This window comes from Siniperca chuatsi, linkage group LG18 (genome assembly GCF_020085105.1).
Source record: "Siniperca chuatsi isolate FFG_IHB_CAS linkage group LG18, ASM2008510v1, whole genome shotgun sequence".
Lineage (NCBI taxonomy): Eukaryota > Metazoa > Chordata > Actinopteri > Centrarchiformes > Sinipercidae > Siniperca > Siniperca chuatsi.
Window position 1 is genome coordinate 1,223,345 of NC_058059.1, and position 144,179 is coordinate 1,367,523.

At 41.9% G+C, this 144,179-nt stretch overlaps 1 protein-coding gene across 1 annotated transcript; it reads left to right on the top strand.

Annotated features, from left to right (window-relative positions):
- The first annotated feature begins 8,503 nt into the window (after nucleotides 1-8,503).
- Nucleotides 8,504-112,689, top strand: gfra2b (GDNF family receptor alpha 2b). The gene is made up of 10 exons (XM_044174405.1): nucleotides 8,504-9,263; nucleotides 15,713-16,012; nucleotides 48,710-48,787; nucleotides 72,816-73,015; nucleotides 74,927-75,114; nucleotides 92,939-93,048; nucleotides 94,918-95,058; nucleotides 99,755-99,939; nucleotides 103,978-104,025; nucleotides 107,741-112,689. The coding sequence occupies exons 1-10, from the start codon at nucleotides 9,194-9,196 to the stop codon at nucleotides 107,882-107,884; spliced, it is 1,464 nt and encodes a 487-aa protein (XP_044030340.1). The 5' UTR covers nucleotides 8,504-9,193; the 3' UTR covers nucleotides 107,885-112,689.
- Nucleotides 112,690-144,179: the final 31,490 nt, after the last annotated feature.

The following is a 144,179-nucleotide window of genomic DNA, read 5'->3' on the forward strand; positions in this document are numbered from 1 at the left end:
GCTGACATCACATCTGATGAGCTGTTACAGGGTCTCGCTCTCCTGATGACTGATGACTCTCCTTTGACTTCCTCCATTTCCACACAAAAGTTAAATTTCACACTGAGCTGATAAAAAATTAAAAAAAGTAGAAGGACAAGCAGCTCTTCCAAGTAAATACAAGCACATTGCTCCAGACGGGATTAAAATCACTGATCAGCGCAAGGAACATTAAAATCACCGCATTTCCCCAAGAGACAGAAATCCAGTCTGAATGTAACGTTTGTCTACGTCGCTGAACTTCCTGACGTTCAACTGTTCCCACCAAGTTTTCTCATCTCAGAACAGCAGATAACCACGAGCACGGGCTGGGTCAGGGTCAGGGTCAGGATCAGGGTCAGGGTCAGGGTCAGGGTCAGGGTCAGGGTCAGTCCAGCTGTGAGCGTGTTCACATGAACGAGGGTTCATAATGACTATTCAATCAACAACATCCGCAGATCAACGGCAGCATATTTAACCTGAGAGGAAAGATGAACGTGTGGTGAGATGAGGTCACTGGAGAGTCTGAAAGTAATATTCAGCAATAAAAAGTCTAGAAACACGAAGAGATAGCGATAGTAAATGATAATGCATTGATCAAACAAAAGTAAATAAGAGTGGGAGTCACATATCGTATGTATTATTGACATTTGTGTTAAGATGAATAAACTAATGACTAAATAAAAGTGATACACAACATTAAATCAGATAACTCTTGCTAAATAATTTCTATCTGACTGAAAAGCTGTCCAGGGAATATTCTTATTATTTATAATTCTCACATCTGAGTATCTGAGCTGAGCTTTACTAAGTGGTATTACGAGACAGGACGGCTAGCTGGTTAGCATGCTAACTTCTCTCTGGAACACAATACATAGATGTCTTTGACATAACGTCAAAACTGTTATTTCTTCACAATCTGTTGATCATTTTAGGTTTTTTTTATGTTTTCAACTCTTAAATCTCTTAAATTCTTAGTGTCTGTAGCTTGGAACAAGAAATAAGCAGTTACTTTACTCAACTACTGTATTTTAGTACAATTTTGAGGTACTTGTACTTTACTTGAGAATTTCCTTCTTCTGCTACTTTCTACTTCTTTTTTCTACTTCTACTTGATGAACACATGAATGCATCAATAATTATAATCCAATAATATAATACATATTCTGTACTTTAAGTATATTTTGCTGATGATACTTTTGCACCTTTACTGAAGTCAAATTTTGAATGCAGGACTTTAACTTGTACCAGAGTATTTCTTCACTGTGGTGTTAGTAAGAGCACTCAACAATAAGGATTGCCCGGTTGCCCGGGGCAAGTAAAATGCCACGCCAGGCAAGTGCATCTAGCAACTCACTCGTCCGATCGGGCAGTGGGAATAAACACATCGTTTTTTCCAGAGCTGATGATGGAAGTAGCCGTCTCGCGTCCTTCTCCTCTCTGTGGAGAGTTGCACATGCACAGGACCGATCGGGCACCAGTGAGGAAAGGTGATGTGTCACGTTCCACATCATAAACTTCGACAAGTTAGTAAACAGTAGAAAGCAGCATGGAGGCTGTCAGTGACAACGTTTCCAGACGAGGGTCTTGTTTCTATCAGTGTTGCCAACTCTTTTCCAATGAAAGCAGCTAGCACTAGCTCCAAACGTCGCTGAAAGATGACATAAAGCCTAGTGCGGCGAGTGAGGGATCACCTGAGCTGAAGCCATGCAGACGGCAGACAGAGAAATGTTTGGCCAAATTATCCCAAACTCACTACAGGGACGAAAAAGTAAAAAAAAATAAAAAGACATAAAAAATCTACAAAGGGAGAAGATCAAACGAACGCTTTAATTATTTACTTGTTCTGATTCATTTACTTCATTAAAGATTAAACATGACAGTTAACTTCAGTCTTTGTTGTTGTTTGATAACCGCTAATAATAACCGCTATATATATATATATATATATATATATATATATATATATATATATATATATATATATATATATATATATATATATATATATATATATATATATACGCCTGTTCGTTCTGATAAAGAGGAGAAGAGTGCCGTTTAGCCGAACGTTAACCTCTGGCTTAACTTTCCTCACAACGAGCTCTGATTCCTCCTCTAACAACTGCGGGTGTAATTCAGTTCATTCTACAGCAGCGTAATTGTCCCTTCCTAATGTTGTCCAATCACTCTATCGCTGATGTATCCTCTGACTTCTCCTCATTAATCAGTGTTAATTATAATTGCCTTTTCTAGTGGTGGCTGTAATTGAATTAGTGCCAAGAGACCAAGGTAAAAGAGGTCAGTGTTGCAGGAAGTTCAGGTTTGTGCTGCTGTGAAAGAGAAAAAGAGGAGTGGAGAGAGAGAGCAGCAATCAGAGAGAGAGACGAAGTTTAAACGGGAAATGGTAATGAAAAGTGAACGTGTGGAGAGCGTGTAACAGGGAGGATGACGAGGAGGAAAATCATGACAGACTAATCCTGGAGCTGTCTGAGAGTTTGCTGTTCATTGTGTTGTAAAAGTGATTTCCCAGCAGACTGCATCTGGTTTGGGTTTTCTCTCCACTTCATTTTCACACTCAGGAACATTTTATTTTTAGCAGCCAAGATGTCCGCCTCTTTGTGAATTTCAGTCACAGATCAGTTTCTATTCAGAAATTTTAAAAAGTGTTTTTTTTTTTAGTCTCTCTCATTTACAAATGCACAAATAAGACTCAAAGCAGGTGCTGAGAGAACGTCAGTCTACATAACGATGTGGTTTTCGCATTAATTTGAAAGGTCAGGGTCATTTACATCTAAGAGTTATTAGCAACAGTTTACACCTGAGCTCTGAAAGTAAAAGTGAGCGATGATTTGATTGGTCGCCCCGCAGCTACGTATTCATAATGTGTGATGTAATATGTGTTCGGTCGAATGTTTTGTTTGTGTGTGAGAAACTGCGTACGTCTTCGGACGCGAGACAAATTTCACACAATAAAGTGAAACCAAATCAAAACTACAACAGACCGCGAACGTGAACGCCAGCGCGCTGTCCGTCAGAGCGGCCGCAGCGTCGACGCAGTCCAGAAGACTGAAGACCAGAAGACTGAAGTCCAGAAGACTGAAGTCCAGAAGACTGAAGTCCAGCCCGAGACCCGCAGAGCGACGAAGAGCAGCTCATCGTCCAGCAGCTCACAAAGATGCAGACGTTTCACACAGGAGACCGGCGCACGACGCGGACACCGACGTGCATTTAACCGCCGCTGGACCCGTCCACATGAGACAGCCGTCCCTCGGTTTGTGGCCCCCCCAACTTAGGGGGGAATAGATCATCAACAGCTTAAGTTAACAAGGATAAGCTCGGATAAGTTCACACACAGTCTGGCTACGTTGTTAAAGCTTTGAACGTCATCTTTGTTTGAACAAAATTACGTACAAGGCATCTGTCACAGGACTAGCCTATGGTCCAGGTCCCAGCAGTCACCAGTCTTTAGACTCGCTCACTGAAGACAGAGACGCTACATAGAGGCAATCTGGGAAATGTAGTCCAATAGCAAGCAAAGGTATCAGGATGAAGTAAACCTTTAACTTTATTTCCCAAATTCCCACTTAGCTGAGTACACGCGACGGTTCAGACCGAGTGTTGTTTATGTGTGAAGTATTTCACACGTATTTTTATTTATTTTATTTTATTTAGTTTTATGAGAACGGGTTGAGCCCACGGTTTTGCTGTGTGCTACTTAGGTTCCCACAACCACTTATTGTATGAGTATAAATCCACCGTAACACTTCACAACCGTGTTGCTTACCTCTCTGTGATTCCACTTTAAAAGCCTCCACCAGGTCCAGGTCCCCCTCCTGTCCCGCAGGGCCACCCCCGGGGCTAATCACTCACTTCTTCCCTTTACATAAGAACTGTCTCACTTTCAGCAAAGTCTGCTGGAGTTTATGTGGTTGTGTGACAAATCACTTTCCCATGATGAGATTCATATTTTGTGACAAGAAGGAAATGTTTGTTACAGGAAGTCAGTTAATTGCTATAATCCTCCCTCCAGGCTAAAGAGTGTCATTATAAATGCAGACTCTTCATGGTTAGATACGCGTCACCTGAGCTTCATTAAAACCAGGACAGCAGTTTCTAAAATCTGCTCTAATACATCTGACTAATATGTAAATAGACAGATAGACTGACAGGCGGACGGACGGACAAATAGACGAATACATGGACACAGACAGACGGACAGACAGACGGACAGGTAGTTGCTATGGACAGGTTTCTCTGGAGGACTGTGAGAAAGTGTTTTTGGTCTTCTTCCACGTAAATGAGTTTTATTTTTACCGCGGCTGACGCACAGCTCTGTGAGGGCCCGCTTCAACTCCTTTGATCTTTGTTGGCAAATTTGACATAATGAGGGGGCTGCGCGGTGCCCTTTGTTGCAATCTGGTGGCTGGATGAGAACATCTCAAACTGAACGTATCATGCAGTTTATTAGAAGGAGGAAGGACCCGCCGGGTCATGAGCTCATGCTTCATACTGCTAAATGCGTCCACATTTACATGCAGCGGATACTGAAGTGCGTCCAACCTTCCAGCCTGAAGCTTTACTCTGTAATACACGTGTTTTCTTTTACCTGATTGCCTGATCAGGGTTTCGCGAACCCTACGACTTCAGGAAACCCCAGTAGTTTATTCAGGTTTGGTCATGTGCCCAGTCAAAAACAACCACAGAAACTGTACCTTCTGGTTCTGTTGCGCCCACAGAAACAAGTGAAATATTCTGACTGAAATCAAAGTTACGTCTCAAACTGAATGTTCACATTTGCTCACAGTAGGAGGTTCAGAGTCTTAAGAAGCTCCTGAACCTGCAGGAAGAACCAAAAACTGTTTGTTCATTTTGAAGTCTGTACTTTCAACATGGACACTGATGTTCTCTGTGAAGTGACGTTTGGTGTAAAATGAGTGACAGTGTTTAAATTAGAAACTAACATATTGTTTAACGTCTCCTCTCGCTGTCACTTTCCTTTTTATTTATGGTGCGTGTGACATTATTATACAGCAGGTCTAATGCAGAAATTAAGTACTTCCATTTATTAGAATTGCTAGGATCATTTTTATTTTTCTTCCCCCCCAAATGAATCGCAGTTTTGAGGGGCTAAAGGTGCTCGAAAACTCACAAAACTTTGCACGCTTGTCAGAAGTAGCGAAACTTTCCGTACCGTATGGGTCTTGGGCCTGGGTGGGGCAAAATGGCTCCATAGCGCACCCTACAACGTTGAAAACAAGCAGCCTGCGGCCTGCGTTTCACCTACATGTACGAAATGGGGGGTACATGTAGGACCCAAAGACATACAAAAAAGCCTCTTGGAGTAACACCCGAAACCCAACAGGAAGTCAGCCATTTTGAATAGAATGTGCACTTTTAGGCCATTTTTCGCAATTTACCGGCTCTGTACTTTAACGAGCTCCTCCTAGAGAATTCATCGGATCGACTCCAAATTTTCGCAGTGTAATCTAAAGACGTTCGCCACTAAAAGTTGTGCTACGTGTGAGTTTTCGTTGAAGGGTGTGTCTGTGGCGTGGCGTCGAACTTTGATGTCCGCCATGAAACAGGAAGTTGCTGTAACTTGTACGTGTACGTGGTCAAATCTGCCCAAACTACCCCTGGAGACACCTACATGCCCATATTCAGTCACAGTCATAGCGCCACCTACTGGCAGCAGGAAGTTAGTCCTTATAGTCGTAACTACTCCTAGCAGATTAACCAGATCCACCTCAAATTTGTTAAGCAAAGTCTTAAGCCCTTGATGATGCTTCCATCAAACGTTGTTACCGTGGCGACGGATTATTCGCCATGAAAGAGGAAGTTGTTGTAACTTGAGTGTACAATGTCCAATCTGCCCGAAATTTCCTACCTTTGATAAGAGTCCCGACCTGAGGACATCTACATGCCAATTAGGAGTTGTAGTCATTGCGCCACCTACTGGTAACAGGAAGTAAGCCTTACGTGACAATCATCATTTGAGTTAGATGAAAATTTCGGGGTGTGGTGCACGCTCGATATGCTGGAACATGATGTATAATTAGTGGGAGTTCTCTAGCACCACAGAGCGGACACAGGAAGTGACATTTTACTCCTTCGTGCAGCGTCCAAAACACGTGCAAATTCAGAACTGCGTCGCGCAAACCCCCGGCAGCGACGCCGAGGCTGCGTCGCACCGCGACGCGGTCGACGTCAGGTGCGAGGGCCTGTTCGTCGCTGCTTGCAGCTTTAATTTTACTTTATACTTCTACTCCAATACATTTCAGAGGGAAGCATTGTACTTTTTACTCCCCTGCATGTGTCTGAAAGCTGGCGTTACTTGGCAGATTCAAACATATGATCATTTTATAAAATATAATTTATTCTAATACATTGTTGTTTAACAGTAACTTTACCTCCTAATGCTGCTTACACACTAAGAACAAAAGAAATAACAATCCAATATTGTATTATATAAAAATATAAAGCTAAGAGGATCCATTCTCCTGCACAATGACTTTGAATGCAGGATTTGAGTATTTGTACATTGCAGTATTGCTACTACAAAAATGCACTCAGGTGTTATTGAACCATATTAGGAAAGACTGACAGATAATTTACATAAAGACATTTATTTCTACGAACCCTGTGGGGAACTGCTCCAGATTTGATGGGCAAGCACTCTTTTTTTTAAACAGTGAATTAGTGTTATGATGTGAGAATATGTACATGCAGTAAATGCTTTGCCAGTGGAAGACAGATTCAGCCGCTGGCAGCATATTGCATTAGCTGAATGGGCAGCTTGTGTTCAGGTTCACCTGCTGACATGTCACCGGGGATTCAATAGCTAAATTAGCAATAATTTAAAAGCTAAAGATATGAATAGAGAATCAGCAGGACTGACTCTCCATTGACTCAGATTTGGTCTCGTTTTCAGTGTATAAGTTTGATGTGTGTGCTTATACATGAATCAGAGCCATGACTGAATAGTAAACGATCAATATTCATTTTAAAGATGAGGTTATTGACTACTCTTGCAGTGATAGAGAAGAGGTTGTCCTCATACTGAAATCTGCTTCCAGTTTCCAAATTTATTGATGCAACAATTAATTGTTTAAGTCGTTTTTTTAAACAAAAGTCTCATTTTAGCTTGTCTAATGTGAGCACTTGCTGCTTTTCTCTGTTTCATATGACAGGAAACTGAATATCTTTTGGTTTTTAACTGTTGGTCGGACATTGAAGACATCAGAAGACGTCACCTCGGGTGTGAGGAAATTGTGGTGGGAATTTTTCACCATTTTCTGATAATTATAGACGAAACGATTAAGCAAATAACTGAGAAAATAATCAGCAGAGTTATCGACCGTGAAAATAACTGCAAATTGCAGCTCTAGAGTAATCATTTGCTCTATAAAATGTCAGAAAATAGTGAAACATGATGACGTCTTTATGGAGCTGTGTGGAGTCTGCTAAATGTCCTCAAGTGATGTCACTCGAGTCGGCGTCGGGCGGGGCTGCAGACTGCAGGTTTGAAACTGTGGAGTCAGAAAGACGTGAGCTCAGCAGACCTCTGCAGCCCGCTGCTCGCCTCTGCTGCAGGCTGCATTAGCCGCTGCTAGCATAACGCACCACAACCTCACACCCAACTGTCAGAGGAAGAGTTGCACTGTGGGTAATGTAGGCGCCAGGTTTTTAGAACGTGTGGAATTTAAAAAAACGACATCTCTGGTTCTGCTGCATCGATTTAGATCCTTTTAAGAACCTGTCCATGCTGAGTCTGACAGAGTTACAGTGATCAGGAGCTGAAGGTGCAACAGGTGCTGTGCAGCATGTTGTGAGTGACCTGGGTTTCGCCTCTCAGGTTACATAAAGGCTGACCTACCTGTATGCAGCCTGAAAGGAATAGCCTACCTGCAGACATTACTCAGGACTGAAAAGAGTCACATTGCCAACTGCCTTCAGGGTGAAAACATTTTTTAATCTATATTTTCATTTACAGTTAATGTCCTGAAGAGATGCTAAGTGAACATCAGTCAAAAATAAATTACAACAGGAAACACAAGTGGTTTTAAGTGTTACAATGCACGCGTGTGTTCCTATCATTACAGAAAGCACAATAACAAATGTTATCATTTGTTATTTGCTAGATTTTTTTAAACTTCATTATGAAACCAAACCTGCGCCCGCAGCCGCACTGTAGCTCACAGCGTGGGAGCGCGCGCGCATTTAAGTGTGTTTGGGGTTGCTCGCTTTGATGCCGCCGCGCGCTGCATCACCCCGGGTCACTGCGGAGTCAGTGCACGCGCGTGGTGCTTGTTAGACACCCGGTGAGAGGAAGGTAACGGAGAGAGAGGGTTTCGGTTATAACTGTGCCTCCTACCGGACTGACACGCGCCTTGAGTGTGTATCTAACTGTGTGCGCGTGTGTTTGTGTTAGGGGAAGGAGGGAGTGAGGAGGAGGGGGCGGTTTCTAGGTTTTCCTTAGTGGTCGCACGCGCTAGGTTGGCTTAAGGAGACACGAGCGGACGCATATTACAGGAAGACGCGCGTGCCATTACGCATCAGGCTGCTCCGGTGTGGAGGACATCGATTTAACGAGCCCACACAGGCATATTGTTATTATTATTATTATTATTATTATTATTATTATTATTATTAATGTGAGCGGACAGAACCGGAGAAGGGGAGAGCGGAAGCGGCGGTGTGACGTCCTCCGTTTCTGAGTCCAAACTACGGGCACCGTCACACACCCACCACCGGGGAAAGTTGGAGTAACGCGGGCGGACGGTGAGAGCGGGAGCAGCTGGATGATTAACGCGCAGCAACCAGCAAAACAACAGCAAGGAAAAGTGTTTCTTTCGCCGTTCGTGGACCGACTTCTCCGGATAAACCGTGGATACTCCGACACGCGCTGCTTCACCGGAATATGCGGGGCTTAACGGACTGTGGGAACACTTCTCCCTCTGTGCTGGTCTGAGTCCACCGAGGGGGTCCAGGCTCCCCGTTAAGACGGTCCCCAGGGGTATTTGCTCGCTCCACCATGTCGGCGGCAGTTTTACGGGTTTCCAGCATAGAAAGAGAGAGAGCGCGTGAGTGAGAGACACCGGGAGAGAGGGAGACAGAGACGGGGGTGAACCGGACCGGACAGCGCGGGAGACCGAGCCTGTATTCCGTCTTCATGACTTGTGGGATTACTCCTGGACGCGACATGTTCCTGATTAATGTCATCACTTTGGTGTTTGTGTTGGGTGAGTAAACACCGACGTGCGCGCGCGCACACACACTGCATACACAGGTGAGGGCAAAGGGTCTGCAGCAGGTCCACGCGGGATCTCTAGCTTTCTCATTCAACCCTTCCGGTCCTCCGGGGATCACTGAGAGAGATGCCCCCCCTTCTCCTTGAACCCCCGCGTGCCCCCCTTTCTGTCATTCCGGTAAAGGTGCACGAATCAGATTGAAACCACATTCAGATGCTGGCGTGTGTCTATATATATATATATCATATATATATATATATATATATATATATATATATATATATATATATATACATACATACATATATATATATATATATATATATATATATATATATATATATATACATATATATATATATATACATATATATATACATATACATATATATATATATATATATATATATATATATATATATATATATAGGCTGTGTATACACTGTGTATGTATATTGTAATATTGGTTGTACTCTCAGTGCTGGAACAAGTACTCAGATCATTTAACTACTTAAGTAAAAGCAGCAACACCACAATGTAAAAATACTCCATTACAAGTAAAATCACAGAATAGTTACCAGTTAAATGCACTTTTAAAAGTACTCATTATGCAGAAAAAATGGCTCCTGACAGGTATTACTATCTACGTGTTCTATTATATTATTAAATTATTATTAGTGATTCATCAGTGTGTAATATAGCCCGACTGATACAGGACTGTCGAGGCCGATACAATAAATACATTTTTTTGATAAAGTTCTTTTTTTTTTAACAGCTGCGACCAAGAAATGTGCTGATCAGGACATTTACCAGTTGAAAAATAAACTCGTCACTGCTCTCTGGTGGACAAACTATAGAATGGAGACAGTGTTTCAAAGCACATGTCAGATATCTGGCATTTCTTCAGTTTCTTGTCATTTACTGGCTGACACCGATACCTCAGCAAGGAGCCAATATCGGCCCGTTTATCGGCCTGACTGATACATCAGTCGGGCTGCAGCGTTTCTATGTTGCAGCCGGTTGAGGTGGAGCTAGCTGTAATCTGTATACTGTTGGGTGGATTGATCTGTAACAAATGCATTGTGTTTTGTAAACTCATCAAGTTTTATATATAATAACTTCTACAAAGTAACCACAATAAATCTAAAGGAGGAAAATGGCCTCTGAGATGTAGTGGGGTAAAAGGACAAAGAAGAAATGGAAATACTAAGTACAAGTACCTCTAAAGGGTACTTAAGTACCTGAGTAAATGTACTTAGTTACATTCTACCAGTGTGTGTCTGTCAGTAAGCTGCTGTGGGTGCACTCAGGCCTCAGTACTGGTCTCCACAGGGAGCGCCTGATTTGTTCCTCAGGCCGTCCAGAGGGCTGTTTCAGAAAGGCTGGCTCGGAGAAGCAGCTCTTATTGTGAAAAGCCTGTCTTGGATGAGCCCAACAAAGTGAACCGGGATCAGTCTGTTTCATAAAGCTGGTTCGGGGCTGAGGAGAGCAGTCCGACTCACGCCTGGTTTATTTCGTGACTTTGAAACACAGACCCGAGACATCGAGCACTGATCACATCGACTCACAGAGAACAAACCGGACATGTAAAAGGAAAAACTGAGATGTCTGCAGCCGCAGAGAAACGCACATTAAACCCAGATCAGCTGACCTCTGTTAGCTCAGGCAGCTCCGCTAGTAATTATCACAGTATGGGCTGAAATCCTGCACGAGTGACGCGAACTTTCTGTGTGTAATATGTTCCGAAAGCTAACGTATAGATGTAGATAAAGAAGATGCAACATGCTATTGAACGACTCTGAAGTATCACACACGACCCCAGACGGCTCATTTATTTAACTGCAAGACAATAAGATCATTTTTTAGAAACTACAAGTTATCTATCAGTTGGCTTAGGTTACTTGGTTTGTACAAGTGACAGAGCAGCCTCCATTCGGTGGACATATTGTTTAAATACCTTCAGATTCGCTGTCTGCCACTTTCTGCATACTGATGATGATTACTGTGGTGTCTGCATTTTTAACAAATTGATTTCTGGCACTTCACTAATTTGATTTTGTGACATTTAAAGAGAGAAGAAATGGAGAAGATGTTTCTTACAGCCACGAGTCAGAGTTGATCATTAGCTGTATTTTAATATTTTAACTGCAGTGCGTTAATAAGCACATGTTCTGACTGGAACACTGTGCAGATGTTTCTGAATGGAAACGATATGAGCTCAGATTTTAACTACATGTAAATACGTTCACAGTGAAGAGGAACCTTCAGGGGGGAACCTTTGGGAGAACGCTGTGTTTCAGTCTGGCAGACTGACTGCAACACTGGTTCAGCCGGAGGTGAATCCAGCCTGAAAACTAACCTGACCAGGATCAGGTTGGTCTGGAGGGACCAGTTTCCATGGTAACTGAGGTCTTATGTAAACCCCTGACTTACTGACTTAAGCCTGGTTTAACCGGTCACCAGTCTTAGTGAAACACCCCTCTGGTTTCCCGTTAAATACACTGTAAAAACAAAGCCCGCTTGTCGTGTGGAGGGTGTCCAGTACATGTTTGTCGGGGTTTGCTCCTGATTAGGTCACGGTGGCGAAAGCGTGACTGGATCTGAGTTTTGGTGACCAAACGCTGTGCCGTGGATTTATTACTGGATGGATTTATTTCATAAGGAGTCAGAGTTTGTTCTGACGGTATAATTGCGTTTGTTTCCGCAAACAGAAGCCTTAAAGGGGAACTCCTGTGATTGTCCCACATCAGTGTGTGTTTCAGGTGTTGGCGAGTACTACTGCATATGTGTCGTCAGTGATGTCATTGTGATGTCACTCGAGTCAGCGTCGGGCGGGGCTGCAGACTGCAGGTTTGAAACTGTGGAGTTAGAAAGAAGTGAGCTCAGCAGACCTCTGCTGCAGGCTGCAGGCTACATTAGCTGCTGCTAGCATAACACACCCCAATCTCTGACTGAACCGTTGCATTGTGGGTAATGTAGGCGGCAGGTTTTTAGAATGTGTGGAATAAAAAAGACGATATCTCCGTTTCTGCTGCATCGATTTAGGTCCTTTTTTTAAAATTGTCCATCGTGAGTCTGATAATGTTACAGAAGTGTAATGATAAATCAGTGGAGGACTCTTTTAACAAGATATACATTAAAGTAAACATACCTTGAAACTAATAATTAGCCTACATACCAATCTTTATTTTTTTTTGGCCACTTGGGGGCAGCAGAAACAAGCTGTAACGCCACATCTGACATATTGTCACCTGATAAAGTTGGTAAATAAATAAAAATGTGGGTTTGTTTTTTCAACCCATAAAGGGACTTAATCCTTACATTTATCTGCAACTAATGATTAATGTCATTATCGAGTAATCTGATTATTTTCTCGGTTTGGTCTGTACAAGTTAGCAAAGTGTGAAAAGTTATTCGATTAGTCACTCAAGCTAAAATGTCAACCGTTCTCTCAGCGTCTCAGATGTGAGGATCTGCTGCTTTTCTTTGTCTTCTGTGACAATAAATAGAACGCCTTTGAGTTTTTTTGGACAAAACAGGCAAGGCAAGCTTATGTATATAGCACATTTCAGCAATAAGGCGATTCAAAGTGCTTCACACAAAACATCAAAAGCATTGCGACAAAGTGCAAAAGAAGCACACCACAAAAGGACATTAGGTACAATTAAAGACAGTCTCTTCCAAGGAAAGTGATGGACATCTTTCACTATTTCCTGACATTTTAGACCAAAGTATTCAATATATTATGAAATAATCGCCCCAGCTGCCTCTCACCTCGTCACAGAGCTGTCAGCACTCAGCTGTAGGTAAACATTCACGTCAGACCCGGCAAAGTGTCCTTATCTTGTCCCTGTGACGCTCAGTTAATTGGACTCCACCTGCATGCTATTGTCACTACAGTACTGGGAGCCGTTGAACCGGCTGCCAAAGGCCACCCTCGCACACAGAGGCTGCAGCTGATTCAGGGCCGTCTGAGATGACATTTGTTTTTGTTGGTCATCAGTTTTCAGCCACTGTGCGTAATATATTACTCGTCATAGTAACGGAAGAAGAGCAGCGAACGATTCACTGCTGTATCTATAACCTTCCACCAGGGGAAACCGCCCGAATGGTACAAAAAGTAGACACCCCCCAATACTTGGTTTAACCCGTGACATCATCGATGATGCAGGTACCAAGCGTTTGGTCGCCGCCCCCTTTAGCTCCTGGAAAGCATGGAGAGCAAAGAAACCAAAAACCCCTGACCTGAAACAGAACTTCTGTGTTTTCATTTAAGTAGAAAATATTGATGCGACAAAAATAATGCCAAACACAGACAAACCCAGGACCGGCAGTGTTTGCAGTGCTACAGAATAAAGATGGAGCCTTGGCCAAACAAATAAGACCCGTGCTTATACATTTGAGAGGTGTAAATGTACTGCGAGGGAAGGTCCACTTAAGCCTCCCTGGGACTGTGTTTGTGACTGTGCCAGGTGTGGGGATGTTAGCACTACTGCCACAGTCCTGTCATTTAAAGCCCGTCCTTGTCTTTTAAAGTGGATCTCTGAGTTTCGTCCGTGGGAAGAGCTGCTTGTTCTGATTTATTTTTATCAGCTCGGTGTGAAATGTGTCCTGCAGGAGACCCGCTGTTCTGCATGAGTCCTCGTTTCCCCGAGTCACCACAGCGGAGGTGGCGAGTGCAGAGTTATTAATGGCAAATATACCAGGTTGAAGTAAACCAGAAGTATCCTTTAAAGTTTGGGTGATAAAGGATTGATTGCTTTGCACATGGTAACATTGTCTTCAGATGTGTGGTGTGATAACAGTTTGTATATTGTGTGCTCAGAGCGACTGAGAATAAGCTTCTGACACCATATTTCTTCTTATGATTGTGGAGTGGCGGAGTGTGTTGGTGCAGCCTCATTATTCCTTCTTTAAGGAGAGCTCCGATACGTGACCATTAAATTGGTTCGGGCTGCGAGCTTTAAGCAGCGTGGCAGTGATGGCTTCTCTTGTGGAGAAAGACACTGAGAGTTTCTAGAAGCCAAATGAAAGAAGGAGCTGCTGACAGGGAAGTCCCACGGTTCAGTGTGAAGGAGCTCCACATAAACCGCAATTACAGCACTTTATGATGGATTTGGTGCAATTTTTTTTTACAACAGTTTAAATCTGCAAAGTGCCAAACTGACGTGCTGTATTTTTAAACGCTCTCCTACAGAGTCCAGGGCTCGAATTCACAAAGGATCTGATCACATCACTAGCGGTCCTGCTAAAGTGTGCTAAGAGTTTCCAAAAGAGTTTCCTCTTACGAGCTTTTCACAAAGCTGCTCGGACGCTTGACTAAAGAACTGCGAGAAGAGGGCTGGCCCTGTTACTGTGGGTGACATCACGTGTCATGAATGAACGCACTCACTACGTCTACAGCGATTGGTTGACACGTGACCAGTCTGATTTTGTGAATGATAAATGTAATATTCATCAATACACAGGAGCACGAGGAACAAATTAAATTAGACTTCATAAACTATTTGAGATATTTTATAAAATGCATCACAGCACTCGTCAACTATATTGTATCTGGAATCAAATACCATCAGTGTGATATTTTTTCCAGCTGACAAAACAAATCATCAGACTTTGATGTGATAATTTGACATAAAGCAGCAATTTGACTGGTTAATCCAGCGATGGAAATGTTTTTATTGCAGCTGATTATTTAATGTGCACTTGATGGTCTGAAGAGAATTTCTGGTTTGATGAATAATTCTGTCAGACAGCTGCGGCTGAGATCATCAGCTTAGAGTTACAAACTGTCATCTCAGGTGGTGTTTCCACTTGTTGGTGAGCCGACTGAATCCCTATTAAATGGCTGCCATCAAAATCTGGATTTAAAAGTTCTGATTGTATTTACGCTGACGCGATGAGACTCATGACCTGCAGCAGCTGACTGACTGACTGCGACTCCGGACTCCTCTGGACTCCTCTGGACCTCCAGGTCCTCTCAGACTGACCAGATACTTTTACAGCTGAAATGCTTTGTGAATCACTCTCAGATCTGAGGAGTCTTAAAGAGGACCTCCAGCTCCTTTTTGTGAGTACGGCCCCGGGACACTCCTCAGAATATAAACGCCTCTTATCAGTTTGAATGTTTATTACTGAACATACAGATCACTGAAGGTTTTCGAGCTGTAAGACGCCTGAAAGGAAGACCTGCAGACACTATAAAGGGCTGCAAAAGGTTCTCCAAACATTTAATATACTGGATGTTTCCAGGGTTACATAGCATTTTTTTAAACACCACAATAACCAGTTTTTAAGCTAATTATATATAAATATGATAATATTATAGTTACTATAGTAAAATCCTGTGAAACCTCTCACACATGAACTTGGCCACGAACACATATCGAAACTTGTTAGAGGTATAATCTCTCATTCCTATTTGTCTTTCCCCCCTCCAGATGTGTGTGTGTGTGATTCAGAGCTGGGCCCCCCCGGGTGGAGGGAACCTCTGGACTGCGTCCGAGCCTCTGAGCTGTGCAACCAGAACGGCCAGTGCAGCTCACGTTACCGGATCATGCGTCAGTGCCTCTCTGGCGGGGACAAGGAGCGCAGCGCCATGCTGGCCTCCAAGGAGTGCCAGGGGGCGCTGGAGGTGCTGCAGGACTCGCCGCTGTACGACTGCCGCTGCAAGAGAGGCATGAAGAAGGAGCTGCAGTGTCTGCAGAACTACTGGAGCATCCACATGGGTCTGACTGAGGGTAAGCCGCCAACACAGAGCCGTGCCGAGAGTTAATTAAGCCTCCTGCTGCCTGTTGATTTCTCCTAGTGTTTTGAGCTGTGAGCTGGCAGATGAAACAGAGCAACTTCTTGGAGTTTTTGTGAGAACTTCACATATAGAGATCGAAGCGGGCTCTGCATCGATTGTTGGGTGGGGTTCATGTTTGAACTTTTCCCGAAGTGCCAAGAGGAACAAAGAAGTGGAGAAAAGAAGGAATATGTTGCTGTTGTTTTTACTCTAATTTAAAGTTGAACTCCAGCCATTTTCCACCTCAGCGTGTGTTTCCGGGTGCTGGGGAGTTCTACTGCACATGTGATAAAGTAGCATAAAGCCTTTAGCGTGAAGTCTGCTAAATGTCCTCAAGTGATGTCACTCGAGTCGGCGTCGGGCGGGGCTGCAGACTGCAGGTTTGAAACTGTGGAGTTAGAAAGAGGTGAGCTCAGCAGACCTCTGCAGCCCGCTGCTCGCCTCTGCTGCAGGCTGCATTAGCCGCTGCTAGCATAACACACCACAATCTCCCACCCAACTGTCAGAGGAAGAGTTGCATTGTGGGTAATGTAGGCGCCTCTCTGGTTCTGCTGCATCGATTTAGATCCTTATTTATTTTTTTATTTAAAAGCTGAGTTCGACAATGTTACAGGAGTGAAACAACAACCTGTGTTGTTGTTGTGGTTGTAGTGTGCTGTGGGAATTTTAATAGAACAAACAAGCAAAATCACATGAAACATTCTCTCACTGCAGAGCTGCTGTGCTTTGAGTCACCCCAGACACCTGGTTAACGTCTTTGGTTGGTACAGGTCCCAGTGCTGGTCCTGCACTGTGTTCTGTGTGAGTCAGCACACACACACACACACACACACACACACACACACACACACACACACACACACACACGGTCTGTTGGCTGGCCTAGTTTGGGTCTCAGCAGTGGCAGAGCTCATTAAGAGCCTCTCTCTTTGTTCTCCATTCCACTAAGGATGTTTCCGTAGTGCCAGAAATGCTCGCAAAGCCTTGCATCACACACACACTTGGCGGCCACACACAGGACATACATTTAAGCCAGACAAAGTTGCGATGTACAGATGTACAGAAACACAAAACGCATTGACTCAGACATTTGTAACACTCAAGGACATGCAGCGTGGTGTGTTTGTGGTGCGTTTGAGTGTTGGAGTTGTTAGTACAGAGAATCACAGCGATTAGACAGAAGCTGATTTGTTGTGTGGAAAGTGTTTAGAGGAGAGAAGAACGACATGTTAAAAGTATAAATGTCTTGGCTCATTAACTCTGTACACAACAGGACGCTGTGTGAAGACCTCCTCGTGTGAGCTCACTTTATTATGAGTTTTGTTTTTTTTTACTGTATCAATTATTGGAGAAGGCCTGCAGGTTGCAGACATTGATTATCAACTTACCACAGGACAATACTACTAAGATTGTCATTATAAACACAGAATGCTTTATGTTGTATATTTCTCAGACGCACGTGAAGGAACCGTAAAGTGTTCAATGACTCAGTCTCATATCTGCAGCAACAAACAGTCCTGCATTGTTGTTTATTGTTGTATCGGTTGTAGAGCTGAAGTGATTAGTTGATTAATCGATAAGTGGATCTGCCGAATATTAATCAGCAACTATTTTCATAATCGAATCAATCATTTAAGTCATTTCTTAAACAAAAACACCAAACATTGTCTTGTTCCAGCTTCTAAAATGTGAATATTTGCTGGTTTTCTCAGTATTCCCTGATATCAAACTAAATATTTTTTGGTTTTGTTGGTCGGACAAAACAAGACATTTCAAGACGTCAGTTTGCGTTTTGCTCAATGCTTCGGCCTGTTCTGAATCTGTTTTTGTCTTCCTGCTTATAGACGTATTTGGGTGATGCCTTCACAAATGTGTTAGCATGTTAAATGTAGCTATTCTAGAGACATGTTACCTGATTTGGGTTGAACAATGTCGATCACACGTTATGTCTGATCTATACTGTTTGTCTGGTGTTGCTGTAGCTTCCAAGGAAAAAGCTCTAAATGATCTTGTGGGCCACCTGCTGCCCCCATGTTCCTGCTCGACAACTGCTACTACAGTTGTTGTTATTGGCTCTGTTACTGATGCTGACATTATTCTTCCTATAGCTGTCATTCCTATTATTACTAATTTATTAATATTAACACTACAATTACTATTCTACTATATTAAAAAAAAAATTCTACGTGGTATTTGCATTGTACCTCCCTAACCCTATCCCCCCCCTCAAAACCTAACACGGTAGCGGCGGATGGCCGCCCACCATTGAGTCTGTCCAAGGTTTCTGCCTGTTAAAAGGAAGTTTTTCCTTGCCACTGTCGCCAAATGCTTGCTCATGGTGGGATTTGTTGGGTCTCTGTAATTAATATTATAAAGAGTTCGCTCTAGACCTGCTCTATAGGAAAAGCGCAATGAGATAACTTCTGTTATGAATTGGCGCAATATAAATAAAATTGAATTGAATCTGGGAGTTAACCTGACTAAAATCTAAAATACCTAACTGTAATTTGTCTGACCATTATTGTGATTTAAATCTATAAATCAAACTGCAAGCAATTGTGGTCTACATAGTATTAAACCAGATATGTTTTTACCAAGCATTAACACAAACATATCTTGATTCTACATGAAAAGAATCAGCATCAAGGTTGTAATCAACTTCTACATAAACTTGTTTTCTGTAGAAAAAGCCACAGGCTTTATGTTGTAGCAGTGGCACCAAGACATTACTTGACCTGTGCCTGTAGGTTTTCTGAGCCGATGATTAGAACCTCTGTTTGTTTGTTTTTAATTTAATTGAAGAAAATATGCGGACCAATCTTTCACATCTGATGACATTTAACCAGACAGGCTATGGGGCTTCATGGGGAGATATATCTGGGTATCATCTGTATAACAATGAAATGCAACACCATGTCTTCATATAATGTGACAGAGGGTAAACTATATAAAGAAAATAAGACTGGTCCTAGAATTGAACCCTGGGGAACTCCACATGTTGTTGTTACAATACAAGCGTTTTGGGGTTTGGAATTTATGTTGTGCACATGCAGAGACATACAATATAATAAAGGTTTTTTACTAAACAGTTGCACCCTATTGGAAGAACGCTGTTTATCCCTCCAGTGCACTGAAGCTGTTCTGGAGGCTCGTGGTGGAACAACACCTCACTAACACTGCATGTTGGCTTTACTTTCATTTGTCACCTATCTGTATATCTATATCCATATATTATGGCAGGCTGTTCGTGAAATAATTCCTGAGAATATATGGTGGAAACCTGAGAAAATAGAATGAAACCATCAGACACTAAAAGCAAACCTCCACTGACACAACGGTCAGTGGTATTAAGAGAAGAGACGATCACTGCTCATACAGATTTCTAATTGGAGGGCTGCATTTTGCTCCAAACCCTTGAACAGAATGATAATTTGGAGATCAGTCAAATCTGAAATGTTTCTGATGGATGGCAGTGGGCAATACCAGCAGAAAGCTGAATAAATTAACCCTAAGAAAAAATAGTTAGTGTTTTAAGTGTTTCTGAGCACTTTAGTGGGCAGAATTTCAAGGGCACAGGTAAATGGGTTCATGTTGGATACAGCCTTGAGTCATGAGTCTTAACACATCAAACAAATAATTCAAACACTGCATCAATCTGTGTGCAGATATGTGCTCTCAGCAGCAGTTTGATTACAAAGAAGCTTAAAAAATCTCAGAGGAAGGTTGATCTGCTGCATAGTTAATTACATTAGATGGTTTCATATAAGTCTGATAGAAATTGTGCTCTTGTGATTTCCAGCTATATTTTTTCTTTCATGTGACAATGAACAAAAGAGTTTTTCCTGCACTGCTTTTCTGCTGTCTCTCATTCATGCATGAATATTTAACAAGGCAGAAGAGGATTTGTTGGCTTTTCAGCTTAAAACTTATAATAGAATCCAGAGAGGAAGAACAGGTGAGAATTTCTCTACGTCCAAGGTTAGGGATCTGTTCGAGCGGAGGAGGCGAAACAGCACAGTTTGGATTTAGAAGAAGGATTAAAAATTCAAGAAGGACAAAGTTATGGTCAGTATTAGAAAGCATATCAACTATAAGTAGACTTAAATGTTAGCACTTTTACCCAGTAATAATATTAGTTTATTTAAGTAGCACTTGTTACAACCAGCACCTTACAAAAGGGCTTTACATAAAACAAACAATAAAAACAAAGATAAAAGCAGGAAGTCAACAGATCAGAAACCAGTGAATCAGACATTCATAAAAATGTAAAATGTGTTAAGCATACAAGACAGAAACAAATTGTGACTTAAAAGAAGCAAATTTTTTGTTGAGCTCCTCAGGGAGGTCGATCCAGACCCGGGGAGCAAAGTAGGGTCCCCTCTAGTCTTAAATCTAGACACGGGAGCAGCTAGTAGGTTCTTGTCTGTGGATCTCAGGTTAAACACAGGTTGGTGAGGGCAGAGCAAGTCTGAAATATAATCTGGAGCCTTAAAAGTAATCAATAAAGTCCTAAAACAACTTGTTGAAAGTCTAGCAGCTGCATTTTGTCCTAGTTGGAGCCTGTTGAGTGATTTCTGGTTTAGAGCTGTTGAAAGACCTCTGCAGTCGTCCAGTCTGGAGGTAAAAAAGGCATCTCTAACAACTTCCGTATCTTTGAAACTTAAATCTGGTCGAATCTTTGAGATATTTTTTAAGATGATTAAAAAAGGATTGTACGAACTGGTTGATATGATTATCTTTACAGTTCCAGACGCTGTAATGAAACTGACATTTCTCAGATTTTGACAATAAATGTCAGTTTGGAAACCAGTCTATAGTTATTTTGGACGGAAGGCTTGCGGACAGGGTTTTTGAGAAGAAGCTGGACACAGACCTTTTCTTGCACATATAAACCTCGAGACCACTAAGACAAAGTTATGAAATACCTAAAAACTCTGTGCTGAAGAAGGAAAGTGTACCAATTAGTGGTTCATTATGTCTCATTAGCCTGAAACGTGTCTTCAAATTAAAATGTCACAGAAATAGAGTGCAATAAAGACAATAAACAGTAACTATTAATTAAGCTATTATATATTATAATAACTATTACCATATTCATTATTCTTAAGTAGTTAACTAAGATGACATTAAGAGTTGTGAGACAATATAACACTCAAACTATAAAATTGAGACAAAAAAGACTAATCCTGATGTACAGTATGTGTGGTTCTCTGCTGTGATGCCACGACTGCAACAGATTTACACTGACAGCGAAAGCAGAAACGCTCGGGGGAATCACAGTCAATGAAGTCTGTGTGGATCTGGAAGTTATTCAGTCCAAAAAAAATCTAGTGTAAAACTGGTTCTGATACAGGCGTTTGGGATTATCGTAGGCATACCGCTTCTGTCCAGCCTCCACAGTCTGGATGTGAAAGTGCTGCGTGACCCTGGTTGGCATTAAGTCGGAGTCGTGCTCCTCCGGGTGGCACTCAGAACAAACGTACAGAGGTGTCATTCGGACACGTGGTGTGTACCTTTTATACTTCTACAGATTGGTGGTATAACGTACGTGTCCACTAGGAATCAGTGCCACATTTAGCCAGCGGTGGAAGAATGACTTAGATCCTCTTACTTCAGTAAGAAATAACAATCAACTAACAATTAACAATGAAATAAAGTAGATACTAGAGTACAGTTATCTAACCCAGTTATCTCAACACATGCCAACCGCTACATGTTACTTCATGTGCTCTTCTCTGACAACAACCTTAGTGGTATTGCGGGATGATGGCCCAGTATTATTATTATTATTATTATTATTCCACAACTGAGGCCAAATAGATCATTGAAGAGATGAAGTTCACCTGAGATGAGGACAGTTTGTTGTAAAAGGAGTTCACGCGTCGAGACTTTAAACAGAAGCAGACTGACCTCGGTTGGTTGTAGTCACATGTTGTATGATGTCACGTCTCACCTCAGAGAATCGGCAGGTTAATTAAGGGAGCCGTGATTGACGGCAGCATCCAGGTTTCACACAGTGGAGTTTCCATCTGTGATTGCCTAGCAGATCCTCAGAGAGCAGTTTAGAAGGTGTTGAAGGGGAGGGTGGAGGTGACGAACGAGCTGAGGGACAGGAAGTTGGTTGTGGGTGGAGAGAGCCGAGTGGAGATGGAGAACTGGAGTCGTTCGTGCAAACCTTTCTTTCTTTCTTTCTTTCTTTTTATTATTCTTTCTTTGAGGGCCGCCGCTCCCAGCCTGAGACACAGGAGTGGGAATACTCCAGCCGAAACAGAGTGAAACTCATTAAGTTTCCATCCACCTGTTTTTATGCGCTCCCTGTAATTGTGATCGGCACAACGGGCTGTGGTGGAAAAGTTGGCGGACTTTGAGGGCAGAGAGGCAGAGCTATTTATTGATACAGTTTCATATTAGAATATTTAAAGTTGTTTATTTGGAGTTCGTGTATTTCACTGAATAAACCATGTCACTATTAATAATGTACAGTTTATTATTGCCAAGAACCAGACTGAAGATGTTCAGCCATTGTTGTTGCGTCCAGCTTTCGACTGTCAGGAGAGCTTCCTCATCGCTGTTCAAGAGACAGCTTTTCATTCTGCTCCTAATTCTGGATTCATCACCTCCTGTGTGCCAAAAAGATTTTCCACCCTTCTGCAGTACATCCTCAGCAGCAGACTTTCATTTAGGTAAACAGGGGGAATCAATGACATCTCAATTAGGAGGCGTGAGACGAACGGCTCTCCTCTCTGCTGCCCTAGTTTATACTTCAGCCTGATAAAATGGCTCTTTTTAAATATAAATCTCGTCTTATCCAGCTGTATGTCCCGATGCCTGAAAGCTCACCATCCATCCTAATTTCTGCTGTGCTTGGATCATCTCAATATTTTCAAACATTATTCAGCAGCCTGCAGGTGACCGTAAGACCACAGAGAGGCCACCGAGAACAGAAAAGCAATATTCTACAGAACTCATCGATGGTGTGTTATTCATCATTTCGTACCACCTGCAATGCAGATCGCCCAAAGTTGCGAGCCAAGTCTCAGGAGCAACACCTAAACAGCCCGGGAACCAGCAGATAAACAGTACAAGGTGAACCTGAGAGGAATAAACCTCACACCAGTGCAAACAAACTACGACAGAAACTATAAAAATCTTTTATCTGAACTACCCTATTTAGCATTTATAAGCAGATTATAAACAGTTAACAAATGTTTATGACACACTATAACTGTTGTAAGCATTTAGAAGGACATCTGAAGTGCTTAATAACGGATTTGTCAACAAACTATAACCCCATAACTGAGTAGTTAACGTTACTGAACGCTTGAGAACACGGCATTACATTGTTATATTATATTATATGAAATCACGTCTTCAGTGCGTTTTAAACCTGCCTCTAAATGACTTCTACACAAACACTGGTTTGAATGCTTATAACAAACTGCAAGACTGTAATTGTAACATACCCTAATAATTGGTTGTTAATGAATTTATGATGAATCATTAACCTTATGCTTTTATTAATTATGTATGTGTTCGCACCAAAGCCCTTCGGTCGATGCTGTTTTTTAAATGTGCTCTGTGAATAAACAGATTTAACAGGTAAGGCAGATGAGTTATCGTCACGAGGTGCTTCCGTGTCACTGGCAGCTGCAGGATGTGTAGTGTTGAACCCCAACAAGAAAGGTTTTTTTGTCAAGAGCTACCCGTGTGTTGTGCTGGCGGGCTGCGGTGCCATATTCTGTCTGCAAACTGCTAATATATATTTCTGCTGCTGGCCAGAGGAGGTATTTTTTTAAATTTGTTGGCCAGTGTTGGTGTCAGCCCAGGCTATGTAAGCACATCACTTAGTGTTGAGGAATAACATAAATATGGCCTCCAGTCGGGTCCTAAAGGTCTCCGTTTTAATTTGTAACGTGTGTAATAAAGCAGTAAATGCTTTACACTATGCTGTGTAGTGCTATATGCTATAAAATTGCTGTATGCATTTATAATAGGTTTTATTTAGATTTATTCATATTTAGAAACAATTCAAACCCTAACGACTAACTCATGAATCCTCTGTGCTTTAGAGCTGACTCTGCCTGTGCATTTATTACACTAGCACGTGCACTAATTACGTGCTAAGATAACTGTTATACAGAATCAAGTAGGTTTTCACATTAATTACTATGTTTATACTTTTATCAATTGTTTATTAACTGTTTATACACAGTTACAAATACATTAATAACCACTTTAAAATGGCCTCATACCTGCTTCCAACTACATTATAAACTATTCGTTAATTGCTAATATACTGCTGATAAATGCTAAATGGGTGGCTGGTTAAAATAACGTGTTGCGAGTGTTTCTGACGACAGAGTAATCACCTCAGTTATCTGCAGCCATTCGCTTTGAAAGAGTCTGCAGGCTGTTTGAAAGAAACAAGACGCTGATTAAACAACGGTGTTTGTCAGAGGGACGGAGGAGCCGAGGGGAACACGGGAGGATCAGTGCAGATAAAAGAGGCACATCCAGGGAATTAGATGAAAGTATGATGGCGGCAGATGACGAAGAAGCCATTTGAGGACGAGGAACGGGAAAAGGAGGAAATGGAGTACAGCAGGGAGAGATCAGACAGATGAGATTAGATGGATGAGAGGCCACTGAGAGGGGACGCGGGATCAAACCTCCATTTATCTGTTTTCTGATACACTTCCTACGTATTAAAGGACGGAGGAGAGTGTCTCGGACGGAGGTTAAACCAGTGTCTTTCTGTTTAAATAGCCCATTATTTGTTGTCGTGTTGGAGGTTTAAACTCACGTCTGGAAAACTTTCGACTTTCGATTGTAAAGTTTTACGGTCTGTTTGGTGGCAGAAACAGTGAAACGGTCAATGAATCACTGTCTGACTCTTTCATTACGGCCCATTGACGTGCTGCTGAACACATCTGAGGAGATGTATGGAGATTTTATTTTTGATTGCCCCACAGTGATCCATCACGCTGCCACTGATGTGTGCTGTTTGCCTGGTGTACGGTGTGATGTTTGTTGTTTGCCGGTCCATTAAACCACGCTTGAGAATGGCGATCATTACCCTATTAAGTGTTAGACTGTGTGTGTGTGTGTGTTTGTGCCTCAAGCATTAACAGAGAGGCAGGCGGGGACAATAGTAATAGAGACTAGTTATTTCTCAAAGGAGAAGAAAACTATTTTAAGCAAAGACAGATACAGTATAGAACACGCTTTAGAAATGATTCATATTTAATGCAAATATTTATATTTATGTCAATATTCTGCAGGTATGCTAGCAGCAAAGTCACGCTGCTCACTCACACAGATCAGTCAGTGGTTGAACTGATCAGGGATCAGATTGTATTTGATTCCTTGCTGCTTTAATGAGAACAAACGGCTCACATCGGGCATTTCGGTGAAACTTTAGCTGCTGTCGTCGCGAGGACAGAGGAGATCGACTGTGGCTGTATTAAGAACATCAGGCAGTGAGTGGAGGTTTCCACACACTGCTTACTGACGTAGTTACACTGTGGGAGGAGCAAAGATGCTCCACATTTACACCTTTTCAACATCTGGCTGGAATGAGTCTCAGGCCTCCTCCAGCGGCGGTTTGAACAGATTTACACGTTGCTTTTTATAGATCAGATATCTGATCTGCCCAAGACGCATGAAGTGACTCTGTGCGACGCACTCTGCCCTCGACTCGTGCAGCATATTCATCAAACGGGCACACCACGGTCCCTTGTAACCTGCTTATTGGCTCAGTCAATGTCTTTGCTCAAGTTCAACTTTGGTGAACTTTGACCTGCCAGTTCACTCCGTCCTGACAGTGCTGACGTTTGAGATGATGGAGAGCTGGACAGTCCAAAGTGGAGGAGGAAGATATTGAAGCTATTGAAGCTTATTAGCTGTGTGTCAACATTCATTTTCCTTGAACCAGGATAAACAGTTGGACAACAGAGACGTGGTTCACACACAGTTAGAGACAGGAGTCGATGGTAGAAATACATCTTTTGAATAAACTGAACTTTTTGTCCTGTTATTTTCAATAAAGGCGTGTAATAGTGAACAAGATGCCAGGGGGGAGGAAACAGAACAGTAGAGAGAAAATAGAGAGAATCTCTAGGAGATATAGTGACTGACTAGCGCTAGCCCAGCTGGCTAGCATGTTAGCGGTTAAGACGCGTGGACTGATGGCTGTGGGACGTTCGGGTGTGACCGGGCCTTCAAACTTTGTCTTTAGACTAAATTAGAAAATGTCATCAGTGTGTATTTCAGCAATAAATACATTTTAATTGGCTATGGGTGTCATTTCCATTCTGTAACAGTGAAGCTTCAAATCAGTCATTGTCTCTTGGCGGCGAACTGGTTTGGTATCCTGGCTGTTTTTGCTCAGTTACGTGGGAGGAAAAGAGGAAAGTGAGAGAAATGAGGAGACATTTAAGGCAAATGGCTTCTTTCCTGAGTCGCTATTCTTCAGAGATGTTCAGGGCAAAAACATTTCTCTGCATGAATAGTTTCTTTTATAGAAAATATATGTAGCAAATGACAGCAATAGAAGCAGACAAGGCAGATTAAGAGAAGTGGGGACAGTAAAAAAAAAAAAAAGTAGATTACCGACTTTATCACAAAATAAATGCACTCAAGACAGACTGATGACATGAAACTATGTAAAAGTACCAACAAGAAACCTCTAGGAAAACATCCTCACATATAACTTTTGAACAAATAGCTTTTTAAAGTGTGAATCAGCAGTTCTCTCCACTGCTGCCTGCCTTATCGAGACGCAGCAGATCAGACAGCAGATCGGGGTGAAGGCTGTTTCAGCGTGTCGCCTGGCCTTTCGCCTAACTCTTGGAGAGCAGAGAGATACAGGTGAAAGATGGCTAAAAGAAGGGTGAGGAGAAGATAATTCATCTCCTCTTAAATCGATTTGATACCCTCATGAAAAGCTTTGATAAATAACAGTTTTCATTGATTTTTAATCCCTTTTGAGATACTGAATTTTGGGACAAAAGCAGTCAAATTGAAACGGTTTGCCACATCAAAGCACGACAGATGATCAGACTGCACACGTTTGTTCTCAGAAAAATAAACCCTTTGTGAGGCTATAAGGCAACACAAACTGTATAATTATTGGTTTATCTGAAGGAGAAGTCTGGCTGTGACTTGAGGGAGGATGGAGTGCGAAGGCTTTGGAGTAATCTGCACAGGGATTGGTCTAAGCTGTCCCTGGAGGGAGTCACATACAAGAGGGCAGGCTGCAGGCAGCAGCATTAGTCATGGGTAGCTCTCTGCATGGCTAGCTGATTTCTTCACCTCTGCTCTGAGCTCCTGGTGGGACCAAAGCACACGAACGCCCCGGCCAGTGAAATGGCTCTATCGCCTGCTGTTACTGCTGCCGCCGTGGATACTAAAAAGTGCAACGCTCGCCACACAGAGAGAGCAGAGGGCTGTCAGGTGACTCGGCCTCTGGGGGCCACAGCGGAGAGTCAGAGGAAGCAGCAGAGGAAGAACTGAGCGCTTCTCTAAACATGAAAGTTCACATCAGGAATGTGTTTTTTTGCTATTTAATTTGTTCATTTATGTGCTGCTTTTGACTGGGAACAGATTTTATTAGCCACAGTAGCAGCGGAGGGCGGGCAGCAGCTCCTGATTGGTTAGAATTGTAATATTGATGAGCTCGTGCAGCAGTTGGTGCTGCTGTCGGTATTTTAATGTCATTCATTCAACATCCGGCACTTTCAGCTTGCCTACTGTTAAAACTTTTTTCCCTACATGTAGCCCTCTATAATAATGATAATAATAATAATAATATTATTCGCTTGGTGGTGCGGCTGTTACTCTTATACTTGTATGTTGGACATTTCTGCCTCCCAACAGCAGTTTAATCAAGCACTCAGCTTTCTTGGGCAGGGCCGCACAACGTGGTCTGGGAGGTGTACGTGCTTCTGCAGCCTACGATTACTCACAACACCTTTCTTACAGAGACATTTATGTGTATCTGAACAGAGGCATAATTCCAGCTGAACACCGGCAAACTAATTATTATTATTATTATTATTATTATACATATATGATATACACATGAGCTTCTGTCTGGGGAAGGCTGTTAGTTCTTCCTGTAGGTCAAACATGTAAAAGCTTTACAGCTGGTCACCGGACGGGCATATTGGTGCCTCTACTACTAAAATTAAGGAGGAGTATTGCTAAGAGCACTGCTAAGGAATGATAGCATTAGGAGTACTGGTAGCAGCGTGGCTGTAGGGTTTTCAGTATCGGTCGAACATTCATGTTCCCCTGATGATGAATCCCAATGACTCTGAGGATCCTCTGACTTCTCCTCCAGCAGTGAGGAGGCCATTTTTGGTTTTGAGTGAAATATCTCAGCAGCTGTTGGATGGATTGTCATGAAATGTGGTTCAGACATTCAGAATTGTGATAACTTTGTGATGATTTCAAAGTGGACCATTCTGACTCGAGGAAATATAATCCTCAAACAATTTATGATTACAAATGTGACATCTACACAACTTCTTCAGACATCACTGGTTTTCTGCCCTGCTTGTTATGTATTTAGGCACACAGACAGTCGTCTAATGGACCTCAACTGCTAAATGTGTCCTCTGGGAAACCTCTGCCTCGTCTGCAACGACTCCGAAAATGTTGTTTTACCGTCACGTCGCTCATTTCTCTTCGTCATGTTGAGAGTTTGGACCTTACAACTACGATCATCCAAGTTTACATCGAAATGCAATTATACAGTCATGAAGACGGTAATGTGGGGAAGTCAGAGCTCAAGTAAACAACTTACTCCAATTATGTTAATGTGATCGACTTCTCATCAGAGTAAACAAACACTGTATCGTATGTGGAGTTTAATGATCATAGTTTCACCAACAGACCCCAGTTGAAATAATTGGACGTCCTTATGTTCAGAACTGTTTCTTTCAACTGGTAGCTGTTAAAAATGTATTGTTTCAGGTTGATTTTCTCTTTGAACATTAATCGATGATCAAATTGATACATTTTCTGTAGATCAACTAATCGACAAATCGCTTCAGTTCAACTGCAGATACATTCCTTAAAACGTTTCCTTAATATGTTGATAGAAAACACATAATCTGGGCGGCACAGTGTTTCTCCTAAAACTATTTAATTTTGCATACTAGTTATATTCAAATGTATTTTGAGGAGACAGAGTTTAAATAATCAGGCCATGTGGGGATTAACAAAAAAGGACACAATCCAGAGACCGATGAATGCATGGTGAGAGTTATGTGTTGAAACACTGGCACAGTGTTGAATAAAACATAAGTGACACACAGTTTTAAATCATCATTTTAGATAAAGGGTTGCAGTTTTTTTTTAGATTTTCTGAATTTCATTCCATGCAGACTATAAGAATAAACTGTATTCATGTACCTCTGCCTCCAGAAGACAATGATATTCAGAATTACAATGCTGTTCTGTGTTGGAATAGATTTAAATGTGACCATCAGGGATTGCTGGAGGTCCAGAGCAGTGATTTCCAACCAGGAGTACTTTTACCCCAGGGGGCTCTGCTATAGTTTCCAGGGGGTTTTGGAGTAGCTCAGCCAATTTGAAAAAATAGAAATTTTGATTTTATTAGGAAAAATCAATCACATATTTGTGTTTAGAAGGACAATAACCATTCAAATAAGCCTTAAAGCCATGTGCTGCCGTTGAAAGTGCATGAAAACTAGTTATCAAGCTAGCAGAGAAGTCGAAATAGTTCAAAGTAATAGATAAATGATTTAAATGGTTAGCTAGGAGATTAGGGAAACATGTTAGCCCAGGTGGTAGTAGTAGGAATGCAGACTTGACCTGAAATTGTAACAATATCCACTTTTTGTAGCGTTACTTAACATTGACTTTAAAATCAGTTGCAATGAACAGAACTGGAACATAACAGGTGGAGTCGAAGTCGGGGAACATTAGACAAAAAAGGGAACCACTGCTCTGAAGTTTCACGTTTAGCACCACACCTGCGGCTGCCCGCGGTTCCTCACAGGTGAAGGTAATTCAAGGTGCTCTTTCCTAGCTTTTCTACGAGCTCACCCACTCCATGTCCACCTCTGCAGACACCTGCTGTCTGATTGCTTCCAGCTGCTGTTTGTTAACAGACACATGTGGCGTGCCAACAAACACGAGCGTATGGAGGAAGAATCGGACAGCATGACCAACATGCTATCAGACAGAGAATTATCTGAGGCTTTCTGTGCTGAGGAGGCAGCTTCGACTCAGGTCTGTAATGTGCTGTGCCTGTTATCAACTCTGGAGCCACAAAGTCGACATAAAAACGTGCACACAAGCGCAGGCTCTGCCATACTTGGAACATGTTTTCAGCATGGCGTACGGCGCTCTCGACACTCGCTAGAAAACGCGAAACAAAACACAAGTATACAATATAACAAGGGCTCACAGCTGTACATATCAAGACAACATACAACACCGTGAATCACATTTTAACAGCACCATATGACGTGTCAGCCAAGGAAGGGTACTTTAATAACCAGGATTAAGGTTGAATACCATGAATTGAGATTCCCCCCGAATCTGGTCCCATTTCTCAGGACAGGTTCCTGCGGGATCCTGGGGTTTTAGTGTGTGCTTGTGTGTCTATGTGTCTGAAGAATATCATATGTGCTGACACAGTGATGCCTCCTCCAAACCTCATACATGCTACCACACAACTGTCGTAGATCTATATAGCCCAAACCTTGAATTAGTGATATAGCAGCGATATATTAGTGACACAACTGGATCTACTGTTCAGCTGTAAACAGCAGTTTACAGTTCTTCTGTGTGGTTAAATATTTTTTAGATGAAGAGAACAAAGAGAGCAAATCTGTAAATGTAAACGGTTCAACAAGTGGCTTCATCAGACCCGCAGACCTCCATCCTGAATCAGAGCAGTAGGGCTGATTGCAGAGCAGCATTCAGCAGGTGGAACACCGAGGATTGCCCGAACTCTGCGATGTCTAAGAAAAATTCTCCTTCTACCAAAAAAAATTATACCACATAATCAAATCTGGTAATCAGAAACTGTATTTTATCAGCGGCAGTTCTGTGTTTATAATCACATTTCATTTATTGTGAGAAATCACAGGAATCCTGGAAAAAGAGTATTTTGTTCATGCTGGAGAGGCTGACTGGATCTGCTCCACAGCAGATCAACACAGACACAATGCTGAAGGACACGTTACAAAAAGCATCAGGAAGGCTCACATAGTAATAAAAACAGATCGGGGACCAGAGGAGGTGAGGTGTAATCAGTGTTTGAATTACCATGTGGGAAGGGGTGGGGGGGTGTGACCTACTCAGGACTGGAGAATTTGTTAAATTTGCTACTTGCATAAGGGAAAGAAACAGGACAAAAGGGAAACAGAACCAAGAAGGAACGGTGTCTCCATCCCTTATGTACCTGGACTGTCTGAAAAACTAGAAAGGATCTTTAGACAGCACGATGTTCCTGTTTCCTTTAAACCAGGCAACACTTTAAGACAGAAACTCGTTCACCCTAAGGACAAGATGCCCACACAAAAACAGAGCAATGTAGTTTACTCCATTCAGTGCAGTGAGGAAAACTGCAAAGAACGGTACACAGGTGAGACCAAACAGCCACTTCACAAAAGACTTCATCAGCACAGACGACACGCTGACTCGGGATCGCAGAGTGCCGTGCGTTTGCATCTAAAAGCTACAAACCACACATTTGAAGACAGCGAGGTGAAGATTCTTAGTAGAGAGAAGAGTTGGTTTGAAAGAGGAGTCAAGGAAGCCATTTTTGTGAAAAAAGAAAACCCCTCTTTGAACAGAAATGGTGGTCTGAGATTCAATCTGCCCAAAGTCTACCACAGTGTATTAACACCGTGGTCAAGCCAATCATATGCTAATCAGGTACTTAACAGTGATGAGGGAGGTGCAGCCAGAAAACAACAGGCCTGATTACTGATTACTGGGCCATCATGGAAACTATTAGGTCAGTTTCAGGTGAAACTAGCTATTAACAGATACTCAGGTAGACTCCTCCCTGAGGGCGGGGCTTATGTAACGCAGAGTAGCTTAAATTTCTGAGTTCTCAGACCATTTTCACAATTGAGATTGACTTCTGGATGGGAGCCGAAACGTCTTGATTCTGAAAACAGCGTCCAGATGACTACGACTGAAACCTTTTCTACGATGGAGCACTGCTGGACGAATGAGGGACTACACCGTCTTACTTGCATAAGATAAATATATAGCAAATGCAACAACAACAAAGGTAATATATAGTATTTGATTCAAGTTTAAAAGTAAAGTTTGGTGTTCAGCTGTGAACTAACCGCAGACGCTCGACTGTCCCGCTGTCCTCACAGACACGTGAACTAACCGCAGACGCTCGACTGTCCCGCTGTCATCGCAGACACGTGAACTAACCGCAGACGCTCTCCCTCATGGAGTCGCCTCTTCTGTGACGTTTAACCCATGACGGTCTGTGTGCTTATGGGAAATGGTGTTCGTTAAAAACAGAAACATTAAATAAACCACAAGATAAGAATGTCTTTTAAAAACGATTATCCTTTTCTAAACATGTAGAGTTAACCACACAACATACTGTTGAGATAAGCCTTGATATTTAGTTATTGGCAAATGTCAATGGACCTGGAAGTTCTGGTTTCACTTCGGCTCTCTATAGGCGTCCAAACAAATCAACATGAAAGGTCACATTTGCAATACATAAAAACACCCTGCACATGTCCAGATCGACCATGTTACTGACAGAAGACGAAGTCAGCAGCACTGACGCATTTAAAACTACCGAACTGATGGGACAGGCAGGTTCATTTGATGTTTGATTTTTTATAAAATACAAGAACTTGTTGTTTTCAGGGGAACTCAAGTTTCTATGAGGGGAGCTAAGTAATTCAGACATTGGGTGTAATGTGACAGAAAGAACCTTGCAACAATAGAAACATAGCGTACCTCAGCTACCTGGGACTGGTGCTGCAGGACCCCCACCCCCTCTACCTCCCACAGCTTTAGGCGGAGCTGCTGAGAGTGCAGAATGTATAAACTGTGGTTCAGGCACACAGTGACCAGTCAGTGTTTTAAGTAATTGCTTGGACTAGATTTCCAAATCCTTTAGCTAATAGATCAGGGCACTTAGTATTGACCGGAGCTATTTAGCATGCATGCTAATATTTCAGGCTTTAAGCATTCTGTCCAGGAACTGGCCCGTGCAAGCACCTAATCACAGAGGTGCTTAGAGTTCAGCCTGCTAAATTACACATTTAACACTGACATTGGTATTTAGCATGCAGTCAAATAAATGGCTAATTTACGAGCCTGACTAATGACTGATGTGTTTAGCATGCAGGCTAATGAGCGGGGTATTTAGCATGCAGGCTAATGAGTGAGCTGGAGGCTGATTAGTATTGCTCCACAGAGAGACCACTGTTCGCTGTTTACTCATCTCATTCTCAGCTGCCTGACAGATGCACACACAGAAACAGTCACTGGGAGTCTGGCGAGTGTCAGCAGAGCATGCATAGAAACGTGGACAGCATGTGGTTTTTTTGGGGGTTTTTTTATGTGAGAGTGTGAATAAGAGCGTTTGTAGAAGACAGTTCCAGAAAAACTAAATTCAGAATCAGATGTCGTACTGTCACGGCCCATTTATTTCTCTCAAATTGGAAGTTTTTGACGCTAGAAAGACTTTCCCTTCTCCAACCCCTCTGTGGATAAATGGCTGTCTAGAATTACATGTGGAAAGGATTTTTTATTTCTTATTTATTCTCTCTCATGAGTTCACTGTAGAGCAGAGTTTTCCCCTCTCCCCATTTTTAAATAGTTTAGCTTTTGTCTGTGTGTCCATAGGTTTTCATCACACAGTGTATAAGGACCATGTTAATCTGACATTTTGAGCTGCATCAAAAAAATAATGAAAAAAGTTCATAATAATTTTTCTTTGTCTTACTTCTGTTTGGAGGATAATCACGCTGTCATTTGGAACTACACTTCCCATAATTTTGGGGGCTTTAGGGGATGTAAACAGGAAGTACTATTTATATTATTACATTGTATTATTATACCGTACATACTTATCATCAACCGGTAAATCCACTTTGTACTTTACACTTATTTTAATTTTATACTTATATCCACTTGGTACCTAATTTATCTGACCTGTGTTATAGTGTGTTATATTTGATTTGCTCAGTACTTCTATCCCTGTTGTGCACTGACGTAAAGGCGAGCTGCTGTAACGAAAGAGTTTGTTACAGATCAATAAAGTATTTCTGATTCTGATTTAATGTTGCCATGGAGTCAGTGAGTTAGCTAGCTGTTAGCAACAGCTTAAACCCCTTTTTTAAAGCCTGTATTAGTTTCCATTCAGTCAAACTGTCCCATCAGAGCAGCCGAACCAGCAGTCAGCAGCTCCTGTCTGCAGTGGACCCGTGGACGGACAGACAGCTGTCTCTGGATCACTGCGAGACTGAAGGAAACTTAGAAACAGGAGGTTTCTCTTTTCTTCTCTGGTGTCTAATAGGATTTATGCATGTTTATTCACAATGGACATTAGAGCTCATGATGTGTAAGTCACACTGAATCTAAAGATATGTGTTTGATGCCTGTGTGTTCAGGTCTGGAGGCGGCCATGCTGTGTGTGAATCTGCCAAAACAAGGAACCAATAAGCTTTCAGCCGAAACAAGTTGCACAGTCGGGTGTTGTGCAGTAACAGTTACTCTTTCACATACAGGAAGTCATTCAGAGATCTATCCAAAGTATTGCTTAGTGGACCTTTAAATGTAACCGGCAGAGTTGTTTAAAAGCTAACTCCTAGTGAGACTAATGCTAATACTGCTCTGTACTTTACTCATTATGTCTAAATGCCCAGTGTCTAATACTACACACACGCATGCACACGCATGCACGCACATGCAAAAAGCCTTATCGTTAAGCCCTCTGGGCCACAGTAGTGATATTGATTATGTGGAAGCAGACAAACTTAAACACAGGAATTTGGCCACTTATCGGCTAATTTTGGATACTGCTGACTGCACAGCTCTCAGGATATACAAATTGTGTGTGTGCGAGTTTCAAACCGCTCCACCTAGTTTAGAAGATGGTCAGATGTGCTACACGCAGGTTTGTGTGTTGGTGCGTGATGATGGTTGGGTCTGAGACGCATATCACATCGCAACATCGATAATTGTGAAATTTTAAAGGTGCCGAGTGGCGTTTACTTTCAGTGTTTGCTTCACTAAAACACATGAGGTCTAACCAACGTGTTGCATGAATGTTCTTCCTCATAAAACAAAGCAGATTGTTAATGTGTTTTGAATCCTGCATTGTTTTCGTCCATGTTTGCTGGCTTGCAGTCTTCTTCTTTGCCTTTGCTGGCTTCTTTTGTGTGTTATCGCCACCTACTGTTGATCAGCGGAGTAGCGTAAAACTACAAACAAAATGAGGAATCAGAAATGCTTTATTGATCCCCGAGGGGAAACTCTTTGTCACAGCTGCTCACTGTCACGTCACACAGGAGAAGAAGTACTAATAGAATAGAAATAGACATAATAATAAAGTCGTAGTCGTCTGGACGCTGTTTTCAGAATCAAGACGTTTCGGCTCCCATCCGGAAGTCATTCTCAATTGTGAAAATGGTCTGAGAACTCAGAAATTTAAGCTACTCTGTGTTGCTTAAGCCCCGCCCTCAGGGAGGAGTCTACCTGAGTATCTGTTAATAGCTAGTTTCACCTGAAACTGACCTAATAGTTTCCATTGGAAACTATTGAAAAAATTTGGAAACTATTAGGTCACGTACGTCACAACAGGCGCTCCATATAAACGTTTTGTGCTCTATCGGTCTGAAACAACAACGCCGAGCTCTGCTGCCTCCACCTCCTCAGTCTCCTCAGTCTCCCCAGCCTCCTCCACCTCCTCAGCCTCCTCCACCTCCTGCTGTATTAGCATTTAGCTGTACGTGATTTTTGAATCTTTCGAACATGTGTTCATTAAACGTTGTGCATCTCAGGCTCTGCCGGGGGTTTGTGAGCTCAGGGACAGCCCCCCAATCTAAATGCATTTTATTGCATATATAAATATTTAAAACCGTGACATGAGAGTCCTAAACGAACTGAATATTTTAATGTTGAAATTTAAATGACAATAAAAGGTATGGCATCGAGATATTTTAATTTGAAAACCGTAATCTGTCTGACTTTTTGTGATCAATTTTCATCTTTGCAACTTCAAACCTTATTTTTTTCTGGTTCACAAATTAAAATGGTAAATTCCAGGTTTCAGGTCGCTAATCTGAACTCCTCTCTGTTGGGTCATGTGACTGACAGAGCGTAACCTGATTGGACAGAAGTCTGAGTGATTCCAATCAGGCACGATTATCTTCGGTAGCACAGGCGTTCAGAATTTCACCAATTCCAGTTTAGTAACTTGATTGTTTGACTTGAACATTTTGATTTTGAAATGACCAACTGGAGCAAATTAAAGGTACCGAATGCTGTAATTAACTGTCAGGCTGAACTTGAGTATAATATTTTTTAAATATTGAACACAGAATTTGTGATGCTTAAAATAAACTTTTTGAAAAGTGCAAGCGTGTTCAAACTACAAAGTCAGAAAGCATTTCCATTCCAACATTAAGTATGATTCAACTTCCCAGTTAGGTATTCAGTTTCAATTCCTTTACGGACTTTATTTATATATTTCCCGTCTGTCTCGGCTGCAAACTGTCAAAAAAAGACGAAATGCTAAAAAATAAGAAAAGCAGAGGACGATGGTTTGTGAACATCATGAGATTTATGCAGATGAGAAGCGCCTTTATGTAATGAGCTCTCTTGGTTCATATGGCATGTATTTTATGTAAAGTAAGGCTACTTCTCTCACACACACACACACACACACACACGCTAATTACAGTGATCAGGGATAAAATTATTCTCAGTTTCTTCTTTGGCGATGCTCAGCTGAGTATGTGTGTACTCATTAAGGATAAAGAAAACAAATCTGTTTTCCCGTCTCTCTCTCAGCCCCGCATTACTCACACACACACACACACACACACACACACACACACACACACACACACACACACCAGGAATAATGACGGTTTAGCCTCTGTGGCTTCACGAGAGTCAGATACGTTGCCCTCATGAAACTTTTCATCCTGAAAAGCAGCACAGGCGTAACTTCCATGGGGTCATCGTTGATGTTAACTGAGACGAAGAACGGAGGAATAAACTGAAAGCAGTGGAGAGAATAAAAGAAGAGAAAAAGACAGGAGAGACGCTAGAATCAAATCAGGATTTGTTTTAGTTTTTTTTGGGGACCAGTATTGTGATTTAAATGGCAAACTTTCTAAAGTTAGTGGTGGATTAATCTGTTAGGGGCCCCGGGGCAAGAATTTGCTGTTGGGCCCCTACCTACCCCTCAACTACCCCCTGTGTGTCTGTATGTACCCTGTAACTCCAAGTTTCCATTTAGTGCTAGCCCTGCTGCTGGAATAGTAATTATTTGTCCTATTTCGCTGTAATTTGATAACTTTATTAGAACACGCGTCTTGTGAACACTGTCTCAAAATCAAGTGTTAAGAGCTTCATGATTTTAAATGACACTCTGTGAGCCAGAGTAGTAGATATTATATTTCAGTGGAGCAAATTCCCTAACAAATTTTGAAATAATCAAATTTACAAAAAATAATTAACACGGTACACCTGGGGCTTTGGGGGCCCCTTGGAGTCCAGCCTCTGGTGATCTACATGGTATCAAACTGTTTACAGAGCATAATCATAAACTTATTGTTTCAGAAAAATGTCAAATTGCAAGTAAACTTGGATTTAGCTCACATTTAGTGATAAGATATTATATTAGTTGCTGATGTCAGAACACAATCTAGGCAGGAATTCCTTCAAAACGTCTGGCAAAACAAATCAGAAATATATAAATGTAGATTCAGGGAGACAGAGTTGTAACAGGAGAAAGTTAGTTAAACCTGCAGTCCACTGGTTTTCAGCAGAAACAGAAGATGGTGATATGTCATGTTGTGTTCACTATGTTGAACTTGTTAGCAAACAGTTGCTTATCACATCCAGCAGCTACAGAGCAACATGATCATCATCATCATCTTCATCAGGAGGCGTGTCTGTGTCTCCTGATGGACGTCAGTCCAGTCTTCTCTCTGTCAGCTCTGTGTTTGGTCTCCAGCAGCTGCTGAGGGAAACTTCTGGCTCTTTAGCTGCTAGATGCTCCGCTATGTTCAGCAGCTGCTGAGATCTGCTCTTTAGCTGCGAGATGCTCCAGCAGCAGCAGCTGCTGAGGGAAACTTCTGGCTCTTTAGCTGCTAGATGCTCCGCTATGTCCAGCAGCTGCTGAGGGAAACATCTGGCTCTTTAGCTGCTAGATGCTCCGCTATGTCCAGCAGCTGCTGAGGGAAACATCTGGCTCTTTAGCTGCTAGATGCTCCGCTATGTTCAGCAGCTGCTGTCTGACTGCGTCTGGCTGCCGTCTGCTGCCGAGCAGCTCGAGTTCAGAGAGTTTTTACAGCTTCTTCTTCTCTGGAGGCGACGCTCTGAGAGCTGAGAGCGAACCAGGACAGCAGCAGACAAACAACAAGCTGAAAGTAAAGCCGAGCTGCAGGTTCAACGGATACGAGCGAACCCTTTCGCTTTGTCTCATTGTTTTAACATTGTTATATGATGTATTGTTATTATAAAGCTATCGATTATAGCTGCTTTAAGGACAAAAGATGAAGCAAGAGAGTAGAAAAGACGAGAGAAAAAGTGCGAGGAGAAGTCTGCAGTTGCAGAGCGTTTCGGAGGGTGGACGCACTCTCCTCTGCCAGTAATAATTAAAAGGGAGTGAAAGCTGAGAGGAGCACCAGGGAGGAGTGCAACTAAGCACTTTGTGATTTCTCAAATTCAGCTTATTACACACACCTTGACACAAATACACACACTTTCTACATGCAAGCAGGCAAAATGCATGTATGCAGATTTGAGTGGTGGAGAAGACGCAGTGCAGCACAGCTTCCTCTCACCAGCTGCTTCATCGTGCCACCGGCTCATCCTTTCATCAGTCTGTAACGTCACAGAGTAGGTGTTAGGTGCTGTAATGGCCTCGCAGTTCAATGGGTGTGTATCTCAAAGCAGCTGTAGTCCTGATTTCTTTTAACAAATATCTTTGGGATGTGTTTGCTGCCTAGATGTTAACTTGCAATGTTTTTCCAGTCCAGGAAGTTTAACAGGCGTAAAGTAGGAGGTCAGGATGGACAGTTTAAATCTCAGGACTTTGTCTCAGAGACTTGTGTCTGCATCCTGCAGCACACCTGTTGGTAGGTTTGGGAAACTAAAACACTTAAGATTAGGGAGAGATTGTGGTTTTGGTTAAATATTCAAAATGTCCCGCCTCGAGGTTCAAGTCGGCGTTGACTTTTTTGTTGACGAAAGGTAGATTAGTTATATATGAACATCATTTTTAGGAAACAGCACAGCATACCTCTATATCTTAATACTTTTATTCATGTCCACAAACCAGAAGACCTCTTTCTGAGTATTTTATGATGGTTTGAGCACAACAAGTCTGCGTACCTACAGTATGCCTGCTCCTACGGGTAAAGTCTGGTTGTTATTTCAGGTCATGTTTTGCCTTTATTAGAGATTAAACAGCAGACAGATGACAGGAAATGATGGAAGAGAGAGATGGGGAATAGCGTGCAAGACAGGTCCTCAGTCGGACTCGAACAAGGGATATTATGGTTCATGGTCAGCCCCTTAAACCCAGGGCACCCTGGACAGGTCTGGTTAAGTTAACAAGAACTAACTACCTACTCGGTTAAGGTTTGGGAAAGATTATGGTTATGGAAGTTTAAAAGATGTTACAAGTAAAGTACTGTTGTTAGGAGACAGGACCCAAACCCAGAGTTTATTTAGCAAAACACATTTTCTCCATAGACGATGTTGGACGTCTCACAGTTCTCAAAGGTGCATGATAATAACAATAATAATAAAGCATATTTTTTACAATGCTTTTACTTGTAACAGAGTATTGCCACTTTTACTGAAGTCTTCCACCACCAGGCTAACCATTGTGACAGGGATTCAGCTTCAGGTTCGTGTGTGATGCAAACACTGAGGAGTAAACTGTGTCAGGAAACATAACGTTAACGTGGAGGGACTTCTAGACGTGTTGATGAGCTGAAGGATGAAGAGTTTCCTTCATGTGCTGAGGAAACTCTCCTCCTCCTGAAGCTGAATAAACCCTTTAACCCCCCCTCGGATCAGCTGGGAAACGCATCGTCACAAAGACTTTTTAGAGATACGTGGTTCTCACAGGACATCGACGCTGCAAACATATGATGCTCTTATAGACCATGATGCATTGCTGCAGATGAAACTCAGCAACAGTATATAAAGCAGTTAAAATGAGCTCAACCTGAAACATCTGCAGCAGTAAAATGCAACACGCACATGAATGCAGCAGGAATATGAATCCAGAAACATCAGATATAATAAAACACTGACAGGAAGCGTTTTACTGCACAGGGACGACTCTCACTGTCACACTTTAAGTACATTTAGCTGATAATACTCGCATACTTTTACTGCAGTAAGGTTTTGAATGCAGGACTTTTACTTGTAGTGTTTTCAGTGTGGTGTTAGTACTAGTAGTAAAGGATCTGAATACTTCTTCCACCGCTGAGTGTATCACAGCTTTATCAGCCACACTGATTTAGTTGTGAAGATCTGAGCGGTGTAGTGTGTTCATTCTTCACACTTACTGGCTCCATCTGGGGCCGATATAACACAGGCTGAAACATTGTGTAAATACTTAGAGGAGTCAATAACTGCAATAAGAAATGCCCCCAGCAGAAATTATACAAGAGTAATTCATGACATTCTGCACATTTGCATTCGACCTGCGCAGTGTGTTGCCAGGTGTGTGTAGAGCCTCAGTAAGCAGAGCAGAGTGTGTGTCCATGCCTGCAGGTAAAATCACTGTAACAGCTTCATACATAAACATCTGCACTGTTTATCAGAACTACTGCCTCACCTCCACCCCTCACTCCACCTTCAGGCTGGATTACCAGTCTAACACAGCATCTCTCTCAACTGCCTTATTATTTAAACACACACACACACACACACACACGTAGATACACACTCTCCTCTCCGGCAGCCACGCTCTCTGGTTTCAAGGTGGCTCATAATTCAAGAACATGTCTCTGATAATTAACCTTCAGGTGAAACAGTGAGCGTCTTATCATTAAACGTATGACTGAGCAGAAAATTTAAATGAGTACATACTCCAGAATGAGTCACATTTGTCTCGTGTGCAGAAACTCAAAGTCAGTTTAATCTTATTGCACCTATTTGTTTTTCCCTCTAAGGTCATTGCATTTATGTATGGATTTTTATTTATGCTCTCTTGCATCCCTCTTTACGGGGTCGGTTCACCCAAATGACCCGCTGTCTCTACCCCAGAAACAATGGAGGTGAATGGAATTTTGTTCTGTTAAAAAACAGCGACGTCTCTTTCCAGGAACCGTTTTCCTGTTTCTGAGGATCGTTGGTTCCCGGCCCCCACGCCACAGAGCATGTGCTGCTGGGTCACAAGGAAACAAAGCAGAGTGATTATTATAGAACCATATCAACATCAATTGATCGTATATCAATATCAGTCTGCATGGTGCGCTACTGACTGGACAACGCCATCCTGTATAGAATACAGGTGTTTGCTTTCCCTTGTGTGTACTGCAGCTATCAACCAGTAGTGGTTTACTCTGTCACGCTGAACGTTAAGGAGGACACATCATGCTGTTAAGTTTGTATTCCGCTTGGAAAGTGGAAGCTAGCAAGCTACGCCCACGTTAGCACTATTTCCCACTTGACGTTACTTTGTTTATGTCAGCGCCGCGCCGTCGTCAGCGCTGTGATCATCCTGCTTTATAGAAGCGCCTTTCTGTCACGGGCCAGATGTGGTGACGGCAGACTGTCCCGATTGTCCTGAAACCTCAGCACTCTGCACGTCACAGTGTTATCTAAGAGCAGCATGGAGTAATGTAACATATGGAGTCACTGCCATACGGAGTAATGTACAGAATAACGTACGCAGGCGTGTATTTAGTCGTGGGGTAACGTATGGAGTCACGGAGTACAAAGTAACGTACGGGTTCCTGGAGCAACGGAGCGATGTAGGGAGGAAAGGCTGGAGCGTGCTTCTCTGGGCTGTACGTTGGCAAATGTACGCAGTATTTTGCCAATATGTTTGTGTCTTTTATTTTCCCTTTCAAACCGGCAGGGTTTGTTGAGATTTGGGAGGTGTCTCTGCAACACCTTTTGTCTACATGAGCTCACAGAGAGGTGAATCTTTGCCGAAGCATAATTCACGGTAACAGAGGGAGTGCTCTAATCACAGATGGGACTCAGCAACAGATAATATCAATCCCCAGCTGGTTAACTGCCTGTGTGTCAACTTGGAACTGAAGTGATGTCCCGCCTTCACAAGTATTGGACCAATCAAATTACAGTATCATCATTGTCAGTCTGAATTTAAAACTTGCCACCCACTGGAGAACATGAGTCTAGGGGGCGCTGTCCCTGCAGAATAATATAAAAAATTAAAACGTCTTCTTTTTGGGAATTGTAATTTTGACCAAATAAGCACACAAGTTAATAAAAGACATTATTTGCAGGTCTGTGACGGGGACGTAAACTCTGGTCTCCTGCATGAAAGTCAAACCTGTCTAGAACGGGGGTGTCCTCACACCTCTGAATTGCTGCTCACATCTCAGATTTGTTCACGGCTGTTTTCTCTGTTTGGGGAAACAAACCTGCATGACAGTCAGACTTGCTACACGTCCATCCACCACCCCGACCTCCACACCTTTCCCTTCCACATCTCTACGTAAAGGTCACACCACTTCCTGCATCGGCACTGAAATGCAGAATCATCCAATATGGCCGTAATTCTCGGGATGCTGGGCTGTGTCTGCCAGTAATTGCAGACACAGAGCAGCACTTTTGCCAATACCTCCGCCTTTTTTTTTTTTGTAGCATTCCTTTCATCTAGCCTCAGCACCAATCTGTGGACATTACTCCGACTGCCAAACTACACACAAGCAGTCTGCACTCATGTCCAGCATTTATTTAGAGAGGTTGCTATTTTGAAACCTTGATAAGAAGTCCTTCCTCTAGAGAAGTCTTTTTCTTTTGTTTCCCAATAAACACAATCAATATCTGGTGTCTTCGCTGCAACACATGAGGAGATAATGAACATGGCAGGTGTAACGCAGGAGTGCAGTAAATTGTCTATAGTCGATCTATTTATTTGTTGCTCCACTTGTCTGCAGCAGCCTCGTTTGTCTCTCATGAAGTATTATTTCACTCTTACGGAGTAAATTAGCTGAAGCTCCCCGGGATATGATGATCTCAAGTCTGTAACTATAGGCAGGAGCCGTGCCAGTCGAGCAGCGGGGGGGGCGCATCCCTGCTCAATGCCAGACAAATGCTCACGGGTGGCAAATGATTGCAGAGAAATTTAGGGCAGTGTTGAAACAGCACTGTAGTAAATCAGCAGCTGAGTTCGCTGGCATGATAATGTGTGGCGCAAAGATTAAAGACAAAACACCAAGTGAACAGAAGTCGTTAGTTTGGAGATCCTGGCACAGCACACAGTGTTCCCGGAGATGCCAGGGAAAATGTCCCGCCGCCTCTGAATGCAGTGTGAATAAGCTACTCTCTGCTGAGTGTTCACCTGAAGGATAAACGGAAATGGTGGCTGTTGGGAGCAATCTACCGTAATCCTCGGTCCATTTCCTGTTAAAGGTAAAAAGAAAACAAGCTCTTTGATCAGCTGCTGTTGAGGCGACGCTAAGCTCATGAGTCAAGGCCACATTTAGTCTGGAGTTACTTTCCAGAGGCAGACTTTTGTTAGAATAAACGTCAACTTTAACTCCCCCTGTTTAGCATTTAGGGGCCGTACATAAACATGACAAACTGTGACTCCTCCATAAACAGATAACACACGACGATATAGAAACACAGCTGTAATAATATAAAATGTGTCTTCATAGGAGAAGTTATACTTTTTTGACAAATACTGTACATTAATAAACACTTATTATAAACACATCTGCTTACACACATCAGTGTGCTATAAACCATTTATCATCACTTATAAACACTAAATGGGCGGACTCAAAGCAAAGCGTTGTACACAGTTAGCAAAATCATGAAATACAATCATTAGAATGGGAAACAATATAAATGTTTATGTAACAAAATCATCGAAGCTAAAGAGCTTTCAACCACATCTTACTGTCTTCACTAAGCAAACCAAAGACCGTGAGATGTGGCTGAAAGCTCTGAAAGCTAGTAAGTGGACCTTTGAGCTTAGATTATTGTACAGGTATAATTCATTTCATGAAAATTCCCCTGTGGAGCTTTTGACCACAAGTAGCTGTGATACAAACACAGCACGCTGAAATGATACGTGTTCAGCATCACAGCTGATAGTGTAAATGAAAAGGCAACATCAGTGTGAAAACATACAGTTTAAGTCCTTTCTGAGGCTTTTTCCTTAGTTTTAAATGATCAGCCTGACATCTGCACCGAGATATCAGACACATCTGAGGAGTTTAAAATAACATTCATGTTAGAGACAGCTGCTCCTGTGGAGAAGATGTCTGACGGAGCGACACGTTATTTCTTAGCAGTCAGTTTTTAGATGAATTAGTCTCGAAACAAACTGAATTTGGGACTGACTGAGCCCGTTCCCCCGTAGGACCGTCAGATATGGCACAAATCCATCCACCAAATTTAAATAACTTTTAAAAAATCGAGGTAATCTGGGGCCCCTGCACACGTGGGGCCCCTCCTGCACGCGCAGTACACTTTCCTGCCGCCAGCGGTGTGCTTTTCCGCTGATGGACAGTCGGTAACAAAGATATAACAACGTGCCAACAAAAGGCAGGAAAGAGCGAGTGTTAATGTAGGTTAACGCTGAGCGGCCTCACACAATGACTTCTCTCAAGTTACAAGTTGTTAGTTTATTATAAACTCCACAACATCATCACGTAATGTGTCAGAGGCAACAGACTGTTGTGGCTATCCTCACACACACACACACACACACACACACACACACACACACACAGCCGTGTTTCCATTACTTCAGAGGACATTACATTGACTCTCATTGATTTCCTGGAGACTCACCCTAAACATAAATATAGAAATACTGCTAACGCGTGCAGTACGTGACCGTAAGATGTGACACCTTCAGTCCCACTGAGTGTAACTTTACTGGTCCCATTTTATAGTCTTCATTCCAACAGAAGTTATTTTCCTTCTTTTCCAGAGAAAATCCAGTAATTCTGTCCTCTCGACCCCAAAAGCTTCAGATGCACTTCTTTTGTCATGAATTTGTGAAGGGGGGGCGTGTTCAAGCTGTTAAACTGATCTGTTCATCTGTACATTCAACATTATTTGCTTTCTTATCACGAGTCAGACATTCAGGTTGATACCGCTGTCACGTCTGTACGGTAAATATGCAGCTACAGCCAGCAGCTGGTTAGCTTAGCTTAGCATAAAGACTGGAAACTGGGGGAAACAGCTAGCCTGGCTCTGTCCAAAGGAAACACAATCCACCTGCCTTCCACGTTATGTCTTATTTGTTTAATCTGTATAAAAACCAAAGGCTACTTCTACCACTGCTGCCGGACAGAGCCAGGCCTTTAATGCAACGTTACAACCCTCCAGAAGTCTGTGCGGAGTTCATTTTGATTTCCTGGGTGGAGGGAGATTAAAGGAGCCTCTGGATGACTCTGTGCTTGTTTATTGTTAATGTCGCTGCAGTAGAAACAGAGTGAAGTTGATGATAAGCTCCCTGCCGTCTCCTTCTGGTGCAGTATTGTCCTGAAGTGACATTCAGCCATTTCTGCTTGCTGTTTGTCTTCTCGCTGCAACAGGACTCCGGCCTGTGCAGTGACACAGTACTGGCAAAGCAGAAGACAGCGTTTAATGTGCAGAGGTTATACATATTAGAGCAGAGACAGTATTTGTTCAGTGTGGGGTCTTTATGTGTCGTTGCATGTGTTGTTGTGGAGGTCTTCTTCAACTTTCAGTTCCTTTTTTTAAATCGAGGCTGAAAACAGTTTCTGTTTGCCACAGCCTTTTACATTTTGGACTATTTATTCATTTATCTCTCACTACACTGTCATGTTTATTGTCCTGTCTAATCTGTTTCGTTCAGTTGAATATTATTTTAACTTCCTAATTTATTTTCTTTTTTAAGAAAATAAAGTTTATACGTGTCTTTTATATTCCCTTGTGTTTCTTCTACATCTTGTCTGAATATCTTTTTATGTCTTGTGTGAAGCACTTTGAATTGCCTTGTTGTTGAAAGGTGCTAATTAACCTGCCTTGCCTCTGAAATATCAGTCTAATTCTGACTGCAGCTCACGTTCACAGGAACTCGTATCTCACTAATGCGAGTTATAATCGTCTGATAGCAACATGATATTCACGAAAGACCAATAGAGAACTGTTTCTTTTTTTATTTTACAGAAAAACATGATTTGAAGAAAGGCACAGCTCAGACAGAAACATAATGCAAATCACATCAAGTGACGTGTGATGTCTGCAGAATCAGTCAAATTGAGCTCATTTAATTCTTGCGACTGTTTCACTCAGTGCTCTTAGTTCTGTTTCTCTCAGTGATTTACAGTCGCAGCACTCTGCGGCTTTTGTTTGTTGTCCTTGATGCATTACAGAAGAGAGTACACGATGTTTTCTGGCAGCCAAACAGAAACTTCTAGTGGGTGAAGCTTTGAAAACATGAGAAATGGCGAAGGCCGGGTCTCACGCAGGCCTTGGCTCAGTGTGGATGATGGTTAAAAGACAAATTACTTTCTGAATGATCGCACTGGGACTCTTTTGAGATCACAGTGTCGACATGATCAAAACTGTCAGATGGTGACACCTTTTTTATTTTTTTATTTTTATTTTTTACAACAAGCTACAGCTGTCACAACACATTGTCACATCAAATGACGTTTCTGGTCCCCTAATGGCACAAAACGGGTATGAAAAGAGAAATCTGATGTTAGTGAATTTTGTGTTGGTAAAACAATAAAATCCAAAATGTAGTGTAATAGATGTATAAAGTAGCATACAATGAAAATACTCAAGTAAAGTACCAGTAAATGTACATTGGCTGGTACACTGGTTATTAGTGAATGACTCAAACCTTCAGTACAGTAAAGTTCGCTGTGTTATAAACAGTTGGCCTGTAATATAATGTAAGTTCAGCATCACACGCTGCCACGTTTTGTCCTCTGAACATAATTTTTTACTATGAACGCTCAGAATATGTATACACATGACACTCAACTGTCTTGAACTGTTAACAACAAACCTGCTTTTGTTTCTGGTGTTTGAAGTGTATTTGACGTCAGCTCTCCGGCCCGATAAAGCTGCAGTGTGTGACTCACATGGTGTCAGGTCATTTTACTATATATTTCTTAGCACTAATAGTAGTATTTCTGAAAGGTTCGATGAATATCGTGATCACACTGTTCATCGTGATGTTTTTTACCGCAATAATTGCGGTGTGAAAGTTTGATATGGGCACATCCCTAGTGGTGATATCTGTTCATGTCACCACAGAGAGAGAGGCGTGCTGCTGTTGTATTTAATGGCCCTGCGACCGATCTCATACGTATCAGGCTGTAACGGGGTTTCTAAGTTGTAGCTCCCTTCACGCCACACACGCAGAACATATATACAAATATTTAAAATTAGAACAGAGTAAAAATAAGAACAATATATACAATTACTTTCTACACGTATGCTATACAAAAGGTGGTGGTATGGTAATGTGCAAAAGCAGCATAACAGAAAGTTCCTTGTCATTGTTGATGGTGGAGTGCGGAGGATGAGGTGGAGGAGAGGGGTCTCTCGGCCTGAGGGAAGAAGCTGCTCTGTAGTCTGGTGGTGCGGCGGCGGCAGGCGGCAGCAGGGTGAGCAGGCTGTGGCTGGGTGGCTCACCTCACCCAGATCACTGATGCTCGCTAGGTGGGTACCAGTGATCTTCTGAGCGGTTTTAATCACCCGCTGCAGAGAGCTCCGGTCCTGGGCCGATCCAGCAGTAGGTTGTTCTCTGCGCACCATCGTTGATTTCCTCCTGATATGACGTCTCATCGTTGTTTGTAATGGTGTCGTCTGCAAACTTCACAACAGAGTTGTCTCCATGTCGGGGGCTGCAGTCGTGGGTGTACAGCGTGAACAGGAGGGGGCAGAGCACACAGCCCTGGGGGGCTCCAGTGTTGAAAGTAGCGTGGAGGAGGTGTGACCGCCAATCCTGACTGTCTGGGGTCTGTTTGTGATGAAGTCCAATATCCTAGTTGCAGTGTGTGGTACTCAAGCCCAGAGTTTTCCAGTCAGTCAGTTTCATGGGGGAGACTGTGTTGAATGCTGAGCTGAAATCAACAAACAGCATCTTGATGTAGGTGCTGTTGCTCTCGAGGTGTGTGAAGGCTGAGTGGCGGGCAGTGGAGATGGCGTCCTCTGTGGATCTGTCGGTTCTGAACGCAAACACGAGATGAACGCTTTTCTGTTTTCTGTTGTTTTTCAGGAGAAGAGTTTTACGAGACGTCTCCCTATGAGCCGATCCATTTCTCAGAGGAATTTCGACATGCCTCTATCATCTCAGGTAAGGCTAGTGTGTGTGTGTGTGTGTGTGTGTGTGTGTTTGAGCAGATTGAACAGACTGACACACACTTATCAAGGTTGCAGCAGCAGTGAGTGATAGTCTCTGGGATGTGTTGGGGGGATTACCAAGAAGAATACAAATCTGTGCGGCTCCCCCGCTGATTAAGATGAAGTGAGCAGCTCTCCCCAGCGCTCGCTCCATCTGTGAATGTGTGAATGAATGCATGTCTTTGTAATTACAACCGTGTGTGTGTGTGTGTGTGTGTGTGTGTGTGTGTGTGAGAGAGAGACTCACACTGAAGCGGCCCTTTCAGGAAAACCTATTTTCCTTCCAAAATTCTTATGTGCCACAACACATTTCTCATTATTTAAAGGGCAGAGAGATAACCTTTGTTTATTTTTCATTATATATTTATATCCAGGTCCATATTATCGACTGATTTTAGCTTGTCACATATCGGTCTCAGACTATGAACTCCACCAATTTTACACATAAAGGTCAGTTTACCAGTCGTGGTTAGTCCTACTCAGTCTGTGAAAACAGTTCAATAATGTCTTTTGTGGCTCTGGAGGTGAAAATAACCCAGATGATGTCATCGGGGTTATCTTGGCTGGGGCTCGAGGCTTGACATTTTTAAACATGTGGCATTTAGGAGGCGTGGAGGTTCTACTGAAGTGACCCTGTACAGTAGAGTTGCATTGTGGGAAATGGGACTAAAACTCTTCCTATATTTTTTTCACAAGTTTAAAATGTTTTCTGTTAGTTGAGCTGTAAACGTGAGACTCGGACTTGAGTCAAACTTAAGTCACATGAATGAGGACTTGAGACTTGTATTTGCTCCAACAGAGGTTAAAAAACAACAGCAGCTCTGGCTCTTAGTATTATGCTTTTGAAATGTTTATTTTTCCACTGTGAAATGTGAAATTAAGGGATTCTTAATTCTTAAAAAACATAATCAACAAATCCCGGATTATTTATCGTTATCAGATCTCAAATTACGATAATGGCAAGGGTGTCCTTTCAAATGGGAGTGGGAGGACATGTCTCCTTCACTTTTCAAGATCCTATTTTCACTGGTTTGGTGTCCTTAACAGTTCTTCTGACTGTCCAGCTGCCAAAATCCACATTTTATTCATATATTTGATTTTACAGTTAATATTCTCCTAAAAAAGATGTTAGATTTGAATATCAACCAAAGATAAAGCACTATTGGACGTCAGTGCCGTCCATATAAACACAGGACGGCATTTTAACTCATTCAGCAGGACACAGACTAAAGAGACTAAAGCCTCCTCGGGGGGGGGCGCCGCAGAGCTGAAGGAGAGGCAACGACACTGCAGGAGGTGGATTTGAGTCAAACGGCGCTCTCCTTCTCAGAGTCCTAACTCAGTCGAACACAAATACCTGAAACTCACATCGAATCGTTCGGTGCGACTCACACTTCCAGAGGAGATCATCGTCTCTGACGTCCGTCCAGAATAAACCTCCAGAAACCAGCTGAGACCCCAGAGAAGAAACCTGCAGAACCTGCCTGAGAATCCTGCTGTTTCTAAGTTTCCTTCAGTCTCACAGTGATCCAGAGACAGCTGTCTGTCCGTCCACGGGTCCACTGCAGACAGGAGCTGCTGACTGCTGGTTCGGCTGCTCTAATGAGACAGTTTGACTACATGAAACAAATATAGTTACAAATATACGTAACTGTATTATAGGCTCAAAAGAGAATACCAGCACCTACCTGAAGCTGATATTACGACAGACCATTTGTTAAGCTCTTACTGTCCTGATGCCTTTTTCTGTTGTCATATTTGTTCCCAAATAGGCCTCTATGCTGGCGTTACTTATCAGATTAGCAAAAATATTTTCCATTTTAACACAAAAGTCAAATTTCATACTGAATTGATAAAAAATAAAGTAGGAGGACAAGCAGCTCAGACATCCACTTTAAAACACAAGGACGCCGCTCTGGACAGGATTAAAAGCACTGACCAGTTAAAAAATGTCACCTCCCCTCGAGACTTAATCCAGTCTGAATGGAGCTTTAGTCTATTAATAACACAGCCATTCACACAGCATTTCTTTTTTTTTGACAACCATTAATTTGGACAGTGCAATAACCAATTTCCTAATAATGTATTACTTGCTACATTGATATACATGTAGACCGTGCAGGATGAAACCAAAGCTACACCCTCTGATAACGGCACGGTATTAAACATGCACATATAACACGCGGACAGACATATTCCTTTTGATACAAGATAAAGAAGAAACAAACAAAAACATGGAAATACTTAAGTGATGTATTTTTTAAAACCTGAACTTGTTTCCCTTTCACTCGTTCACCCATCTTGTCGTCACCTTCCATCACTCTATCAGCACTCCAGTGATTGGTCATACTGCATTAGACCTGCTGCACAACACACTCTCTTTCTGCGACCGTGTGTCCGCTTCACACACGTTTCTGAGGAGTGTTTAAATGTCAGAAGCCCCGAGCAATACATCGTCATTTACACTTTCTCTGGGTGTGTGTGTGTGTGTGGTCAAACAGCTGTGAAATAGACTCGCAGCTCTTTAAATTGGGTTCTGCTCTCTCAGATTAACACAACACAAGTACAAACATGGTCAAAGCAGGAGAGCTGCAACCAATGCAACTTCAAAAGCACTTTCTTTCTCACACACACACACACACAAGCAGAAAGTGCAGCAGTGCAGGGGGGAGTGTAACATTTCAGTTATTTCCAGTGTCCGATCTATAACACGGCTGGAAAACATGACATCAGACCACACGTATGCTCAAACATGTGCAGGAGCGGGTGGATGTGCGTGGTGGTGTCCAGCAGGCGGTGGGGCTCTGCAGGGCCGTTTGTTAAAGCCGTTTGCAAATCACCTGTCTACTGGAATCTGAAAGCATGATGTGAAGATCCACAGTCAGAGAGCCGAGGAATGCTCAAAGCAGATAAAGAGGAAACAAGGAGGAGGGAGGGAGAGATAAGAGGATAATACACAAGTGTGTTAAATAGCAGTGGCAGAAGAAAGAGCGCTGGAACATTAAAGTATGTTTCAGACAAGAGTGGCACAAATTGATTGGAGGGAAAGGCTAGGCGTGACAGAGTGTTTGTGAATATGGAGCTGGATGTGTGTGTGTGTTTGTGAGTGTGTTTTTATGACAAAGGGAGTTCCAGAAGTAGTGAACTTGTTTGCACACTTGAAAGGAACAGCAGTGAGAATATTTAACTTATCAGTGAGTGCAAATAAGAGCCGTAGTAATTAGAATCCTATAACCAGCTGAATACCTACTTGTGACTTTTAACCAGCAGTGAATACGTAAGGCAGCTATGATCGATATTTATATACTAACAATGTGACACTTTGAGTTATCAGCTGAACCTGCAGCTCCTCTCGGCTTTACGGAGCTTTAAAGTGAGTTTCAGCTCGTGGTTTATCTGTCCGGCCGCTCCTTTCCTGTTTTGGTTCACTGTATTTTATTCCTTCACGTCACGGGCAGTATGTGATCTGCTTAATCCGGTGGTTCTCAAACTGCGGGGCGGACGAAGCTGAACGATCATGATTTATGTAGGGAAATAAAAAAACAAGCGTTTGCTGATGCCGTCAAGCTGACCCGAATCATTAGTTTTATTTTCAGTTCAGTAATCAGCTGGGCTCCGTTTGTATTTGTTGCTCCCCAAATATTGTTAATGATCTATAAGACTTAAATCCGCTAACGTGTGATGGGGGGGGGGGGCCATGAACTTTTTTCGGCTTCTGAAGGGGGGCGTGACAGAAACAGTTTGAGAACCACTGTCTTAATCAGGTCAGTATTGGCCCAAATACCAATCTGTATCGCAGCGGTGCACCCCCACCTGCAAAAAGACTGCAGCGGTCAAATCTGTGCAGATAAACTGAGGTGAAAATGTTCAGTGAGAACACACCGCAAGCTAAAATCATTAGCGTGATGTTTGTGTCCTCCAGCACTTCTGTATTGCATGGTTCTTAATCAGACACAGTCACTTTACAGTTAATGACCGGGCTCATCTCCTCCCCGCTCTGAAGAAATGTCTCTTCTCAGTCTTCATCTTTTTAAAGCTCGATCAAATCTGCATCCGTCAGATACCTCGGTGTGTTTTCAGCCTTCTGCAGAGACGATGTCTCTCTGACTATCTCGTTTCATTCAGTTGTCCATCCAACACTGGGAGCCTGTCTACAGATGGCTTTTACCATCCTCTCTTAAATTTCTGCTCCGACATGATCAAATGAGTGTCTGTCTGTAAGATGAGGAGAGGAAACAAGGAGAGGAGAGGACACAAGGAGAGGAGAGGAAACAAGGAGAGGAGAGGAAACAAGGAGAGGAGAGGACACAAGGAGAGGAGAGGAAACAAGGAGAGGAGAGGACACAAGGAGAGGAGAGGAAACAAGGAGAGGAGAGGAAGCAAGGAGAGGAGAGGACACGAGATGAGGAGAGGAAACAAGGAGAGGAGAGGACACAAGATGAGGAGAGGAAACAAGGAGAGGAGAGGACACAAGATGAGGAGAGGAAACAAGGAGAGGAGAGGACACGAGATGAGGAGAGGAAGCAAGGAGAGGGAGAGAGGACAGAGGAGAGGAAACAAGGAGAGGAGGAAAGGAAGCAAGGAGAGGAGGAGAGGAGAGGACACGAGGTGAGGAGAGGAAACAAGGAGAGGGAGAGAGGAGAGGAAGGAAGGAGAGGAAAAAGGAGAGGAGGAGAGAGGAGAGGACACGAGATGAGGAGAGGAAACAAGGAGAGGGAGAGAGGAGAGGAAGCAAGGAGAGGAGAGGAAGCAAGGAGAGGAGAGGACACGAGATGAGGAGAGGAAACAAGGAGAGGAGAGGACACAAGATGAGGAGAGGAAACAAGGAGAGGAGAGGACACGAGATGAGGAGAGGAAGCAAGGAGAGGGAGAGAGGACAGAGGAGAGGAAACAAGGAGAGGAGGAAAGGAAGCAAGGAGAGGAGGAGAGGAGAGGACACGAGGTGAGGAGAGGAAACAAGGAGAGGGAGAGAGGAGAGGAAGGAAGGAGAGGAAAAAGGAGAGGAGGAGAGAGGAGAGGACACGAGATGAGGAGAGGAAACAAGGAGAGGGAGAGAGGAGAGGAAGCAAGGAGAGGAGAGGAAGCAAGGAGAGGAGAGGACACGAGATGAGGAGAGGAAACAAGGAGAGGAGAGGACACAAGATGAGGAGAGGAAACAAGGAGAGGAGAGGACACAAGATGAGGAGAGGAAGCGAGGAGAGGAGAGGACACGAGATGAGGAGAGGAAACAAGGAGAGGAGGAGGAGAGGGGAGAGGAAACAAGGAGAGGAGAGGACACAAGATGAGGAGAGGAAACAAGGAGAGGGAGAGAGGAGAGGAAGCAAGGAGAGGAGGAGAGGAGAGGACAAGAGATGAGGAGAGGAAACAAGGAGAGGAGAGGACACAAGGAGAGGAGAGGACACAAGATGAGGAGAGGAAGCAAGGAGAGGAGAGGACACGAGATGAGGAGAGGAAGCAAGGAGAGGAGAGGACACAAGATGAGGAGAGGAAACAAGGAGAGGAGAGGACACAAGATGAGGAGAGGAAGCGAGGAGAGGAGAGGACACGAGATGAGGAAAGGAAACAAGGAGAGGAGAGGACACAAGATGAGGAGAGGAAACAAGGAGAGGAGAGGACACAAGATGAGGAGAGGAAACAAGGAGAGGAGGAGGACAAGGAGAGGAGAGGACACAAGATGAGGAGAGGAAACAAGGAGGAGAGGAGAGGACACGAGATGAGGAGAGGAAACAAGGAGAGGAGAGGACACGAGATGAGGAGAGGAAACAAGGAGAGGAGAGGACACGAGATGAGGAGAGGAAACAAGGAGAGGAGGAGAGAGGAGAGGAAACAAGATAGGCAATGAAGAGAGAAGAGGGGGGGAGGAGACGAGAAGAAGAGGAAAACAGAAAGATGAAGAGACAAGGACAGAAGAAGAGTGGAGGAGGAGTTGAGAGGCGACAACATAGAACAGGGGAGGAGACAAGGAGAGAAGAGGAGAAGAAAGAAGAGGAGACAAGGAAAGGACACAAGAGGGAAGGACACAAGAGGAGATGAGGAGACAAAACAAGAAAAGAGAAGAAAGGGGAAGAGGAAATGTGAGATGAAAGCTTGTAAAAGCAGAGTAGATGAATCTATCCACAGTAAGACGTTTCCTACTGACACAGCTTCACCTGTGTGTGTGTGTGTGTGTGTCGTACTGTAGATTCTGAGAAAACCCCATTAAGATTTATTTGTGTTAACATCACAGAAGCTGCAATTTTTTGATAAAGGTAAAATGTCTAAAAAAAACCCCCAGCTTTCTAACGAAGTGCTGCAGAGACGCCCGGACTGCACATCTGGTTCTCCAGATGGAAGAAAACATGTTTGTTTGTTTGGTGCCGACCCCAACAAATGTCACATCATCGTGATTTTAATAGTTTTTCCAGTGAAAATGAAAATTGTGATGCAAAAATGATCATTCGCGAATCACATCGCCGTCGTAATATCTGTCAAAATAATTGCAATATGATTTATTTATTTTTTTTACCATATCGTGCAGCCCTACTCGGGGTCGCAGAGAGACTTCTTTGCTGCTGCTTTTTCAAAGTCATAATGAAATGAAACATTACTTTCAACTGTGCCAGTATTGTGTACACTTTAGTTTACATCGCTAAATAAAACATTTTAAATAACTGACATCTTAACAGTGCTTACATACCAAAGGACACTTCAACTGCTTACATTGTATTCACCTGAACTGTCTTCAGCACAAATTTCGTCTAATTCCACCACTTACTCTTCAGCTAACATTTCAACTGTTTTCAGCGCTTACACTTCTTACATCTGTTACTCTTCAAATGACACTGCGACTGCTTTCATGTCGTGCTGTTCAACCGGGGGTCACCTGACCTGAACTGCTTCCCTCGTCTGTTCCTCTCCTCCCGCCTGAGCACCACGATGCCACACAAACAGGTGGGAGGTTCATTCAGATGAGGCAAAGCGAGTTGTTGGTATTGTGGTGGAAATTAGGCGTTCTCTAGACTTTTTTTAGTCTCTTTATCTTTTATCAATAAGAGCAAACTAAATAGAATAGAAAATACTTTTTGTCTACCTTTTTTACGTGCAAAAGGTTGAAATTTGTCTTTGCTTGTATGTGCAGAAATCTGCTTTTAAAAGGGTACATTAAAACACAACATATCACATCCGGACGGGACACATTAAAACACATTTACATAAAAACACAAGAGAAGCTCCATTTATGGAGCACCAAGTACTCGATGGTGAGGACTGAATCAGGGTAAAGAAAGAAAAGAAAAGAGGTAGCAGGCTGGCTTCAAAAAGTGGCTGTTCCTACTGATTAAGATATTTTATGGCAACGGGGACGAATGATTTTCTCCAGATGTTGTTCGTTGCACAGGGAACTCTGTACCTTTGGCCTGAGGGCAGTAGCTGAAAGTGGTGATTGAAGTGAAGTCTGTGGCCGTCTTAGATTTTGGCACTTAAGCGTTGGACTGCTTTGCCATGGTGACAGGACAGTTGGGTTTGTTTGCAGCCTGTAATTGTACTTCCCAGTTTAAATACTTGGAGCAAATGTGCAGAAATACCGCAATAATACTTAAAATGTAAATGTAATGATAAAATGAAACACTCCTCAACTGGTAGATGTGTTTTAAAGAGCATTAAAAGAAGTAGTATCTGTTGTCCACAGCTGCTTTTATACTGCATGAAAAGCTTCTCCTTCACTTCATTAAATCCCTGCAGCCATCTGAAGGCAGCAGCACACAAACCACCTCTGACTGGAGAAGTGCCGTGTCAGCGTGCAGTGTCATTACGCATGGCCGCCCACTGTTTACCTTCGTTAAATCAACTGCAAATGACACCAGGCGGCTACAGAATAGCCACACACACCTCTACACACATCAGACCGGTCCGTCATGACTCGTAAACTGCCTGTTTATGCGGGAGACACCAGACTGATCCTATGCATCACAGCGTCCTTTCCAACTTTTTAAAAAATCGTTCAGCGATTCGCGTTTTATTCCTTAAATGCATTACGAAGCAAGCACTGCTGTATCACATTTTAAGATATGGTGTAACTATTTACAAGGTGAAATACAGTAGAATTATGACTCATAGCATTGGACTGATGCAATCACATAAACAGCTCCACCAAACACATTTTTAATTATTGGTCATCATCATTGTACTCCGCACCATCTGCCTCTGGCCGCAGATTTGTGGAGCTGTGTGTTGACATCGTGCCACTCGGCAAAATCCAGACAACGACACGAGTCCCTGGAGAAGCAGATTCTTCATTCATGTCACTTGTCACTGTGATTGGCTCAGCTGTTTCAGGGCGATGCGACCAGTGATGTGATTGGCTGAAATGTATTAACCACCACACCCTCTGATCTATATTCAGCCAGCAGTTTGCTCTGCTGCACTGTCTGTGATTAAAATATGGCCCTTCAACTGAGAGTCAGATTGATTTCACCACTTAGATGTCTACTGACATTTCACCTGCTTTCATCTCTTACTCGCACGACAGTCCCACAGCTTTAATCTTTCACTTCGACTGACATTTCACCTGCTTTCATCTCTTATTCTTCAACTGACAAGTGATTTTGCTTTCAGTGCCCACACATCAACTGACAGTTCCACTGCTTTCATCTGGGCTCAGACTCAAAATGACACTTCAGCTTCGTTCAGTGCTTAGACAAACTGCTGTTTCAGCTTCTTTGAGTAATTGTATTTCGACTAACACCTCTTTCAACTGCTTTCATTTCTTACAGTGATTACGTTTCAACTGACACCTCAACTCCTCCATTTTAACTGACACTTCAAAACCTTTCAGGTCTTCAACTTTGAACAAAAAAAAGACAAGACAAAAGTTTGAGTTTCTTTAACTGCCAGCACTTTCTTTTTAACTGCCATTTCAACTTCTTTCAGTAATAGTATTTTGACTGCCACTTCAATTTCTGTCAGCATTTCAACTATTTCAAATATTTCGACTGCTAATTCTCAGCAGTGAGCACATGCACATTTACTCCATAAATTTTTAGCTTTTTCTAGCTTTATATATTTCTTTAACTTGAGGGTTTGTCAGAATGAAATGAAAACATTACTTTTAATTTAGCTAATTTTGTGTGAGAATACACTTTAGGCTCTTTGGGGATTAACAGTGAGTTAAAAACTTAAATCAATCCTAAATTTTCCTGGCAGCCATTGAAGACAGGCTAAAATGAGAGTAATGAGTTGTCCTCTGTAAAGAGTTTAGCTGCAGCTTTTGGGACTCGGTGTAATCAGGAGATAGTTTGCAGGTGTATAGACATAGACAGTGTAGCAGACTACAGAAGATAAATAAGTGCTATACAAATGTGAGTAAGAGTCTCTTAAAATCTTTAATGTTTCCAAGTTTTCAAAGCTGAAAGATCCTCAACTCCGCCACTGATTTAACGTGTTTTTTTAAAATTTACACAATGCTGCAATATGTACAGTCTGAGGTCAGATCTTGAGACAACAGTACGCACTTATGGAAAAATGTGAAAAGCAAGATTTTCTCTAAAAGCTATTTGATTTTGACTTTAATGGGCTAGATTAGGATTAGCACTTGGATTAGGATTTGGATTAGTATTTGGATTAGGATTAGCCTGGTGCTACACGGTGCTGCTTGAATGCAGTTTCAGCTTCATGCAATTGTGTTGTCTTTCTTAGGAGACCATCTAATAAAAAACCACGAATGTGGTTTGCATAATAATTTGAAATCGTCATGCATTTGAGGAAAAAAAGAAAAAGTTCTAGGCAACAAACTTACTTAAAAAAGTTTTCAGTTAGGCGATTTAACTTTGTTTCTGGAGTTTAGTTTGAGTTTTACTTTTATTTTGTTCTGTATAACTCAAACATTAAGGAAGGAAGTGTCTGAAATGCATTCAAAATAAAAACAATGCAAACTATGATGAAGATGGGTCTTCATTATAGTTGCTCACCTGCAGCTCACCTGTGTGTCTCTGTGCTGCAGGCTGAAGCTGAGCAGATTCTCCTGATAAAATGATACATGGCTAATTGACCCAGTGTCCATAATACAGCCTAATGAACCATACAAATATAACTCCTGATCCAGTCGTGAAAAAGTGATGGGGGTGGCGTTAGTTCATTAAATATTAATCTTACACATCACAGATGATAAATGTTTGGATTGATTATCGAACACCTCAGCTGTTACTGACACTTTGGTTCTTCTTTAAAGTTCTTTAACTCGTTATATGCAGGTATTTTAGCCAAATAATAAAGTTGTTTGAGAAAAATGTCTGAGCAATGATCACAAGCTTGCCAACACCGTATGCCTAAAATTTAAATATAACATTAGTTGACTGATGTTAGTTATATCAAGCAAAGACATTTTTAATTCTGCGATGTCTGAAACGTTTAAATACTACATTTTCATATGTAATTCTGTGCTAAACTTGCAGCAAGCAGACAAAGTGTAGGACAGCGGGTTGCCAGATCAGCTCAGATATCCCCCCATATCTCACTCTTTCACTCTTCATCTGAATAGCCCACTTTTTGCAGATAACCGACAAACCTGACAGCGCTGCATAGATATTACCAGTAACAAAATGTGAAGGTCAATGGCAAGATCGTTTTGAGGTCTGGGAAGTTATTGCTCGGGACAAAAGGCTTTGTACAACTTTTCTCACATATGCAGTAGTACTCCCCAACACTGTGCAGTTGTCCTTTACATTACTGCTCAGCATCTCCAGAAGCCCACAGAAACGTATAGGGTCGTTTTCAAAGAGGAGGCCGCCGCAGAAAGCTTGTCCCCGGTACCGTACAGAGTGAGCTGTCCTTCTGGACTGCAGCACTACAGTTTCCAGTGTGCTGCTAACCAGAGAGAGCGTCTTGCCCTCCTTCAGTGCCTTCGGTTGTTCTTCATGTCTTCCTTCGTTCGTTTCATTTTCTCTCTCTGTCACAACCCGGCCTCTTTTCCTCGTCTCCGATTCTCTCTCTCTCAAGCCCACTTCCTCCCTCCAGTTCTGCTTTTGACCTTGTTAGATTATGTCTCAATGGTGTGTGTGTGTGTGTGTGTGTGTATATATATATATATATATATATATATATATATATATATATATATATATATATATATATATATATATATATATATATGTATGTGTGTGTGTGTGTGTGTTTGTATAAGTGTGTGATGGAGAACGGACATTGGAGCACACTGTGTTTCAATAATTCAATCATTATGTGAGTGAGTGGTTTGTATGTACAGTGTGTGTGTGTGTGTGTGTGTGTGTGTGTGTGTGTGTTGTGCGTACACTCCAGGGCAGGGCTTTGTGTTCATCCTGTTGAGGTTGTGTGTGAGAAAGATAACAGGACAACCTAGGGCAACTCTCTAATTGGCCCGCACTCCTGCCCCGGATACTTGCTCTCTTTCTCTCTATATATATCTGTTCCCTTTCAAACACTGCTCTGCTATTGCTTCTTCTTCTTCTTGTACTCTCTGCGCAGAGAGCGATGCTAATGAAAATGGAAATATCACACTGAAAATAGGAATTGAAGACAGTTATGTATCCAGCTTGTGTCTGTCAACACACAATTAGTGCTTCTTTTCAACACTGTGGGTTAAATGTGCTGCTGAATGAAGAACAGTGAAGAAGGATTTGGATGTTGTTATGGAGTCCGGGTTGTTTCAGAGGTCTCTCTTATTGTCTTTTGTCTATTGTTTGTTCACAGCTGATGTTCAAGTGCACAATTATATCAAATTAAAGAGTAACTTAACACTTTTTATTTTAGAGTTAATAAATGACATGCACAGTCACTTTATTACACTATGTATTGACGCTGTACTCACTTTAGTGTTTATAGAGAACCAAATGAAACCGAACTTCCAGGTTCTGATGCAGAAGTAAGAAAACCTCACTCTGGCATTTGTAACAACAATAATAACTAAAAATCCAGCCTTGGAACAGAGCCCGTCTCTGCAGCATGTCCTGTGGCTCGCTTCATATGTTTAGATCAGGACAGTAGTGGCTTTAACGAACACCATTTCCCAGAAGACCTTAGACGTTCGCAGGCTCACGGCTTGACAGAAGAGCCAAGTCCAGTGTGTGCGGTTAGTTCACGTGTCTGTAATAACAGCGGGACAGTCGAGCGTCTGCGGTTTCAGATTGATGGCCGTCCGACGTTGCACACAGCTACATCTTGTAGCGCCGTGTGTCAGCGTGAACGCCAGCACATCGAAGGTTTCTATGACAACTGGAGGCTACTGGAGCAGCTCAAACAGCAGCCGAATAAAGGAAATCAGACATGTCAAACATCTGGTCATTTCATGTACTGCATTAGATAATGTCTTTGGATACCTTGATGTTATCGTATTTACAATAGTACATTTACTTGGCAGAGTGCATTAGAGCTGGGTATCGCCACTGATTTCCTGAATTAATATGATTTTTGATTCAGTATCGGTTAGGGAAATTTTAGTATCAATACCAATTTTGCTTGGTGAAAGAGATTCCCGATCTAATGCTGTAAATTGTACAAGGAACCCTCTAACCTGGTGCATTATTAAAAACATTAATGTTTACATTAAGAATCGACCCTTTAAATCACCTGTATATTATAAATATATCGATATTAAGAAAAACATTTAAGGTTGAAATAATGTCCCTTAATCATCAAGTATTGCATTTCTAAATGTTGTGCTGTTATTTCCGCGTTAAAAGAAAAAAGATAGATTAAAGATAGAAAGATTAGAGATACATTTTTGTTTGATGACTGCTAATAATATAAAGAGTACGGTCCAGACCCGCTCTACAGGAAAAGTGCAATGAGAGAACTTCTGTTATGAACTGGCGCTGTATAAATAAAATTGAATTGAATTGCTCGCTCAGTCAGGTGAGCCCGGGAAGCTGTATACCTGAGTGGCAGATTTTCACTCAATTCACAAACCCTCCGTGATACATGTGAGTTAGCATAATATGTTGTAGAATTTTAGTGTCATTCACATTTATGTATCAACATCTATACGCACTATTTGTGAACTTCCTTCTCCTCACATTCGGCACGTCTATGTGCTGTTTTAGCTCAGAGAAAGACTTCATCAAGCTAGCAGCACAACACGTGGAAAGCAGCCAAATCTGTGAAGTCATTAACACATGCCTCAAACTGGAACTCTACAGAGCCGCACGGAGCATTAAGCCAAGTGGGCTTCCAGCGGTGAAAGCCTGTTTCATTTCACGCAATCAATAAACTTGGATGTGAGGATGTGTGAGCTGCTCCTCAGAGACCAAACATGCTCATTTAGCGGACTGCAGTAAGGCAGAAAACACTGAAGTGGCTGGAGAGTTTATTTATGGGCTGGAAGAACATGTTTCCTGTCTGCCCCTGAACACATCGTCAAATGTTCTGCATAACAAGTACTTCACAACCCTCTGTGGTACCGAGCGCCCTTCATTTAGATTTCTGGACATATGCAGTTAAATCCTTGTGCATGTTCTCCCGCTGTATTGTCCGACTTTAAAGTCTGCTCTGTTTAGATGTGGAGAATAAGAATATAAGTCCATTGTTACTTTCTTTGCCTTCTGTCAGGAATGAAGACGTGTAGATATTCCACCAGATTTGGCTGAAAGTGAATGACCCAGAACAGTATATCAGATCTGGAAATGAAACAAATCCAGGCAATTGTTCTGCTGCTGAGATCTTTCTGAGAGAGTTTGTGGGGAAACTTGGGCCTCATGCAAGAAAGAACAGATGTAGTCTTAAGTGGCACGTATGATTGAGTTAAGAGAACTTGTCACATTTACTTTCCCATTTATCATCTTGTATTTTGAATTTTCTTTTCCAAAACTAATCTCACGAGTGGTTCGGGTCTGTCGTACGGGTCTCAACAATTATCTTGGCTTAATCTAAATTCATGTGGAAGTTACTGAAATCATCTGAAATAGAAATACAAACATAAAATGTACAGAAAACTTACATTACATTTTAATGTATGTTCAGTGTTTATTGGCATGATTATTTTACAGTTAAGTTTATATACTGCTAATTTATTCTGCAGGTCTGTGTCCAGGTGAACATCCTGACACATGACCCGTGGTACTTGGTGACATAGTGACTACTCGCAGGGCTGGTTGGTGAACTACTGGAGCTAACGGCTAACACACTAGCAAGCCCAGAACCCTGCTAGTCAGTCACAATCAGTCACAATACCTCTCAGAGCAAGCTAGCTTGTTAACTGACAGTTAGTAGGCTTACTGGCTAGTTCGCTAACGGGACAATAAGTGTCCACAGTGTATTAACAGCTGTATCAGCATGACGTCCTCCGGTCTCCTGACTGGGTGTGAACCGGGTCTCTGTGGTGGAGCAGTTTCTAATGACAGAGGAGCTTCAGTAAAACTGGACTGGGCACACAGCTAATAAACTACGATAGCTTCCTCCATATTGGACTAAATTCAGTTCAGGTGGCTTTATGTATTGTATGACTGCATACAATACAACGTTGCCAAAGCACATTAACACAAACTATACCATCATAATTAACATAAATAAAAAATAACAATACAAAATGTCATGGGGAACAAGAGGGGCTATGGAAGGTATTATAAGATATAAACATACAACTAATTAATTATTAATTAATAAACATTAATTATTAGCCATGTGGCACAGAGCTGTGGAGCTCATGGCAGGCTGCTACATATCCAGTCTACAGCAGTCCTCCTCTCTCCCAGTAGGATTTTACGTTTGTAAAATGTTGATCTCTGAGATTTTGACGTTGGTTGCAGAGAGTTAGGAAGCGCAGCTCTGTCTGTTCCCTGGTCACAGTAAGATCCGTCTGTGCCGGCCTACCTCCACTGCCAGGCTGTGCTCGCTCAGTCTGTATCAGACTGTGGTCCAGTAGGCCGCCACAGTGTGCTGTCTGCTTAGGGCTACATGTGTTTCCATTTTGCTCTGGGATTTAGTTTGTTCTGTCCAGTAATCTCTGCATGTTTCTTTTTCTTTCATCATCATTTGGCTAGGTCTAATGTTCTGAGTGCTTATGTCCTAAAGCTGAGGTGGTCATGGTGTAATGACCTGAGTGGTTGACGGTTCGGACCAGGAGGCAGAGAAGACTCCTTTGTGGATTCAACTCCTGCCAGCATAGGGCTGAGAGAGTGGGTCACTTGTTTTAATGATTCCAGAAATGTAGGGCTCGTATTTGAATATTTAACAGTAGAGGCTGAGGCCTAATTCAGCTCTGCAGAGTTGGGAGCTCTTCTCTGCACCTGGAGGGTACTTTTGCAGAAGTCTGCATGCAGGAATTCAATGATTTCAATCTTTGTCAAGACTTGCTAATGGTCAACAGCAGATCAACAGATATACTTCACCCCCACATGCGAATACACTGATTGCGATGATTCACTTGAGTTTAATTGATTTTGTCGTGAAATTTCGCCGTTTTAAATGCTCTTGTGACCGGGCTAAAGCTCTCTTTCTTGCTACTTTGAGATGGTCTGTAGGAGCAAGCTGAGAATCGCTCAAATGGAGATGTTAGCTTTTTATTAGCTCTGTGATTGTACATAATAATATTAAGTTGTCTATTGGCACTATAGACTCAGAAAGGCAGGGTATTATTATTTGTAACGGTTTCTTATCTGTAAATGATGATAAAAAGAGAGAATATACAAATGACTCAAAACCATCAGCCCTTTCTCTCTCCATTTTATAGAGCTCGCAAAGCACGGATAACACGATGACTACGACAATCTGAAGCCAGTAAAGAAAAGTTGAAAACTTGAACGCACCTTTAACCTGTTAAAGTATTTTCATAACTTTTTGTTAAGTTAAAACTTACTTACTGTTCATACGTACTGAAATTGTGTGGGCTCAGTTTTACTGTGCAGTGAGGGGTCCTTACTGACGTTATTATAACTAAAAATGATGGCCAGAACTACAAAAATAAGACCCAAGTTGCAACTGGAATTATTATTTAATTAAAATCAACAATGGCCAGCTTCAACATACTTGATGACTTCAGGGAGCTCTAAAACATCAACAACACTGTAGACTAAATGAGCCGGCAAAGTCAGCTCACTATGTGCACCCAAAAATATGATTGAAGTTTACTGTTTGTGACTAAACAAATTATAGCTCATATTTCCTCTCTGCAGATAGGATTTACTTCTGACTCTTCTGTCTCTTCCTCCTCTCTGTCTGCCTGTCTGTCAAACGTTTTCTGCACTGTTGGATAAAGTGAAAAGTTTTTTAATAGTCAACAGTGTATGACTCCAACATCAGGCACACGGCCCAAACTCTCCTGCCACTTCCAGGCTCCTCTCTCCATGGAAATGAGGGATAGAGACATTCATTTTGCTCTTCATGAAATCCACTAGACACTTCTGTTATAAAACCCAAGTATACTGTAGATAATATAACATTAGAACATTAATAGTCCACCTACTGTACAGAAATAAACACTATATGCAGAAAAAGGGTCAAAACATGCTGACTTTTAAATCAGATCATGATTAGTTTGTTGCATAATTTATATCATTTAATAAGTTAGTCTCATTGAAATCAAGATCTCAAAGATAGAAAGAAAAACAAACCAGACAAGCAAAAGCACAACATAAAAAGAATATAGCCAGACATAACCAAAGCACACACAGCATCAGAGACAAAAAAAAATGTTGCAATGTTTAAGTAGTTTTCAGAATCAGAAATACTTTATTGATCCCCGAGGGGAAACTCTTTTGCTACAGCAGCTCACTGTCACATCACTGCACACAGGAATAGAAGTACTAAGCAAAAAATATAATACACTATAATACAGGTCAGAAAATAAATTAAGTACCAAGTGGGTATAAGTATAAAATAAAATAAGTGTGAAGTACAAAGTGGGTTTACCAGTTGATGATAATAATACGGCATAAGGTAATAGTGCATGAACTGTCAAGTTAAATATAGCTTCACTTACTTGTATTTGTATTTTTAACTGCAAGTTATTATTATTATTATTATTATTATTTATTAAAATAATTGCTATATTATCATATCTGTATATATTCTAATAGCACATTTTTTCTGGTTGTTTTTATTCCACACTTGCTTTGGCGATGTTAACATCTGTGCCATCCATGCCAATAAAGCCCAACTGAATTGAATTGACAACCACAGACATTAATTAGACATTAAAATCAGCCAGTGGTATGAGACATTCAAGTTTTGAAATCCTCTGTAACTCCTTCCATTTATAAAGGTGCAAAGTAGTGGAAGGCAGTTTCCCCAAGTTCGGTTTACTTGAGGGGTAACTAGAGTTTAACAGACCTGAGATCTGTTCTGCTGAGCAGTGGTTTTAAATGTGAGGAGATGATAGTGAAGGCAGCTTTTGCAGGAGACCTTTATAAATACAAATGATAGGATGTATTTCTCTTCTTGTTGACAATATTTATCTCTTGTAATGGTACAATGATAAACTGCACCAAGCGAGAATAAAGGATTTCTCCATAGTCACAGACATGATGGCTGATTGTACAATAACTTTTCCTCAAGATACAAACGTGCTTTATTCTGATATAAGAAACCCATTTATATCTTTAGTTTCTGTTCCAGTGGCTCCACATGCTGTTTAAAGGTGAGACTGCCCTCTAGCCAAATTCCCAGGTACTTATAAGATTGGACAATTTCAATTTCAGTACCATTAAGTGTGTGGATGGCAGGGAGATGCCAAAAGGAATTATGGGTTCTTGAGGATAAAACCCACTTTGTCTTGTCAGCATTCAGTACGAGCTGAGATTCAGCAGAGACGTCTGAAGAACGTTAAATGCAGATTGTAATCTTGAGCTAAAGAGAAGCCAAGTGTATACAAGACTGTGTCATCTGCATAAAAATGGATATTATAATTATTATATTATAAGTCTGTGTTGGAGTGATAATATTGTGTATGTAGAGTGTAAATAATAAATGACCCAGTACAGACCCTTGTGGTACCCCCTTATTTATCCCAAAGGAGTTTGTTTTGAGACCATCAGTACAGATCACTTGTGTTCTATCAGATGAATATGCATGAAACCACTTCTGAGCAAAAACATCCAAACCAAGACAGTGTAGTTTATGTAAAATGTAGTGGTCAATGGAAAGATCCACAAACAGTGCAGTTTGCCTTGCCTCATCCTGCACATTTTCAAAACATCAGCTTGTAAAAGACATCCAGTCCTGTTGACTGGTCTCCTCGATGGTCTGGCAGAAACCAAAGCTGCTCCATACTACATACTAACTCTGAGCAGGTTTTGAGTCTGTAGTGTTTTCACATTGTAAGAGTGACAAAATTAACAACCACACTAGTAGATCTGTGAAGTTGTAATCTTCATTGTAAAGAAAACTAAACCGAAAAATGGATAAAAGTTAACTCCTAAAGTTTGCTTTCGACCCTCAGCTTTCACGGTGAAGTAAAGGTAAACATGATAGTGGTTCTTTTCAGTGGCGGGGCCATAAATATTGTGTCTTGTACATTATTGGGTAGCAACTTTTAAGTTAAATCATTAGTAGAAGGCTTCACGGTGCAAGACGGTTGGTCACCATCCGTTTTCATCTATGAGTTTGACTTTTGCTTACTAGCTAAGAGTGCGCCCTCTACTGGTGCCCTTTGAGTTAACACTTTGTCTCTCATAAACTGTAAAAGTAATTTTGACCTGATGATGGCATTGTAGTAGTAGAGTATCACCAAAGTTATTATTAATCCTGCTGAGGGGAACATGAATGTCGGCACCAGATTTAATGGCAATCCATCCAATAGATGTCGAGCTCTTTCACTGTGACCCAAAACGTCAACCTCAGGGTGGTGCGAGAGGAACAATCACCAGTCTTTAGGATTAACCTACAGTATATCTGGCAACCATGAATGTCTTTACAAAATTTTGTACCAAAAGAAATCGTATTAAAAAATAAGAGAGAAAGTTTAGTTTGTTCGATAAACCAAGCGTGTTAAAGTGACAGTGATGATGAAAGACCTGTGGACGACTTGTCCGCGTTGAACTACTTCATAAGGACTCGACAGTACAGTACTGACTCCATCAAAAGAGGGGAAAAAGGCTGAGTGTGTCAGCCATTTTTACATTCAGTCACCAGAGGAGTATTTGGTTTCATTCTGTAGCAACACCTCAATACGAAATCAGCCTTTCCTGGAAACACACAGCTACACTACTGTTAATCTATACAGCAGGGCCGTGTGTGTGTGTGTGTGTGTGTGTGTGTGTGTGTGTCGTAAACTGCCAGTAGATGTTTGAGTTTCAAGTTCCATTAGAGGAGACTTTGTCAGTGAAAATACTCTAAAGCACTAAGTACTTCCCATCTTGTAAACTCCTACATACAGAGTACACAGAGAGACTGTGTGTGTGTGTGTGTGTGTGTGTGTGTGTGTGTGTGTGTGTTGTCACTGTTAGCGTTCAGATGAGCACCAAGGTTATCTGCAGGGGAAGCAACATCATGTGAAGCTCTAACTGAACACACTGATACTGCAGACAAACACCATGATGCCTGCAAACACACACACACACGTTAATTGTGGCCATATTCATATTTAATTATATCGGACATCACAGACGGAGGTGATGACAGCTCACAGTGGAGGCCTCTCTGTCACCTCTCTCTCTCTCTCTCTCTCCCTCTCTCAATTCAGTTCAGTTCTTTATTGGCATGGGAAACAGATGTTAACATTGCCAAAGCAAGTGTGAAATAAAAACATACAACAACGATGATGTTCAAATGTGCTATTAGAAGATATACAGATAAATAAGATGGGATACTAATACTAATAAATTGTAGACTTGCAGTTAAAATACAAATACAAAAAGTGAAAACTAAACAGTGGGGGGCATTCACTGTCCCTCAGGTTGTGGCATGTTGATCATGTTGATACATACTGGGCAGCAGGATCTGCCCTCTGGAAATGGAAATGTTTTTAATCATCGAATTCAGAACGCGTCTATAGATTATATGTGCGTGCTGCTTCCTGCCTGTGGACGTGTATCACGACCCGAACATGTCCTGATCGTACCGCGGACGGGGCCGGCAGTCCCTGAACTAACAACTGCAGGGAGAGAGTGTATTTTCAGAGCAACGGGCGCTTTTTTCCGGGATAACGGGCTGTCGGAGAAATGGTCTTTCGATCCAGTTGGGGCATTTTTTGGACTATTAGGCCCTCGGAACAATGGGCAGTCCCCAAATCCTCATGTTTTTAAGTTCTCTTCAGAATCAAAGTAATCCAGAGACAGCTGTCTGTACGTCCATGGGTCCACTGCAGACAGGAGCTGCTGACAGCTGATTCAGCTGCTGTTAATGGAGACAGTTTACCAAAATGGAAACAAATATATAGGCTAAAAAAAAACGTGGCATCACAGCAGACCATCTGATGAGCTGTTACAGGGTCTCACTCTCCTGATGGCTTTCATTTTTTCTGTCGTCATGTTGGTTCACAAATAGGCCGATATGTTGATGTTAGCTGCATTTTCACACAAAAGTTAAATTTAACACTAACCTGATAAAAATTATTAAAGCAGAAGGAGAGCTGGGGACACAAGATCAGGTAATGCAGGATCCACCTTAGTTGATATTGTACTTTGGGTGGTGGTGCAAATTCCTAACCAAGTTTGCAGTTTATCAAATTACATATAACTAATGGACACACAGTAACCCTGGGGCTTTGATCCATCCAGCTCCGTGATTCCTGTTAAACAGTGAAACTACCTCCTTTCTCACCTGATATGAAGCTCTGTCATCTTCCTGTTTCAAAAGATGTCCAAAACTGAAGCTTTGGTATGACTGTGTGTATTTCAACATTTTATTTGTATGTTAGAACTGGATTAACACGGAGTTGTCACCTTCAGTGTGAAATTCTATCACTTTTCTAACAATGTAATTTTAATTCAGCTTAACAGTGCCCAGTTTTTGCTGTACAGGAAACACTGAATTTCTCTGCCTACAGGAGACATTTCCCTACAGTCTGTTTTACTGATTAAAAATGTGTAATAATGCTGGACGAGACGGCAGCTTTGACTCAGGGAAATGTCATCATGCCACACTTTAAAGGGCTTTCCTAGGCCAAGGTCACAGTTGTCTTTTCCATTAGACTTGTGTAATTGGATGTGTTGGATTGGAATTTACTGGTGTCCACATATGTGTGTTCACACTTGACACCAGGATGTGACATTCACACATGTGATCAGATCTCACTGTAACTCTGCAACACCTAAGCAAAGATGGCACTTGGTGCACCGAGGAGTCTTTTTCCTTTCTGTAGATTCTGACTCGCCTGTAAAGGTGGCAGACATCATCTCAGGTGTGCTGAGGGAAAAGCAGCAGAGACGCCGTGCTCCTTAGTTGTTTCTGCTGCTGTTGAGGCTTCAGAGCGCAGTCAGCATCAGCTGAGCCTCTGATGTACAGTAGTGTTAATGTTTGCATGTGGAATCGAAACATTAATATTTGCGGGCGGCTTCAAGATCATTTCAAGCACTAACACACTTTGCGTTGGCCATCCAAGCTTGTGCCAAAATCTGCAGTGCTTTGCCACAGGGCAACCTCATCTCCTACAAAATATGTTCATACAGAAATCATTTGCTTTGCCAAATACATTCTGGAGAAAATATAATTGCTTCCTGGGTTGTTTTTTTTTGCTCCACTCTGTAACGCCACTGTACAATCAGAGTGGACTGTAGTTCCAACAAATCCAACAGAGTGAGAGGTCTTCTCTCTAACTGATCTCACGTCAGTTTCAGGAGTCACATCCTCCAGTTGAACTTTCATTCGTATCAGATCAATAATTCAACAGGACCTTCGGTGTCTGGATCAAGTAGCGCGTGAATAAAAGGTGTCTAGCATCTGCAGCTGTCCTGCTCTCTCAGGTTTGAACAGTGATGTTTCCCCCAGAGGAGACGGCTTCATACTTCACATATCTCCACAATCACAGGAAGCGCATGAACTGAACAGAAATGCTCTGACTTGTTAGTTGACCATCTGTCCCTGTAATGTATTTTACCCAACGAGCAGAGATCTATTACACACTTTCATCAGTTCTCTGTCAGTTTATTTCAGCCCACTTAAGCTCCGCTTAAGATTTTATCGGCTCATAGTCCCACCAGCCTGTTATCAGTAAACACTGCTATCACATGTCCACAGCGTCACTGACTCAGGGTCAGCTGTTCTGGCAGTGTCTGCGTGACGCGTCGCTTTCCTCTCAGGCGCTTACGGAGTGATGGTATCTCTGGTAATATCTATTATATTTAACAGCTGTGCACGTCAGCCAAGTCACATCATGCTTTACGCTTTACATTAATATGATGACTGCACTGCGAACATTATGACATTATAAATGTATTCCACATGTAACCTTGGTTCACTAGTGCGCTGAACGATAGGCCACAGGCTTGTGTACGCCAGTCTACCAGGGCCGCTGATAAAAGAGACAGCGATCACTCAGCAGCAGTAGGGGAGGGAATAAATGTGAATACGTGATTCAGGTATGAGCAGACAATGTGCTCTGAACAGAAGTGAAGGGCATCTGAGTTTGTCCAGTAGCATTCGTTTTCCCCCTCTAATTTAGTCAGCTGATGCACAGAGTCTGCCTCAAACGTGCACCACTTAGTCTCAGATGTGTAACTGAGCTCAGGCTCTGAAGCTCTGCTGTGTCGAGGGGTGCGTCTATTTCTGTGCTGCCGTTTATTGTCTAGACGGGAACCAAATAGATGTACTGGCAGAGACAGACTGGAGACAACGGGCCCCTGGGCACAGACATGTAAAAGGCCTTTTTAGTCTCTTCGTAGTCATTTTAAGTCTGTAGTCGTTTTGTGTCTCTTTGTGGTTGTTCTGAGTCTCTTTCTTTGTTGTCATTAACAACTAGACCTTTTAAAAATGGGATACGGTTTAAATACAAGGTCGAGTTCCCCCGTGGCTCCAAAACATCCAGGACTGTGCCGCCGCAGATGTCCGAGGCAGGCGCAGTTTGTGTTGCTACAGTTCTTTTCTGTCGCGTTACACTAGGGCTGCACAATGAATCGAAATATTGTTGAAATCACAAGTAAAATGAAAAGAAAAACATCATCATAATGAAGAACTGTGGTGCTGCAGAGATGCCCTGATACAAACCTGGTTCTCCAGATGGAAGAAAACATGTTTGTTTGGCACAGACCCCAACAAATGGTACATCATCGTGATTTTTCAGTGAATCATATCGTAATATCTGTCAGATATCTGATGCGATATATTTTTTGTTGCTTGGTTGTTGTTATTTAATCATCGAAGCAGTGTGGGCTTTCCTTAATGTTTTTTGGTATACGGAAATATATATAAAAATTTGCCTATGCCACTTGTAAATTAAAATATGATTAAATTATTTATTATTTTCCCCAAAAACATGCAGAGGAATTTCTGTAGTCTTTTCAGCCCTGAGTAATTTCTGCAGGTCTTCCTCCTAATAACCTCCAGCAATCACGGGAAAGGGGCAGTCTGTATGTAGCCTGGGAGGCAAAACCCAGGGCAAAATAAGTCCAGGGAGGAAGGCAGTCTGCTTCCCATGATGCTGCTGTTATCAGGCTTTTTCTATATTTATATTTATATTTTCTATATTGATTTTCAAAGTAGTTCCAGATTCAACTCCAAAAACAACTGTATGTATCCCTGCAAGGGCAACTGTGTGCACTGACCTGCCAAAACAACAGATAGACACAATAAATAGGAGAGGAGAAAAAAACACAAAGCTAATAAAGGCTAGACGCTATAAACAATATGTGGGATTGGTAATAAATACATAATAATAAATAGCCAAAAAATATTTGAAAACTTACACACAAAGGAATGAAGTCGTACTAATTCATAGTAATTGTAGCTTCAGTGATTATAAAACTGTATTTAATATCTAACACCAGTAGAACAGTGTACCAGGTCACCTCATCCACTGAGCTCAATTATATTCAACACAAAGTTTAATTTCATCAGTTGCAAAACACAGTAAATGTGCTTTAATCTTCTCGTATCTCTTTGTTCAGATTCATCGTTGTCGAAGATGAGCCCCTGCTCCGAAGCGGGGAAACCCTGTAACCCCTGTCTGGACGCAGCGAAGGCTTGTAACCTCAATGAGACGTGTAAACGCCTACGATCTGCCTACAACTCCATCTGCAGCAAGGCCACGCCCCCTCAGCCCTCTCTGGCCAATCAGGAGCCGTGCAGCCGGAAAAGATGTCAGAAAGTGGGTGCAGAACTGTCCATATTTAATTATTGATTATTTATATTTGCTTTAATGTTAAAAACTAAAGGGTTTGTTCACTGAACCTATTTGTAAACGTATTTCAGCCACACGCTCTTGACACAGGAAGGACGTTTATATAAATCAAATAATGTTAAATAATGCTGGCACCTCAACAAAGCATGTTGGAGGAAAACGTGTGCCTCCTCTGACAAGATTACTGCTGTAAAGGGATTAAATAAATCCACTAAGTGTATGATTGGCTGATTCAGTCATGTTGCACTGCTGTGAGAAGAGAAAAACAAAAAATACAGAAGTTGAAGTGAGCTGAGGAACAGAATAATCATTTAGCAAATACTGTTAGTGCAAAGCTTTAGCTTCCAACGAACAAAACCTGCTCCAAGTCTTTAGTGAAGTGATCTCTACGACAGCAGCTGACTGTCCTCTTCTAGTACTTACTTACTTATCCTTTAAATCTCTGTGACACCTTGTTATTCCCAAAACTGGTCCAAAATAATACACTGCAATACGATCACAATCCTTCCAGTGTTCGCAGTCTGAGGATTACAGCATTGCGACATTAAGCACAGGTTTGCATAAAGTGGAAAATAAAGTAAGTAACAAATCAATAAGACACCAAACCAGCTTCTCTTTTTACTACATTATTATTCATTACATTTCCCCAAGGTTCAATTTACAACTTATAATAGTTACTCAACAGAAATATGATTAAATGTATGTATATGCATATGTTTATGCTACATTTATGCAAATATACACACATACCTTTGTACATATGCGCACACATGTAGGCTACAGTATACATACACACATAACAAGTATAGATTACATACTTTTCCATTTGAGATTAATTATGTGGAATGGGTTTTTACAGCTTTTTAACTACCAAAAGCAACAAACGGAGAGCATGAATAAAAGTTTCACTAAAGGCTAGGCTATAAGAATATTTCTGAGGAACTAAGAATGGTTCCCCATTTCACCTGGCACTTCTGCCTATCTGTTCATATGTGGTTCACATCGACTATCATCGTTATGCAGACGATCTCCCGCTCGCATGACGGCTGTTTGAATCCATTCACAAAGCATCGAAGGGGTTTAGAGTAGAATAATCTCTTAGCATAAAGACACGGGCACTAGGAAACATCCTGACCAACAACCACAAGGATAAAACCATCAATCGAAATCCTGGATTTTGACACAATTCAATAATACATGAATTCATGTATTTAAGCTTCATGATAGTCTGGAGGGAATCCACTGAACTCTGACGATGCTGAAGCGTGTTAACATCGTACAGTGACATATTTGATCTGCACAAATATGAGGGCAATATAATGCACTCTACTCTTTGTTTCCACATCTGTTGTGCACATATATGCCTTTATGCTTGTATGTGTACACATGTATGTTTCTTTTGTGAAGCACTTTGGTGCAAAACCTGTTTGCTTTTTAAAGTGCTGTATAAATGAAAGAAACTGAAACTACAAACTGATCCTTGACCTTTAGAGTCTTTTGTCATGAGATCAAGAGCACGGTGCAATAACTTCATAACACTAACACTGATACTGTAAGGCTGCTACATCTGTAAAAACTAGAAGCTTATTTAAGTCTAAAAGGTTATTAACATTTCATTTTCTGCTCCCTCTCCCCATTTCTACTGAGTCAACGTTTAAGCTGTTACTGTGGCTGCTAACAGCTAAATGTAATTTCTCTTCCTCGCCTTTATTTTTACATAAACCATCCTCTGGTCACAGGAATATAGATATTTAAGTTCTGACGTTTGCACAGCTCCTGGTAATTTCTTGTGACATTTAGCTCTAACTGTAGAATATTAATGAGTGATAAAAAGGATGACAATTAACTCTAAACGTGTTACCGCTCTGTGTGTCTCAGGCCCTGCGTCAGTTCTTCGAGCGGGTATCATGGGAGTTGAGCTACCCTCTGCTGTTTTGCTCGTGCCCGGATCAGGCGTGCGCCGAGCGCCGGCGCCGCACCATCGTTCCCTCCTGCTCCCACCAGGAGAGGCACAGACCCACCTGCCTGGAGCTCAGACGCACCTGCCGCTCCGACGCTCTCTGCAGGTGAGACGTGTGGCCTTCAGCCGGTCAGGTGTGATCAGGTCTGCCGTTTTTTTTCCTTTCACACACACTCAGGAAGACTTTTCAGCTTGATGCAGCTTGTTTCACTGATTATTATCAAGCAGGAGGAGAAAATAATCAGTGAAATCAGCTGCTGAAGTGTTTAATTGGAAAGAAATCTAGCACACACTTGGGTCAAAATTGCACGTTTGATTGATGACTACTGGCTTTAAAAGGTTAGAGAAGCTTGATGTGGGGGAAGTGAAAGAGCACTCACCCCCCCCCCGGTGACTACAGTCGAGGTGCCCTTGAGAAAGGAGTAGCGCCGGAAAAAGCACATGCATGATTGGTTGACTTTCCCTGGATAAATATACGATGAATGCAGTGATGGAGGCAGGAAGGGAAGGTTTCCGAGGGGGGAGCTCATATGAGGGTTACTGTAGAAGCAGGAGGAATGTGTGAAATAGGGGCCCCTTATTAACACCTAGAGCCCCCTGGAAACCAAGGAATCGAATTTTTGTGGGAGTATCAAAAAGAAGGCTAATTAGCTATACTGTGAAGTTGAAAGGCGATGAGCAGCACAGAAAACACGACTGTCAGCGAACAGCTGCTGTATAAACTATCCACCATATTCCCAGCCCTGTCACACCTTGCATGAATTATGGGTGCGACTCGGGTTGTTCCTTTTCCTGAAGCAGCGTCTGAGAGAGTTAGCGGTGTGCTACAGGTGTCTTCCCTTTTCTCAGAGTTTTTTGGGGGGAAGTAACACAGCCTGCCACACCTTAAACATCCGTGAGTGGCAGTGACGGATAACGTATAGTAGCATATTAAGCTACTTGGTTGATTCTGTTGCTACTGACGGTGAAGCGATGAACAATGTGAAAGCTCTGATGCTGATCAGTACTTCCACGTTTTGTCAAATGAGGTGGAACAGAACTTTGTGGATTGTAGAAACAGAGTCGCTAACTAACGCTAAGCTAACTAAGTTGTTACTGCTATCAGAGGCCACACCTTCAGGTCGGAAACAGCTCTGTCCAAAGGCAACAAAATCCACCAAGCAGACGCTCTAAAGCTCACTGATTAATGTGTTATATCTCAACAAAGTCAACAGTGGGAACCAATGGGCTTGAGGCTGAGAATGAATTGCTTCCGGCCTCTAAAAGGCGAGGATTTCATGCTTTTCTTTGTCATGTATGATATTAAACTGAATGTCTTTAGGTTTTGGACTGTTGGTCAGTCAAAACAAGACATTTGTCACCTTGAGTCACTATTTTCTGACATTTTACAGACAAAATGATTGATTAAGAAAATAATCTGCAGATTAATCGACAATGAAAATAGTCGTTAGCGGCCGGCCTAATTGTGGCTAGAGGTTAGCCTGTGGAGGATGTTTCACGCACAGAAGAGGACTGAGCAGGTAGAAAGCTGAAAAAGCAAACAAAGTGTGATCAGGCTGAACTGTGCTGGGCATGCAGCCTCCTCTCATTCATTCAGTCTGTAGTTCACATCGGATCATTTCCATTCACTCGCTCAGTCGTTGGTGCGATGCTGTTTTTCTGCTGCACACTTGCAGGATTTTCATCTGTGCTGTCTCATGGTCAAGGCCGAGGTGACAGGACTGTTTCAGTTCTGTCTTTTTCTAAAGCACGAGTGTTTTCAGCAATTAGAGAGCTAAATGTGAATAATGATTCTTTCTTCCCTCGCAGCGTACGGTAATTCTTCTGAGAGTTTCTGGCACCTTGAGAGAAAACGTGTGAGCGTGTGTCTGTAATGGCACAGAAGCACAAAAGATTGCTTTAATTGATTTCTTTCAAAACTCCGAGGTATACATCAGCATGTAAAAGCCTACATGCTCTGAGTGCGTGGGTGTCAGGGTCAAACTGTACGAGTCGACGTCTCTTGCAGGTTTATTCTGAGGACTTTAGAGAGTGTGTGTGTGTGTGTGTCAGTTTCATGTTCTTATATCCCAGTGGGGACTCCTGAACGCACACTAACCCTCGGGGACTTGTGTCACTGTGGGGACAAGAATCGAGGCCCCCGCAGGGAGAGACGGCTTTTTGAGGGTTCAGACTTGGTTTCAGGGTTCAGGTTACAGTTAGGCTAAGGTTAGAGTAAGGGGCTAGGGTAAGCATTATGTCAATGACTGTCCCCCAAGGGTATAGTGAAACAAGTGTGTGTGTCTGTGTGTGTGTTAAACGAGTTAACCTCAAGACTGAACCTCAAAATGGGCTTAAAGGGAAATTCTGGCTCTTATTTTCAGTAATAATGATCAGTGTGCAGCAGTGAGATGACTTTGTTCGGGAACGAGTACGGGGGTTACAATTTCTAATTCAGTAATTACTACCACAGTTTGTGGTGGAGTCACGGGAGCTAACGGAGGCCTCCACAGATTATTGTTACTATTGTGTTTCATGACCATGGGGAGAGCTCCAAATACAATATAATAATAATAATAATATAATAAAAGTATTTTATTTATTATCTTTAATTACAAATATTGTAAAAATATATCAGATTTTTAATTTAATGAACCAAAGGTTGATAAAAAAAATATCTGCTTCACATTACTGCCGATTTAGACAAATGATTTCTAATGTAATTGGTTGTTTTTAATAACATATTCCAATTTTTAATTATATGTTGTCTGCAAGTGTTTTGGAACCTGGTTGTTGCACACTGTGCTTTCTGTGTACTGCACCTACAGTGTGTGTTTTGTCAGACTTTGTCTTTCATGTGTCAGGCTCAGTCCCTCGTGCTGCTTGAACATGCTCAGAGATAAACTTGTAAACACTGACACATGTAAACAACAAAGCTCCGCTGCTGTGTGAGCTGGTTTTGGCTCCAGACAACAAAGACCGAGAGGAGAGTGAGCGAAGTGAAGCCGGGACGAGGCTGAGCTCCCGTACACTGATTCCCTCCCATCACTCTGGCTTTCTGAGGCTTAGCTACCTGTTGCTGCAGCACCAATCACCTCACCGCGCATACGTACAGTACATGTACAACTCAGCGCTCACGGGTTTTACAGATTCTCGCCAAAAAAGACGCAGATTTATCAAAGTGGCTGATGTTAACCTGGATTTTATGTCCCCGCACATGCAGAAGTTGTTTTCTGCTGTACAGAGAGGCTCATCGCCACATTTACAGTAAAGAACGTCCTCTTATAAATAGCACGGCTCAGAAAATGTTTCCAGAAACAGAAAGTGAGAGAAATGGAGAAAAAATGAAAAGAGCTGCTCATTATGCACCAGAGCTGCTTAAAGTCATTTTAAAAACTAATGGCTCAACTACAGTGTTTTGCTTTTTTAAAAATCTGATTCTTACCCAGATTTTTTGTGTAGCAAATATATTATTATTATTATTATTATTATCATCATCACCTGAGATTTCGCTTCAGTGACTCAGTGGAGTCCTTTGGATTTTGAAAAGTCTGACAGAAACAGGAAACAGCTGGCGGTGAAACACTGAGCAGATATCGATTGAGGGCTAAAAGTTCATGTTTTTCAGGTCTGCAGCCATGCTAGCAGCTCTGTGAGGCTGCACTCAGGCCCAGCTTTGCTTTTAGCTAAATGCTAACATGCTGATGTTTAGCAGCTATAATGTTCACCATCTTAGTTTAGCGTGTTAGCATGCTAACATTTGCTAATTAGCACTAAATACAAAGTGCACTTGAGGCTGAGCTAACCACAGTCACCTGACTTGTCCGAGGCATCGTCGTGACATTTCACCCACAATGGTCAGTGGGCTTATGGGAAATGGTGTTCATTAAAGGCCACTACAAAACAGAATTGTTGATTAAACAGCAATTTCTGGATCATTTAAAAAAAAAAGACACAGCATTAGAGTCTCTTAATGTAACAGAAACATGCACACTTGTCTTTTATCTTACCAGGAACTGCACTTTATGTAGCTCTATATATTTGCTGTTGGTCTTAATCTTTTCTTTTTTTTAGTGATTTATATTTCTTTAATATTCTCTTTATTTTGTTTCATACGTAGTGTATGTTTTACTGCTTTCATGTCCTTTACTGTTGATTGTTGCTGGTCATTGTCATCAGTGTGTTCCTGTATGTAAATGCCTGCCTGCAAACCAAATATCCTCCGGGAAAATAATGAAGTTGAAGTATTGAAGTGCTATTTAAACATAAGAAGTGAACCGCACGGCATACTGTTGAGTAAGGTTCGTTCTGTATTTTCATATGCACAACAATTACAGTGAAGCAGTCGTTGGCAATGAAATTCTTTGTTCTCCCTCAAGTGGAACAAAATCGCAGCAGCTAAAATATAGGAATATAATAAAAAACATACTACTGTGGTAGCCAGGTGAGTAACGGTTTAATGTATAAACTGTCATGTAAACAGGCTGTGCAGTAATGTAATAGATGTATATGCATAAAGGCAACACAGATAAGCAGCTTTTAAACAGGTGGTAATAAATATGTATGCTAAGATGTAAACAGATTGTAAACAGTCTACAGTTATGTTCCAAGGCTGGGGTTTAAGTTATTTTCTGTTTTAAGTTCTCCACTACTGGAACAGAACCTGGAAATTCTGGTTTCACTGCAGCTCTCTGTTTCCACATTGAGCCAAACCCAGAATCCTTTGGACGTTGGCGTTGGGTACAGTATGTGTGTGTCCCGATCTCCCTCCTGTCTCAGCACAAAGGAGGCAGAAAGCAGGATAAGACTATCCTGAAAGAGCTGCCCTTCAGAGGATTCACACACACACACACACACACACACACACACAGCTGTTGTAAAGGCTTTGCAGGCTCCTTGTTTGTGATTTGCTGGTGGTGTACGAGCTGTGTTCAGTGTGTGATGTTGCTCTGTGTTTCTTGCACTGAGTAGGTGTCTCTTAGAGCGAACATGTGTGACTTACAGAACAGAAGAGAGCAGCACGGATAAATCAATATCTGTAACAGGGAATACGGCAGAAGAACAGCACTGCAGAGCCTACAGGCCACCGCCGACCAACCAAAAAATCCTAACGAGCTCTGTCCCAGATTCCCCCCAAACCCACGCTATTTACCTCCCACCCTTAGTTAGACAACAATACACTCTGTGGCAGGTACGGCTTCACCCCACTACCGTGGATAGAGCATGAATCACGTTTGATTGCCTGTAAAAAGGAATCCAACGTAGGCTTTTCGTTGTAGCCTCCATTACCCTCAGATGGAGAGCAGAGAGCTGCATAATCACAGGGATCCCGCAGGTCCTTTGGGTCTTGACGGCCTCGGAGGGGGTCTCGCCCCCATGCTGTGAGTCTGAGCGGGCAGGAGGAAGTGACTGCTCGGGGACCGCTCTGATTGACAGAAAGTGTAATTAAATATGGTCTTTGCCACAAGTAATGCATGAGAACTCTAAAAGGTTTTTGGACCGAGGCTCTTTATTTAAAGAAAAATCCAAAAAAAAAAAATTCTCTTTGCATTTCAAATAAGAATGCAGTCACACCTTTAATTCACAGTTCATTTGCAGTGAAGAGGAAATGTTCACGTTGTAAGAGTGTGAAAGTTCACTCTAAAGCTACACGATAATTAGAGATTAGAATTTGAAGTCAAATAGACTCAAGAACCGCAGTGAAAGATGTTCCCTCCATATCCTGCATTAAAACTTCTGCATATGTTTTTACAAATCTACTGCAGGTAACAATGTAATTAACAGGCTTGTGTAAATCCCAATAAACACGACCTTGTAACGACATACAATCAATGATTAGCATCTCTAACGCAAATAAGAAGCGCTGATAAAGGCGTTTCTAAGGCAACAATAAGAACAGGTCACTGTCACTGAGTGTGGACAACAAATCCATTACAAGTCTCGCAGTGCAACATGAAGCCTATAGTGTGTACGTGAGTCATTTATTGCCAAATGAGTTTTACAGTAACATAAGATGCTGTAACACCGGTAGCGCTCACTAGCTAATGAGAAAAATAGACATCTGCACTTAGAGACAATAACAAAACGAGTATTAAAGTGCCAAAAGGCCAGAATGAAACTTGCCTGTTGTCTGGTTAATGAGCTCTCTACAAGCCGGAGTCTGTCCTGACCAAAGATCATGTGCGAGGTTAAAAACAAAACGGACTCTTCTCTGTTGAATCGATCAGCTGATCACGTCAGTGTCAGGAGGAAGAAGTTCCCATTAAAATTATAGTTTCACATCGATATTTTAAGCTGATCAACTTCACAGTTGTGAATCGGAACCGGCAGTTTTGGATCAAGTAGTTTGTGGAAAACAAGGTGTAAAAGTCAGCAGGCTCCAACTCTAATTTCAGTGTGTCAGTTACTCATTTATTAACATTTCAACATTGATTAAGCTGATACTGTTGCTGCCAACAGAAAGTTCACATCTCAAAGTTTTAGTTATTTTTATTTTTGTTAAAATATTAAATGTCTTTTGTTCAAAGTAGTTAAACGTTGAAAGCTGAACCCAAATGGATTTGATAAGGGATTCGAAAAGATTCATGGTCGATAAAATGCCGGTGGCCGACCCTTTTGCCAATGAGGTGCCAAGAAATGCAACAATGTGCCAGTAAAAGCTGAGGAAGAAGACTGGAAACAATGTTTTATGAGGAAGGAAAAGCATTCAGCACATTTATTAGGCCTCAAGGATGCAGACATCTGTCGGTGTGAAACACTGAATGTGAACATTAACTGTTTGTTTACATGAGAGCTCCACAGGGGGGGCTTTAAGTGGAAGCTGCTGTATGGGAGTAACCAGGTCGAAGCTTAGACGCTGAACATTCATGTTAACAGAACTGTTCTGTGTGTAGTGATTACAACAAACCCTGGTTTGTTCAACACAAGTGCTCCTTCACTGGCAGAAAGTCATTTCTGTAGAATCGGGCAGTGGAGAGTGTGTGTAGCGCAGTGGACAAATAAACTCCAGCAGTAAAACCACGTCATTGTTAGAAATAAAACTGTATTTATTGAGTTTAAAGGCTCATTACTGACACAGAAAATAGTTTGAAGTTTTTGTCAAACATTTTTTATATAACATATTTTACCTTTTATATATTTAACACCTCTATTACTGCTGTGCAGTATCCTCCGTCTCATTATAAATCAGCTACACTTGACAGTTCATGCCGTATTATTATCATCAACCGGTAAACCCACTTTGTACTTTACACTTATTTTATTTTATACCCACTTGTACTTAATTTATTTTCTGACCTGTATTATAGTGTATTATATATTTGCTTAGTACTTCTGTTCCTGTGTGCGCTGACGTGACGGTGAGCTGCTGGAACGAAAGAGTTTCCCCTCGAGGATCAATGAAGTATTTCTGATTCTGATATTTATCAAAAAGTATCAGGTCGCTATCGAGAAAGATATTATTGGGTTAGTACATTATAATGCAGCATGTGGCTATTTAGGTATACTAACATTATTATTGAAAGCATGATATTCAATTTAATCATGATTTATTATTTGCTAGATGATATACATTTGTATTACTTGTATGGGCTTGCTTCTTGTGTGTTTGTGTTGTTTCTGAAACCAAACGCAGCCCTTGTGACGAGCGATTCGGAGCGTCTCTGGGGCTTTTAAGGACGATGACTTTGGACAGTAGCAATACATTTATCTTATTCTTGTTTTCGGTGCTGGAAGAGGTAGAAGTGCAGCTTGTCGCTCAGCGAGGCGCAGGGGACGGACAGAACATGGCTGAAATCTACTCGTGTGTTGAGGCAAAGGCGTTACAAATCACCACTGTAAAACTAAAACTGCGTTCTGCTCTGACACCACCGTGGCCACGGCTTGGTTATGTTTAGGCACAAAAACTACTTTTTTAGGATCGGGTAGAGGACTTGTTTTTGTTTGATTGTTTTACTTTGTTCAGTTTGTCACAAGAGTCCACGCAGCTACAGCTGAGGTCTGATTACTTTTAATGTATTTCTGCTGCCCAGCCCTTTAATTATCTAGAGACTATTAGAGGCCCAGAGAGGTTTCTCTGCTTCTGATTGACGTACAGCAAGTGCTTCTTTTCTGAGCTCTGCTGGAATGAGAATTGTCGCTCGTAAATTACTGAGAGAGTCATTTAGTGTAGCACAGCATGTGAGAGAATCTGAATTTACTTTCGACCCATAATTATCACAGCCCCCGGTCTTTTTTAGTGGGCTTGAATAGTTGGATGCCCGAGACGTCCTTTACCAAAATAAACATGTGATATCCACAATAGTTGTCCATCATTGCTGTCAAACCAGCACAGAGGGCTGGATGTTAGTTAGTGAGTCAGTGTTGCAGATGTGATGACACAAACTGTAGTTTTCAGTTTCCATCCAGATGTTAAACAGTCTGCATTAAGAGCTGGGACTGTCTCCTCCTCTGCAACAGTTCAGCTGACACAATCTGACAGCCAGCGGCTAGAAATGAGACGCTGAATCCAAAGACCTACAGGAATCAGACTTTTGAATTTTGGTGGATTTTAATGGTAAATCTGCCACCGTTCTCATTGTGAACTGTGTCTGTGCCGTACTAAAGTGGAAAGCTTGACAGGTGTAGCAACAGTAAAGAGCTCCTCTTCTGTTGGAAATGTCCTAATAATTAAAAGATGAAAGAAACGGAAACAGATTCACTGCTGTAACACGACTACAGCAGTTGTCATTTAAAGTTTTGTGCTGAAAGGAGAAACATAAAAAAGAAAGATACAGTCGTGCATGTTGTGAATTAGTTTTCTTTCCTGGCTGTTAACAAATGGATTTACTTTCTCAGCTTGTAGTCTGGCAGCAAACAGCACATCACACTACATGGACATTAGAGTTTTACATTAAAGCATTAAGCTGACTTTATTCTATTGTTTTCTTGCTGTCATCGAATCTCATGTTCAGACTCAAACCAGCAACATGTTCAGTCCGTCTGTCAATACCGTCTGACTTCCTGTCTGCGGTTCTCAGCTGCGAGCCCATTGGTTCCTGCTGAAGATCTTTAAAACACCTCACAGATCTGTAGTTTCCTGTTTAAAAAGGCTCAGTAGTTTCCTCAAACAGCTGCTCGCTGTAGTTTCTATCAGACCAACAGGAGGAAACAGAGCATCTGTTGGGGACTATTTCCAGCGGCGGATGAATCCACATGTGGTGCTGTAGTGAGTGTTTGAGGCAGCAGGACGGTGTGTGTGGGCCTGTATGTGAGGTTTTAAACATATTTTCATTATTTTTATATTTATTTCTAATCTTTGTGAGGTGGACGTAAGACTATTACCTGGTTTCAACAGATGTCAAGGGTTAGTTCACCCCCGGTAAAAACAGGGTCAGACAAAGAACACAAAACTCAACTTCTAATAGACTCGTTAGAGGTCTCCATCAGGACACATCTGGCGGGTGTGAAGATTTATGTGTATCAGGTTCCTTATGACCCCCATCAAACTGAGAACACTTCACTAATGACAGTGGTATGTATGCAAACACACACGCCCGTGCACTGAGGCGTGGTGAGCTAAACTGCTTTTCCAAAGCCGGCAGCAGCAGCTGAGTGGTGTTTTAAGTCGAGGAAGCCAATCTAGCGACTGCATCGCTCCATTACTCGGTCAGTGAGGTGAGGTGGTGGCGAGATGGAAATAGCTGTCTCTTTTCTGTAGGTCACCGAGGACGCCGGCAATGCAACAGGCCCTCTCACTTACTCTCATTGTGCCTCTGTGTGTGTGTGTGTTTACACAAAAGCATTCCCTGATTCATCTCATTTCCTCTGTGCTCGTCTGAATGTGGCCGGTTGGTTTACAGGACTGTCGAGGCGATATAGAGAAAGAGATATAACCAGAGGTGTGACCAAAGGCAATCTCTCCTGATGCTGATCCAGAGCGGCAACCGGCAGCTCATAACCTATGCAAATATGCAAATGAGCAGTCCCACTTAGGGACTGTTAATTAAAAAGAACATCAAGACAAAACAAATCAGCAGCCTCTGGTGATGCTCAAACACAGAAACAAATGTGTGTTGTATCACACACACACACACACACACACACACACTCCACAAAAACTTAGAAGGCAGAAAGTGCTGCAGATGCTGTTTAGATTTTAGTGCTGCTTCAACAGGAATCCATGCACTCTTGATCTTTTGTTAAAAGCGCCCACAGATTTATCATCTCACTCCTGTAACATTATCACACTCACGATGGACAGTTTAAAAGTAGGATCAAAAATCGATGCAGCAGAACCAGAGATATCTTTTTTTATTCCACGCATTCTTCTTTGTCAAAACCTGGCGCCTACATTACCCACAATGCAACCCGACCGCAGACAGTTCAGCCAGAGATTGGGGTTTGTTATGCTAGCAGCAGCTAATGTAGCCTGCAGTCTGCAGCAGAGGTCTGCTGAGCTCACCTCTTTCTAACTCCACAGTTTCAAACCTGCAGTCTGCAGCCCCGCCCGACGCCGACTCGAGTGACATCACCTTAGCTTTAAGCAGTCCAGGTGGTTCCACGAACCCGTATATACTCGACCTGACACGACTCGGCTGCTGCTGACACCAGCTCTCGGATGTATAATAAGACCTGGATACGGCTCCGCCGCTTAGCCTTGCTCCCCCTGCGGCCCAAAAAGCGTTTTCCCACAGGCCACCATTATAAAAGAGACGTCTTATGACTCTTTCTATTAAGAATTTTTGATCCATGGAGGTTTTATATGTGTAAAACTTTGCTTGAGCCGAGAAAAATCCATGACGTCATCACAATGTAAGTCTATGGGCCGAGCGGGAACTCGTGGGCGGGGCCAGCGGGAGAAACACTACTGCGCATATTCAGAGCGCCGCAGAACCCGGAAGTAAACCTGGAAGCTAGAAATGTTTTTGCCGAATGTGCCAGGTGAGCAAGTCTCATTGGACTGAATAGGCGCCATCTGATTTCATAAGTTCTACTCTTTATTTAGCCTACTGCGCCATATTTTGAGAGGTGCAACACCAAATACTCAAACTCGAAATACTCCATAAATAGACGTCTGCACCCGGATATAATGAGGCAACATAACACTTGAACTTCCCCGCACTACATCAAGGTGCAGTATACTGTTTATAAATACTAAATAATGCTAAATGTTCATTTTATGGTTATAGGGGTGGGTTTTTAAAAAAAAGGACTTGACTCAAAAATATATTTAGGTCCTTTCACAGACAGAATGAGTGTGTGTGTGTGTGTGTGTGAGGTAGGTGTGTGTGTTTTGTTTATCCCCGTTAATGCAGACATGATAATTGAATAACACTCGAGGGATCTCTGAGTCCGTTACACCATGACTGACAAGTCAGGGTCAAAGGGAGAGAGAGCGAGATGCATCTCTGACAGCAAACCAGCCCTCATGCATAAATCCGTGAGAGTGAATAGAAGCTATTATAAAGTATAATGTAGGTTTAAATGTGTGTTTCCATTGGAGATAATTGTATGTGTTCGTTCCGGCAGTATGTATGCGTGTCCCTGTCATTCTGAATGTGTAGTGCCGCCTGACAGTCAGTAGCCTAATAAGGCCATTTGGTCTCACTCAGTCTCGGTGTAATTCGATTTTAATATTCTTCACCTTCCCTTGCACACACAGCGACTACACAGGCATAATTGAGAGCATCACATGCTGCACAGAGACCATTTCACACACATGGAACTGTCATGAGAGCAAGTAGCTCGGTGTGGGAGGAGGTTTAATCAGACGACTGCTTCCCCATGCCTTTACTTGGCTGGCGATTCCCTTTGTTGCTGTTTAACTGACTTACAGTAAACGCTACCTTCTCCAAAGTGAGTCTCGAGGTGTTGTGGTCTGCGGCATATGATGAGGCCGTGCAGTATGATGCAGTCATTCATGGTTTTTTTTAATAGTTTGAAGAAAGTCTTAATTTACCCAGAATTCCAAGCAAGTTAGTCCTACCTAAAATATCCAGAACTAGACAGCTATGTGGGGCCGGTTTCACAAACAGACTCCGATACAGTCAGACTTCAGAGAGACATCTAAATCAGTCTTACACAGCTGTCTAGTTCCTGACCGTCTTAAGCAGGACAAATTTTCCATGAATTCTGGGTAAACTTAAGACTTTTGACCAAGCAACTGCGGCAAACTGCCCAGCTCTGTTCACTGCAGCTGAAAATGTTTGCCTTCTGGAAGAATTAATGTTACATGACATTTTACTGTGACGACTGTAACAACACGAGGCAATGTGGCAGGACTCAGTCGAGAGCGGGATGGTTTCCAAATTAAAACGATGGTGGAATGGAACTAAGTACATTCACTCAAGCGCTGTACTTAAGTACACATTTCAGGGACTTAAGTATTTTCTTCTCATGCTACTTCCTACTTCCACTCCGCCACACCTCAGAGGGAAATGTTGGACTTTTTACTCCACTACATTTATCTGACAGCTTCAGTTACTTTACAAACTAATTTTTACATGAAGAGTTTATAAAATCTGATGTTTTGTTATAAATTAAACTCCCCAACAGTTTATACAAGTACAGCTGAAACGATTAGTCGATTCAAGTGACAGAAATTAAGTAACTATTAGGTAACTATTTTGATATTTGTTAGTCATTTTTCATGTAAAAACATTTCCTGGTTCCATCTTCACAAATGCGAAGATCTGCTGCTTTCTGATTCTGATCATTTTGAGTCTTTTACCTTGTTGTCCCTGTCTGTTTGTCTATTTCTGGAACACTGATTCCTTGTATGTGTTCACGGTGAAAAGCGATCCTGACTTTGGGCTCTGGACTGTCGGCCGTGGACGGTGAAGGCGTTTTGGGCTCTGGGTCGTCGTGGACTGTTTTCACCAGTTTTCCAAACCGATGGATCGATGGATCGATGGAGAAAAGAATCAGCAGATGGATCCAGAATGAAAAGCATCATCAGCTGCAGTCCGATACAAACCGGTTCAACATGAGCTCCAGCTCCACCAGCTGCAGCAGCAACATCCTGCTTTACATTAATGCACGAGGAATAATAACCTGATGATAGAATATATAACAGCACAGCAGCCACAGGGACGCTGCACTGCACCGAGTACTTTTACTCCGTATTGGCGCTGATACTGACCAGATGTCAGCCAGATGTGACTGATACACATTAAATACAGTTTTCCGCTCTGTTGATTTGCTGTTGTGAGCTAATGATCCATAAAGCTAATACTGATACTAACCATCGTTTCCTGCATGTGTTTCGCCATGAATGCATTTTAATGTAAAATGAGTTGACGATCCGCAGTTACTAACTAATGTTACCACAGTGAGAGTAAAAGTAGTTTTAGACATGTTCTTCTTTGTCGGGAAGTTGTTTTAAATGTTTGCATGGATGAAATACGATGTGTCTTTAGTTATGAGGACGATGCATCTTAATGATGCAATTTCACAAGCCTCATAAACAATATAAATATAATTTACACAGTAAATCTAATCAAAATGAACACGTCTAAGGATGTTGGTGTATGAACTTCTCCACTGATTGTTCAGAAGTGACGTTACTTAAAAATCCTCACGTTCATCAGTGCATTCCCAGTAACAGTGACACAGAGTCAGTTACACAGCAATATCTATCTAAAGTTAGCTAACATTAGCCACAATAAGCACAATAATAAGGACTTTTTCCTGATTACACTCTCAGACTTTTACTGCAGTAACATTTTCACTGCAGGACTTTTACTTGTAAACTGCTGCTGTATATAACAGGCCACTGCGCTCTCTAAAAACTCCCTGCTCGTCACTCGCTCCACAACATTAACAAATCACAAATCCACGTTTTGCTTGTTTTTGTCATACGGTGCCACTGGTCGCAGGTGTCACCGATTGTCACCATGGAAACACAGGTCAACAAGTGTCTATGATTGTTACCATGGAGACTTGGCTCTTAGTTCTGAGTTCGCTTGGGGGGTAGGCTGGCTTAAAACAAGCCGGTCTTTATTTTAGTGAAACTGTCTAACTTTATTAGATCAGAGGTTTTCAAACTGAGGGGGGCCTCCGGGGCACAGATGGCGAGACACGAGGAAAAGATGCTGTGTGAGATGAAAGGCACAGACGCATGCAGGTGTTCTAAACACAACAGGAAGTTATTGTAGTTTGACGGCTCGGTGACAGCCAGCAGGTGGAGCTGCAGCAGTGACACGCAGCTCATGGAGGAGATTAAGGTTCTTTAAAACACTTAGCGCTTAATTGCCACAATTTACGTCAAATCATACTCCTCCTCCGAGTCATAACTCCGATATCACTATCTCCGATGGCCATTGCCAATAAACGTCCGTGTTATAGAGCGTATATCTACATTTCTGGAGTTTTAAAACATTACCACTAATAAAAAAACCCGATCCCTAATTGTTTAAACAATGCACTTTAATTGTCTGAGAACCAGTTAGTACCAGTGACAAATGGAGGTCAGAGAGAGATGATGGCAGAGCCCGAGACAGCAGGAGAGTCAGAGCAGAGACAACCGAGTGGTTCGGTTTGCCGCCTCTGAAACCACTTGATCAAATCCTGCCTGAGCTTTCTCATTTCCCCACAGCGCTCATTAAAGATGCATCTGAACTAATCATCAACCGAGAGAGAGAGAGGGAGGGAGAGTGTACTGTACTTTCTCTGACCTAAGATGTTTCCTCTGAACTAGATTCCAGACTCTCATGATAAGACGTCTTTGGACCAAACTACATGAAAAAATAAACATATTTAAATAAGAAATAACTGAAGGTTTTACAGCAAGCAAAGGGCTCAGAGGTTATTTCAAAAAGCAGAAATTTACAGAGCAAGTGTGAACACAAAGGGGACATTGATGCATGCATATGATCGCTGCACGGTCCATTTAAAGGACTATACAGTGTTTTTGCATATTTTAGAGCAGGCGAACTGTCCCCATTAAAAGCAGCCGAAGCAGCTGTCAGCAGCTCCTGTCTGCAGTGGACCCGTGGACGGACAGACGGCTGTCTCTGGATCACTGTGAGACTGAAGGAAACTTAGAAACAGGAGGATTCTCAGGCAGGTTCTGCAGAGATAAGGAGCATTTTTTAATGATTTCTAAGTGGATTTATTCACGATGGACATCGGAGATGGTGAATAAATAGTGATAACCTCGGAAAAAAGTAATTCACACTGAATGTAAAAACATGTATCTTGTCTGTGATCAGATTTGAGTCATGACTCATATCCTTGGGACAGTTTGAAAACCTGTGTTTCAGCCCATTCACTATATCTGCAGGTTAAATTGCTACATTACAAACTATTTTCCAAATCACGTCTGAACCGATTTCCTCTACATTTAAAAATAGAACATAATAATAATATTTAACCAATTGTTAGATAGTTTAAGACAGATACATTTTGCAGTGTGTTGTGAACAAATTACCAAAAAACAAACAAAACAGTTACTTACTGTTCGTAGTATCTTTGCTTAACTTTGTGACCTCTGAATCTTACAGGATCTAAAGGGTTCTGACTCATGTAGTCCAATTTCAACATGCATTCTGGAGGCTAATGACTCCCCTTGTTTGGCTACGATGAAAACGGACGAGACGGGAGTGAAAAGACGGACATGACCAAAAATAAAATAAAACAAAAATGTATCCGTATGCAACTTGCGCTAACTGCACTTAAAAAAAACAAAAAACAACCCAACTTGTCCAATAGCAGGACAGACTGGTGGAGCACAAGGCTCAATAAGTATCCAATAAAACACACTCCAAAGCACATTCTACATTAACTCTAATATGTATATTAAATATTTTAAATGGCACAACACAATAATGGTCCAGCAGCTGTGTAAGTCACAATATTTACAGCAGTTGTTCAAGTGAAAGCACGAGGACAGGCTCAGAGTGCAGGTCTGCCTGTGGGCGTCTCCACCTGTTGATTATTAGATGCACTCTCAGATCACATCACCGTAAACCACTTCTCGCTTCACTTCGTTCTGACTCCACACCAACAGGTTTGTTTCATTTTCAAACCCGCAGTCTGCAGCCCCGCCCGACGCCGACTCAAGTGACATCACCTGAGGACATTTATCAGCCTTCACACGGCTCCCTCCGAGACACTGAAGGCTTCATACTTTACCACATGTGCAGTAAAACTCCCCAACACCTGGAGACACGCCGAGGTGGGAAATCACTGGAGTCTCTTGCCAGGTTTCATGACTCTTGAATGCAGTACTATAGGGCAGGTGTCATATATTGTCTCACAGCACACAAATGCACCATAATGGCAGACATTTGAGCTTTCAGCTGCTTTAACACGCACTTTAAAGCAACTCTGATGACAATAAAAGCTAACATGATGTTCTCTGAAACAGCTTCTCTCAAGTCTGAAGGTTGACTGTCATACCATAAAGAGATAAGGTCTGGAATGAAAGGAAAATAAATGTATGTATGTAACTCTAAAAATCAGTGTTAAGCTTTGAAAATGGCTGACATTGGGGCTGCTAGATGCGAACATGGCAGCATTGTCCTTTAAGCTCTCAGTCCCACGCGTCTGAAAACACTCGCCGCCGTGTTCCTTTGAAATAAACGGCTGCCAAACACGAACACAACTCCACAGCGGTCAGCTCTTCAACCATCTGAGTCACTCCCTCACTGCAATCTGCCCTGACAAGCCAAGGATGAAGGTGTCACCGTGTGTGTGGTGTGTGTGTGTGTGTGTGTGTGCACGTGTGTGTGTGTGTGTGTGTCATGTAGAGAAACAGAAAGTGAGAGAGAGACTGCAGGAAAGTGTGTGTTTGTCAGTGTGGATAATGGTTGTGTCTTTTGTCTAGAGATGACATCGTTGGCAGATTTACTTAAGCAGGCCAACTCCACACACACACACACACACACACACACACACACACACACACACAGACCTCTGTGTGAAAGTCAAATGCACAGCACTCAGGCCTGTCAAACTATATCATACTCTGCAGCAGACAGACAGACAGACAGACGAGCAAACGCAAACACTGTCACGTGTGAGTGAGTTGCACTCACACACACACACACACACACACACACACAGAGTTGGACTGCGTCTATCATTCGGTATCAAATAGCAACGGGATCACGCGTTTTTGTCACCCTGCTGATCCGACCGTACGACATCTTTCGACTTACTTCCGCTTGTTTTCTCCCTCTGTCTCTCCAACATTACTTTCGTCAGGACGAGAAGAATCGTGTGAGAAAAGCGAAGCAGCAGAGAGGCTCAGGACTTAAAGGGGAGAGAGAGACAAAGGAAGAAGAGACAGGATGCTGAAACACAAATCTAGGCCAGGCAGTAGATTAAGCTCAGCAGCTGTACAGTTATTGCCTGTGACAGTTTCTCGTGTGTTAACATATGCATGATGTAGTGGATACTGCAGGACACGCGGACTGGAAATGCAGAGACAATCTCCCAAACTACTGTATGAATCAGCCTTTTATTTCCACAGGGATTTTCAGCTTTCAGCCCGTCTGTTTGATCTGTTGTAGTTCATTTTGTGATTGCATTTCAGAAGGACTTTACACAACAATAATGCAAAGTTACAGTGCTTCAATACGTGGTGTGAACGGGTGGTAAACCAGAAGAAAAGAAAAAAACAAACGCATTAGAAATATGTTAGAGTATATGACATCAGCGGCCCAGTGAATAAGATGTTAGCATGCTCCAGACTGGCTAGCATGTTAACAGTTAGCTGTTCACCAACTTGCCCTGCGAGTCGTCAATACCAAGCTACTAAGAACAAATATTTCTCAAAGACACACAAGACACACTTTCGCTGTGCCACTTTCTACCGGGACCGGGCCTTTCGGGCTTCAACCAATGACCATTTTCACCATCGATTCAATCTGCACATTATCTTTTCAATTAAACAACTAATCGTTTGGTCAGTAAATTCCCGAATGTGACGCGATGCTGACAGATGTGTTGTTACTGTGTTGCTGTAGGTCTCGGCTCGCCGATTTCCACATGAACTGCCAAATGACGTCTCACACTGTCACCAGCTGCCCCCACGATAACTACCACGGCTGCCTCATGTCCTACGTCGGCCTCATCGGTAAGTTTAGTAATCAGTTACATATTTATTAGGATGTCACTGTAAGTTCTCATTTGTTAACCTCAACAGCTGAGAGAATTTTCAAAGTGATTCATATTAGAGAGAGTAATTTCCCGTTTTATAATGTATATCTGATCATATTTTAGTAAGAAGCCTCCCTGTTTTCTGATCTGCTCCTGTTTCAATTTACTTCCTCCATGTTTAGCTGTTGTCCTGATAAATTCAGCATAATGCACTAGTCATCAGCACTAGGACTGAAGACATTTTAAAATGACTACTTTCAGGGAAATCACTCTCCCTTTTCTGGCATTACCGGGATTTCTCACCATAAATGAAATGTGAATTTAACCCCAGAACTGCTGGACATTTGAAGCTGTAACAGATGTGAAATTGTAGGGAAATGTGAAAGCACAGGTACATGACAGGTGTTTTGTGATTCTGCGTGTGCGCCTCCATCAGTGATAGCCATGAAAACTTGTTTTTGCTCTCTGTGGTTTTATGGGCCGATGTCGGTGCTAAAATGGCAAGAAAAGCTTGGTCAGACGTTGTTCGGTGTGCAGAGGTAACTAACTCACCAAGAAGTGGCTTCGTCACTTCCTGTCATCTGCTGTGAGATGTGTATGGGCAGACTGACAGCGAGAGGCAGAGCCTGAAAGCGGGTGTTTAGGTTTCAGTTACATACAGGACATCATGCTAACAGACTGAGGCTAAAGCTAACAGGTCCCAGGTAAAAAGTCATCATCCTCACCAGCTGATGATCCATGTATGGAAATAAAGAAACAGCACTGTTCTTGCACTGCAGTGTAGAGGCAGTTAGTCCTGGTAGGCCCATTACATTACAGTATGCAACATCAGACTGTGACTTTACTTTGGATGCTAACTGTAGAAAAACATACCTGACGAGCAACACAGAGGTCTTTATTTTATATTTTATAAAGCTTTGAGAATGAGACCTAACCAGTGTAACACTATCTTGGGTAATGTTGGCCAGAATTGCTGGAGTGTAAACTTTTCTCAAATCCAAAAAAAGAGCAGGACAGAGCTGCTAACGTTAGCCTAATCTACAGATGTAGTAGCATCTTGGCTAGTGGATGTGTCAGTCCTAAACGGGGCTTTTTGTAATGTAATCTATAAAAACAAAAAAAATGTAATTAGTTAATGTAACTCTTGGCCTTGGAAGTAACACTATATTAGCACTACACTGTAGGCAGTAAGCTAGTTAACACACATTTTCATCCGTTCCTTACACTTTAGCGATTGCGTTTTTGGTTCCCCTCCAAACTCGTTGCCTACAGAGTATCTGTGTGACTACAGCTCCATGTACACAGCGTCAACATGTGGAGACACACCGACACACCTGCTGTTAAGCTATGATTGGTCAATCACTGTTCGGAGGAAGGGTTCACCAATTAGAGAGTGAAAGTTAGAATTAGTTTTGTTAAAAAATTCAGACAAGCAGAGTGGTGGGTAGATAACACAACTCTCTTCTTGTCCTGATGGACTTAATCCTGTGGAAATTACATTATACATTATACTGAATTTACCATGGTTACTCTGTTATAGTAAAGATAATTCTACCAACCCTCAATGTATTTCACTCTGTCCTTATTATTTTAGACTGGATCATTATTTGAATACCATCTTTTATTTGAGAATTTACAGTAGATGCTGTTGTTCTGTAAGCAGTGTGTCTTTGTCAGAGAAACACGTTGCAGATGACTCACTTCCTCGCTGGAAATCATCCAGCGATTCAATTCCCAATTTGCAAAAATCCTCTTTACCTTTCTTTCTAGCTAAGCTCCATCCTAATTCTTATTCCTCCCCAACATTAACTCCATCCCCCTCTCTCTGCCTCTCTCTCTCTCTCAGGCTCAGATGTAACGCCTAACTACAGCGACAGCAGTCCTTCCAACATCACCATCAGCCTGTGGTGCACCTGCAGGGGCACTGGCAATCAGGAGCCAGAGTGTGACGCTTTCCACCGGGACTTCACACACAACACCTGCCTCAGTGAGTCCTCAGTGTGTGTGTTGCTTCCAGATTTAAGAGGACCAACTTTAGACACAAAGCTATTAAGCTTTGTATATATATATATATATATATATATATATATATATATATATATATATATACACATATATATATATATATAGAAAAAAATCCTTCAAAGTTGCTCATCAGTGGTTTGACAGTAAGATAAGATTTATGTTAGGGTTGCATTGCAATTAACGATTATTTTTCTTTATTAAAGTGCAGATTTTTTTCTCGATTAATTGACTAATCGTTTGGTTTATTAAACTGAAAAATGTCCATCACAATTTCCTAGAGCCCAAGTTGACGTCTTCAGACGTTTTAGGAAATTCTCACATTTGAGAAGCTGGAACCATCAAATGATTGACATTTTAGCTTTAAAAATGACTTCTGTGATTAATCAACTAATTGATCAGCTCTAATTCAGTTTACAATGACATAAAGAAGAGAAAAGCAGAAAAATATTCTCATTTAAGAAGATGCTTGAAAAGTGACTCAAATTGATTATCAATACTTGCCGCTTCATTTTCTGTGATCAACTAAATGATTAATCAATTAATCAACAAATCATTTCAGCTCAAGTTGCATTTGTGGAGGTTTTTGTAGAGTGGTGTTAGGAGTGAGGAGTGGATTAAATGGACAGGCAAGGTCCTCACAAGTAGAGCAACATGAAAGTGTGTGTGCGTGAAGTGTATACAGCAGTATACATAAGTGGAAAAACGAAGTGTGAGCGAGTCTGATAACTGAGGAGAAAGGTTAGACGGAGGAGGGAGACTGCGAGACGATGTGTGGAAGATCCCAAGATACTTTCTTTAAATAACACGAACCCAGCTACAATATCACCTCTGCACCTCCTCCGTCAAACAAACACCATCTCCTCCTCTCTTAATGTGAACAAATACATGCGTATCCACATGTGAAATGTGCCTGTGGCAAAGAATAACCACATCAGTATATTGTATAATCAGAGCTTTATTTGATCTTGTATTAATAAACATGATCAGAATTTAATTAACGGGCCACAGAGTCTATGAAGACTGTATCTCATCAGAGATGTAGGTGTTCTTGGCCATTTCTTTTTGTTTTTTTACCATTAAACATTACGTTTAGGCACAAAACCGCTTGGTTAATGTTAGTGAAAAAATCGTGGTTTGGTTAAAATATCCACTTTGTTATGATTACGAGCCTTTGTAGTCATGATTAAAAGAAACCAATGTTGTCTGTTGGTAGAAAACAGGAAACAAAATCACATAACAGTCACAAGTCAGTGACGCTATAAAACTTGCTAAACAGCGTCCACTGTGGCCGTGAGCGTCAGTTACAGGATGATGAATGCTAAAACATTGTGTAACAGTAGAGAGTGGTGGAATGTAACGACGTACATTTACTCAAGTACTGTACTTAAGTACAAATTTGAGGTACTTGTACTAGTGTTTTCTCTTCATGCTACTTTCTACTTCAACTCCACTTTAAAGGCAAATATTGTACGTTTTACTTCACTATATTTATCTGACAGCTTTAGTTACTAATTAAATTAAGGTTTTTACAAAGAAAACGTATGAAGAGTTTACAAAATATGATGCTTTGTTATAAATTTAATTTACAAGTACAGCTGAAACGATTAGTCAATTAATCAATTAGTTGATGGACAGAAATTAATCAGCAGCTGTTTTGATGTTTGAAGTCGTTTCTCCTGTAAATCCCTTCCTGGCTGCAGCTCCTCAGATGTGCAGATCTGCTGCTTTTCCTCTGAACGACTGTAATAACTGTAATGTTTGTTAATAACGTCGAGCTTTGGACTGTCGGTCGGACACGACGACACGGTGAAGGCGTCGCTTTGGGCTCTGGGTCGTCGTGACGGCGTTTCACCAGTTTTCCAAACCGATCGATCGATCGACGGAGAAAAGAATCAGCAGATGGATCCAGAATGAAAAGCATCATCAGCTGCAGTCCGATACAAACCGGTTCAACATGAGCTCCAGCTCCACCAGCTGCAGCAGCAACATCCTGCTTTACATTAATGCACGAGGAATAATAACCTGATGATAGAATATATAACAGCACAGCAGCCACAGGGACGCTGCACTGCACCGAGTACTTTTACTCCGTATTGGCGCTGATACTGACCAGATGTCAGCCAGATGTGACTGATACACATTAAATACAGTTTTCTGTTCCTGTCTGTTGATTTGCTGTTGTGAGCTAATGATCCATAAAGCTAATACTGATACTAACCATCGTTTCCTGCATGTGTTTCACCATGAATGCATTTTAATGTAAAATGAGTTAAGTGTTGACGATCCGCAGTTACTAACTAATGTTACCACAGTGAGAGTAAAAGTAGTTTTATACTTTGTCGGGAAGTTGTTTTAAAAGTTTGCATGGATGAAATACGATGTGTCTTTAGTTATGAGGGCGATGCATTTTAATGATGCAATTTCACAAGCCTCATAAACAATATAAATATAATTTACACAGTAAATCTAATCAAAATGAACACGTCTAAAGAGGATGTTGGTGTATGAACTTCTCCACTGATTGTTCAGAAGTTACTTAAAGCCTCACGTTCATCAGTGCATTCCCAGTAACAGTGACACAGAGTCAGTTACACAGCAATATCTATCTAAAGTTAGCTAACATTAGCCACAATAAGCTAGTGGTCACAGCAGACCAAGTAATACTGCAGCAACAAAAGCCCCGAGTGTATTGAGCAGTGTGTTCTATTGCTTATGAATTCAACGTTTCATCTGTAAGTGGAAGAATGTGGCATTTCTTTTTCAAAAGTTACAGAGACAGAAACCAGCAGCTTGGACAGAAACACTACATTCACGTGGAAAAACAAGTGTTACGGTTACGATGCAACAGTAACCTTCAGTTAAACACTCCACAGACGCAGAGAAACAGCCTTCGCTTCACGTTGAGTGATGATCACAAACCTTCCGATGCAAACCAATCATTCACCAAACACACAGAGGGGATTATACTACCTGCAGTATACCACTATCCCCTGCCAAGAATTTCTAATGACTCCACTGACGTATTTTTGTTGAATGTGTTGGACATAAGGTTTGTTTGTTCGTTCATTAGCCTTGCTACTGTTTCAGCACGGTTCTAAATGTACTGTATGTGTAGGCTTATACATACTCTTTATTCTTTATTCGGATCTCCATTAGCTTCCACAAAGTGGCCGCTAGTTTTCCTGGGGTCAACACATACAACCATCTGTTTGTTTGTCGAATTTCTGACCTTTTCAAAAGATTGATTTTGGCACATGTCCAAGGCCAGTGGATCCCCTGAATATTATAACGCTTTTTAAAAAGACAGGACCACTGTGGTGAAGAGGGAGCTGAGCCGGAGTCGATCTACCTGCAGCCCTCACCTATGGTCATGAGCTTTAGGAAGTGACTGAAAGAATGAGATCGCGGATACAAGCGACCGAACGGAGTTTGCTCCGCAGGGTATCTGGACTCAGGGTGAGGAGCTGAGACATCCGGAGGGAGCTCGGAGTAGAGCTGGTGGTCCTTCTGATCCTCCTGGGCGCCTTCCTTTGGAGGTTTTCTGGGCTCGTCCAACTGGTAGGAGGCCCCTGGGTAGACCCAGAACATGCTGGAGCAATTATATATCTCATCTGGATCCCCCAGGAGGAGCTGGACAGCGTTGCTGGGGAGAGGGACGTCTGGACTACTGTCGTGGTGACGGCAGGGCAGGGTAAGAGGCTCCGGATAAGGCAGGAAATGGATGGATGGACTTTAACACACCAAAACAAACCTGTCAAAACTGGATTGTCAGAATGCAATATTCAGATACGAACAGACGAACTGCTAGAAGATGAAGCAGCAACAAAACATAAACCAACAGTCTGTAGCTAAAAACACGGACGTGTTTTAGGTTCAGTATTCAGACATTCAGTTTGCTGTTCAGCGCAGGATGAAGCTTGATGTTGAACAGGTGTTCTTTTCACCTCATGATCAGTAGGCGGGAAAATGATGAGTTGAAGTTAAGGACCGTCTCAAAAGGTCATGCACAATGGCCAAGAGAGCTTTTCAGATTTTTGTCAATATCTTTTTAATATTCTTTTTTCATAGACACTTCAGACCAACTTTACATCCGTCTGGACCTCCTCCCGTTATATACACAACCTCCAGTTTTTAAAGACAAATGATGCAATATGGCCCAGTGCAATTCAGACTTGTATTTACACTGTTAAAACCCACTTTGGCAGTGTTGCCCTTGTTCATTTCCACCTTTGACTAAGTTACATAGCTTCTATTTAAACTCCATTTAGACATGCTTCTTTTGATTTTGATTAATGTAGCTACATGGTTAAACAATTGTATTTTGCATATTTTGTGTGTGCAGCAAAACTTAATATGAAAATCAGAAATGGAAGTAGAAAAAATACAACTTCCAGAGTAGGCCACTTTGGGTATGAATACAAATACAGATATTTTTGTGTATTAAACTGATTCAGATACAGATTACGCCTCTAGTAAACATTAAGACAGGAAGTAAAATGAGTGACTGTGTCTCTGTAAGCAAACAATGATCTTGCTGTCACTGTGTAATTTGTAAAATAGCAGGTGTGAAGAGGACGTAATATAACCATTCCCCCTCTGCATCTGCCTCTGTCTCACGTTTACGCTCTCTGCTCTGCTTTCTTTATCTCCCGGCACAGAAAACGCCATCCAGTCGTTTGGTTACGGCTCCGAGGGAGGGACTCTTCTTGTAACCGAGCAGTCATCCACCTTCTTACCCCCCGCCCAGCCGCCAATCATCTCCAAACCCGCTCCCTCTCTACACAGCAATGCAATCAAACCCATGGACAGTGCTTGTATGTTTTCCACATGTGCCAACCTGCAGGTGAGTTTCCCTAGTATTCTTTGCAAGAAAAAAAGGCAGTATTTCACCGTAAAGTACGTTATTATAAGGACAACATTTCATTCTGACATGACGGTGTTTGGATGCAAAACAGTACGTTTCACTTTTACAAGAGCAAAGGCTTTGAGGAAGAGGACTAACCGATGTGTGTGACAAACGTAACACTATCTCGTAACTCCAGCTAGGTTACCACTGTAAGTAGTAGTTAGCTGGACATGCTAATGTTGGCAGCTTACGTTACAGCACACAAACAGTGTTTAATCCATTCCTTACACTTTTGCGTTTTAGGTTTTTGAAATGCTTAAAATAAAGACACAACCCTCCAAACTCTTTAGATATGGAACATCTCTCAGACTACAGCTCCATGGACACCGAGTGTCCTCACAATCGCTGTCTGGGGTTCATTCAAGCAATTTGGTGGTGTTAAGCTACCTTTAAATCACAGATTTTACATCCATGTATTATATTGATTTCAATAGACATAAATACATTTAATTTCTATGAACTATGGACTGTAAAAATCACAACTTTTATTTTCATAAGCAAAACTAGTGAAAGGAGAATAAATCTAGTTTGTAGGCTGTTTTCACCTCGCATTTCCTGAATATTGTCCAGAAGCAGAGTGCATTATCAGCATTTTTTCAGGTATTATGTAAGATTTTGCCAGTAATTTCTTTGGGTAAAATAAATCAAGGCATTACAACTTCTCTGTCACAGTTTCCTAGCCAAACTGAAAAGCTTTTTTCCTCAGCCTCTGTAGTTACTGTATCAATAAAAATCGTTTTGTCTTGTATTTGTCGGAAACTGAGGATGTGTCCGACTGACTACAGAAACAGGAAGACAGTACGTATCCAGACATGACTGAGGAGGTCTGAGCAGAATAGATTTATGTGGTTTGCTCTTCTTCACCTTCACACATTAGCGTCATCCTGCCTCTATCCAGGGAAAGTGGAAACCCATCCATTATGTACAGGGAAGAGGTGTAAGGCTAATATAAATTGCTATCCATTATGCAAAAGATTTAAAGCATGAATTATAGAATACCTCGACATATAATGTGACTGGATGTAGATGTATTTTACTCAACTGCTTCATTTTTCTCACTTAGATAAACATACTGTGTTGTGGAGATTAATTCAGTTGCTCGATTAGCTAATATTTATACTTGTAAAGCTAAAATACAAGATGAAGGATAATGAAAACTATATGAAGGGGTACTACACATCTACTTATTTCTGTTGGAAACAAACTGGTTTATAGCTGGAGCTGGAGTCAGGACATGGTTAGCCTAGCTTAGCATCAAGACTGGAAGCGGAGGGAAACAGCTAGCCTGGCTAGCTCCAAAGAAAATACACCTACAACAGATCTAAAGGCCACTTCTTAACATGTTCAACCTGTACACAAACAAAAATGATAAAAAAATCACAGTTTGTAGTTTTAGGAGGAGTTAGGTGCTGTGCAGTCGGTGCAGTGACTGTGTGACGTTATTATACAGCGACACAATCCACAGAGGGAGGAGGTCGGGGGGGACTTTAACACGGGAGGCTGCGTTTCCAACCGCGAGCCAGCGTTGTTGTTTTAAAGCATGATCACGATCGTTCCCTACCCGTAACCTTAATATTTTTATTGCCTAACCAAGTCGTTTTTGTGCCTCAGCCTAAACCTTTACCACAGCGTTGACACGTCATAAAACAGATGTATGTAATTAACAGTGATTTGTAACAGTTTTGAAGACAAACGACGTGGTCCTGCTGATCGGGGGGGTCAGATCTTGTCATAATGTTTTTTATGCCATTACTATTCATTTATGGCAGCGCCTGCTTCGGCTGTGCAGAACAGAGCTGGAGCTGTCCCTCTTCCCCTCCCACAGCTCATATCTCCAGCCAGGCTTCAGGGGCGATGGCGTTTCCCTTTGTCGAGCCTGCAGACGTCCTTGTGGCACAGGGATGGTGTCTGGTGCCAGTGGCTCGCTCAGTATACAGCTGACATGACTGAGCTGGTGCAGATGTTACTAAGTGTGCATAGATTCAGTGGGAGGGCACTCGGTGCTTTCATTTGAGGTCCAGGACTCTCCTGAGACAGCAAAGACGGAGGCGTCAAGGCAACAGAAAGACCTGTGAACCTTTAGCTTTGTGCTGGTGGTGCACACACGTCCTCACCCACATTTTAAAATGGTTTTATTGTTAATATTAATGGAGTATTCTTTGTCCTGCTTTTATTTGTGGGATAAAAGGTCTCCCAACTCCTCTGCATTATCGGGTAAAAAAGCTGTTTTTATTTACAGATTATTCTCCTAAAAAACGTGCGAACTGATCATCAGTTTCAGAAGTAATGCAGTAAACGACAGAACTGTTTGTAGTAAAAATAGATATAAAACTTTATTTATTCAGTTTAAACATTCATATTAATTAATTTTTACAAACCATTTTTCATATAACATAATTTTTATCACAAAGTATCTCTACCTCTATCAATTATAGGCTTTTTTGGTATACTAAAATTATGGAAAGCAATTTAATCACAATTTATTATTAGGTTATACGATACAAATTTATATAAATAAAGAAAATAACATTTTTATATACATATATATAAATTATACTTTTGCTGTTGTTTACGGCATTGACTATAGGAGCATTGTGTGGGAGCCACTTTGGGTCGGGACCTACAGTTTAAGAAACACTGAGTTCGATGACTACACCTGGACACAATTTAACCTACAACCCGATTTCACCCAGCAGCACCTGCAAACTGCAGTCTGTCAGCACTTTCAAAAACCATTTCTAAACACCTGGAATGTCAGCGTGTGCATTTCCAGTAACTGTGAAAGCTCCATGGTCACACAGCAGAGATGAAGTTACATCTGACGGACAGTGAAACAGACAGGAAACAGATAGAGACTAGGAGAGGCCGAGCACAGAGTCCCTCTGGATGCTGTATACTACCTCATGCATGCTGCTGTTTATTTGTTTTCTGAATTGTATCATTTTCCCAAAGCACATGAATATAGCTATCATTTTCCTGCAAGCTCTGCTGAGCAGTCAGTTTATAGGAAGCAGACCTGCAAAGGCGTTCAGTGTCAGAGGAGGTTACTGCAGCAATAGTCAGTATGATAATGATTCATTTAATGATCTCTATAACAGCCCGGTGAATGTGCACATGGATGCACATCTGTGGATTTGCACATGCATATTTCAGAGGAAATGATAATGATCCAGCGTGCAGCGTTTCCAGACTTCTTTTTCTGCTCTCGATGATTTCCCGTCACTGAAAAGAGTTTTCTTCGAGCGATAAGATCTGATTGGCTCTCCCACCCAGGTACCGGGAGGAGATATGCTAATGAAGCGCTGACAAAGAGGCTAATGGAAGATGGAGATAAATGCTGCTCTGTGTGTGTGTGTGTGTGTGTGTGTGTGTGTGTGTGTGTGTTACCGCTCTGCATTTCAATGACAGTGAAGTGACTGAGCTCTCCTTAACAATCACAAGACACTGAAGCGACAGGCCTTCCTCAGCAGAGCAGCGAAGTGTGCAGAGCTGCTGGTTCCCTTCTTTTAACCATCATACAGGTTTATGTTCTGGCCTTCAGTTTGAATTATTTCAACTTAACTTCTGAGAAATCAGGGTTTTTCCTGACAGTTTGGCGGACGGCTCTAAATACTGCACTAAGTGGGACAGCAGATTGGTTGTAAGTGAGAAAGTACGAGTGTTCAGCCAATCACAGACACTGTCATCAATGATGCCATAATTATTTCGTGGATTAGCCTGCCCAGGGACTGCTGATGAAATTTAGCTATCTAGCTAACTCTGGGACAGTCAGTGACAATAAACAAATAAAAGAAAGTTTCGCTGGTTGGTTAGAGAACACCCTGCTATTATATTATTATATTATATTGTTAGAGTAACAACGCTTCTTTGAATGAAGTCAGTCGTCCTGAGTGGGCAGACGACGAGGAACATGAAGCTACGGAGCAGGGATTGTGTGTTTCTGGTGTTTTCTCATAACGACTTCTTGTGTTACAGGATGGAGGCCAAAAGTGCATCCCCTCTGATGAGTTTGAGTGCGAGGAGGTGAGGAGCTTTGATCACACACCTGAGTGTTTTGACAGACTAATTATGGAAGTAACAGGTTGTTTAAAAATTGCATGCATTCGTAACATCCACTGTCTGTCTGCCTCCATCACACACACACACACACACACACACACACACACACACACACACACACACACACACACACATTTCCTGTGTCTCCTGTGTGGATTTTATTTTTGCTGGTATTTTTGTTTTTGCAGCAATCACTTAATGTGGTGAGGTGGTCAGGTTCGGTTCTTTCTAACAAACAACAGATTATTATTATCGGTTAAAAACAGAGGTTACATCTTCGTTTTTATCGTACAGTATAATGGCGGTCGGTAAATAACTCCACTGTCTAATACACTTTTTAACAATTCTACTTCTATTGAGAGAACAGCAGCAGCTTTATACAGTTTGCATCTAGCTCTTATATTGGCTGTTCCCTCTTTTTCTAAAGTGAACATACACGTCATCAAGAACAGAGAAGCAGGTAAAAAACAAATCAACAGAGTGAGACAAAAAGAACGTCCCAAATATACAACATACTACGTCTATACAGCATGCACTTCATACTAATCGTCACAGCGTACTGTTTGAGCAGTTAGTATAGAAAAATATCAACATCGCCATTTTATACCAACAGGAAGTGACACAATACGTACGTTGACAATCACACTGCGACTTTAGAATGACACTACGCCAATTAAACTTCACAAACTGACATCAGAATGTTTTTCTAAAGATGTTTGTTTTCCAAGATTTGTTTCTTTTTTTGCTGTTTCACCACCATGCACAATTTATTTTTATGTTTTCCAGTGTGTGCATTGCATTGTGGGAGAATAGTATCAATCAACAGCACACTTCAAACTGTGTTTAATCCGCATACTGTCTGCTTTGAGTCAACTGAACACTCTTTATACTAAAACCTGTTTGGATTTGGGCCAGGCTAGCTGCTCGGAGCTAAATGCTAACACATCTTAGTTTAGTGTGTTAGCATGCTAATATTTGCTAATTAGCAGTAAACACACAGCTAACATGGCGATCATATAAACTAAATAACGTTGCGATTTCTGTGTCTGGTTGAATCGATTCACTGAATTATCGTGATTCTTTTTTTAAAGAGTTTTGATCAAATGTTTGATTCCTGAATCTATTTTTTTATTATTAATTTATTAGAATAGTATATATTATTATTAATTAATCATGTTATGTAATAATCCATATTTAATATTTTTTTATTTTAATTCCTGAATTCTTATTGCGCTAGCTTCATGAGCAGTTTACTTCAAAAAGTATTGTATTTACCACTTTTATATGCAGTATAGCAATGATGAGGTGAAATAAAACACTGACGTGTGATGTGCATTGTTTTTGGAAATATGACTTAAGAATCGCAATACATGTCGAAGCACCCAAATATCGTGATATCGGGAGATGAGCATATCGTCCCAGCCTTAGTGTCTAGACTGTGGGGGATGTGTAAGGACTTTTCAAGGCGCTAAATACATTTAAGAGGAAAGAAAAAAGGCTCCGCTGAAGACGTTTAGCCTCATGCAGTTTGTGCTGTTCCTGTTTAAAGGCGCAAAATATGAGAGGAAAGAATGGAAATGTATACAAACAGCTACTGAATCTGATTTCTCAGCACTGACTGACCACTGCGGCGGAGAAACTGTGTCTAATATGTAATGTCTGGGAAAAGCAGATTTAAATTCTGCACAAGGGGGGAGAGAGACTATAGCAGATAAGCAAAGAGAGAGAGAGAGAGGCAGTAATAAGGTTTTAACAGTTCTTCATCACCAGAACAGTAAAGAATATTGTCAAATTAAAAGATGCATGATACAATTATTTTACTAGAGCACATTTTATAAAGCCATTATAACATGATTATATAGAACAGGTTCAGCTTTTTCACTTTGATTTCAAGCTGAATGTTTTATTATCTGCTCAAACTCAACTCACACACACGAAACTAAATTATAAGCTGTAAAAGTTCAGCTGCAACTAAAACATACGCCACCTTATTGTTTGCATAGGTTATACTTCATAAGTGGACATCTTTCACCACACAAGAAAAACTCTCCTCCTGACAAACATGACTCAGTTCACCTCCCAGCAGCCACCTCTGCAGCCTGCTGTGCATGTCTTCTCCATGCCATGTGTGCTGGGGGTGCTGAGGGTGCTCGGGGTGCTGGGGGTGCTGGGGGAGCTGGGGGTGCTGGGGGTGCTGGGGGTGCTGGGGAGCTGGGGTGCTGGGGAGCTGGGGTGCTGGGGTGCTGAGGGTGCTGGGGTGCTGGGGGAGCTGGGGTGCTGAGGGTGCTGGGGGTGCTGGGGAGCTGGGGTGCTGAGGGTGCTGGGGAGCTGGGGTGCTGGGGCTGGGGTGCTGGGGTGCTGGGGTGCTGGGGTGCTGGGGTGCTGGGGGTGCTGGGGGAGCTGGGGAGCTGGGGGTGCTGGGGCTGGGAGCTGGGGGTGCTGGGGTGCTGGGGAGGGGTGCTGGGGGTGCTGGGGTGCTGGGGGCTGGGGAAGGCCAATGTTTTTGCGATGCTGTAAAATATTTATTCAAAGGGCCGGCAAAGTCAGCAGACTTCTAATTCTACACATAAGGGCTTTAAAATAGCCGCAAAATAAATAAATAAATAATAATTTGTGCAGGACTTGATACCCGAGGTTTAGGACTTAATGCCAACACTGGTAAAGCTGTGTTTACTTTAACCCCACCAACTACTAATACTGATACTAAAAAACTGTGCCTGTTGAGAAACCAGTCCAGTTGTAGCGGGGGGGACTAACCTGTGATAACAGTACACCACGTTGGAATAAACGAGGGTTTCCTTGTGTATTCTTCTCTACATAACTCCATTTCAGAATCAGAATCAGAAATACTGAAACTCTTTTGTTCCAGCAGCTCGCCTTTCCGTCAGAGCACGATCCTGTCGATATCAGAATACTCCTCGATGTCCGAACAACAGCTCAAGCCAGTGTAGTGGCACTTTTCGGTTTGGTGTGAAAGCGGGTTACGTGTGACAAAACTTGGTCACACCTCTGACAACTACAGTGTCAAGTCTCATTTGGTGCTATTGTCGCACGGGGTTTGTGCTGTATCTACAGAGATATCTGCTGGGTTACTTCACTCACACTTTCCTTTTTCACTCTTCATGTGTTCCCCTTCAGAACAACTACAGGAACAACATCTTGTATTTAATCTATTTTACACTAAAGGGGCGATCACACAGAGGCGCACCGCTACAGGCGCAGCCGCTTCGAAAGCGCCAAAACAGCTGGTGCGCCTGAGGAGCGGGGCTGGGTGTCCAACAGTTAGCCTATTTACCGGCATAGTAAACGGCATTATACTCCCCAGGCTGCTCAAGCAACAGGAACAGCGGCAAAGTAGTAACGCCCGCCTCTTGCTTGATTTGATTGGCTGCCCGGGCCAAGTTTTACAGTGACGAGCGCTGCGACTCCGCGCCTTGCGCTGTCGAAGTCGTCGAAAAACGCAACGCGTGGCGCAAGAGAGGAGCGCGTGCCAGGCACGGCGTACCAGAGGAAAACAATGCTTTTGCTGGCGACACGTTTCTAGCAGCGCATCTCTGTGTGATCGCTCCTTAATGCTCTTACCTTTTCCTATCCCTCACCCTTCCTCCTCCATCACTTCTCCCTTGTTTCTCCACCTCTCCCCCCCCCCCACCCCCACCCCCCACCCCTCTCTGTCCAGGCTCTGTTGGCCCAGGGGTCAATAGACTCTCAGGACTCTGCAGGGCCCAAGAGCAGCAGCCGGCAATCAGCTCCACTCCTCCACCACTTCTCTGTGACTGTGTGTGTGTCCGTCCTGCCGACGTTTCTACTCTTTGTCTCATAAACACGAACTCACACACACACGCCGTACACACACCCACACACTCACATACACACACATAATTGGCAAGACCCAGAGAAAGTCATGTGACCCGACGCCCTTCGCTACGGGGAAATGTCAACCAACAGACATCCAAACATCAACACCGGCCTTTTGAGGAGGGAAACTGTTCTGGAGGACTTTCAGATTAGCCGTCTCTCTCCACCACACACACACGCACACACACACACACACACATACACACACACACACACACTATGAAGGAGAAGAAACTGGACTGTGTATTTTGTGAGAGAGAGGGCGAGAAACAACAAAGGCAGAGAGACTCTTGGGATTTTGGATCACAGTGACTTCATTTCCAATGCTCCGTGTCTGGAGGGTTTGTGTGCTTTTTGTGCAGCCCGTCTCTGACTCACTCCCTCCAGCTTTTTTGGATCTGAGACAGCTGGGCTGAAAACACAGGAACACACACACACACACACACACACACACACACTCGGACAACAAGTCTTAAAATCGTCAGCGTGAGAGAGATGACCGGCTTTCTAGGCTGGACAGATGGGACAGCTCCTTCCACGGTGTTTGTCAGCTCAATTTATCACTCCCCTGGACCTCTCTTGTGGCAAGAAATCTATACCGCATACATACAAAGCACACACACACACACACACACACACACACACACACACACACACACACACACACACACACACTGTCGCCCTCCCCTTAGACCTCATAAGCTGGCAAACAGGGTCCCCACACGGACACAAACACTCATGCTGTACACCAGTGTGCTTTTTGCGGGTCTTTATCTTAATTTTGTTGTCGACATTCTGTACAAACTTCATTTAATGTGGAATATGAAAAACATCCATCCAATGGAGTGTATATTTCACATACTGTACGTGTATAGTAGTGTGAGTGCAAAGTGTGTGTGTCTTTCTTTACGTGAGTGTGTTTGTTGGGGAGTGTGTGTGTGTGTTTCTGCGTTGGCTGTGTGTGGATGCTCAATGTGTATGGCAGCAAAGACAGGCTGTAAGGTTTCAAATCTTATAAGCAACTGAATATTGTATCACTACTGAATACTTACTGTTGACATTTAAATACCACTTAATTGATGACTTTGAAATATTTACTTTCGAGGGTCATTTTTAAGTGGTGAACATTCAAAAACCGGAGTTTATAGAGCAACTTACAGGTTAAATGTCTTAGCGAATGTTTTTAGATGTGAAAGACACCAAAAAGAGCTTTAAACCCCCAAATAATTCCCATTCAGGAGAGGGGCCCCCTTCAGTCTTCTGTATGAGCTCTTTTTAAATCTAACAGAGAACATTATTTAAAAAATAAACGGTTATATGAACAGATGTAACAGCTTTTACAGTTTTGTTTTTTTTATCACAGAGCGATGGCCGCTTTGAAGAGGAAAAACAGGTTTCAATCTAAGTGCAATGAACTGAAATGCCATTTGGTTTTGTCGGTTATCAGTTATTGCGTATCAAGACGAGTCGACTGAACTCAATCTCGATCATACTCAGATGAGACGAGGGACAGATTAACTGGAATATAGCCTAACTTTTTGTCGGGTGAAATCACCCAAATGGTGCAACAAAAAAAAATAGCCCAAAACTATTTTTAATTGCCCAATTAGATAATGGTAGCCCAGGTGAGAGGAACATGACCGAATGTCTCTTATCTCCTCTTTGTCACTCTCTCTTTCTCCCCTGTAGTGAGTTTTGCCTGGAAATGTGAGCTACTGTATGACTGACCTAACAAGCTGATCCTGTTTCTGTTGTAAGTGTCAATACTCGTGTATTAGTTACAACACTGTAACAACAGTGTTAGGTTAGCTGTTCACTCACCAGGACACCTGCCCAGCTCTCTGGTTCGCTTCGCACCACAATTTAATTCCTCATCAGTGTCAGAACTCGCATTGGGATCCATATTTACTGTTGTTATGAAACATGAAAACTGCCTTATAAAACAAATCCAGATGTCTTCATTCATGTCATCATTTTCCCAAACATTAATTAACTAGGGGTGCCAAGATGAAGATGAAAAATTCAAACTTGAACAAGTCAAGCCTGATCAGACTTCTGTCCAATCAGGTTACGTTCTGTCGGTTACATGATCCAAGAAATTCAAGGTCAGATAAGCGACTGGAAACCTTGGACACTTGAATTTTCAATATCAATTTTTGAACCAAAAAAAAAAAAGTTTTAAATTCCAAAACTTGAAATGACCTCATAAATTCATGTCAAGTAAAATCTTTAATGCTATACATTCAGCGGTATTTACAATTCTGCATTCAGTAGTGCTTAAATTTCACAATTAGGCATTCAGTTGTTTATAACATTCGAATAATTACGTCCTTTTTATTTTTGCTTCCATAAATGTGTTGGTCGTCTGTGTGTGTGTGTGTGTGGGTTCTTCAGTGTGTACTTTACCTCTGGCCACTCTGTGGGGTATTTTTTATGTTTCATAGAAGCTACCAGGATGTGGAACAGGAACAAAGGCCTGTTGTGCTGTAAGACGGCCCCCAGGTCAGTGTCTCGAGCGGGTCGTCACCTCGTGCCCTCCGTCAGCTGGAAGTAAAAGAGAGATCAGTTTCTGTGACTATGGTGTGGCCTTACTTTACTGTTCTTTCTTACATACTTGAAAGAGGAAGAATGATTATTATTGCCCTGCTAGCAGTCGGGAAAAGGAATCACAATGTCCAACGCTTTGGTCCAGAGCAAAATTGTCCAAACTAGCCAGAGTGCCATTAAATTAGGTGTGAGTATTCGTGGTCGCCAGAGGATTAATTCTTATGATTTTGTCAATCCCCTAAGCATTTCAATAGCTCCACCATCAGGTCAAATTTTGATTTTGACCAACACTTGGTAAGAAACCTTAAACTCAATCAACAGTTGATATTCATAGTCCCCAGAGGAGAAATCCAAATGTTTATGGTGACCCCTAACCTTCCTCTAGTGCCATCATCAGGCTAAAATTTCAATATAAAATATAAAAATCTAATTGGAAGATTGGAAGAAAAATTACTAAGCTCATTCATACTCCCCAGAGAATGAACCATTTCCAGTTAGGACACTCCATAAACTTATCTTTTGCACCACCTGTAGGCTAAAATCGGACGTATGCAAAACATGATGGCCAAATATGGCCTGTAATTGTGGGATTTCCACGAAATTTGCTTTAAACGTTCATATTCTGTTTGGGACAACTTTTATATTGCACCAACTGTAGGCAAAATGTGATCCTTGTATTTAAAATGTTAAAATGTTATTATCAAGCTCCACAGAGGATGATTCTCCTCCTTACCTTTCGTCTAGTGCCACCATGAGGCTAATTTTCAGTAGTACACAAGAAATTTAAAAACATGATGTGCAGATTGGTATGAAATATACTGAGCACATTCATGCAGCCCACAGGATGAGCCCTTTCCATTTTTTGGGCACTACATGAACTTTCCTCTAGCACCATATTTAGGACAATTTACAAATTAGGACAATAGGAAGCCAGTCTTCTGATCATGCTCCCCATGACCTTTATGTTAGAACAGTGGTTCCCAACCTTTTTCGGCTTGTGACGCCTTAAAATGAAGCAATGCCTATTTGTGGACCCTTGTCACAGGTCGCATATGTCTGAGTTGTGACCATTTAGCCAAACAGTAATTTTCAAAGATTAAATTTTCCTTCTCAGATTGATTCATCAGAATTCTTTTTAGAGGCACGCAAAGGTAAAATTATTGAATTTGTTTGGGAAGATGTGTTTAATTGATAGGCACCAAATCCAGCTGCTACACAGATGTAGGTTAAATACATGTTAGATATATATTTATATCGGAAAGGATAGAAAGAATATTCAAACCCCATCTGGTCCAGCAACTAAATGTCGCAAGTCTGGCAAATCTGTTTTGTAAAGAAATATTGCAACATATGATACGAGTAAAGTAAGCTGTAATAGAGTCAACAAACATTTGCGATTAACCAAACAACTTGTTTTATTGATCATACTAATCAATTTCGTTATCTTACTGCATATTAAATTAATGATTTTTCCAACTTTAACAAATTATTATTAAGGAATTTATATCTAATGAAAAGGCAAGAATTAGATTTAGAATAACTTCTTTTTGGCAGTAAATATCATGAAATTAAATGTATTGACATTTAAAGAGTTTCTTCAAATTAAACCATTTATAAATTTTATCTAATTCGGATTTGCAAAACAGTAAGTGTTTGTGAAAGAAACAAGCTAGTATCATCAGCAAAAAATAACGAATGAGGATTCAGTTGACCAGTCATTAATGTAATGAGGAATAAAAGGGGTCCAGCAATAGATCCCTGTGGGACACCACAAGTGACTCGTGCCAAATCAGAACTCAATCCATTTACAAAGTGCTTCTGATTAGTAATATAATTTGAAAGACATTTGTCAGTCAGTCCATTGAAGCTATAATATGATATCTTAATAAGCATAACATTATGCTTGATGAGTGGTTGGGAACCATTACTCTAGTGCCACCCTCTGGACAAACATTACATTTTAATCCTTTAAATACTGTTAAAGCTAAATTATCAGTGTATTCTTCTGCCCAAAACTTTAATTCTGTTGGTTGTATTGAGGGGTCGCTAGCAGGGCTTTACACTTTATGATTATGTGGAGGGAAGGAAAAATAAGTAGATGAGTGGAGGAAAAAGTTGAAAATAAGGTTGTAAATTTGCTGATATATTTGTAAACTTTAACAGCGCTACAGCAGTGTAACTGAAATATGTGTCTGGAGATCTAAATAAAAGTAACATCTGTAACGACCGCTGTTGACTTTTCTGTGTGTGCTTGTGCATTTTCTCTGCTAGCAGCAGAAGAGTGGCTAGAACTACATTCAAACATGCACACTGATTACATCCCAACCACATCCACAGTAGAGGGATGGAAATGAGCAGCCCCTCCTTACAGTAGTACAGTCCTACATTGACTTGGTAATGCATAGCACATATCCTGCTGAATTTCAACAAGGAGAAGAAAAAGTGAAAGGACATTGTTAAGAAACTGTGTTAAAAAGACAAACCTACTGGAGCAGAATGGAGTGCACTAAAATAAGAGATATATTCCTGCAGGTGTGCAGTAGTGCAGTAGTGCAAATGGTTAAGTTGTCAAAATTAGGTGCAATTTAGGCAGTTAGCAGTCAACAACAAGATCTCATCAAGTCAAACTCGATGAGAAAGACTGTGATGAAGCTTACTGACTTATGTAAATATTAAAAACAGTCCGCAAACTCCCTGTACAGAAGGTGAAACAGAGCACATTATATAATATTTTCAAGAGACAGCACTACGAAGATAATGAGGAGCTTTTTTTTTTTGAGGCCAGACAGTTCTTACTGCAGACTCCAAACTGACAAACCAAGCTACACAGCGAAGAGGCAGAAGTTTCCAGCCCCACTTACAGAACTGAGCCTGGCTCACCTGCTACCCAAGTCTTTAATGCCGTCGCATCTGATCCGCTCCAGGTGGTGCCCCTATAAACAAACTCCCGCTGGTAAGTACACTCACCTGTCAGCACAAATTGAGGTCATTCCGTACTACACAATCAGTTATTGATGTAATACACTGTATATAGATACCGAAATAAAAAGTTACACTTCTGTGGAGCAACGCTGCAGATGACCAGCGCATGTTATGGGATTATAGTAGACGACATTAAACTGAGAACATCTAACACTTATTTAGGTTTTTGACATCAACATGATTCAACTACTGAGAAATGATCATACTGCCCACGACGAGGTGCAACGTCTGTTCTCTACCATTAGCAGGATCACAACAGGGCATCCATGTTGACAAGTCATCTCAACTGTTTGTCATTTCCAACACACAGATTATTTAACTTTAGGACATAAGAGAGTGTTTTTGTCTCCCTGGCTTACCTCAGGCCTTTAAATGTAGTTATGTACAAGACCCACCCTCACAGTCATTCTGGCTACGTCACTGGTCCAAAATTGATATAATTGACATAATTTTATTGTGACATTTTAAAACACACTAAAGGCTTTCTCACATTATCGTTTTATCATTAGCTGTCCATCATAGCATCACACTGTATCCAATAAATTGATTAGATTAAATTGAGTTAAAATGGCTCAATTTCATCTTCAAAATGTACAAAAATTAGTAAACTAGTAAATGAGGATTTTAGTGAATGATCACATGGTGAAGAGGGGGGCTAAATCAGCAGTCGGATGGAGGTCGGGCTGGTCTTATGACCTGTGTGCTTCTATAATCGTCAGGTTTACACTTCTGTGGGGATTTAATGTTAGTTTTGCAGCCACAGAGCAGTCAGCCCAGTGCGTTTCAGAACAGTATATATTATATTATTGGATTCTAAATTATGATACATTATGTGTAAACATCACTTTAATGTTGCAGCTGGTAAAGGTGGATCTGATTTGAACTCCTTTATATGCTGCTGGGTAGTTTAGTAATCCATAATATGACATCATAATTTATTAGTTGATTATATTTTGTATTAACAATCAGAATCTGGAAAGTAAATTGTAAAAAAAAAATCAAATAAATCTACTGGAGTAAAAAGTATAAAGAAATATAAATTGGAAATAGTCAAGTAAAGAACAAGTACCTCAAAACTGTACTTGAGCACAGTCTTTAGGTTACAGGCCGTGAAGGATTTTAGTTGTTTTATCAGAAACTAGAAGTTTTTAGTTGATTTTTCGGTCGAGTGTCGTGTTTTTGTCAGATTCGGGGTCTTACTGCGTCCTCAGCAACCTTTTCCCAATTTAGTTGGACCACTCTGCATTGTTTAACTCCCGGACATAAAGTGAGACCCCCCTCCTCCACTAATGTGCTCACAAAACTGAGTAAGAGGCTTTTAAATGTGACCTCTGACTGGACTTTGTTTTGTTCCGTATGTTTTTCCCTGCATAACTGAGAGCGCTGAATAAGTTAGGAGTGATTCATAACTCTTCTGCAGCAGCCAGGAGACAAGCTGCTGATACTGACGATGATCCACTGTAGTGCTGATTAAAACCTGCATGTACTCACACACTGACTCAAACAGATTAGAGCAGAGACAGTATGGAAGCAAATTAGGGTCATTAATATTTTGAGCTTGTGAAATGATGCTCACGAATAATTTCGCAGCCTGCAGTTGGATTTCACCTTTTGTGTGCATGTGAAAAATAATTAGCATGCACGTTTCTGAATGTGCGACTTTGTAAAGAAGTTTTGCAGCTGTAGAAACATTTTATGTATGTCTGATTAAAATATGTGCAGGGATATTTTTAACAGTGAGGTTTCACACACTTGACTGTGAATAAGTGTTCAGCATGCTTAGACTTCATTATGTGCCGTGCTGTAAAAACTGTTGCATATCCTCAAGTCCTACGAGGCAGTAAGATATTGCAGGGATTTAATTTTGCCTTGTTGACACCAAAGTCAGTATTATCACACAACCAAGTTTCTTAAATAAATTAATTTAAGTTGCTTAAGAGATTTTAACTTCCTGGAAAGTTCTGAATCTTGAATGAGCCTTTGATAATAAATAAGGACAAACTGTCCTCCCTGAAAAGGATTTAAATGAGCTGTGAGGCTGTTTTTTTCTGACGTGAAATGAAAATCTCTCTCTCTCCCATCACCCCCATCACCTCCATCACCCTCCTCCTTCCTGTCTCTAACTGCACACCATCACTGCTGGTGACTCTGTGGCGACTCAGCAGTACGTTCACACACATGAATGAAATGTTGGGCTGAAGTACGGCAGCGTGCCCTGAAGACTTCTTACACTCAGTTAACAAAGTGGGAGTGAAACACAGAGACAGCCCCACTGAGTAGAAACAGTTCATGACTCCAGTGTGTGTCACATAAATCTGGCAACAACTGGAAATGCGGTATTAATCGGGGTATTTGGTGGTGATTATGATTTTACACTCTGTTCATGTAAAGACATTAAAAGCAGACACCTTTAATGCCATTTTAGCTTCAGGTAGAAGTTGCTTAATTTGATTTCTTATGTTGAAACAACTGTCTAATGTCTGTTTCCGTTTTGTCCTACAGGTGTCCCACTGTCCATCAGCTCTATCACAGTGGCTCTCTGTCTTTGGAAGTTTGAAAACTTTGCTGAGTGTAAACAAGTGTCAAAGTAATACCACTGCACACACTGGATTCATTCTCCCCGATTCACATAGAATCGTACCTAATCTGTAAGCATTCACATTGTTTGAATCAATAAGTGTATTTAAGTGCTGTGTTGATTAAACCTTTATAGACTGTAATAAATCAGCCACCAGCTGTAAGGACAAACTGTCCTTTGATTCTGATTTTTATACAGAAACCTGAATATATTAAGACGGTTTAAGAAACTGAATTCAGGCTCCTGTCGCTGACATTAAAGTTACTGTATTACAAACACTAAAATATACAAATACCACAGTTTTTGTCAGTTAAATACAACATTTGAGCATCAGTATAATGCTTTAAACAGACTTCCTGTCCGTCCCGTATCTGAGATTGGACAAATAGAAAATCGTTAGTTGTCGACTCTTAGTTGTGCATTTAAATCTGTAAGTAACGGTCGCATTGAAATAGTACAAACATATATAATATCGGCCTTTCTGGTGTACCTTAAACTTTTGTTTTACCTTAAATATCTATAATATCTTCACAGGCTTGACAAAAATCAATTGAATAGTTTTGAAACATATAAACATGATCTCTTCTGTGTTAATTCACCATTCCTAAGTGCGTTTGATTACTAAAAGCATCCATCTTCTCATCCTGCTGCGTTAACAGTAATCTTTTATCGTTAATATTGTGTTCAATATATTGGCTGTGCACAATAAAACATTACATTCATGTCAAGGACGGAGGTCAGCAGGATGCATCATGGGTACCACAGGTATCACATGCTGACATTACAGAGAGGACTTCACAGTGAAGATCTAGAAGATCACAATAACCGTCATGTTCTGAAAATGAAAGATTATTATTTATATAATTTAATTTATCTTCTGGGTTGATTAGCAGGAACATGCCAGTAAAGTTTTACATCGTAATTAACTAAATATTATAAAGACAGCTGTGCGTGCAGCCCGGAGTTACTTTATTTGCATATTAGCTCATGTGTTAGCCAGCTGCAGTCTGCTGGCTAACGTTTGTCGTATGTTAGGACACGTAACGTTAATATTAAGGCTCTTCTGCAACCGGTGCTTCAAGACGTAACGCTGCGGGCATTTCAGTCGGCTGGAGGTCCAGACGGTTCAGGTTCCGATCCAACTTGTACATGTTCACGTCAGCTGGGAAATAAACCAGGTGAACGGGAAAGTAACTCATAATAAAGGCTAATAATGCAATCTTCAAAGCTAAAAGGGGACAGCAGTGAACGGCCATACACCTTCAGCTGGGGCCGGAATTCGTGCTAATAACTCGCAGCTTGCAGCTTCAGTGTCGCATCTCAGACTGCGTGAAACCTCACTGTTAAAGATATTCCCGCACATTTTAATCACACATACACAGAATGTTTCTACAGCTGCAAAACTTTACCAAGTCACACATTCAGATACGCGCATGCACACAAAAGGTGATATACAACTGCAGGCTGTGGAATATCTGAACATCATTTCACAAGCTCAAATATTAATGACCCTAATTTGCTTCCATAAGACAGGAAGACAGGCGGGATGGTTTTTGACAATCGGGCATCAAAAGGACGATTAAATAAAACAAATAAAACAATCTCCCGACCGTACGTGTGTGTGTGTGGGTGTGTGTGTGTGTTTTTGCATTTCACAGCTCTTATCTTATTTCACACGGCTCTGTCACTCTGTCGCTCCTTTACATCTCCTCCTCAGCATCACTCTGCTAATCCGTGCACTTATTCTCTCAGTGTGATTCAGACGCCGCTGATCGTACTCCATCCATCCATCTCCATTTCCACACTGACTCCCTCCGTCACATCTGCTTCCTCCTCCGTCACATCTCCATTGATGCGATCCATCTGCTGCACCTTTCCTTCACTACCTTCTTTGACTATTTCTTTTCCAGGGAGTAGAGGTGTAACGCAAACTGTCGGTTTCTGTTAAAGTCACTAAAATATCTGCATTTGTATCTGCATATGGGTTCATACCAGATGTGGCTGTTAGAAAAGATCTAGATGGCTTCATTTTCTATGTTAAAATAGTTTTCTACTGCCAGTTACACTCCTCATACATTTATCTAGAAGTTAAGCTAACAACAAAATAATATATTTAAACAATGTAACTTCATTAATCAAATAATAAAACATTATTCGTATTTGAACCCCACCTTTAAAAATAAAAGCTGCGTGACTGTTTATGGTTCAGCTGGGAAACAGATTAGTGGATCTGTCAGACTTGCATTGGGCCCACCAGTGTGCATATACATTTGTCCTCAGTTATTGTTATTTATTCATTCATTATTATGACTTTTATTATTATTTCAGTTTATCTGCACTTTAATTTTTTTGCCTTTTCCTCTTAGAATTTTTAAGTGACAGTGAGTCTCGTTATCAGGAATGTTAATGATGATTTGGTTTTTAAATGTTGTTAAATAAGAAATGAAAAGATTAAAAAGAGAGACAAGAGAAGAGAAAAGATGGAGAGAATCACACACTGCGTTAAAGTCCCACGAGTCAGACTGCCTGCGAGTACTGATGCTGTTTGGATGGTAGTGAATCACGGAGGAAGTGTAACACTTTGCACAATGAGTACTTTTACTTTTGATACTTTAAGTACAATTTGCTGCTAATGCTTGTGTATTTTTACTTCTAACACTTTGAATGCAGGACATTGCCACTTAAAGAAAAGGTATGTTCACGATGGGTCCTAATGATGCGATTAGGATTGCTCGCCCAGTTTTGATTGATTTGTATGGATAAATACAAGTATGGCAAAACTGAACTTGAGTAAATATACTTTCCACCATTGCTCTTCTTTAGTTTTATCCACCCATCGAGAATATTTTGCTCTGTGGGTAAGAGCCCCCAAGATCTCTGCTGTCTTTTCTTTATTTTTATTTTTCTTTTCCTTGACTTTACTTTGCTCTCCTCTCCTCTCCTCTCCTGCAGGACAGAGCAGGTCGGTGCTAAGCAAGGCAGGAGTCTAACTGTGTCGGACGTTTACTGTAATGATTAATGTCAGCTGGGCTTGCAGCGACAGTGTTACTGCTCCACCTTGTTTCCATCAGGACACAGTGGCCAGAGAGGGACTGGGGAAGAAGCCATAATCAGCCACCAGATGAGGTTAGGTGAGTGCGGGCGAGGCTGCAGGCAGGAAGTCCGGGCTGTGGTTAACGAGAGCTGACACACCCGACAAACGGCCCGCCTCCAAACAGAATAATGAAGTTTAAATCTGTGTGAAAAGAGAGTCAGCGCTGGTAAAGATCTCTCCACTGACTCATGTAGTGACTATCCGAGCCCTGCAGCCCGGCTGATAGCCTTTAGCTTTCACACATTTAAGCATGTTTATTTGTGTGTGTGTGTGTGTGTGTGTGTGTGTGTGTGTGTGTGTGTGTGTGCGTGCATGATTATGTGACTCTGTGCTTGTGTTAAAGAGGCCTTTAAAAAATTATTTTAGAAAGCAAATCCCTGTTTAAAATGTCAGTGTGCCTCTGCAGTCACACTCCTCGGTGTGTTTTCTGCGGGACTTCTGTCCTTGTGAGAACCAAACTGAACTGTAGACCTGCAGAGTGAGGACACTTTCTCTATAACGTAGCATTTCGGACGGTAAGGTGGCGTAAATCGAAAATGCGCATGAAAGCAGGTTGATAGAAATGCTCTTTGTGACTGGAATGTAGCTAATGCTAACAGATGAGAGGCACAAACTGGGGCTAATGAAGACCCATTGTATTGAACTTTGTCTTACAGCTCGTGGCTCTGAGACTCCAAACTGAGGTAATGTGCCAGTTTCTGCAGCAGACTTCTGAAACGTGTTCAAAATGTTTAGAAGCACGTCTCATAAAATTAGGAAAAGTTATTAAGTGCTAATAAACATTAGCATTTAATTTAACAGTTTCAAATCGTAAGTATCTCTGTATAACACTGAATATTCACATATGGACATACATCATACAGACATCACTTTTTCCCAACTGAGAGCCTTCGATTTCAAACCAGTGAGAAAAGCCACCTACTATGCTAGCAGCAAAATCTCCAGTATGCATCGTCGTGTTGTTTTCTTCTTCTGACAGCTCGCTAAGGCTAACGTTGCTGTCTTCGTGATATCAAACGTTAGCTTAGCAGGCTCGACTCAAACGCTATGGCTTTGTTATGGGTAACGTTAGCGGGACAAATGCAGCGACGCGTCCGTTACAGACAGGCTGCGGCCTTGTTCTCCTGACACAAGATTAAATCCGAAAAAACGTTAGAAGTGGTATTTACATTTGTATTCCACCTATTGTTTACTTCCGCTTTCCAAACCGGCTAAGCCTGGCCTAGCATACTGCGAAACATACTGATTGAACAGTTTCATTCTGCGTACTACTGTGGAAAGCAGTAAGCAGCATGTAGTACACACTGCGTTGGTCTGTAGTATGTAGTAGGCGGTTCCGAATACAGCCCTCTGTCTCTGCCTGTCACTATAGCAACAAGTGTGTGTGGGGGGGTGGGGGTGAGGGGGGGTGTAATTACGAAACAACCCTGAGAGAGGGGGGGCAGAGGTGCTCGGAGAGGCAGACAGGATGGGAAAGGAGAGCGACACGGCAGGCATGGAAAGAGAATATTTAAACGCTTCTGCCTCATTAATTCTCAGTGCGATGGTTCAGTCTGTCCATCTGTTTGCAGCGTCCTCTGTGTTCTACACGGTGCGATGTGCCAATCACAGAGGCAATCAAAAACTGGAAATGCAAATATGCAGAAAATGAAGATGTGAAACCTACACAAACACCAGGTAAATATAGACTCATATGAAGGTGCGTTAAATGTGTCATTTTCAGGCTGTTGAAGGAAAGATTTTTGTCCTGTTATTGGATGGATGTAAAGGAGTTGGCCAATCATTCGGTCTGTCTCTCCAGCACAGACCTCCTCAGCTATTGGCCAGATTGTTAATAAATTAGTTTTGGACATTTATGTTGCCGTACAAAGCCAAAATATTTGGTCAAAATTGAGTCAAGACCATCAAAATGAAAACACAGCACAAGTTTTCTCCAGTACACCATGTTCAAACCCAAGACGGTTAAACGAGGAACTGGACTTTAAGCCTTTTCTGCAGCGTCGACTGAATTATATTTGTTCTACAGGAACAGGACATTTTGTTAAAAAATGTGTTTTAATCAACCGCAGATTGACCTTCAAATTAGTTTGGATTATGAACTAAAGATCAGAGATCTGAAGACTGTTGGTGTGGAAGAACGGGCCAAAATCCCACTTCAGCAATGCATGCGGCTCGTTTCTGCACACAGGAGGCGTCCTGAAGCCGCCGTTACCAACAGAGGCTTTTGTACGAAGGATTAAATGAATTTCAGTACTTTTCGCTGTCATTTAACATTATTATACATAACTTAATTTATGGACATCTGTGGTGGGATTTCTTTGCATGTGTGGATTGCATGGGTTGTTACCAACATCTGGTGAACATTTCATGTCAATAGCACCTTTAGAAATATATTTACTGACAAAAATGGTGACGCGTTCAAAACTTATTTTACCTGCTGCATTCAAAGACCTTGGGGGATTATTTTAAAACTTCACTAAATCAGCTTTTGTAGCTCAGTAATCTTCCACTTTATATAAAGGTAAATACTGTACATTTATTTAGAGATGTTCATGTCAATTGTTTGTGCTGTTATGGTTACTGAAAATTACACTTATTCACTCGCTCCTACACTGCTGCCACTTTTCTTGAAAAAGAGCTGAATCCTGTCTGCTTCACCCAAACATTTTAAAGGGCTGAAATTCACAGAAAAAGATGATATCCACAATGCAAATGAGTTTAGAGAACATAGATAATGAAGCCAGAGAGAGAGAATATAAAACAATGCTCATAACTACATATTATAAAAAACTGTTCACTAACACGTGCCCTCAGCTGGAACCTGGATATAAAATGCTCATAACTACATATTATAAAAAAAAAAAACACGTGCCCCAGCTGGAGTGGGCGTGACGCCACCGGGTGAGAGTGAACTAAAACGGTAAAGTTGGGACAGATAAACAACGAGCACCACCAGACACACCAACACACTGTCAGCAAATTCATTGTTATTATAAAAATATTAATTATAGTCTATAGCTTTAAGTCCAGTTGAATGAGAATGGTGTCCGCACTCATAAGGACGTCGTGATTCGTAACGACCTCATGACCTGTCCCGTAGCGCCACCATCAGGCCGAAAATTCCACTTGACCAGCACTTCGATCTGTGACGATCTTAAGATCAAGTGGACAGATTCAAATCTGATGAACAGGTCGCTACAGGTCACTCTCAGCTTTACCTCTGAGAACATCACATGTGCGTTCATGTATTGCAACAGCATGCGGCTGCTGTTGACACTGTGAAATTGGAAGGGAGGAAGTGAGAGGTGGCAGAGGGGATTAACAGGTTGGAAATAGCAGCTAGACAAGAAGGAGGTGATGGGAGGTGGAAACATTCCTAAACATTAAAATTACACAAACAAACAGAAACACACTAACTGCAGGAACTGATGACCTGAGCAAAGATGAGGCAATCAAACACAGAGCTGTCAGACTGATGATCAGAAGCAAGACACACAGAAAGGCAGTCTGGGAGATATTTACTGTATGCAGCGATATTCAACACACACACACACACACACACACACACACACACACACACAGGTGAAGTGACGGGGCTATGAAAGCACTTTGAGAATGTCAGCAGCAATCACCACAGCCACAGTGACAGATTCACACACATGTATATATACACACACACACACACACACACACACACACACACATGCAGCCAAAGCAGCCACTCGTTCTCTCATTTCAGCTGACACGCCACTCATCGCACCAAAAGGCGAAACGCGGCGGGAGGAAGGTCATTTATGTATCTGAAAAAGCACGAGCGAGGATGTGTGCATGAGAGTGACATTACCCACGGAGCACTTTCACTCCCTCAGTGTGAAATGTGGTGTGGGAGCAGCACCTAAAAATAACCAGAATAAATGAAACCCTTGAAATATAAAATACGATAAACAAACGGAGCGAGGCGTGCGTGTTGCAGAGCGCTGAGCCCGGAGGGGAGACAGGAAGCTGTAATCACTGCTGAGTGCGTTCGTCTCTGCGTGGCAGAGGCCGAGGCCTGTGGAATTAGTCGGGTGTTAATGAGACACACCAGGATCCTCAGGAGGTGACCGGTGTTAACATACAGCGCCGGGCCCAGATCCTGCGTCTGAAGGGCGGCGCAGGAACTGTGAAGTAGCTGTGACACAGGCAGCTGCAGAGGGGGGGGGAGTCCGTGTAGAAATACACTTCAGTAGGCTTAAAGCAGGGCTGTTCAATTTCAAATTCAATTGGGCCAGAGTTTAAAACCAGGAAATGTTTTTGGTGACGACAAATTTGAAACAAATGCAAATGAATGTAATAAAAAATAGCAGGCGTTTGGAGACGGCGGTAAAACAAACAGACACTTGCCAGTCCAGGCAGCGAACTGACGGCTTTCACTGTCAGATTTGCGTTTCAGCGTTGGCGGAAGCAGAGCACTTCCTGCTCGTGTCTGCCGACAGCCAGATGTGTTGAAAAGCTGCTCCGCTGGTCGGAGCTCACGTGAGGAAACGTCGATTTGTGAAAGATATGATCGGCGGCGGCACTACATCCGTAAACGTCCTGCCGATCGGTGCTGAGCATGTGCAGCTGTCAGCAGAGATGAGAAGGAAGCGAGACGGCTCACTCGTTAGCTGCTTCCACACACTGTATTTACTGTTTACTTATTTTGTCATATCTCAGGTTTACGTATGCTGGGCCACTCGGAGGTGATGAGATGTGGCCCGCGGGCCGCCAACTGAACTGGCCTGGCTTAAAGGACCGGTATGTTTCGTGCCGTGTTTCCCATAAACGTGTCCATTATTACTCTATGGGTCGTGCTTGACTACCTCAGTAAAGATTCAGGAGAACAAGGACGCGCAAATACATTTTTACATGAATAATTTCAAATGAAACCAAACACAGAAAGTAGCCGTCTGGAACGGACATTACTGCGTAGAGATCTACTTGTAGGTCGACCTAATCACCCTGCATATTCATCCGCGCACCCTGGTTTGTTTCCATCTGATTTTCTCTGAGGTTATACTGTCTTCTATCGAAACTCAAAAAGCTCAGTACAATGGCGGATTATCGGGAGGACGATCACGGGTCATTCCACTGTGATGGTCGACCGAATTTATTCGAACCAGAGTTCACAGACGAGGAGCTAAATCAAACAAATAAATGGAAGAGGAAAGATGGAGAATGGCGGCAGAAAGACAACGCAGGTCAGGAAACTGGTGGTGTTCCTGCGCTCGCTGATTTCACGATTTCAGCACGTAAAACGCTTTCTTATGTGAGGGATTACAATATGTGTGACCCATCAGCAATCAACAGGAGCAACATTTTCTTTGACCCACTACGATCCGACATTACACTGGTAATGTTAGCTGAGAGAAAAAGCCGGCAACTTGACCCAGATGTAGATCCCTATGCAGTTAGCCAACATGGCTAATCCAGGGAGCTACTTCCTGTCTATTTTTGGTCTTCTCAACCATTTGTTAGAGCCGTTATATCTGATAATTTTATAGTTCTAATTAGTTGCACCGAACTCAAATTGATTGAGGCGTCTCTATCATTCTGTCGAAGTATATTAGGCCCAATAATATTCCCAGATATAAACCTCAGGTGGCTTCCCTCCAGGAAGTGAGGAGCAGATAAATCACTCTTAGCATTTGTCCTGTTAATGGTGAAGTTTTCATAAGAATTAAAAAAAAAAAATTGTTTAGTTTTAGAGGGCTGACTGAACAGAAAGGTAAATGTACATTGCATTGTGTATGTGTTGAAATTATTATGTCAACATGAGTTTTAGGGAGTTTTTTCTAGAATTTTTTAATGAAAATACAGGCACTAATCAAGTAAATACAGGGCGATACTGAAAATGGTGGTAATGGTAATGATTCAACAAAGCCAAATTCTGCACTATGACATTCATTTTTCTGTCGTTTTTCTTCCGGGTGGGACCACTGAAGGGTTGAAGGCACTCTGCAGAGGTTTAGTAGCGCTGTAGCGCATCGTTTTGATGAATAGTTCCCTGTACTCTTTGTTTTATACACAGCCAACTTTTCCTAGAAATACGTTCATATTGGACGATTCTGCAACTGCGATTTACATCCAGTGCCAATGTTCCATTGAAAAAGTCCTCCAAATTCAGCGACAAAATGACCCATCATCCAGTGTGGGTCCTTAGGCAAGACCCTTCACGCTGCTGCCTACCTCATGATGATGAGTGACAATGAAATGATTGACATGCCGGCTCAGGCGTCGCCCGGCCAAACAAGGTCTGCGTCAGGTGTTGGGGAACCAGGGCATCGAGGGAACAAATGGGCTACTGGAACAAGATAGATGGGCGAGATCGATAATAAGGCTCTGTTGGAATGCTACTACTCCAGTAACCCTAGTCAGAGGGGTTACATGCACAGGATGTGGGATGAATGGTTACTTCGAAACCCACAATCAAGGGGGGCAGTGACCCCCAAACTGGAGGAGTGGCTACAGCAGATCCCTGGAAGAACACCAGACATCTCGGTCCAGAAGAGTGCAGTACTAGGAACAGCAAAGATACTGCGCAGAACCCTCAAGCTCCCGGGCCTCTGGTAGAGGACCAGAGCTCGAAGGACGAGACCACCCGCGGAGGGTGAAGGACAAAGTTGTTTTTTTTTTTATATCTATATATATATATATATCTATATCTATATATATATCTATATCTATATATATATATATATATATATATATAGATATTTATTTATATAAAAGTGTTTTGTGATCGACTGATCTGAGCGACACGTAGTAGTTTTACAGGAGTTATGTGCAGGACTATTTCTTGGCTGGGAGCAACCAGCAGAGACTGCAGGAAGTCACACTAGTGGCTTTGTGACATTGTACTTAATTAGCTAAATGCTAAATCTGCATGCTAACAACGCACAATGACAATGCTAACATGTTCACCATGTTAAGTTTAGCATGTTAGCATGCTAACATTAGCTGATTAGCAGTAAACGCAGAGCGCAGCTGAGGCTGATGGGAGCGCCATCAGCTCTGCAGGTGTTTGGTCAGAAACCAAAGTGTCGGACACGTTAACGTGTCGACCTGATGGTGGCGCTAGATGGAAAGTCAGAGGATCAGCAGAGTTATTATAGTTCATCCTGAGGGGAGCATGAACGATGAAGCACGTCTCATCACAGTCCAGCAGCTGCTGATGTTTCAGTCTGGACCGAGGTGGTAGAGCCGCGGCGTGATGTACGTCGTCATCACCTTCCTGCTAGAACGTTTGCTTCATGCAGGAAATTTTTCGATCCTGTTGGAAACAGAACACGTGCAACCTGCAGCAGCTCTTAGACTCTGAAGATTCAGCTTGATCTTGCAGGAGCGATTTGTTCTTTTTTTGGCTGTTTAAATATTTGGAAGGAAATATCCAGAACCACCTCCAGCAGCATTTTTAATCCATACATTCAATTTATTTTCTTGGAAGCTGCAGGCTTTGGTTTCTGATACTGAAAAATAAAAATCAACTGTACATGTGTGTGTTTGCCAAGTGAATGTGTTTGTCTCCTCATTGCTCTCAGCTGTGTGTGAAGCAGCGTGTTCAGTAGGTTCAGCTGGTCATTGATCAGAGCTGCGAGTGTGTGGATGTAACAAATCCAATGCTTCCCTCTCTCTATCGATACAGACACACTCCACTGACCGCAATCATTATTCGGGGGAAGAAGAAAGTTTGTGGCTTGCGGGGGCTGAGGCTGCACTTATTACTACTAGCTGAGTGGATGAGTGTGTGAAACAGCAACGCTCTTCTTTCATTTCTTCCCTCCTTGGTTCTTTTTCATCTTCCTACCTTTTTTCTCCTCTTTGGCTGTAAACATCAAGGCCGGCTTTATACTTTACATTGCCTTTGCTTCAGGACAGGTAAACATCTTTGTGTTGTTTTAAGGTGACAGAAAAATACTGTTGCTTTGACTTTGTTGTCGTCCAGCGCGCTGATAATTTTTCTTTTTTGGTTGTTTCTGGAGGTGTAATCTGTCTCTCTCTCTCTCTTTCTACATGCAAAGTGCAGCTTGTTGCTCTTTGAGCGGTGTTATCGGTGTGATAAGTTGCTATGTTTAAAAGGTGCCAGTATCAGCTAAATCTGTAGTACCGGAAGAAAGAATAAGAGCATCTGTCACCCACATGATACATATCTGCTGAATAAGAGCAGAGTGAAGCGAGGGAAGGACGACACAGAGACAGTATGGGGAAGAAACAGGTGGGGAGGAGAAAAGGTGATATTTTACACAAAAAACACAAAATCTACCATGGATGTCGATACCACACCTCAGCGTAGGTTTTTCTAAATTAAGACCATATTTGTCACGAAGCCCACTGCTGCCTGTCATAACGTGAATGTTGTCCCTGCCCTGCCTTCCAGATGTCACGCCACATGTTTTTGGATTAGCTAAAGACGATGAAGATGTTCCAGCTGAGTCTGTATGTGTTTCACTCAACACCATCTGCCACTGAAGGAAACTTTTTAACTCTACGTACCCAGCGAGAACAGAGGGGTTTCCTCTTGGTTTGTGCTGTAAAGCGATATCACAAATCTTTATTCAAAGAGAAGCAACATTTCCTACAGATGTCGGCCTGTCAGTCCACCAATCCAGGAGACTCTCGAGGGACTGCTACGATCGGCAAGGGGAGTGTCACGTGACCAAAGGGCGCTAACACTACTGCTAGCGAGCTAATCTGTTAGCATGTTTCCTGCGGGTTAGCTAATGTTATCTATTAGACCACACTTTTTATTTTAAAAAATGCTGCAATGACAAGGACATTACATTTGTTGTCTGATAAATTACATTGAGCTTCATTATCTGATATTTCTATGGACATTTTAAACAGAGCTACTTAGCTTAGCAACAGACCCACACAATAAAGAGTTTGAGGGAAAATTCTATGTTAAAACTGTAATACAGAAATTGAAAAGTAACTTATTTTGAGGGGATCCTTAAATGTGGTTTTCAAAACCTGAAAGTCATGCAGAATGGATATAATGTCATGTTTTGGAGGGAGGTTTGCTGCTTCAAGCTTTAGTTTGTTTCTCTCATCATCATCGTTTTTCAAGTTTAAACATTTTTGCATTGTTCAAATCAAAAATTGTCAAAACTCAATAGAGGTGAAAGCATAAAGAAACGTGGCAGGTTGATTAACAACTTACTGCACTTTCCCCTTGGTGAAGTTGACTAATTTTCCAAGGACAGTTATGTTATGTTCAGTATAAGTTCACAAGCTAGCAAGGCTACGGAAAACTAGCCTACTAATGCCTTCGGCTGTCTGCGTCGATCACGTGACCCTCGGCGTAGCAGTCCGTCGAGTCTCCCGTTGGCGATCGTGGAAACATTAACTGCTAAACGTCAGCATGTTAGCATTGTCACTGTGAGCATGTTAGCATGCTGAAGTTCGGCACAGTGGTGCTTTGAGCTAAATGCTAAGTACAGCAACATTACGCAGTATTTTCTCGTGAATTACTTGAAGTCGCATGTATGTATGCAGATGCTTTTCTTAATAATAATCCACTCATCAAAATTATTTTAAAAATGTATTTATAATTGTCCACAAAATGTGTGCATGCGCCAACGTGCATGCTGCCTGTTGCCGTAGCTTATACCGTACATACTTATCAACCGGTAAATCCACTTTGTACCTTATACTTATTTTAATTTTATACTTATATCCAGTTCGTACTTAATTTATCTGACCTGTATTATAGTGTATTATATATTTTTTTTGCTTAGTACTTCTATTCCTGTGTGCACTGACGTGACAGCGAGCTGCTGTAACAAAAGAGTTTCCCCTCGGGGATCAATAAAGTATTTCTGATTCTGAAATCATTCAATCAAGTTAAAAACACGTTTGACAAACTGCAACAACGTCAAAACGCGGTATCAGATTTTTTCATCTTCCCATAGAGAGCTGATTGATTAGATTCTGCATTAGATAAACAAACATCCTTCATATCCAGAATAATATCTGAGGGAAGAGGTGAGCAGGAGAGAGCGAGCGGAGGAGAAAGAGAGGAGACGGTACAGGAGGAGAAAGGCAAAGAAAGACGAGACGAGAGGTTGTGACAGAGTGTGTTTACTCTGCGAACAACATTAGACTTCTGCTCCTGTTTCAGGAAATGAACAGAGAGAACAATTCCTCTAAGCCACTTTATCTGATCCCCCCACCCCCCTACACACACACAGAAAATGGATTTTCACTAGTTTCCCAAACATCCCTTCCTCCTGCTTTAAATAGCTGACTCCAGTACGCCTGCACAGAGTTATGTACATCACACAGATATTCCTCAAAACTCAGAGTGAGTGTTTGTGTGTGTGTACTGGGGGTGTTTATCACTCCCTCTCCATTCAATATACAGTATATCTACGTAGACCGTCCACGATCAGATCTTCAGTGACGCAGCTGTGATTCAACACTGACCGAGCTCAGATTCGGTTTTTTAATTTGTTCATTAATTAAAGTGTAGTTTTGACCGGTAGAAAAGAAATTCAAAAAAAGAAACATCAATATGTTCGGTACACATGGCCGAAGTGGCATCACATATTCAGTTTAATAATAATTTAATCATCATCATCAGACAAAAACTCTAAAAATACTCACATACCATTTATACTACTGTCTATACTGTATATATCTGATCTATAGTGTATACAGCACATCATAGTGCCAGCTGTCTATTCTGTATATATTATTCTATATATATTCTGTGTACATAATGTATCACTATTGCCATTACTTGTACTTAAACCTGCACTGTATATCTTCTGTTTATATCTTAGTGTATTCATATCTACCCCTTACTGTTTATTTCTATACACATGTACATTACTCTGCTCTTTGCTTCTGGTTAGATGCTAAGCTGCGTTTCATCAGTTTCACAGTTCATTCACATAATGTTGCTTATGAGGAACAACTCTGCCTCTTTCACGTGAACACACTCCAGAGCTGGACAGGAAAACCTGAATTATCGTCCCAGTCTGCTGGTGACTATGTGACACATTATTTGGGACTGACATACTGTCTGCAACTGTCGTCCACCCTTCACTTCCTGGAGGCTCTCAGGTGAGTAAATGTACAGAGAACACGCAAACAGATCCAGGCTTTCGCATCAAGACAAATGACTAAATGTGGTGAAACGGCAGCAACATCTGTCGGCGCTGCGGCTGCCGCTCGTTTACGGAGTTTGTTTCTTTTTCTCTTCAGACTCTTCAGTCATTTGCAGCCTCGCAGGCTCTGTGGTTCGGTTAAATTATCCCGATAAAAATGGCTGTAGATCTGCTAAAAAAAGTCACCTGTCAAAACTGAACGAGCAGTCATACAAAGGACTGCAGTGGCATCCATTTTCCCCAGATTGGACAGTGCGTTTATCCTGCAGTGTGCTGCATGATTTTACACACAGTTCATCTGGAGGCAGAGCAGCAGGAGCAGGAACGCAAACACTGCGCGATAACTTCCTCCCCTCCGGCGGTGTTTCTTTCTTTCAGCCACAGTGTCTCTCTGCTGTGTTTCCCAGCTTTAATCTGATACCAGTCTAAAACAATGAAGTACATCTTATGTCTACAGCTGCTTTATATAATGGGTTTAGTGCTAAACTCAACACTCGCTGTGTTACCAAGAAAATGCTCATAAACAGTACATTTACTCAAGTGGTGTACTTACAGTGAGTACAGATGGAAATATTGTACTTTTGGCTCCACTAGTTCTTTTGAGATGAATATTTTTGGTAATAATATTCTATATTTTTCTTCTGGTCAGGGTTCGGGGGACAGGGAGCCTCGGAGGGCAGGGAAGTGAGAAAGTACCGAGAGGCGGACATACATATCGCTGGTTTGAATCTTTTCATGGGATTCGTTGACAATAAGAAAAATTAAAGATGAGGCGTGGTTTCAGCATACACAGCCAAACTATTTATAGTCTTGTTTAATTTAAGGGCAGCCACTTTACAGATAAACAGCACCACACAAACAGGCCAGAGGATGTTCATTAGCTATTTTTAAACTGGCTTCTTTTTCAGGGGTTCATTTTTGATAATAACAGGAAGTTTCCAGTAGAAGCGTGTCCCCTATGTCAGCTGGTGCTGAGACTAACTGCCCCCCCTCAGACACTGACCAGTCTCACAACAGCACTGCTTTCCAAACACCAATCAGAGGAAACCAAATTACCACAGGTTGTAAAGAAACCTAAACCTGGAACACTGGACAGAAGAAACTAAAAGCCAAAGTAGATCAGAAAGTTATCTGGGCCTAAAGAGAGACGATGAACTGGCAGAATCTGTCTGCTGTCAGAGACAGACAGCAGAGACAGATCCTGACCACATACAGGCTCAGTGTCCACAGACTGGACATCCAGACAGGAAGACACAAACAATCCTGGCAGCCAGAAGAAACCAGAACATGTGGTCGCTGTTGGACAGGTGAGGTGAGACAGGTCAGGTGAGACAGGTGAGACAGAGATCCTCCGCCCACAATGTACAACATTGACTGAAATAAGGAACGTTTACTTCAACAAGCTCAACTCTGTGATCTCAGATTTCAAAGAGCTCAACATTAAAAATACTCCGAGGAGACGGAGACAGACAGATCCTGCTGATCAATATGTTTCAACACAACCCGAGGACACACACACACACGTTAAAAAAAATGTTGCAATGTTTATGTAGTTTTCACTTATTTGTATTTGGATTAACTGCAAGTCTACAATTTGTTTATTATTATTATTATTATTATTATTATTATTATTATTATTATTATCTTATCTTACCTATCTGTATATATTTTAATAGCACACGTGTCTTCTGTTTATGTATATGTTTTTATTTGGTTTCACACATGCTTTGGCAATGTTAACGTCTGTTTCCCATGCCAATAAAGCCCCGCTCAAGTGAACTGAACTGAGTCCAGTAAAGGAAAGCTAAAGAACAGGGCGCTTAAAGAAGGTTGACATTTCTGGCTCTCAGTGAAATGTCTGAACAACTATCAGATGGATTTTAAAAAAAATACAGAAATGAAATAGAATATATATTATATATATATATATATAAAGTAGAATAAAATAAAAAATATATAAAAATATAATACAAAATAAATAAATAAATACTGTGGTAGACTGGTGTACAGTAGTGATAAAATGATTAAGCTGTAATGTTGACAGGTTGTGCAGTAATGTAGTAAATGTATATAAATGTATATGCGTAATGAGAACAGGATGTAGACAGGTAATGCACACACACACACACACACACACACAGTATACTGTTGTGGTGGTCCAGACTGAAGCATCAGCAGCTGCTGGACTGTGATGAGACGTGCTTCATCGTTCATGCTCCCCTCAGGATGAACTGTAATAACTCTGCTGATCCTCTGACTTTCCATCTAGCGCCACCATCAGGTCGACACGTTAACGTGTCCGACACTTTGGTTTCTGACCAAACACCTGCAGAGCTGCTGACGCTCCCATCAGCCTCAGCTGCACTCTGTGTTTACTGCTAACTAGCTAATGTTAGCATGCTAACACGCTAAGCTAAATGGTGAACATGGTAAACATTATACTGTCTTGGCATCAGCAGGATTACATTGTTATTATGAGCATGTTAGCGTGCTGATGTTAGCTCAGCAAAGAACTGCATGCTAAATGCTAAGTTAGATCAGTTTATGTTAAACATGGTCAGGTGTTGAGAAACATGACATCACTAAAAGCACCCACTGTGTTGCTGTATTACTGCGTGCCTTTCATGCACGGCTCTCTTGCAACTCGCTCTGCATCCGGCGTTTTTTTTCCGCTGCAGATAAAAGTTTTAATATTTTTTACTTTTTGGTACAAGGACCCGAGTTGCAGCACTTGTCAGTGTCACCTTCAGGTCAGACCACTGCAGACGCCCACACAGGACGCTGCTGGCACAATAAAACCTTTAGGTTCCTTGCCAGAGGATGTTTGTGTTCGCTGGAGATGGTGCGACCCTCGTGCTGCTCACATTGGGTTGAAATCTGATCTGACTGCTGATGATGTCCGCCAGCATCCATGATTAACATGAATTATGTCACAGAGTGTATCCCGGCCGTGCCTGACATTAATCATACAATGTGTGTGTTTAAGTTCTGTGTCCATGGATGGCCCAGAGCAGCCCAAAAGACTGTATCAAGATGGATGACATGACAGCTCCCCAAAAGTGAAGCCAAAGCATCTCGATCGCCCCCTGGTGGCCGGCTGCAGAACAGGTCATAAACCCCGCCCCCTCCATGTTGGAGGACGGGACATGAGCCAAACTAAAAAAGTGAACTTTCTGTCATTTTAGGTAGTTCTTCTCACACTGATGTAAGTGTTGATTTTTCTTCTAAGTTTGGTTTTAATGAGTTATTTGATGCTATGAAAAGGGGGGTTTCACGTCATGATTGACAGCTGAGCACTGCTCGCGGTTGAGTCGGCCGGGTGCGGTAAGCGATTTGAGGGGGGATGAGGGGGGATGCCATCCCCCCTGTTAATCTGCTCAAAAGACGCTCTGTGCTTTGTCTCGTAGTGGCGCTTCACATTGCCGCCTTATAAACGCCTAATAATCGCCACGATCTGGGAGCATATGAGACACGCTGGTTTTCTGGGAAGATGAAACATGAAAGAGTCCACTCCGGATTACAAGCTCTGTTTCCGCTGTCTGCTTTTCTCTTTTTAGAGCACGCCGGGTGAAATTATTTCTCTGACTCGTCTCATCTCTGCTCTCCCTGTATGTGTGTGTCTCACTCACTGACTCGACTTGCAGTCCTTATCAGAATGCACTGATTTGATTGGCTGAGTAGCATCACATGAGATGATTTACAACGCACGCAATTGGTCTGCGAGTTTCCCGGGCCGCTAAACCAGTGCCGTAAAGGCTGGAAAAGCTGCGCCGGTTAAAATAGCAACGCTTCGTCAAAATGTTCTCCGATCCCCGCTGTTAAAAATGAACTACTGGCCGGGGGTGTGGGCGGGACCTCGACACTGCTGCTCCACCTCCATCACTACTGCACAGACTCTGGCTCCAAATGACATCACCAGCGCAAGATGGCAGCGCGCGTATCCGGATATTTTGGCGTCATTTTTGTAGAGCGGGAGGAAGTGGAGACGCGTCTATCTTTACACACAGTCTATGAGCCCAACACATGCAGCACCAGTACTATGCAGTGCAGGGTTGTCATGATGCAATAGTTTTAGAGCTGAAACGATTAGTCAGTAAAATCAATTGGAAAAAAAGAATCGGCAACAGTTTAAATAATAAATGAATAATTTTTCATGCACAAAAAGTAAAAAAAAATAAAAAAAATAAATGCATTTTCTGGTTGCCACTTCTCCAATGTGAGAATTTGCTGCTTTTCGTTGATCACCTGGGCTGCTGGCCTGGGAAGTCTTTACTCCTGGCCGGCTCAGCTCCCCTCCATCCATGCACACAGCTACATTACTGATGTCACTGTTTTTTCACATAACTGCTTTATTTATGTAAATAGTTTAATACTTTAATAAATTATTTTCACTTCTGATTCAAACCACATGTTTGATCTGTGTCCGGATTCATCAGTTCATCTCTGCATGTTTTCGTTTCTCCTCTCCCAGTAACGGAAGCGCTGCCCGTCCTCAGCCTGCTGAACATCAGGTTCGACTGTTTCTCGCCTGAATCTCCCGTCTCGTCACTGGAGCTTCAGTATCCTTTATGCTAAGCAGAACGCTAACCTTTTAAAAAGAACTTGCACTTTTGATGTCTCTGGCGTTTGCTTTTACTGGGAGACGACTCTCTGATGTGGAGCCTCAAAGGCACAACACAACGAAGGGGGGCGGGGGGTCTGCACCAAAACCCACCACTGGGTAGGGCTTTTAAACTCCTTTCTAAATCCTCCCTCTCCTTCCTGCTAACCACACTCCCTCCCATCTCTGTCCTCGGGGCAACATGCTGCATCACTGTTTTGTTTCTGGGCTATTTCAGGAACAGCAGCGTCATATTACTGCGCTTTTACTTCCCAACAGCAGCCTTCAATAGGACACATGCTTTATTTGAGGCACACTGAGTATTTAATAGGACACCGGGCACAGCGGGCTGGTAATCTGGCCCTGCAGCACCGTCATCCAGCTCTGATCACGCTGATATCTGCAACAGTCCTCTCCAGAGCGACTCAAAGGGCGGCTCCGCGCAGACACCACGTCAACAGCCTTTAACACAGTTTGGAGTTTAATTTCACACCGATTATCACATAACTGTGTTTTAAACAACACGCTCCACAACAAATAAGTAGAAATTCAGTCAGCAAACCATGCACACACACACACACACACTAGTAGAAACTTGTACAATTAATTTCATTCACTGTCATGGCTAAGTGAGGTTGATTGTGCTGAATACAGAAGAGATGTTCGTGTTGCCTCACAGCCTCCACAACTCCATCAGCAGAATACAGACACATGAATCCAAAGTCAGTTCAACATTTCCATCTACGACCGCACTGCTTCCAGTTCAGCAGATTTACAGATTTCCAGTGCTACAGCTTTATACAATATTTACAATGTTTAGCTAATAAATTACAGGCCCATGTCAACGAGACCGAGGCTGACTGTGTCTTCAGCCAGCGGACACTCGCTATACTGGCTGTTTGGGGTGAATAAACACAAACAGTCCAAATTCACACAAATGCCGTGAACACACCTTCAGAGTGTACTGCCATGCTCAGCCCTGGGAGGTTGTGCTTAGGCACAGCGGTGCTTTGAGCTAAATGCTAACATGCTGCTATTTAGCAGGTATGATGTTTGTATTTGGTCATAAACCAAGATGAAAAGTCAGAGGAGCGAAGTGGCGGGCCGACCGACAGACAGAGCAGCATTACCGTCCCTAGAGCCACGCTACGCCCCGCGGCATGGCTAAAAACACACTTTCTGGGTTTGAGGACTAAAACCAGACATTTGGAGACACACGCTGGACACTAAAACACACAACGCAGCAGAAACTAATACATTATGATGGGAGGGTTGTAACAAGAGCAAAAACTGAGCTCAAGGTTGGGTTCGGCGTGGCCAGTATACAGTGCCTGTGTGCACCTTCACTATGATACAAATAGCTTCAGAAAACAGAGTCTGTTTAAGTTAAGATAATAAATGACCAACTGCAGAAGAACAGACAGTGGGTGAAGAGGGAGCTGAGGCTGACTGTAATCTGTACAAAATAAATTGGTCGTGTCTAGCTGAATACTGAGACAGTCTGACATTCTGACACTGGTAAGTAGGTTGCTCTAAAACTAGTGGGCCCTAAAGGAAAACAGCTCTGCTCCCTGCTGTTCTCCGTCTGAGGGAGGAAACGAGGGAGGTCCAGGGAGACCGTCGAGGAGAAGCTGAACCTAATTGGCCGACTGGTGGTTTTTATTATAGAATTGAGAAAGCCCATGTGTGAAGTGAGACGGAACACATGCTGATCAGATATAACTGGGCCTTTAGTAGAAATGCTTTCTTTTTCTTTACAACACCCTTTGAGAGACTGAAAATAAAGACTTCCGCAGACAGAAACACGCTGTGTACAAAGATAAACACGCCCCTTTTAGAGGAGATTGTTCACTGCGTATCTACAGTATGGAAAAATCTAATTATCAACATTACGTCCCACATTGTCATCTGATGTGGAATCTGTGAAATCCTGAGGAGTCCTTAGAGAACAATTAGGGCTGGAGGAAACTCAAAATCATGAATTTGTAATTTAATAGGTGCTAATTGTTAATTGGTGGTCTTGCCAACAGTTACTATAAATGTCATCAGTTACTGTTTCTTTCAGTCTGGTGGCTTTATTTTCATCCATCGCTCACGGGGCCCAAATGATGTATTCTGATGACTTTGGTGATCTTCTGACTTTTCATAGCGCCACAAGCAGGTCAGAGTTTTCACTTATCCTGTGAAATATATAAACCATCTACAGGATGGATCGGCATGAATTGTTTTCCAGACATTTATGGAGGATGCTAGCATTTGCTAATTAGCACTAAAGTCCAGCTGATGGCGCTCCCATCAGCTCTGCAGGTGTTTGGTCAGAAACCAAAGTGTCGGACACGTTAACATGTCGACCTGATGGTGGCGCTAGATGGAAAGTCAGAGGATCAGCAGAGTTATTACAGTTCATCCTGAGGGGAGCATGAACGATGAAGCACGTCTCATCACAGTCCGTCCAACACTTCTCATCTAGCATCATCATCAGGTCAGTTTTACTACACTGTGGTATCACTACGTTTACTTAAGCAAACAATCTGAGTACTTCTTCCACCACTGACCAGCTGGAACTTAGTTTACCAAGAAGCAGATTTGGTGAAATATTATCATTCAAGTCTGCTGGTTATTCTCCACACTGCTCCTCTTCCTCAGATGACGTCTCACTCTGAGCCAGATGAAGACTCTCCACAGTCCTCTTGTAAGGCTTTAAGAGGGCTTCATGAAGAGAAGATGGGGATTTACAATCTCCAGCCTTCATCGTGAATGCTCACTTCAAGCTTCTCTTGCACACTCCATTAGCGTTAGCAGCTTCTCGGGCCCAGGGGACCTCATCACATGCAGTCAGGTCATGTGACCACGAAATGAGAAGTATTCACATGGAGGAGGTTTGGTCTGGTCATATGGCGAGGTCGTCAGCATACCTGCCAACACTTTTCCCGGACTCCTGCCGTATGTCTCCTGTATTTCAGGGCCATCTCCCGACGCCTCCCCGTTTCGTTGTTTCGCCCGGGAAATTCCTGTAATTCACATGGCCCTCAAACTTTATTATACACGGATCCAAGTTTTGTTTGAAGTTTGTCTGACGTCACCCAAGTTGCCAGGTCGTCTATGAAACACAGTCTACACACTGCATACAATTTCAACCCATCTGTCACCGCAACCTGGCAACCCACACCCTGATCCAAAGGGCGTGTGCCACCCCCGCAGAAAAAAACACATTCTGAAACCTAAATGTTGGCAGGTCTGGTCGTCGGTGTAGAGTGATTTAATTGCATATACAGTGAAAGGGCAGAGTGACGGACAGAGTTTCAACTTCAATTACTCATTTCTGTGTATTTAACATGAAACTGTCCTGCTGTTTCCTGCTTCACATGCAGGAGCTTTGATGATAAACGCAGCTCATTACTGGTTTACATGGCACAGATCTCTCACTACATTCAACTGGAAGCTAGAAATATGATGTCAGCTCTAAATCCGTGAGTGTGAACATCTGTTATTATATTTTCAACAAACCCTTTTTAATTTAAAGACGTCATTAAGGGTCATTGGGTGGTTCACAGTTACTCATCACTTGAAGGTCTCCTGTGGAGTTTTCTTGTAAACTGATCCAGGAAGCAGTCCTACGCCATCCTTGATTTTACATCCTGTATTGACGTTAATGGAGCAGACCTTTCTACGGTGGCCCTGAGAGCTCAACGCACTGCAGCTTATGAAAACACATGCAAATCTAGAAAACATCTTCACCAATTTGACAACACACGTGCAGCATTTAGGGGAAAAAAAGGGGAGAAAACAACCAAATACAACAAGACAACAACAGAAATGTGTGATGAGCACGCTTGTAGTTCGAGTTATTGAAGTCGGCTCTCTGTGAGTGTAAATGTGAGTTTGTTTGCTTGGTTTTAACATTCTGATCGCAGCGGGTTTCTGTATTTGGTTGTTTTCCCACTTTGCAGCGTATTCTACAAATACTTTTCTTTGCATTTGCATGTGTTTTCTTGAGTTGCAGTACGTTGAGCTCTCAGGGCCACCGTACCTTTCTCTATGAAATCAATCATGTTTTTTGTTACTTTACAGCTGTAGTGACATCGTTTTTTCCCAGCTTAGGTCACTAAGCAGATTTCCTGCCCTCCGCTGAGTTTGTATTTTCACATTCTTCACATAAATGAAGCATAACGTTAGTTCAGGCAGAGCACTGAAGATGTGTTTTTATTGGCTGATTGGCATCAGCTGTTTGCGATGTGCTTCACAATGACTCACAGCTGTGTGGCTCGTAGCATCCAATCATATTCATGCAGATCTTCAGCGTGGACATTATAACCCGACATCGCTGTCACTGCGATGATCGGGCTCATGTTGACGCCGTTTGCTGCCGCAGCTCCTCCACCCCCCCGACCCCCGACCCCCTCCTTATGTGGCATAACTGTACTGTATCCCTGCTCTGTAAGTATGACTAACAATAGCAGAGGTCAACCGCAGCCTGATGCTTCTCATAGATTAGTTAAATAACAGCAGAATGACCTCTACTGAGATGCTAACATCCCGATTCCTCAGATTTTTCTTTGCTCCAACTGCTGATACATCCAGTCTGCCAAGCCTCCACCTGCTATAACAGGATCTGACCATGGCTGTTAAAGTGATCATATGGCACAGAGACGCTGCCCTGGCTCTGCTCTGTATGTATACACCGGGGGGGATTTGATTCCTTCGGCATGCTTGCTGGGTAAGCAGGGAGCAGCTTGATGCAGAGCCATGAATGCCAAACATGACCGTATAACCATTTGTTGCTATAAATGGTTTTATCTTGTAACACAGTGTTCCTCACTGAAATAATCAAATAAATGACACCTTCCACTGTATTATTTTTGTAATTTTCATCATCCGTCTATAGTGCGTGTTAGTGTAACTGCAGATATTTGTCTTTAACTGAGTGTGGATCCTTTTGCACAGTGAACATGGTGACAAGATCTGCACTTGAAATGTGGTTTCTGCCTTAAAATGACATTAATGACATTAAATCTACCAGTGGAAGCTGCAATATCACAGGCTGCTGTATCCTTGTAAAAACAAGTGGAAACAGTTTTATGCTAAGTTTCATTTTGAGAATGCAATGCATGTTCATACAGTTACGATATATTTCACTCTGAGTTTGTCTCTCAGTGCTGCTACTGTCTCAGGCAATAAGGAAGGGATCAGGTAATAAAACTTGATTCCACAACCACGTCTGCCAGAAATTACATTTATATACACCGTTCATTTGCGTACATAAAACGAATAATTTTACTTTGGATAATTTACATTTTCCAATGTACATACAATACAATACAATTACATACAGTACATTTTGCTGACTTTTGTTGACTTTTACTCAAGTAAAAACTTGAATGCAGAACTTTTACTTACAAAGAAGTATGTTTACGTTGTTCTTTGGGACTTTTACTTACGAAGTGAACTATCTGAGTATTTCTTCCACCACTAAAGGACTCTTTTTCCATGCTAGCAGAAACGATTTCTTCCTCTACAGTGACCTGTGTGTGTGTGTGTGTGTGTACACAGAGTGAGCTAATGACGGGCAAGCAGCTGAGACTACTGAACAAGTTATGCTGACCATCTGCAGAGCGGCACCCTGGGAAATTAAGTAAGCAAATTGTTAATTAGTGGAAGATGTTTATGAATAAAAATCATTTACTGGTGATAACTGCATGTGTGTATTACTGCAGAGGTGGAAGAAGCACTCAGATCCTTTCCTTGTAAAAATATAAATGTAAAAATACTCCATTACAAGTGAAAGTCCTGCATTTAACTTGAGTAAAAGTACACAAGTATTATCAGCTTCATGTAAAAAGTAGAATATTTCCCTCTGAAATGTAATGGACTAGAAGTGTAAAGTAGCATAAAATGGAAATACTCAAGTACAAGTACCTCAAAATTGTACTTGAGTAAATGTACTTAATTGCCTCCATCACTTGTGTGTAACACGTGAGTAATCATCTTTATGGTAACTATTACCACGTTTTCTTTTTTTTAACCAATTAACTCCAGTCCTGACATTTCCTGGACATGCTCCGTCGCTCTCTGCCATGAAAATCCCTCCATACTATATTAATCTAATTCTTCAGTCTTTTTCTTCACACCAACCTGTATATTGTCTCCTTTATCAGACCGAAAAACCAGCACAAAATGTATTCCACGGAGCCAAATATTAAAATGCAAATGGTGCAGAGGTAAATTAGACGACTATCGAATGAGGTTCGGAACGACAGCCACACAGTTATACCCTCAACATGTGGACAGGTAACTGCCTCCATAACTCGATTACGGCAGCTCACACATGATTTTATGACTTTTTTTAAAAGTAGAAACATCCGATTTCAGGCCTCCAACACTGCTCTCTCTGCAGATGATGACTTTACCATCCATCCTGACCCAGACACACCACCAACTCTATGACAGTCTATTCCCCCTTTTCCATTTCAAGAAAATATTCCAGCTCTCTCCGCCATCTGAACTCGCTCCCTGCCTTCACTCACTTTCGTATGCTGAGGTCACACAAAAAACCCAGACTCATTTTGAGAATGCAATGCATGTTCATACAGTTATGATATATTTCACTATGAGTTTGTCTCTCAGTGCTGCTACTGTCTCAGGCAATAAGGAAGGGATCAGGTAATAAAACTTGATTCCACAACCACGTCTGCCAGAAATTACATTTAATTACACCGTTCATTTGCAAATGCAAATACAGCTGAGAGAAACGTAATGCCGTCTGAATTTAGTTTTTTTATCAATTAGGAACTGTTGTTATTGAACGTCTGCAAGGCTGCAAAATGTTGACAGCTGACAACATGATTCATTAGTTGTCCTACAGTATCCTTTTGTAGCAACTAATGTTTTTATGTTCTTGTTTAAGGTTCAGTAAAGATGGTGGTCTTTGCTAAATACTGAAAAAGTCAACAGTGACTTGAATTAACACTTACTTACTTTATTAACATTTTACTGAAGCCACCATCTTTCTCTATCCTTAAAAGGAATAGTTCTGACATTTCAGGAAATCCTCTTCTTCTCTTTCTTGCTGATGTTCAGATTGATACCACACGCAGCTGGTTAGCTTAGCTTAGCATACAGACTGGAAACAGTTAGCCTGGCTCCGTCCAAAGGTAACAAAATCCACATACCAGCACCTGTAAAGCTCACTGATTAACGTGTTAAATCTGATTTGTTTATACTGTACAAAAAGTGAAGTGGAAAATCGACAATTCGCCATTTTACGAGGGGGGTTTCCTGGCTGGGAGCAGTAACTTCCTGGAGCCTCCACTGGTTGCCTGGCAACAGCACAGAGCAAAGAAATAGACCAGCACATAACATCCCACGGACTACAAACCACATTTTGTTGGGACAAGATGGGAGTTCATGTTTGTAAGTTAGATAAGAAGGAGACTTCTGCAGGAAGCTAACGCTGTATAAAGGCAGCTAACACAGGAAGCTAACGCTGTATAAAGGAAGCTAACGCTTGTATAAAGGAAGCTAACACTTGTATAAAGGAAGCTAACGCTGTATAAAGGAAGCTAACACAAGAAGCTAATGCTTGTATAAAGGAAGCTAACACTTGTATAAAGGAAGCTAACGCTGTATAAAGGAAGCTAACACAAGAAGCTCATGCTTGTATAAAGGAAGTTCACTTGTATAAAGGAAGCTAACACAAGAAGCTAATGCTTGTATAAAGGAAGCTAACACTTGTATAAAGGAAGCTAACACAAGAAGCTAATGCTTGTATAAAGGAAGCTAACGCTTGTATAGAGGAAGCTAACACAGGAAGCTAACGCTTGTATAGAGGAAGCTAACACATGAAGCTAACGCTTGTATAAAGCAGTAACGTCAGCTGAATTTGCGATGTGAAGGTCTCCACCTTCGCAGACGGAGAGTTAACGGTATTCTGAGGACGGTGTAGTATTCTAGTATTCTAGTATTGTAGTATTGTAGTATTGTAGTATAATGGTATTCTGAGGAATTAAGGCAGAACTAGTGGTAATGAAACAATAAAACAGAAATATAAATGTCTCCCTTTTGGTTTCTGATTCTCAAAGGAGAACTTGTGATTTATAGAACAGGTATTTATGCTGTAGCAGCTGAAGCCATTCGCCTTCAGCTCTGGATAAACTGCTGCTGTAAGTTCAACGTTGAACTGGTTCACTATCGGCTAAGTGAAGTCTCCCCTCACGCAAACATGAAGGGAAACTCTGGGCCAAAAAAAGAAATTCTGTAAACTCTTATCATTCTGCTTTTTCAGGCTTTCTGAAATGAATGGACGGTCAATGGAAGATTGTTTTTTTGTCTCCTGGATGACATCATGTATTAATACAGCTTTTACAGCTGCTGTTCAACACCGGCTTTCAGAGCGTAAAGCCAGCATTTCAAAGCTAAAGCCCGGACGGCGCTTGTATGTCTGTTAGTGTGTAGATGTTTGTGTGTGTGTGTGTGTGTGTTTTCCAGGGGAAAGATGCTACGCCTCAGCAGAAAAAATGGCTGAGAGATGAATGTTGCTCCTGACCTGAAAGTCTCTGTGGACTAATACCCAAACAGTTAATACACACTTTCTGTACACACAGGCTCTTTTTCTCCCACACAGAGACAGGTCCGGGTATTTCTACCAGACACACTTGTACAAATGTGTTTAAGCTCCGTCTCTGCTGTCAGATCATTGTGATGTACGGTCACAAGATCTGGGGGTGTGAGCTGTTTTGTTTGAACAGCAGTTTAATTGCAAGCTTGTCTCCTATAGAAATTGCATGACTATTCCACTGATTTGTTTTGCCAAGTGCTGTATGTTGTGAGCGAAATGTAATTGCTGCGTGGATTACGTTCAGTGTTTCAAGTCGGATTCACCAAACTCCCGTAACTAATCATCAGAAGAATAGTCGCATCGTCCAGTGGAGATAAATAAAGGACTGGACACGATGTTTTGACTGTGAGCTAAACCTGTGTGTGTCCATCCCCGTATTTAACTTGTCGTCATTTATGTTTTCTCCCTTCACTGCTTTCATAGTTACATAGAATGGTGTGGGAGGAGTTATTTCAGGCTGGTTCCTGTAATAACGGTCCCATTTATTGTCTCAGACGCTGTTTGTGACTCACAGTAATCTCTCTTCAAGTGTTGGATGGACGTGAACTCTCACTGTGTTAGAAAATATCTGTTTCTTTGATAAAAAGTCAAAAGGTACAAGAAGCCTGAGGACATAAAAACTGAGGGAGAGAAGTAAACTACGACTCCCAAGGTGCATTTTGGCAAGAAAAATCCAATCACAGAGCTTTAAATTTTGTTACATGCACCGTCGAGGA

Excerpts from the sequence above, each read along its gene's own strand:
- gfra2b (XM_044174405.1), top strand. The coding sequence starts at position 9,194 with ATGACTTGTGGGATTACTCCTGGACGCGACATGTTCCTGATTAATGTC. Across the intron at positions 99,940-103,977 it reads CCACATGTGCCAACCTGCAG|GATGGAGGCCAAAAGTGCAT; the intron begins GTGAGTTTCCCT and ends CTTGTGTTACAG. Across the intron at positions 104,026-107,740 it reads ATGAGTTTGAGTGCGAGGAG|GCTCTGTTGGCCCAGGGGTC; the intron begins GTGAGGAGCTTT and ends CTCTCTGTCCAG.